Here is a 110,524-nt window from a genome sequence, read left to right as displayed (position 1 = left end):
GTGACACCGATCAATGTCTCTTTTAGATAGAAATGAAGCTACAACCATAGGCTTTAGAATCTCATGTGACAGGATTACTTCTCCAACTCACTCCACCTATCATCACTTCATGATTGAGACGGACCAACGCATGCCGTCTCATTTCTAAGAATTCCTCACCATTCGGAGGCTCTATTGAGAAATAAAAGCATACAAATGCCAGAGTCAATGTTTGAATAGAATGTGTCAAGCACAATGAGTCTAGAAGAAGTGTTGCAATTCGTTCTACGTTATGTACAGAGTGTGTAGGCTATATACGTTTGCGAGGCTGTTGGTTATACTGCTTCTAGATGTGTACTGATTGTCTTTAAATATCAATTAAGCCTGTTGTCTGTGTATCGGTCTATCATGTATATCTGAAATAGAATCCTAACTATGGGTAGTAGAATTGGGCTTGTTGCATCTCTACACGAAGCATTGTTAGTTATAAGGGTGTGGGAGAATTCTCCCCCTGGGTTGACCCTAATGAAAAAGGAAAGACAATCAATAAGAATAAGCTCTCACTGGGCACCCCCTTGTGCCAAAGGAAACACAATGCAATTAGGAACAGTCATTTCCCCTGACAAACATAATGACACCTCAATGAAACCTCTGTATATGTTTACCTCTACTTCCACTTGTTCTGTCTCCGACTTAATACTTCATTAGACGGACTGAACTAAATCGTAAATGAATGCAATGAGACTCAGACCGCATGACTATCCACTTTACTGCATGGCACACCATGTGCATCTGTTCCCTAGTCCAAGAATACTATGTATCAAGTAGTGACATCACACATTAAGGATGCCCATTGGTGTCAAACCTAGTACACGACACCACTATTTGTGAGATTTCCTGTATGAGATGTTATACAGTAATTGTATTGTACCTGGATTGTTTTGTTTTGCCCTCTTCAATAGCTGCAGTGAGAGACAGCATGTTATACCTGTAGCTGACACAACAGTGTTTTGTGTTACGACAGCGTCATTTTGTCAGTTGTCACACGTATATGATCGAAATTTACAAAAGCCTTTTCTCTGACTAAAGAAAACATTGTTTCCTCTCCATCACAGTCTAAAACGATCCAAACAGCTCCACGATAACATCCAACAAATGAAGGTCTTCCACAGGCCCCCGTTTATCACTCGCAGACAGAATTAGTGGGTGAGTAAAGCATCTCTGCATCTCCCGCGGGGAACACCAAGCCTTCAACACAAGATCTCAGCTGTGACCTGACCTGCGTCAGTAGCAAACAATATTCTGCTAAAGCCATTTTCTGACTCAGATACATTGTTCTAACCAGGGTAGCCTAGTGGTTAGAGCGTTGGACAAGTAACCAAAATGTTGCAAGATCGAATCCCCAAGCTGAAAAGGTAAAAATCTGTCGTTCTGCCCCCGAACAAGGCACTCTTCCTAGGCTGTCATTGAAAATATTAATTTGTTCTTAACTGACTTGACTAGTTAAATAAAGGAAAAATAAATAAAAAAATGTGTTTTTCATCACCTTCTTGTGAATTTATAACAGGCAGACATCAATAAGAATGCATAGACACGAATGCTATTTACTGTCATAGTGTCTTCCAAGACTGAAAGCTTCTTCGTCGGAACGCTTGATTCAATCTCTGTTCTATTCTTGTCTTAAACGTCCCCCACTGAATAATACTCCAGGATGAATTCTGAGTAAACGCCTATAGTATGGACAAGAATGGCACAGTGTATTGTAATATACACTATATAAACAAAAATATGTGGACACCCCTTCAAATGAGTGGATCTGGCTATTTCAGGCACACCCATTGCTGACAGGTGTATAAAATCGAGCACACAGCCGTGTAATCTCCATAGACAAACATAGGCAGTAGAATGGCCCTTACTGAAGAGCTCAGTGACTTTTGACGTGGCACCATCATAGGATGCCACCTTTCCAACCAGTCAAATAACTGCCCTGCTAGAGCTGCCCCAGGCAACTGTAAGTGCCATTATTGTGAAGTGCAAATGTCTAGGAGCAACAACGGCTCAGCCGCGAAGTGGTAGGCCACACAAGCTCACAGAATGGGACCTCCGAGTGCTGAAGCGCGTAGCGTGTAAAAATCGTCTGTCCTCGGTTGCAACACTCACTACCGAGTTCCAAACTGCCATTGGAAGCAATGTCAGCACAATAACTGTTCGTCAGGATCTTCATGAAATTAGTTTCCATGGTTGAGCAGCTGCACTAAAGTCTAAGATCACCATGCCCAATGCCAAGCATCGGCTGGTGTGGTGTAAAGCACGCTGCCATTGGACTCTGGAGCAGTGGAAACGCATTCTCTGGAGTAATGAATCACGCTTCACCATCTGGTGAACCACCACTAAACTGGGTTTGGCGGATGCCAGGAGAATGCTACCTGCCTGATTGCATAGTGCCAACTGTAAGGTTTGGCGGAGGAAGATTAATGGTCTAGGGCTTTTTTTCATGTTTCGGGCTAGTCCCATTAGTTCCAGTGAATGGAAAGCTTAATGCTACAGCATACAACGACATTCTAGATGATTCTGTGCTTCCAACTTTGTGGCAACAGTTTGGGGAAAGCCCTTTCCTGTTTCAGCATTACAATGCCCCCGTGCACAAATCAAGGTCCATACAGAAATGGTTTGTCGAGATCAGTGTGGAAGAACTTGACTGGCCTGCACAGAGCCCTGACCTCAACCCCATTGAACACCTTTAGGATGAATTGGAACGCCAACTGTGTACTCCCAACATCAGTGCCCGACCTCACTAATGCTCGTGTGGCTGACTGGAAGCAAGTCCCTGTAACAATGTTCCAACATGAGGTGGAAAGCCTTCCCAGAAGACTGGGCTGTTATAGCAGCAAAGGGGGGACCAACTCCATATTAATGCCCTTGACTTTGGAATGAGATGTTCGACGAGCAGGTGTCCACAAACGTTTGGTCATGTAGTGTTCTGTAGCTTAATCTCCCCTCCATTGCTTCCCTGCTCTCAGCATTAGGAGATGAATTACAGACACTGCATTTTCTTCCTACATCACTGGCTCTGTATGAAGATAACGCTATGCCAGTGTGATATCATCAAAGCACTTGTGTGAGTCTAAGAGTGTTCCGCTCAGTCCACCACCACTAACTCACGTTAGCAGTCAGCTGAAACACACCGTGGCATTCCCCTGTGCAATGCATTTCAGTATCTCTCACCTCTGACATTTCAGTAATTGCAACCTGGACGTAAATACAAGAGGATATGCTGTCTGAAATAGCCGTAACACCTTTCCAGCATCGATAGACATATAGTAAGAAACTAAAACAACGTTTGGGGATATGATATAATTATGGATATCTAATAGATGTGTTCTTTTTCTGGGCTTTTCTTCTTCTACGGCACCAGCCAGCAGATGGACAGAGAAAATTTGATTTTTCTTCTCCCACTGCCATAAAATGTTCTAGTGACTCATGTTATGGTTATAGCCTTGTGCTACCAACTGTCAGCATGGCACTGGAAGGAGTAGTACACACACACACACACACACACACACACACACACACACACACACACACACACACACACACACACACACACACACACACACACACACACACACACACACACGATCGGACACATCGATCAGACAACGCTCCACTACCCCATCCCATCCATCTTCAATCTTTCCAAACCATAACGCTGCCTTGTCTTGGCTCTTGTGCCCTGTCTTATACTATAGAATTGAGTGATGGATGGACAGATGGAGAAGTTGAGAGAACATAGAGGCCCATTTGGAACGAGTGATGACATGAGGACAGTGTGGAGGAGGTCTGTGGAGAACAACTGTCAATCCCTTCAAAGTTCATGCTCCCATGCACCTCTCTGTGGGCATATACACAATGAGAGGCCCAACTGTCCAATAGGTAACTATCAAAACAGACCGCCAGCCACTAGGGATTCATATTGTAGTTGCTGGAGTATACTGGGGATGGCACTTATGTAATATGCTATTATTATACACAGCCAGCCAGCCACACAGACTCCAACCACTATACTGTGGCTATATTTAGCACAGAGAGGGAAGAAGCTTTAGGTGGGGTAGTCATTATATGTGTTTGTTGAAATAACATACTTCCTTCCATATGTACTATTTGTGAGACAACAGGCTTTGCCATCCATCAGTGAGGCTAGGTCATAGGATTACTGTACAGATATTGTTAAAGTATCTGTTCAGTGAAAAAAGTTTCAAAGTTAATATTCTGTTAACTCACACCCAGATAATGTTGTTGACTCGTCCTGTACTCGCATTTGTGGCCATAAAACATGATGTCATGTTGGCTCATTGGCTGGGCTGGCCAATCAGCGGTCTACTTACATGAATAAGTCGCTCTGGATAAGAGCGTCTGCTAAATGACTTAAATGTAAAATGTAAATGTAATATGTTTAATGGCCGGTATATGCCCACACCATTCTGTTTGTTAGAGTACGCCTACACCATTACAACAGAGAAAAGCTTATTTTTAACATATTTAAATAAAAATTATTAGAAAGGAAAACTATTTCACTCATATTGCAATTAATTACAGGTCATATTTCATAGAAATCTGGAAACACGGAACAGTTACTTTATATATAACTTATATAATGTGTTTACAGTATACGGCTTATATACAGCTGAAGTCAAAAGTTCAAATACAGCTTAGCCAAATACATTTAAACTCAGTTTTTTCACAATTCCTGACATGTAATCCTAATAAAAATCCCATGGCTTAGGTCAGTTAGGATCACCCCTTTATTTTAAGAATGTGAAATGTCAGAATAATAGTAGCGAATGATGTATTTCAGATTTTATTTCTTTGATCACATTCCCAGTGGGTCAAAAGTTTACATACACTCAATTAGTATTTGGTAGCATTGCATTTAAATTGCCTTTCACAACCTTCCCACAATAAGTTGGGTGAATTTTGGCCCATTCCCCCTGACAGAGCTGGTGTAACTGAGTCAGGTTTGAGGCCTCCTTGCTCGCGCACACTTTTTCAGTTCTGCCCACAAAGTTTCTATAGGATTGATGTCAGGGCTTTGTGATGGCCACTCCATTACCTTGACTTTGTTGTCCTTAAGCCATTTTTCCACAAATTTGGAAGTATGCTTGGGATCATTGTCAATTTGGAAGACACATTTGCGACCAAGTTTTAACTTCCTGACTGATGTCATGAAATGTTGCTTCAATATATACAAATAATTTTCCTGCCTCATGATGCCATCTATTTTGTGAAGAGCAGCAGTCCCTTCTGCAGCAAAGCACCCCCACAACATGATGCTGCCACCCCCATGCTTCACGGTTGGGATAGTGTTCTTCAGCTTGCAAGCCTACCCCTTTTTCCTCCAAACATAACAATGATCATTATGGCCAAACAGTTCTATTTTTGTTTCATCCGACCAGAGGACATTTCTCCAAAAAGTACGATCTTTGTCCGCATGTGCAGTTGCAAACTGTAGTCTGGCTTTTTTTATGGCGGTTTTGGAGCAGTGGCTTCTTCCTTGCTGAGCGGCCGTTCAGGTTACGTTGATATAGGAATTGTTTTACTGTGGATATAGATACTTTTGTACCTGTTTCCTCCAGCATCTTCACAAGGTCCTTTGCTGTTGTTCTGGGATTGATTTGCACTATTTGCACCAAAGTATGTTCATCTCTAGGAGACAGAACGCGTCTCCTTCCTGAGCAGTATGACAGCTGCGTGGTCCCATGGTGTTTATACTTGCGCACTATTGTTTGTACAGATGAACGTGGTACCTTCAGGCGTTTGGAAACTGCTCCCAAGGATGAACCAGACTTGTGGAAGTCTACCATTTTTTTTTCTGTAGTCTTGGCTGATTTCTTTTGATTTTCCCATGATGTCAAGCAAAGAGACACTGAGTTTGAAGGTAGGCCTTGAAATACATCCACCTCCAATTGACTCAAATGATGTCAATTAGCCTATCAGAAGCTTCTAAAGCCTTGACATCATTTTCTGGAATTTTCCAAGCTGTTTAAAGGCACAGACAACTTAGTGTATGTAAACTTCTGACCCACTGGAATTGTGATACAGAGAATTATAAGTAAAATAATCTGTCTGTAAACAATTGTTGAAAAAATTACTTGTGTCATGCACAAAGTAGATGTCCTAACCGACTTGCCAAAACTATAGTTTGTTAACAAGAAATGTGTGAAGTGGTTGAAAAACTAGTTTTAATGACTCCAACCTGAGTGTATGTAAACTTCCGACTTCAACTGTATAGTTTATAGCTTTATCATATTGCTCTATATTTGCTAAGTAATAATATTTGATTACTAAGCCCACAGGCTAAAGCCTCATCTGTGTGGTGGATGATCTACGGAAGACAAAAGTCAATTATAGTGATGCTAAGATCAATAACGATTGTGTCAGGAAGTGGAATGACGTAGGTCTAGTCTATGCCCTGGCTCATACTTTGCTTGAGTGACTATTCATCACCACGGCGACTGACTGTTTTCATTCATAGTAGGGATGACGTAAGCACGGCACAACAGGCAGACAATCTGACTTATCTAGCTACTGCATGTTGATCGTATGCATTTCTATTAGCATTTACGTAGTGGGGCTTTCATGTCGTTCAGCCGCCATTGTTTTGGTCTGCGTCACTGGATCCATCCATAGCATAGATGGGTGATGCGTGTGCGTGTATGCTCCCTCCAAAAAGAAGCCAGCCACTACCACCCTACTAAACTCAGCAAAAAAAGAAACATCCCTTTTTCAGGACCCTGTCTTTCAGAAAATAATTCATAAAAATCAAAATAACTTCACAGATCTTCATTGCAAATGGTTTCCCTTGCTTGTTCAATGAACCATAAACAATTAATGAACATGCACCTGTGGAATGGTCGTTAAGACACTAACAGCGTACAGATGGTAGGCAATTAAGGTCACAGTTATGAAAACTTAGGACACTCAATAGGCCTTTCTACTGACTTTGAAAAACACAAAAAAGAAAGATGCCCAGGGTCCCTGCTCATCTGCGTGAACGTGCCTTAGGCATGCTGCAAGGAGGCATGAGGACTGTAGATGTGGCCAGGGAAATAAATTGCAATGTCCGTACTGTGAGACACCTAAGACAGTGCTACAGGGAGACAGGACGGACAGCTGATCGTCCTCACAGTGGCAGGCCAGTGTAACAACACCTGCACCGGATCGGTACATCCGAACATCACACCTGCGGGACAGGTACAGGATGGCAACAACAACTACCCAAGTTACACCAGGAATGCACAATCCCTCCATCAGTGCTCAGACAGTCCGCAATAGGCTGAGAGAGGCTGGACTGAGCGCTTGTAGGCCTGTTGTAAGGCAGGTCCTCACCAGACATCACTGGCAACAACGTCGCCTATGGGCACAAACCCACCATCTGGACCAGACAGGACTGGCAAAAAGTGCTCTTCACTGACAAGTTGCGGTTTTGTCTCACCAGGGGTGATGGTCGGATTCATGTTTATTGTCGAAGGAGTGAGCATTACACCGAGGCCGTACTCTGGAGTGGGATCGATTTGGAGGTGGAGGGTCCGTCATGATCTGGGGTGGTGTGTCAAAGCATCATCGGACTGAGCTTGTTGTCATTGCAGGCAATCTCAACGCTGTGCGTTACAGGGAAGACATCCTCCTCCCTCATGTGGTACCCTTCCTCCAGGCTCATCCTGACATGACCCTCCTGCATGACAATGCCACCAGCCGTACTGCTCGTTCTGTGCGTGATTTCCTGCAAGACAGGAATGTCAGTGTTCTGCCATGGCCAGCGAAGAGCCCGGATCTCAATCCCATTGAGCACGTCTGTGACCTGTTGGATCGGAGGGTGAGGGCTAGGGCCATTCCCCCCAGAAATGTCTGGGAACTTGCAGGTGCCTTGGTGGAAGAGTGGGGTAACATCTCACAGCATGAACTGGCAAATCTGGTGCAGTCCATGAGGAGGAGATGCACTGCAGTACTTAATGCGGCTGGTGGCCACACCAGATACTGACTGTGACTTTTGATTTTTACCCCCTCTTTGTTTCCTGGACACATTATTCCATTTCTGTTAGTCACATGTCTGTGGAACTTGTTCAGTTTATGTCTCAGTTGTTGAATCTTGTTATGTTCATACAAATATTTACACATGTTAAGTTTGCTGAAAATATATGCTGTTGACAGTGAGAGGACATTTCTTTTTTTGCTGAGTTTATATACACTAATTGCACAGTCATGGGTTAGCACTGACATACCCTGTATAGTAAATCCATATTCAATTTGAAACCTGGAGTGGAATATGACAAGTACATGTTCTTTATTGCTGATAAAATGTGATAAACAACTGCTAGGGAATGGTATGTTATCTACGTCAATGTGATGCGCATTCTCCCAACCCCCGACTGTCACATTGGAGAAAATGTCAATACCTAGATTGGAGCCAGGCCCACTGGCAAACAACACAAATACCCTTGGCCTCGGTCGGCTAAAGACTGAGAGAGAGCCTGTAGGTGTTTCTGAAAACATAAACGGTATTGGCAGATTTGGCACATTGGTCAATGACTTAGCCTCTATTTTCACTCATCGTTTCAGGGATCTGATATTCAATTCAATACACTGAGACCTTAGTGTCAAATGAGAAAGCCATTATTTGGAAGGTTGTGTGAAAGATGTGGGGGCGATAGATAGCTGACTATGCGTAATCCGGGACTGTTAAATGAATTGGTGGGTATTAGCTTTGGTCCAAATAGCAGAGTAGACTGCTGGGAGGCATAGTGTTTTGTCCGACATGTTCTCTCTTTTTGTAAGGCTGCTATATAACAGCAGCAAGTTGTTCATTCTGTATGAGTAGAAATAATGTTGCTACTTTTCAGCAATAGCTATTATTGTATTCATATGATGTGTGCTTCCTTGGTGAACATTTTTCGTCAAACTATAATATATTGTAGCCCTCCAGTCTTTTCCCTTTGCATTTCAGCTACAGCCATGGAATGTACTGTATTTTAAGTATCTAAAATGTCAAGGGCCCAGCCTATCCTTTTTCCTATTGATTCTGAATGTAATTGGCCTTGGGCTGCTGTTTAATAGCCCTCCACAGCTGCAGCACCACAGTGATGAGAGAATATTACTCCTGATTCAAGTCTGTTGAACACGACACCCCCTCCCCTAGACCCTCGGCCCCTGCCCCTTTCACATCCCATCAGTTCAATCAAGAGGTATTCCCACAGGTCGCCGCGGTTACCACCTGCCTGCTGAATGCTAATGGCGACACGCGCCACGGCAACGGGAGAGAGAGAGAGACCGGAAGAAAGAAAGTGAGGGAGAGGGAAAGCGTGAGAGAGCGAGAGAGATAGTGGGAGAGAGAGTGAGGAAGAGAGAGAGGGAGGGAGAGGGAGAGAGAGAGAGAGAGAGAGCGGGAGAGAGAGGGAGAGAGAGAGCGGGAGCTCAGGACATCAGCCTCACCAGGGAATAGAGGGGGAGCAGAAAGAGGAGGAGAGGAGGGATAAGGGTGACGTAAGCAGTGAGTATGGGAACTGATTATCATTGCAGACAAGCGGTAGATCGTTCTGTGCTTTTTATCACCCTCTCTCTCACACACACACACACACACTCACACACACACTCCCCCTTTTTCTATTGGAGTTTCTATCCTCTAGCACTGACTGCTTCTGAACAAGCACACACTTTCCCACACAAACACACACAAACACGCACAGCCACACACGGATACTCTTACACACACAGCAGAGAGGGGGGGTCTAACACACACACACACACACACACACACACACACACACACACACACACACACACACACACACACACACACACACACACACACACACACACACACACACACACACACACACACACACACACCATCTAATGACAAAGCCTCTAAGCTCTCCTCCAGTACATTCAGCGGGGACATGATGTGAGTGAGTGAGTGTGTGTATTTGTATGTGAGCGTGTGAGAAAGAGCAAGATGCGTGTGTGTGTGAGAGAGTGTGTAAGCGTCATCTGTAAACATCTGTCTGGAAGACTACTCCCTGCTCCCGGCAGTCTGCCCTGGCTATCCAGCAGGTGAGTATCATGTTGATACTGCATTCTATTGTTTGTTCGTTCATTGACTGTATGTGAGTGTGTATATAGTGTGTGCGTGTATGTAGTGGGTGTATTTGTTAATGTGTAGTGTCAGCTACTCTCTAGTTGTATCGCTGATGTCTCTTGCAGTAGAATCCTCTACCGGGGTTGATATTGTCGATGAATTCATTGATAGATACAGAGATTAAGAGAGAGGAGGACAGCAACAGTGTTTGATAACCTACTGTTGCACCACTGGAAATGAATCAAGCCTATCAGTATCCCAGTGCTGCTACTGTAGGTACTGAACACTGCTCGTGGAATTAGACTCGCAGCATTGAGAAATGTGCTAAAGGGTTGAAATACTGCTGTGCTAATGTCGTTGCAGTTCTATGGACATTTTGATGAGGATATGTGCATTATACTGTATGTACACCAGTGGAGGCTGGTGGGAGGAGCCATAGGAGGACGGGCTCATTGTAATGGAATGGAATGGACTAAATGGAAGGGAGTCAAACGTGGTTTCCATATGTTTTATATGTTTGATACCGTTCCATTCATTCCATTCCAGCCATTACGTTGAGCCCGTCCTCCTATAACTCCTCCCACCAGCCTCCACTGATGTAAACGGATTATAAACAATAGAGAAGGAGAATCATTTTGAGCATTTTTCTTTTCTGTGTATCTAACACTCATAGGGACATTTTTGCACATTTATAAAAAAAAATTAAAAATGAAATATCACATTTACATAAGTATTCAGACCCTTTATTCAGTACTTTGTTGACGCAAAGCTATCATTCGCTATCATCCAGAAGGCGAGGTCAGTACAGGTGCATCAAAGCTGGGACCGAGAGACTGAAAAACAGCTTCTATATCAAGGCCATCAGACTGTTAAACAGCCATCACTAGCACATTAGAGGCTGCTGCCTATAGGCATAGACTAGAAATCACTGGCCACTTTAAGGAATGGAACACTAGGCACTTTAATAATGTTTACCTATCTGGCATTACTCATCTCATATGTATATACGGTATTCTGTACTAGAGGTCGACCGATTATGATTTTTCAATGCCGATACCGATACCAATTATTGGAGGGCCAAAAAAAAGCTGATACCGATTAATCGGCAGATTTTTTCAAATGTATTTGTAATAATGACAATTACAACAATACTGAATGAACACTTTTCTTTTACCTTAATATAATACATCAATAAAATCAATTTAGCCTCAAATAAATAATGAAACATGTTCAATTTGGTTTAAATAAGGCAAAGACGAAGTGTTGGAGAAGAAAGTCAAAGTGCAATATGTGCCATGTAAAAAAGCTAACGTTTAAGTTCCTTGCTCAGAACATGAGAACATATGAAAGCTGGTGGTTCCTTTTAACATGAGTCTTCAATATTCCCAGGTAAGAAGTTTTAGGTTGTAGTTATTATAGGAATTATAGGACTATTTCTCTCTATACCATTTGTATTTCATATACCTTTGACTATTGGATGTTCTTATAGGCACTTTAGTATTGCCAGTGTAACAGTATAGCTTCCGTCCCTCTCCTCGCCCCTACCTGGGCTCGAACCAGGAACACATCGACAACAGCCAACCTCGAAGCATCGTTACCCATCGCTCCACAAAAGCCGCTGCCCTTGCAGAGCAAGGGGAACAACTACTCCAAGTCTCAGAGAGAGTGACATTTGAAACGCTATTAGCGCGCACCCTGCTAACTAGCTAGCCATTTCACATCGGTTACACCAGCCTAATCTTGGGAGTTGAGAGGCTTGAAGTCATAAACAGCTCAATGCTTGAAGCATTGCGAAGAGCTGCTGGCAAACGCACGAAAGTGCTGTTTGAATGAATACTTACGAGCCTGCTGCTGCCTACCATCACTCAGTCAGACTGCTCCATCAAATATCAAATCATAGACTTAATTATAACATAATAACACACAGAAATAAGAGCCTTTGGTCATTGATATGGTCGAATCCGGAAACTATCATTTCGAAAACAAAACGTTTATTCTTTCAGTGAAATACTGAACCGTTCCATATTTTATCTAACGGGTGGCATCCCTAAGTCTAAATATTGCTGTTACATTGCACAACCTTAAATGTTATGTAATAATTATGTACAAATCTGGCAAATTAATTACGGTCTTTGTTAGGAAGAAATGGACTTCACACAGTTCGCAACGAGCCAGGCGGCCCAAACTGCTGCATATACCCTGACTGCTTGCACGGAACGCAAGAGAAATGACACAATTTCACTAATTATAAGAAATTCATGTTAGCAGGCAATATTAACTAAATATGCAGGTTTAAAAATATATACTTGTGTATTGATTTTAAAGAAAGGCATTGATGTTTATGGTTAGGTTTGGTGCAATGACAGTACTAAATTATCACCTGTTTGGCGAAGTAGGCTGTGATTCGTTGAGAAATTAACAGGCACCGCATCAATTATATGCAACGCAGGACAAGCTAGATGAACTAGTAATATCAACCATGTGTAGTTAACTAGTGATTATGTTAAGATTGATTGTTTTTTATAAGATAAGTTTAATGCTAGCTAGCAACTTACCTTGGCTTCTTGCTGCCCTCGCGTAACAGGTAGTCAGCCTGCCATGCAGGCTCCTCGTGGAGTGCAATGTAAGGCAGGTGGTAAGAGCGTTGGACTAGTAACCGGAATGTTGCAAAACGAATCCCCAAGCTGACAAGGTAAAAATCTGTCGTTCTGCCCCTGAACAAGGCAGTTAACCCATCGTTCCTAGACCTTCATTGAAAATAAGAATGTGTTCTTAACTGACTTGCCTAGTTAAATAAAGGTGTAACATTTTTTTACATTTTTTTTTATTTTTATTATCGGCCAAATCGGTGTCCAAAAATACCGATTTCCGATTGTTATGAAAACTTGAAATCGGCCCTAATTAATCGGCCATTACGATTAATCGGTCAACCTCTATTCTGTACTATTCTACGGCATCTTAGTCACTTAATAATGTTTACATATCTTGCATTACTCATCTCATATATATATATATATATATATATACTGTATTCTATTCTATTCACGGTATCTTAGTCACTTAATGTTTACATATCTGGCATCTCTCATCTCATATGTATATACTGTTTTCTATACTATTCTACGGTATCTCATTCACTTAATAATGTTGACATATCTTGCATTACTCATCTCATAAGTATGTACTGTTTTCTATACTATTCTACTGTATCTTAGTCCATTCCGCTCTGACTTCGCTCGTCCATATGTACATAGTCTTAATTCATTCCTACTTGGATTTGTGTGTATTGAGTATATGTTGTGAAATTGTTAGATATTACTTGTTAGATATTACTGCACTGTCGGAGATAGAAGCACAAGCATTTCGCTACACCCGCAATGACATCTGCTAATCGCGTGTATGTGACCAATTCAATTTGATTTGATTTGAAGCACCTAGCCTCAAGTCTTATTGGGTATGACACGACAAGCTTGGCACACCTGTATTTGGGGAGTTTCTCCCATTCTTCTCTGCAGATCCTCTCAAGCCTTGTCAGGTTGGATGGGAAAGCATCGTTGCACAGCTATTTTCAGGTCTCTCCAGAGATGTTAGATCTCGTTCAAATCCGGGCTCTGGCTGGGCCACTCAAGGATATTCAGAGACTTGTCCCGAAGCCACTCCTGCGTTGCCTTGGCTGTGTGCTTAGGGTCGTTGTCCTTTTGGAAGGTGAACCTTCGCCCCAGTCTGAGGTCCTGAGAGCTCTGGAGCAGGTTTTCATCAAGGATCTCTCTTCACTTTGCTCCGTCCATCTTTCCCTCAATGCTGACTAGTCACCCAGTCCCTACCGCTGAAAAACATCCCCACTGCATGATGCTGCCAACACCATGCTTCACTGTAGGGATGGTGCCAGGTTTCCTCCAGACGTGGCGCTTAACATTCAGGCCAAAGATTTCAATCTTGGTTTCATCAGACCAGAGAATCTTGTTTCTCATGGAATGAGAGTCCTTTAGGTGCCTTTTTGCAAACTCCAAGCTGGCTGTCACATGCCTTTTACTGAGGAGTGGCTTCCGTCTGGCCACTCTACCATAAAGGCCTGATTGGTGGAATGCTGGAGAGATTATTGACCTTCTGGAAGGTACTCCCATCTCCACAGAGAAACTCTGGAGCTCTGTCAAAGTTACCATCGGGTTCTTGGTCACCTCCCTGACCCCTGATTGCTCAGTTTGGCCGGGCGGCCAGCTCTAGGAAGAGTCTTGGTTCCAAACTTCTTCCTTTTAAGAAATTATGGAGGCCACTGTGTTCTTGGGGACCTTCAATACTGCAGACATGTTTTGGTACCCTTGCCCAGATCTGTGCCTCGACACAATCTTGTCTCTGAGCTCCACGGACAATTCCTTCAACCTCATGGCTTGGTTTTTGCTATGACACGCACTGTCAACTGTGGGACCTTTATATAGACAGGTGTGTGCCTTTCCAAGTCATGTCCAATCCATTGAATATACCACAGGTGGACTCCAATCAAGTTGTGGAAACATCTCAAGGATGATCAATGGAAACAGGATGCAGGATGAGTCTCATAGCAAAAGGTCTGAATACTTATGTAAATATGTTACAAAAAATATATGCCTTATTTATTATATAAACCTGTTTTAATTTTGTCATTATGGGGTATTGCGTATAGATTGATGAGAAAAATAATAATTGAATCATTTCAGAATAAGGCTGTAACGTAACAAAATGTGGAAAAGGGGAAGGGTTCTGAATACTTTCCGAATGCACCGTATGTGTCCATGCATATTCAAGTGTCTCAGGGGTTCCATAAGGTTAGAAATGTGCGTTTACTATGGGTATGTTCAAGACATCCACATACTAACTATGCCCGTACACAGATACACATATATGCGCAGACACACACATGCATTAGTACACACACGGATGATTCCATGCCAGCTCTTTCATTAGGAAATAGTTGTGAACTGAGGTGGTAAAATACTGTTACATGCACTTGTTGCTGTGAGGTTTTATAATTGGTCAGAGGGAATTGGGTCAAAAAGGAAGGAAGCTGGCTCTGAGACTAACACAGGTGCATTAAGAGAGCAGGGGGGAGTGGAACATTCAGCTTCAGTAGTCCACAGAACACAATACTCTAGGCTATATACTGTAGCAACCGACTACCCCAAAACACTCATGCACACACACACTCACACATTATTTATTTCTCTTTACATGAATGTGTAATGCTTCTTGAACCCTTCTCAGTAGTTACAGTAGTTACAATGTAGAACGGATTAAGTTTACAGTAAGCATATCTTGTATTTTGTCAACCCATTGAGTGTGTGTGTGTGTGTTTGTGTGTGTGTTAGACCCCCCCCTCTGCTGTGTGTAAGAGTGTGTGCTTGTTCAGAAGGGGGGGGGCATAAAAGTGGCATAACATCCCCTCTTTTCTGACACTGTCTAATCTTCTGTCACCATGGTATTGTCCATAATCAGTGATGCCAGCTGGCAGCCGGCCCATCATTCTGTTGTTGTCAAACAGCAGCAGCAGTCCTGGTCAATCATGACTTAAACTCTTACATGTCCCTTATACTGTCTGTCATTAATGCTTCTTTACCCATAAACTAAATGTTGTCCTAGGTACAGCTGTAGGATCTTAATTTGAGCCAGTTTGCTAAAGCAGCCAACAGGAAATGTGAATTATTATGTGGATTATAATTAATGGACATTTTTGTAGGGGTTGATATATTTCTTGTAAGGGAAAACAAAGTCTGAAATTTCAGCATTTTTAAACCTCAAATACACTACATGTTTTAAATGTCCTGCATTGCAGGAAAGTTCTCCTGCAACAGGGTGATCAAATTAAGATCCTACATCTATAAGTAAGACATATGTAAAATAATGCAGTGAGTTGGTGAGTTCCTGTTGGACATTGACATGCCAGTTAGCAAATTGCTAGCTAGCTATAGCACATAGTCCTGGATAGGACAAGGTAGCATTAGCTTGACTGTCAGTCATACTAAGAGTAATGTACTTGTCTGATGTAATACTTATGATAGCACGAAAAATGCATTCATTAGGGGATTCAGTAAGTATTATGAATCAAACAAGTCCCTAGCCTCAGTCTCTAATTGACTGACAGACTGATATACTTTTTGGTTACAGATGGACATAAGCATTTCTTGGTGTCTCCTAAACTATACTATCCTATACTTTACTATACTGTACTGTAGCAATGTAATGATCAGAGGATCAATATACAATAATTTTATGCAATTTTATGACCAGTGATGATGAAATGAATGTCAGAACCCAAACCAAATCTCGTTCTGTTAACAGTCTGCCACAAGAGACTATAATGAGAGGCCTAACAACTTTTTCTAAGTTCTGTTCCAGAGAGTGGACTGTGGGCTGATAGTTTGGGGATGTGAGGGAGAAGAGGACTCATCACAATGACCAACCAGGACAAGTGGGTCACTCTGACCCCAGCTGAATTCTCCCTTCTGCAGGAGTACGCTCAATGTAAGTCTGTGTCTCTGACAGTGGGTGTGAATGTGTGAGCGTGTCTTTGTGTGTGTGTGTGTGTGTCTGTGTGTGCGCGCGTGTGTGCATGCGTACACCGTCACTTTACGCTCGCAATCAAGTTTAAACTTCATTGAAAATGGAATCTAGTCAGGTATGAAATGTGACACTGGATTAGTAAACTACTGTAGATCCCATCCCAGCAGTATGTCCTGATCCACCTCACACAGAGAGAGATTTTACCTACTGCTTGACTATGGCAGGATAACAGAGCCCAGTTACTGTAATGGTGACTGCCTAAGAGCAGAGCAGAGAATATCTCCATGCACTGCCACTGCATTATGAAACCCAGCCTAATCCAACTTCATTTGGTGTAAAGCTCAAACAGTACAAAACCCCCCCTCTTTCTCTGATGACTTGGAATCATCCATACGTCTGTAATCTGTTATTGGAGCCCCTTGCTGATTTTGCAGAAATACCAGCTCAAGCATTACATCTGTCTGGTGCTCTGGTGCTGTTTATGTTAAAACATGATCAATCATATCACAAAAGCATCCCCTGCAGGCCAAAGAGAGTTATGAACGTCTTTAAGTTATTTTCAAGAACGCTACTGCAAGTATTCAGGTTTTCGGAAATGAAAAATTTGACTGTGCATGTTTTGAGATGGATGGGTTTTCTTGCCTTTAGTGAGATATACTCAAACCTTTCTTGCGTTGGTTGTTTCCAGGGTAACAATTAGGTTTAGTATTATTATTTATTTTCTATATTATTTTTTATTTTCTATATTTATTATATTTTGGTTTTAAAATGGTTTTCGGAAAAGGAAGGATTCTCAAAAGACTTCCCACATATCCACAACAATAAGAACTTAATCTCAGTGTGTTAGAGAAGACTAAAACAACAGAGCTAATGTGAGCAGCAATAAGGACCCTAAGTCTATATAGCGTCTTGACTGGAGGTTATTTTATTAGATATTCACAGACCTCAGTCCAAATCTAAATAATTAATGCTTTTTGCTTGAGATCTCTACTGCATGCAAAGGGTTTCACTTGGCCATGACATCTCTCTTGTTAATTGCTCTACGCGTTTTGACAACATTGTTTCGCCGGCTGTAAGCAGCTCTCCAGCCTATCTTTACTGTCTCTGATTGGGATCGATTTTTCTTCTTCTGCAATGTTTACCAGGGGCGCAACTTTGGTTTTAGAAGTGGGGGGGACTTAAGATCAGATTTAATATTGCAGTTAGATTGTGGCTTCCATCAATGTAATTGCCTGCATCATTTCCAATCCTCCATGTATTTTTTGTAAATATTTTCCATAAATGTATATATATATTTACAAAAAAGATATATGGGGATTGGAAATGATGCAGACAATGACATTGATGGAAACTACAATCTATCTGCAATATTAAAACTGATCTACCACCTAAAAAAAATCCAGCTCCACTATAATGTCTGAAAGTCTGAGAAGAAACAGGGTATGGGACCGGGGGGGAAATGAGAAAGAGTGAGGGACAGTGTGTGACAGAGAGATTTGGATAATCGTGTTTCAAATTGGCTCACAGCTAGTCATTATGCTCCCTGTGCAGCGAAAGGTTATAAAATATCCCATTCTCCGAGGTGCAACAATGGACCTTCTGCTGTTTCCACCTCTCCCTCCCTCCTTTTCAGTCCCTCCAGCTCACTTTAGCCCCCTCTCTTCTCATTGAAGTGAAGTGAGCTCTATTGCACACTTTCCTCACTTCACATACTGCATGAGCACCAATACTCTACAGTCTACTTCACTGCAGTTATGATTTCGTAATCAGAGACGATTATTAGAATGGATTTTTTTGCTCAGTGACATTGCGGTGTGTATTTTTCCAGGTGCTGTGTAAAAGAACATTGATGTGACATGCATTTTGGCCTAAAGTAACCTACGCTAAGTAATTTCCTTTTAAGTGTTGCATTAGGATGACAACGTGATAGTTTTTTGACCATGTAGAGGAGTGATAAAAAAACAATGCATGAGTTAATACTTTTTCATTTATTTTTGGTGGGTTTATCACACAGGCACCCAATCACACGTTTCATAGTTTCACATGGTCATCCTTCCAAATCTAGTGTTGTTGCTCCAGAAGCTACAATGAATGAAATTAATGAATTAATGACATTTTATTTTCGTGTCAAATCGCCAATTGGCAACCCGTCCCTTATGGGATTAATTGACACATAAACAAACATTACAATAATTCACTGTGGTAATTAAATGTTAATTCTTCTTCTGGCGTTCTCCGTATGCGCATCACATAAAGAATGAAAGAAAAATGAAAAAAAGTAAATTAATAAATAATAGTAAATAAGGTAATCCAAACAATAATTATATCCATAGAGCAGTAAAATAATATACAATAATATATACATACATACATACACACTGCATATATGCCTACATACATACATACATACATACATACATACATACATACATACATACATACATACATACATACATACATACATACATACATACATACATACATACATACATACAGTTGAAGTCGGAAGTTTACATACACCTTAGCCAAATACATTTAAACTCAGTTTTTCACAATTCCTGACATTTAATCCTAGTACAAATTCCCTGTCTTCGGTCAGTTAGGATCACCACTTTATTTTAAGAATGTGAAATGTCAGAATAATAGTAGAGAGAATGATTTATTTCAGCTTTTATTTCTTCCATCACATTCCCAGTGGGTCAGAAGTTTACATACGCTCAATTAGTATTTGGTAGCATTGCCTTTAAATTGGTTAACTTGGGTCAACCGTTTCAGGTAGCCTTCCATAAGCTTCCCACAATAAGTTGGGTGAATTTTGGCCCATTCCTCCTGACAGAGCTGGTGTAACTGCCTCCTTGCTCGCGCACGCTTTTTCAGTTCTGCCCACAAAGTTTCTATGGGGTTGAGGTCAGGGCTTTGTGATGGCCACTCCAATACCTTGACTTTGTTGTCTTTAAGCCATTTTGCCACAACTTTGGAAGTATGCTTTGGGTCATTGTCAATTTGGAAGACCCATTTGCGACCAAGCTTTAACTTCCTGACTGATGTCTTGAGATGTTGCTGCAATATATCCAAATAATTTTTCTGCCTCATGATACCATCTATTTTGTGACGTGCACCAGTCCCTCCTGCAGCAAAGCACCCCCACAACATGATGCTGCGACCCCCGTGCTTCGGTTGGGATGGTGTTCTTCGGCTTGCAAGCCTCCCCCTTTTTCCTCCAAACATAACGATGGTCATTATGGCCAAACAGTTCTATTTTTGTTTCATCCGACCAGAGGACATTTCTCCAAAAAGTACAATCTTTGTCCCCATGTGCAGTTGCAAACCGTAGTCTGGCTTTTTTTATGGCGGTTTTGGAGCAGTGGCTTTTTCCTTGCTGGGCGACCTTTCAGGTTATGTTGATATAGGACTCGTTTTACTGTGGATATAGATACTTTTGTACCTGTTTCCTCCAGCATCTTCACAGGGTCCTTTGCTATTGTTCTGGGATTGATTTGCACTTTTTGCACCAAAGTACGTTCATCTCTAGGAGACAGAACGCGTCTCCTTCCTGAGGTCCTTCTGAGGTCTTGGCTGATTTCTTTTGATTTTCCCATGATGTCAAGCAAAGAGGCACTGAGTTTGAAGGTAGACCTTGAAATACATCCACAGTTACACCTCCAATTGACTCAAATGATGTCAATTAGTCTAGCAGAAACTTCTAAAGCCATGACATAATTTTCTGGAATTTCCCAAGCTGTTTAAAGGCACAGTCAACTTAGTGATGTAAACTTCTGACCCACTGGAATTGTGATACAGTGAGTTATAAGTGAAATAATCTGTCTGTAAACCATTTTTGGAAATATTACTTGTCCTAACCGACTTTCCAAAACTGTAGTTTGTTAAGAAGAAATTTGTGGAGTGGTTGAAAAACGAGTTTAAATGATTCCAACCTAAGTGTATGTAAACTTCCGACTTCAACTGTACCATATTCAGACAAATAAATACAGAAAAAAGAAACAGAAGTCACTTGAACCCAGTCTGACACAAAGAGAAGATTCATATGGTAGACAAGCCTATACACAATCTATATACACACACCATTAACCACTACAAATACCATAATGGAAGAGCTAGAATAATATAATAAAACAATGTCTATACCAGGGGCCCAAATGGACCAGTCCTGCCAGGACACTCCTGGGGCTAAACTCCCATAGTTTGAAAATACAGGAAGAGACCTTGACAGGAACCAGACCAAACGGACCAGGCAGAGGAGTCTAAACTGTTACCCGTTCCAGAGTCTGGTGATTCCTCCAGTGGTTTCGATGCGGTCTGTTGGGTGTCAGATCTGATTCCTCCTGAGCTGTAGACTGAACCTTTTCAGAGACAATTAGATGAGATCCCGCAGTGGGATCTCCCTTCATGGACATGATGGTATCAATTGCTATTTAATGGGAAGCCTTTATGGTTAGAACATGTGCTGAATGTTTTTCTTTTAGACTCAACCAAGAAGCTGAAAGATGTGCTGCAGGAGTTCCATGGAGATGGAGTGTTGGCGAAATATAACCCAGAGGAGGTAGTCATTCTTTCCATAAGACACTGTTCTGGTAGTGATGTGGCATCATTAGCATTGCATGAACCATTGCAGAACTACTTTGAGGCTTCTTTATAATGTAGAACACTACCATCACTTCAGACTTGCTACCAAGTCTTGGTCATTTTGATATCAACAACATTCATCAATGTTATCGGTCTATATTCACCTCAAACCAATATCTTTGTTAGTTTTGGCATTTCAAATTAAGAGGCACTACTTACTTTGGTTATAGATGGGATGCTGAAAATGTCACACCAGCTTTTCAGGATATGAGTAACTGACTTTTTTCAAGTTTGATTTATTGAGATGCCCAATGTCTTTATTCAATGCTGCATAGAAGCAAGACATACTCAATCAGGTAATGTAATTCCTTGTTCTTCCAGGCATGATATGGTAATGATATGGTTATTAAATCTTCCCTCGTGGGAATTATACCAACCAGGATCATGTTCTGTGTGTTGTTTCAGGAGATTGACTTTGAAGGCTTCAAGGTCTTCATGCAGACGTTTCTGGAGAGCGAGCTGGCAGAGGAGTTCTGTCAACACCTCTTCTTATCATTCAGTAACAAGGGACCAAAACCCAGCCCCTCTTCCATAGACAAGCCCAGAGTTACTGGTAAGACCCTGCACTTCAGCCATAACCTTCAGATGATGTCCTTAAGGGGCAAAGTAGCTTTTATATTGTCTGTGTGCGCTGTTACTGAATTTTTAAAGCTACTTTGCCATTAGGACCACCGCACCTTCACTTTAGACACAAACAAAGGAACAGATCAAGAAGGCATAGAAACTATGACCTCAGCAGCAGACAAACAATCTCTCTAACATCAAATAAAAGCCTAAAGTTGTTTAGGTCTACTTTAGTGTTTACTCCTACCACAAAGAGCAGTGTCCCTGGGTGATACTGTTGTAATTGGTTCAGTGTTGTTAACTCTGTCGTCAGACCACCCCAGATTGCCTTGTTGTCGTGGACTGTAGCTTACAGGCAAGTCATTGAGTGCAGCGTTTGTAGCATCAGCTTGTACTTTTTCACAAAATGTCCAAAATGTACGTGTCCTGAGGCACTAACTACAATCTTCACAAACTAAAACTGTGCTGTCTAGTCAACATTTACTACCATAATATTGGCAAAAACTACACTTATATAACATCTGCAATCAATTTCACAACATGAATTTCGATTTATTGGTAGACAGTTTGAAAGACAGTTTGAGGTTGACATTAGAGGCATAAGCTCAGCAATGATCATAACCGGCCTACATTTTGACCTTCTTCTCTGGCCTTCTTCTCTCTGCAGGCCTCAAGTTGATCAAAGGGAACTCGACCCCTCTGAAGGTGCCCACTCTACCCAGGACTCTGCCCAGACCTCTAGGCATGGTTCAACTGAAGGACATCGTCTGCTACCTCTCACTGCTGGAGGGTGGCCGACCCGAGGACAAACTGGAGTGTGAGTACTAATGATTGTTGTTCCTCTGAAAGGGGAATATACTGGAGTTCCTTTGGCTATAATGCAGAATTGGGATTTCCAGAACAAGACTGTTATTTTGGGGTTTTACCCATGAGAATAATGACATTTGTGTACCGTAAATACAAACACTCATAGCCAAACAAGTTAGAGCTTCATCACAATACACTGCTATATATTTCCCATTACCTAAGCAGGAGCAGCAGGTTACCCTTTTCACTGTAGTCTACTTGAATCATTATGTTTACTGAAAGCCCTTATTAGCGGTGCCATGGTATCTCTTTATTCTACTTAAACTTTAGATGTGTACTTATTTATTTATGACATTATATTAGATAATTGAACATCAGACTTTTTATGTGCTCTTATAATTCTCATCCAACTGCTGAAGAGCAGAGCCGTTCATTAAAAATGAAGTGTGTTAATAATTTAGCAGGTCTGGCCCAGGGAGCACATCATTGGTTTAGCCTTGGATGCTACAGTATCTCTCCTCGTAGAGAGAATCCCACTCTGCCCACCCTACCCCTCCTTCCGTCTAGCCTCGCTGATGTCTTGGGGTGCTAAACAGGGCCCTCTGCTGGTTCTTCTAAGAATGACTGGTTTCAATATACACTTACAGTACAGTACGTTCACTGTAGTTGCTATATCTGTAGGTCTACATACATTGCGCAAAGTCAGGGAATGCATGGCAAAATGAGAAACATCTAAAAAGTGAGTATTGATCATCATCAGTAGCAAGCTAAATTCCCTTGGTTCTGTATGACTGAGGAAATATAACCTATGTCACTACAGTGGATTCAGTAAAAGTTACTGCAACTAGTACTAATCCAGCTTTGAAGAGCAGGTGAGGACAACGACAAATAACAGTCTTTATACTGTAGGTTCATATGGTTAGACAACTTAGCTCTATCCTTTTTTTGGAGTGACTCGACTGTATGCTATTCCTCCCATCTCTCTACACACCATCACCTTCCTGTGGCCACGTTGGATTGCCACCACAAACACCTTCCCAGCTCCAGCAGAGTTCCCAATCCTCCAGGCATCTACCTCACTTCCCCTTCCTCCTGACCGCACCACAGCAGGAAGCTGTCAATTAGCTCCTAATTAGTGTCTGACAAACAGCAGCTTGACGTCAACCCCATATGAAATTAACAACCCCCCTCTTCGAGTCCTTAGTGAACTCACCGGCTCACCCTCCTCAATCCAGCTGGGTTTGTCACGAGCCGCTCCGCTACTGATATTGGGGGAGGGGGTAGCGTCATGCTGAGACTGGGCTAAAAACACTTTTCCACGTATTGGGAATATCCATTAGTATGTAAATTACTTGGGGCAGAGGAGAGTGTTGTCACGATTATATTACTATAGAACTGGTGTGTGTGTGTATCTCTGTCTGTCTGTCAGTCACACTTGTATTGGATAGCCAATCACTGTTCTGGTGAGGGAGCTGTCTGTTTCCATGGTGATGGTGTTGAGTGGTGGCTGGGGGCTAGTGGAGGAACCAATCAGACTTCAACACTGAGATGCTAAGAAAGAACACTTTTATGTGGGGAAACATTGCTTTGAATTGATGGGAGTGCAATAGCTGATTGTACCCTTAAAAAAACGAAAGGAAGTTTTAGTTCCTCAACATAGTAAAGTGCATTCGTGAAACTAAATTGGTACTAAGAATGTGTCTCAATGACATCTATTGCATCTCAAACACCAATTGAAACGGATAAATGTTTGATCTCTTTCTCCACAGTTATGTTTCGTCTCTATGATACTGATGGGAATGGGTCTCTGGATGGTTCGGTAATCATTTTTCCCTCTTCATACGTATTCAAAATAATATGCCAAACAAATGATTTGAACACAGCCTTACATGAAACATCATCTTTGTTATTTGCTAAAGCCTATACCAGAGCCATGTTTGGTTCTGTCCTATACATGCCATGTTATTTACTGTAATGAAAAATTATTGGTGCTGCAACCTGAACTCAAGGGTAGATTTAACATAGTAAATGTAAATCTGTGACACTCCAATTAGAATGATATGTTACGTATGGTATGGTATGGTACGTATTCATTTGTGGATGTATGTCATCCATTTCGCATGATATGTTACACATTTGCAATACGTATGATATGTTACGAATTCCAATTTGTTGTGGCTAACATTAGCTAGGTGGCTAACGCTAACGTTAGCTAGGTGGCTACCATTAGCTAGGCTAGGGGTTAGGGTAAGGTGACCAGATTTCTGAAATAAAAACAGGGGACATTTCCAGTTCGACAGTCAATATATCATCAAAATATCCAATGTTATTATCTATGAAATTAAAAAGGGGGACAATTCCGGTTTCATGTATTTAGTCTAACAGGCACACTGTGATAGAGAAAACAACTATATTACAGAAACCCTACAGACAAGACAGAACTGTCCAATCTAAACAGCCATTCAGTTGTCCTGGTAGTCTGGGTAGAATAAGAGCAGAAGAGAACATAAGCAAAATTGAAAAAACAGAGATAATAGTATATGTGAAATACTTAACAAAATAACAAAGAGACAAGATGATGATGAGATTGGTAACTACATAATATACTTATACCAACCTAATCTGTATATTTCTCAGAAGAATGTATCTTCTTCAGGATTGCTCTGTCTTTGGCCAGCTTCTCCATGAACTCCTGGCAGGGGAGGTTGAAGTTTGTCTTCACAATAAGCATGGCCTTGACGGTCGGAACAGTGAACCTATTTGTTGCTGCTATCCATATATCATTCATTTGGGAGAACACTCTCTCGACTGGTGCATTACTTCCAGGTTAGCACATGACAACAGACGCTAATCTAGCCAGGTTAGTGTGTGGGATGTCGTTCTCTTTGAAGTGGGTAACCACCGTGCTCCATCTCTGACTAAGCAGTGTCTCAGATGTTTTCCATTCTTCAAGCGATCTCCCCTTTATGAGCTTTTGCAGGCCAGTAACCTCATCGCACAATGTATCCTCATTGATGGTCACATTGGGGCATTTTTCCTGCAGTGTGGCTGCTGCCTTCTGGATCTTAAAAAAGCTGAGGTTGCCTTTTTAACAGGAGACAATGTAAATCTTTTGGATTATCTGTGTGCTTTCCCCATGCTTGCAAGTAGTTCACAGCCGTAGTGAAGAATGATTGGGATGTTTTGAGAAAGCTCTCTTTAGACATTGCTTAATTTTCCTCTAGCTCTCTCAGAAGTCCTCTGACCAAAACTGGCATGAAGATGTCATCACGTCTTGCAGTCAATTTTGCCTCAACGTTTCTCACAATTGCAGCTGACTCCACAGCACAGCGGTCCTGGCCTTCAAGCATCTTGATCGTGTCACTGAATATGGTCAGGTTTCCATGGGCAAAGGCCAGGCAAAGTTCAGTCAGTGGATCTTCGAACATTGTTCGCAGGACAACAGGGCATTTGTCTTCAGAAAGAAAAAAGGATTTCAATGGCACATACATTTTCAGCACTCTTTCTAGAGCAGGGAGCATGGACATCCAGCGAACATTGCTGTGTCTTAAAATGTTATGGTACTCCTGGCCAACAAACTCACAAAAGCCCTTCAGTTTTTCTATTCTGACGGTGAAAATATGAAAATATCCAAATACCTTTGTGAGCAGGTACTCAACATCAAGGGGAAACATATCCAAAGCTGTTCTGGCCGTGTTATGAATGATGTGGGCAGGACAACCTAAGCCAATCACCTCCCGCTGCAGAGCATTTTTAACTTTGGTATGGACATTGACCCTCCCCAGCCTATTCAGTCCTCCAAAGTTGGTATTTGTGTTGTCGGCAGAGAATGCCATGACTTTGTTTTCCAGGTCAAATTTTGGGATGACCACCAGGACCTCAGCTGCAATCTCCTCTGCTGTTTCTCCTTTCAATTCAACAAAATCGAGCAGTTTTGTTTCTACAGATGTGCTACCATCATATATCTTACAGTATCTGACTACTATTGGCAGCAGCTTTACATGTCCATGATTGGACGCATCAATGGACAGGGACACAAATTCAACCTGGTCTAGGTCCTGTGTTACCAAAGTAGTTGCCCATGGTGCTAACACGTTATTCACTATGGCATCACATTTTGTCCTAGCACATGGTGCTAACACGTTACTCACTATGGCGTCACATTTTGTCCTAGCACATGGTGCTAACACGTTACTCACTATGGCGTCACATTTTGTCCTAGCACATGGTGCTAACACGTTACTCACTATGGCATCACATTTTGTCCTAGCACATGTAAACTTTGGCTCATAAAGCTTCCGTGTCAGTTGTGCTGGGCAGTCCATAGATCTGTAACTATAATTGTGTCGCATAGTGTGGTATGCAAAGACACCCTCCTGCACAGCTAAACCATATTCTTCTTGGGAAGGTTCTACCTTCTTGAAGAATGTGGTGACAGAGGGCATACCAACACGGGCAATCAGATAGGCTCTATTCTTTTTGTCTGCTGATGTTCTACCACTGCCGTTCTTCCCCCGCTGCCAATTGAAAAAGAGGAATCACAAAGGGTGCAGTGAACCATTCTATCATCTTGACCTGAGCTTATAAATCGGTGATGTCATCTATAAAATAGCCTCCAACACTCTACTCAACAAACTGGATACAGTCTATCACAGTGCCATCCATTTTGTCACCAAAGCCCCATACACTACCCACCATTGCGACCTGTACGCCCTCGTTGGTTGGCCCTCGCTTCATACTCGTCGCCAAACCCACTGGCTACAGGTTATGTACAAGTCTCTGCTAGGTAAAGCCCCGCCTTATCTCAGCTCACTGGTCACCATAGCAGCACCCACTCGTAGCATGCGCTCCAGCAGGTATATCTCACTGGTCACCCCCAAAGCCAATTCCTCCTTTGGTCGTCTTTCCTTCCAGTTCTCTGCTGCCAATGACTGGAACGAACTGCAAAAATCTCTGAAGCTGGAGACTCATATCTCCCTCACTAGCTTTAAGCACCAGATGTCAGAGCAGCTCACAGATCACTGCACCTCTACATAGCCAATCTGTAAACAGCCCATCTATCTACCTACCTCATCCCCATACTGTATTTATTTATTTATCTTGCTCCTTTGCACCCCAGTATCTCTACTTGCACATTCATCTTCTGCACATCTACCATTCCAGTGTTTAATTGGTATATTGTAATTACTTCGCCACCATGGCCTATTTATTGCCTTAACTTACCTAATTTGCACTCACTGTATATAGACTTTTTGACTTGTTCTACTGTATGAACTTTTTCTCAACTAGCCTACCTGGTTAAATAAAGGTGAAATAAAAAAATAAAAATAAATTGAAATTCTCTCATCATGTTGTCATTAAAATGGAATTTCCGTTTCTTGGAAAGAGCCATTGTACCTCCTCTGTCTGCTCTTCTTCACTCTCCTTGTGTCACTCTTTTTACTCTCTTACATTTACATTTACGTCATTTAGCAGACGCTCTTATCCGGAGCGACTTACAAATTGGTGCATTCACCTTATAACTTTTTCTTCTCCTCCAATCTTTCTCCTCCTCTTTTCTTCACTCGTCTTCCTTATCTTTCTTCCTTTCCCTCTCTTTACCTTTCCACCTCACTCTTCTACACACTCCTCGCTTCACTCTTTTTACTCCCTTCATTTTTCATTCTCACTCTCTTCTCCTTCCTCTCCAATCTTTAATAATAAATAGTACACTATTAGATCAAATACTTTGGTTAACAGATTCCCATTGCTTGCCTCATTTTTGTATTTTATCTTAAAAACATGGGTTGGAATAATAAATTGGCAGGCTCTGTAATCATATCTTTACCTTTCCTCCTCTCTCTCTTTCTGTCACGGGCTGGCTCGAAAAAACAACAGGAGAGATAGAGTCAGGCGCAGGAGACAGAGAGTTCTTGACCACACTTCTTTATTCAAAGCAACTGGATGTGGTCGCCAAAAGTATAGGGGCGCAGCCCTTAAATTATTCTGCGGTGGTGTACACAATGAAAACAAACCACAGGCAGAGGGAAAAAACCAGTACACATTCCTATCGCACAAAACCCGGACAAGAAACACAATCACGCACAAACACATACATCCAACGCTAAACTAAATAACCCCCCCCTACTAATGACTAACCCAAAACAGGTGCGTGCCTACCTAGACCTAACCAACAGAAAGTGAAACAAAAAGGGATCGATGGTAGCTAGTAGGCTGGCGACGACGACCGCCGAGCTCCGCCCGGCCGAGGAGGGGCGCCACGGTCCGTCACTGTCGTGCCAGTACTCCCCCCTGACGCGCGGCTCCCGCAGCGCGCCGACGCCGGCCTCGAGGACGCCCCGGAGGGCGAGGCGCAGGGCAATCCGGATGGAGGCTGTGGAACTCCCGGATGAGCGCTGGGTCCAGTATGTCCTCCACCGGTACCCAGCACCTCTCCTCCGGGCCGTACCCCTCCCAGTCCACGAGGTACTGCAGGCCCCTCGCCCGGCGTCTGGAGTCCAAGATGGACCGGACTGTGTACGCCGGGGGCCCCCCGATGTCCAGGGGGGGTGGAGGGACCTCCCGTACCTCATTTTCCTGCAGCGGACCAGCTACCACCGGCCTGAGGAGAGACACATGAAACGAGGGGTTAATACGATAATAAGAAGGAAGTTGTAATCTGTAACACACCTCGTTTATTCTCCTCAGGACTTTAAATGGCCCCACAAACTGCGGACCCAGCTTCCGGCAGGGCAGGCGGAGGGGCAGGTTCCGGGTCGAGAGCCAGACTCTCTCCCCTGGGGTGAACACGGGGGCCTCGCTGCGGTGCCGGTCAGCGCTCGCTTTTGTCGCTCCCTGGCTCGTTCCAGGGATTCCTGCACAGCGTCCCAGGTCTCCCTTGAGCGCTGAACCCATTCCTCCACCGCAGGGGCCTCCGTCTGGCTCTGATGCCATGGCCCCAGGACCGGCTGATAACCCAACACACATTGGAATGGTGACATGTTGGTGGAGGAGTGGCGCAAAGAGTTCTGAGCCATTTCGGCCCATGGCACGAACCTTGCCCACTCCCCTGGCCGGTCCTGGCAGTAGGACCGCAGAAACCTGCCCACCTCCTGGTTTACCCTTTCTACCTGCCCATTACTTTTGGGGTGAAACCCCAAGGTCAAACTGACCGAAACCCCCAGTCGCTCCATAAACGCCCGCCACACTCGGGACGTGAACTGGGGGCCTCGATCTGAGACGATATCCTCGGGCACCCCGTAGTGCCGGAAGACGTGGGTGAATAAGGCTTCCGCGGTCTGCAGGGCCATAGGAAGACCGGGTAACGGAAGCAGACGGCAGGACTTAGAAAACCAGTCCACAACGACCAGGATCGTAGTGTTGCCCTGAGACGGCGGGAGATCGGTCAGGAAATCCACCGCCAGGTGGGACCATGGTCGTTGTGGAACCGGGAGGGGTTGTAATTTCCCTCTAGGCAGGTGCCTGGGAGCTTTACTCTGAGCGCACACCGAACAGGAGGAGACATAGTGCCTCACGTCCCTCACCAAGGTGGGCCACCAGTATCTCCCACTAAGACAACACACTGTCCGCTCAACCCCTGGGTGACCCGAGGAGGGAAGCGTGTGAGCCCACCGAATCAGACGATCGCGAACACCGAGCGGAACGTACTTACGACCCACTGGACACTGCGGAGGAGTAGGCTCTGTCCGTAACGCCCGCTCGATGTCCGCGTCCACCTCCCAGACCACCGGTGCCACCAGGCAGGAGGCTGGAAGTATGGGCGTGGGATCGGTGGACCGTTCCTCGGCGTCATGGAGACGAGACAGTGCGTCGGCCTTAGTGTTCCGGGAACCTGGGATATACGAGATGTTAAACCGAAATCTCGTAAAGAACATCGCCCACCTGGCTTGACGCGGGTTCAGTCTCCTCGCCGCCCGGATGTACTCCAGATTGCGGTGGTCAGTCCAGATGAGAAAAGGGTGACGCGCCCCCTCAAGCCAATGTCTCCACACCTTCAGGGCTCTGACCACAGCCAACAGCTCCCTGTCCCCCACATCATAGTTACGCTCCGCCGGACTCAACTTCCTAGAGAAGAAGGCGCAGGGGCGGAGCTTGGGGGGGGGCGCCCGAGCGCTGGGACAGCACGGCTCCTACCCCAGCCTCGGACGCGTCCACCTCCACTATGAAGGGCAAAGAGGGGTCCGGGTGCGCCAGCACCGGAGCGTCGGTGAACAAAACCTTCAGACGACTAAAGGCCCTGTCCGCCTCCGCGGACCACTGCAACCGCACCGGGCCCCCCTTCATCAGTGAGGTAATGGGAGCCGCAACCTGCCCAAAGCCCCGGATAAACCTCCGGTAGTAATTGGCAAATCCCAAAAACCGCTGCACCTCCTTCACCGTGGTGGGAGTCGGCCAATTACGCACGGCTGAGATGCGGTCACATTCCATCACTACCCCTGATGAGGAAATGCGATACCCCAAGAAAGAGACGGCTGGTTTGGAAAACTCACATTTCTCAGCCTTGACGTATAGGTCATGCTCCACCAGTCTCCCAAGCACTTTACGCACCAGAGACACATGCTCGGCGCGTGTAGCGGAGTAGACCAGAATGTCATCGATGTACACCACTACACCCTGACTGAGCAGGTCCCGGAGAATCTCGTCCACAAAGGATTGGAAGACTGCGGGAGCATTCTTTAACCCATACGGCATGACGAGGTACTCATAATGGCCAGATGTGGTACTAAATGCAGTTTTCCACTCGTCTCCTCCTCGGATACGCACCAGATTATATGCACTCCTGAGATCCAATTTCGTGAAGAAGCGCGCCCCGTGAAATGACTCCATCGCCGAGGCGATGAGAGGTAGTGGGTAACTGAAACCCACTGTGATGGCATTTAGACCTCTATAGTCAATGCACGGGTGCAGACCTCCCTCCTTCTTCTTCACGAAAAAGAAGCTCGAGGAGACGGGTGAGTTAGATGGCCGAATGTATCCCTGCCTCAAAGACTCAGTGACGTATGTTTCCATAGCCGCTGTTTCCTCCTGAGACAGGGGATAAACGTGACTACGAGGAAGTGCAGCGCCCACCTGGAGGTTTATCGCACAGTCTCCTCGTCGATGAGGTGGTAATTGGGTCGCCTTCGTTTTACTGTCTCCCCAGCACCGGTCCACAGTGTGCCCTCTGCGACCACATGAGGTGCAGGAGCGAACTCCCCCTCCAGTCTTCCTGGCTGCTGCCCCCCCTATCTCCATAGGCGTGGGAGCAGGAGGGCTGGAGGGTGGAATGAGCAGGGCCCGGGTTGGACGTCCGAGGGCGGCCAGCAGATTGTCCAGTCGGATGGACAGATCCACCAGTTGGTCCAGTGTGTTGGTCGTGTCCCGACAGGCTAATTCCCGGCGGACGTCCTCCCTCAAACTACAACGGTAGTGATCTATAAGGGCCCTCTCATTCCACCCTGCTCCCGCGGCCAGGGTGCGGAACTCGAGAGCAAAATCCTGCGCGCTCCTCGTCTCCTGCCTCAGGTGAAACAGCCGCTCACCCGCCGCTCTCCCCTCCGGGGGATGATCGAATACTGCCCGAAAGCGGCGGGTGAACTCTGGGTAGTTATCCCTGGCTGAGTCCGGACTGTCCCACACGGCGTTTGCCCATTCCAGGGCCTTACCCGTGAGACAGGAGACGAGGACGCTGACGCTCTCCTCCCCCGAGGGAGAGGGACGAACGGTCGCCAGGTATAACTCCAACTGGAGTAAGAAGCCCTTACACCCAGCGGCCGTCCCATCGTACTCCCTGGGGGGAGCGAGTTTCACCCCACTGGTACTGGGTGCTGTGGGTGCTGGTGGGGGCGCAGGCTGTTGACCTTCCGCGTTCAGGGGGCCGAGAGCGCGTTGGTCCCAGCTCTCCATGTGCGCCAACACCTGATCCATGGCGTTCCCCAGACGGTGGAGCAGGGTGGAGTGTTGGTCAACGGTTTCCTCCATGGACAGGGCTGGCGCTGAAGCTCCTGCTGACTCCATCAAGTTGAGGTGCGTGATTTCTGTCACGGGCTGGCTCGAAAAAACAACAGGAGAGGTAGAGTCAGGCGCAGGAGACAGAGAGTTCTTGACCACACTTCTTTATTCAAAGCAACTGGATGTGGTCGCCAAAAGTATAGGGGCGCAGCCCTTAAATTATTCTGCGGTGGTGTACACAATGAAAACAAACCACAGGCAGAGGGAAAAAACCAGTACACGTTCCTATCGCACAAAACCCGGACAAGAAACACAATCACGCACAAACACATACATCCTACGCTAAACTAAATAACCCCCCCTACTAATGACTAACCCAAAACAGGTGCATGCCTACCTAGACCTAACCAACAGAAAGTGAAACAAAAAGGGATCGATGGTAGCTAGTAGGCCGGCGACGACGACCGCCGAGCTCCGCCCGGCCGAGGAGGGGCGCCACCGTCCGTCACTGTCGTGACACTTTCACTCTTCTTCCTATCCAGTCTTCCTCCTCTCCTTCCTCTCCACTCTCTAACAGAAAACATTATGCTAATGTTGTCCATGAAAATGTATAAATATATTTTCACAATACTTATTATAATGCCAAACCATTAAAATTGTAATCTACAAATAAATATTATAATAATTAATTGTCCATTATCTTAATATAATCATATTTTCAAAATGGCCCGTCCACTGCATGCTTACATGTGAAAAATGTTTAACCTAGCTACCAGTAGCTACCTAAACTAACTAGCTAACTTAGTCTACATAGCTAACCTTAGCTAGCATAACCTATTTAAAACCTTATTGGTCAGATCATCTATCTATATAATAAATTGTGACATTATAACATCACTAGGTAGTATCTCAAACGATTGTAACTTACCTGGCTTGAAAAGACGTTTGTGGTGATGTTGTGGATTCATATGACACTTGCTAGTTTCTGGCTGAGTTTTCCACAGCAGTTTTCTCTAAAACTAGCGCTAGCAAGTAGAAGAAGAAGAGTGAATAAAGCTGCTATAGCGAGCAGGGGTTAAGGTTAGAGTTCAGGTTAGGGTTAAGAGTTAGGTTAAGGTTAGGGTTAGGGGAAGGGTTAGCTAACATGCTTGTAGTTGCAAAGTAGCTAAAAAGTAGCAAGTAGTTGTAAAGTTGCTGATTAGCTAAAATGCTAAAGTTGTCTGTGATGAGATTCTAACACGCAATCCTTTTGGGTTGCTAGACGTTCGTGTTATAAGTCTACCCATCCAACCTGACCAACCACCCTGCTTTTGTTTTTTACCTTAAGTAACCTTCTGTCTTATTTAACTACACCAAACATAACATATCATACTCATTTGAGTGTCCCAGATTTATTTTACTATGTTACGTCTAGTCTATGAGACCAGGCTGGGTACAATGGTACATGATAGCTACCTAATGCTACCTAGCAGGTGGATAAATGTCTCCTGTTCATTGCTCTGGTCTGCATGTGATGACTCTCCACTAGACGATAATTGCCCTCCCTTAGGGCAACCATTGTAATTAAGTCATCAAGCCTGTATCAGTTTTCAAGCTGCCTTTGTTGTGCATTGTACAACTCTCCTTTGGAGAGAGAAGATTGTACCAACTGACCATTACATACTGTTCATCAACTGAAGAATGGCTATTGTACCATAGATATATTTTGATGCAAGATTTGTTTTCCACTTCTAGGAACTGGAGCACATCATCTCTCAAATGATGCATGTTGCTGAGTACTTGGAATGGGATGTGACAGAACTGAAGCCGGTAAAATACATATTTTTTCATAAACATTTAATATACTGCAGATCCATAGACATAAAGCTCTAGGGCCCCCTAGTTTCAGTTATATGAATAACAAGAAAATACTGTAACTTTGTATATCTTGAATGAGGGTGTCATATATAATCTGTGCTGACAGATCCCACTGTACTGTCTCTGATTGGTTGTGAGTAGATTCTGCAGGAGATGATGCAGGAGATCGACTATGACCATGACGGCACAGTTTCTCTAGTGGAGTGGATCCAGGGAGGCAGCACGACCATCCCCCTGCTGGTACTACTGGGCCTAGAGACGGTGAGTAGTCACGAATGTGTTACCTAAACATCATCACTGTTTTTACTTTCAATGGCAGATTTTCTAGACCGGAGCCAAAGAGATTGTCTATGTATGGCTCTGAAGTATCCAGTTCTGGTCCTGGATGGCCAGAGTGTGTGCAGGATTTAGTTCAATCCCAGTTAAAGGCCCAATGCAGCCATTTTTATATCAATATCAAATCATATCTGGGTAACAATTAAGTACCTTACTGCAAAAGCTATTTCTCAAGCAAGAATTTTGCTAGGACTGTCTGGTAGTGGTCTGAAGGGAAACTGAAAACCAGCTGTTATTGGCAGGCAGGTTTGGAACTCTCTTTGTTATTGGTCTATTAACTTATTTACTGCCTGGTGATGTCACCAGGGAAGCCGGAACTCCATTCATGCAAAAACTGCTGATTAGAAGATCCTGTGTAGATTGCATTTTCAACCAGCAACTGGGTCATTACACAAAATGGGTGCCTTTTGCATCCACTTGATATCTTAAGTAGGAATTGTGCACCAATATTGAATTTTAAAAGCATGTCATATTAAATGAAGTGCCCTTTAATATAGACCACATGAGGAATTCAATAAATCGTATTTTTAATATGAATAAAGGCTTGCTAATCACTTCTAAGAAGATTTCAATCTACTTCATCCAAAAATCTATCAAAGTATAATTATTGTAAAGCCCTAGTTATTGTTGTTGCTTTGACAAAGGGATCTCTGAAGATGATGATTTTTTTCTTCATGTGATTAGTGATTCATTTACGTATGTCCCTCATTTTCAGGAGAAAGCTGTTGCGTGAACTGAACTCTTGTTTCAATATGGTGAAACTATTCCGTTGAAAATGTTTTTTTTTCTAAAGAAACATTGAACATCAAATAGTCAAATCATAGTGTACAAGCAGGTGAGCTGGTTCTACTCTTTTTGGCCATTTTGGTGTTTTGTGGTAGATAAAGGAGCTGGTCGGGCATAACACATCAACCCAGGCTAGAAATGTTTTAGATGTTACATTTTTTTGTGAAGCTTGCATTCAGTTGCAACTCCCCTGTTACATTCAACTCGGTTACTTTATTTGACACTTAATAGGCACTTACTTTAGTCGTTTTTGTTATTTTACCTCTTGAGATGGGAAAGCATGTGGTCTTTGTTTCAGAATGTTAACATGAGGTGAAAACAAACGTCTTTTTTGACCAAGTTACACTTTTTAAAAGGCACCGGATTGGTGGAACGACCCAACTATCAGGAAACAACACAGAAGAAAAAAAATCTGACCTTTACAGTGTTATTTTCATCAGCTGTTGTAAATATGATGCAAAACACAGAGAAGACAGAATTTTGACTACGCTGGGCCTTTAAACCCTCTATAGCCTGATTCACACTACCAGGCCAAACCAAGCCAAAGCCAGCTGTATTAGGCCAGCCTGCTTCCTCATCCACCGTAGTTGCTGGAACCGTGCTGGAAAGGACAATGTGGGAAAACAATATTTGAGCCAGCAGAGCATGGTTGTGGTGGGCCCTATTGTGTGAATCAGGTACAAGGTCTGGACATTCCCACCACTGCCTAACTAGTCAACAGCTTCGTCAGACGACACCACTGATGTCCCAGCTCTCTTTGTCCACTAGATGGAGTCATCTCTTCAGTTTTTTTGCTGCCTTTATCGTCAATGATCTTGAACAAGTAATCACTTATCAAAGGCTAATGAGACAGTCTCTTACAGTGACGTCAGACTGTCATTTTGCTGTGATTGACATAATAGATGACATGATTAATGACACAGGATTAAAGGGAAGAACCCAGGCAATCCTCCCCACTAAAGTTGATGGCTTTGGAGAACAGTAAAAAATTTGCAAAACCTTTTACATGGCCCACATTCAGTTGCCAAACATTGTCAAACACTGCAGATCAAAATGCCACGATAGAGCCGATGTGATTCCTTATTGTACATGTCAGAGAGGCATGTTTGTTTTACATGGCCTATTTATATCTGCCATGTAACGAATTACCCAACTATCAACCAGTCAATAATTAACCAATCAATCAAACCAATCAATCATCTTTCCTTTAGAATGTGAAAGACGATGGGCAGCATGTGTGGAGACTGAAGCACTTCAACAAGCCGGCCTACTGTAACTTGTGCCTGAACATGCTTATAGGCCTGGGCAAGCAAGGGCTGTGCTGCTCATGTGAGTATGGTAACAGTAACAGTTGTTTCCTCATGTCTACTCTAATTTATACCATTCATAAAAGGTTTATTCCATGCACTTTTTCATCATTAAGAAGGCATTTTTGTGACCCAAATCCCCCCTTGAAAATGTGGATCTCCAACCTCAATTTAATGTTTGCTATTTTTACTTGTTTTTGTGATTTTTTTGTTGTTGTCAAAATGTGTTCCACCTCTCCCAGTCTGCAAGTACACTGTCCATGAGCGCTGTGTAGCCCGTGCTCCTCCGTCGTGCATCAAAACCTACGTGAAGAGCAAGAAAAACACAGAGGTGCATCCAATTGGAGTGTTTACTAATCGGCACGCTCGGATCAGCGATGCTCCATGGAGCTTAGATCCAGGGCTCCTTCCTCACTAATGGAATTAAACAAGCCATTCTGATATTAAGCATAGCTAATTACAATATTTAGTCTGGTTTAAATACATGCCCAACACACAAACAACATTGTTACATTTTTGTAAAAAAAAAAATCTTTCTTTCTTGATTTCTTTCTTTCTTACTGTTATGGATGTCTCACTTGTTTTCTGTTCTGCTTTTCTCCTCTGTTTCTCTGTTTCTCGCTCCACAGGTGATGCACCATTTCTGGGTGGAGGGAAACTGCCCGACCAAGTGTGACAAGTGTCACAAAACCATTAAGTGTTACCAGGGTTTGACTGGGCTTCACTGTGTGTGGTGCCAAATCACGGTACACCCCCCCCCCCAGGAGAGTCAGCCACCTCCTCATTATTTTCCACTGTTTCTTGCTGTTTATGATTTATTTTTTGCACCTTTTATCCGAGTCCTCTCACTTTACCAATTTACACCAAGTAACAGTTATTTCCAGTATTCTGCTAATGGAAAATAAACCACAGTTAAAATGTGTTTTGATATCAGTCTTTTTTAATTTTGTGTAATTTCCAAAAACACACCTCTTAACATTGGGTTTATATGCTCTTGCTTTTTACTCAACAGCACTTGGTGTTTCGCTAAAAACAATTCTACATAGCTGATACAAACTGAACGTTATATTTTATGGCCCCCATACATTTTAAAGGCACTGAACTCTAATATCAAATTACAAATGACAATCAAATGAAAGGTTACATTGAATAATATGTAATGATCTTGAATGTCACCCTGATACTAATATGGTTGTAATTGATTCCCCTCATCCAGCTTCATAATAAGTGTGCCTCCCATGTGAAACCTGAGTGTGACTGTGGACCACTGAAGGACCATGTCCTGCCCCCCAACACAATCTGTCCTGTCATACTGGTGAATTTAACTTTCAAAATGATACCATATTCTGCTTATATACACATTTACCACAGGATAGCTTTATCATACGTAGATCACAGTTTCCCATATTGTTGATAACGTGTATTAGATTGTTTTCAAGATGCCCATTTCTACTGTCTGTGCACTTTGACCCCCAGGAAAGACAGTCTACGGTGAGGAAAGATTCCAGATCCAGCCAATCAGGAGGCAGAGGGAAGATGCAGAGAGCCAACTCAGTCACAGTGGATGGCCAAGGACTACAGGTGACAATCCAAACCTTTTTCTTTTTCTTCTATAGAAGCATCAGGATAACATTTAGTAGAATTTAGTGAAAAATGTGTACTTTAAATTGAAATTTCAAATCTAACCACAATTTAGACTTTGATGGGTGCAGGATAATATAAAATGACTCTGTTCGGATTAATATGAGATTAGTTTCTACTGGTGAACAAAACAAGAATCAGCTCCATCCAAATCCTCCTTAATATCTAACAGACAGACTACTGGTGACAATCAACCTGAATCATCCCCCCGCCACATCCATCTCAGCCCTCTCCGGCTAACCAGCATAATAATCAGGATTATTATTTATAATTAGAGGAAGTAATGGATCACTCCTGGCTGGACAGGGAGCTCATTAATCCACCGCTCGGCCTGCTGGGATAGCAGACAGGGAGAGTTAAGAGCTTCATCTGTGTCAGGGAGCTGCACGGGCGCACTGTCACCGCCGCCCGCCACTGAGTGGCAGGAAGGCCAACTCACAGGCTACAGCCTGCGATTAGGGCTTGTTTTGTTTATGCCTCGCCTCAGCCCTGGCTGCCTCCAGTGTGGTAGAGGCCTACTGCTTCTCTCTAGCCACTGCTCTACCAGATGTAGCGATAGAGAGGCTTGTCTCTAAGGACAGCCCCCGTGTCACTCAAGACTCAAACTGCTTCTCCCAATCAGGAGATGGTGATGGTTATAACTTGAATTAGGAGGGGTATTGTTCAGTTGATTTCCTGGGATTTTGTTGGGTATTGTCTGTTATTCTCGTGAGAAATGTTTAAACTTTTAATTGTCGATACCAGTAACAAGAGGGGCCAGGGTGAAGCAGCCAGGCAATTTTTTAAAATAAATATAAATATTTTTTATTCACAGTTTATAATAATGATTTTACGCTATACTTTAACGTAAGATCAGCCTACTACATTATAAGCATTTGGACTGAAATCGCTTTCTGTTTCGATATATTTTCCATAGATCACAACAATAGAGGGAACTCATCCTCTGCTGGTGTTTGTGAATCCAAAGAGTGGAGGGAAGCAGGGCGACAGGTAAGCACACTCTCTCCCCACACTCTACCTCTCTGTAAAAAAAGGGATTCTCAGAACTGCTCTTCAATCAAAGAGCTGCGTAGCCCGGCTGCACACAGAGTGCTCAAGGCTTAGTTAGTCAAATAGAAACACAATAACATTGACCTACGGACTCCTGCCTGATTCAGCAGAGGTTCTTAGATGGCGCTGTCGTTGACTGTCACATCCCTGGTTGTCAGTGTATAGATTAGACCTCCTTCTTTAACCCAGGGCCTAATTGGGTTATTACTGAACATATTCATTCTACTCCTTATTACTCCAGTCCTCATTTGTTTAAATGATGAGATCAAAATATGACTTGAGCCAGTTGATATAATGAAATGGAAATTAAAATGAATTAGTCTTTCTAATGACTTCTTCCTATAGCCCTCCCAGTTGCTGACAATGACACTGGGATAGGGCATTGGAGCTGTCAATCATACTGTAGCAAAACGGCATACAGACAATGTACAGGGGTTCAGTTAAGTGTTTGCATTTGGACTTTTCTTCACGATCCAGATGTTCTGTGGTAGCTGTAAGGGGGAGATGTTTCATTAGGTTTCTGTGGGTCAACTCAACACTGTATTGCTGGTTGTCACAATTTCATCCTCTTCTTTCTTCCTTTCCTTGTTTCTCCTCTTTTTCCTCTTTCCTCCTCTCCTCTCCTCTCCTTTCCTCTCCTCTCCTCTCCTCTCCTCCAGAATCTACAGAAAATTCCAGTACCTCTTAAACCCTCGGCAGGTATACAACCTGGCCAAGAACGGACCCATGCCTGGGTAAGTTCTGCTCTAATCATCTCACACAGACTCCGCAACATCACCTAAATTGCACAGAACACTCTACAGTCATGATTCAACTATCATTATTATCCTCAAGTTACATGTGGAATCAGAGTGGTGGATGAGCGACTGTTTACAAAGCCCTAATGTATTCCGCTGTTGCCCAGTCATAATATCCAACATCTCATGCAAGGGAGGTCTCTCAATTTGAGCCTCTCACTCAATCAGGATTCATATGCAGACGTGATTGAAAGGTGAGATCAGAGATCCCAAACAGTGAGACAACAACACTGTGCTTGAGTCTAGTATTGGTTACAGTGGGTGGGAATAGCGATATATTGTGAGTGACGCGAGGCATGCTGATGTGTGATCACGCATACCGCTGTAGGCTGCACAGGTATGGGTCTGGGGCCTGGGGTCTGGGGACTATCCGTGTCTATGGTTAAGAAGATGAGCAGATCATTTCAATGCACAAGGTTCCGCCCCTTTTGTTTTAGACACATCACTTTCGGAGCATTCTGAAATGCAGGAACACATCACTTTCGGAGCATTCTGAAAAGCAGGAACACATCACTTTCGGAGCATTCTGAAATGCAGGAACACATCACTTTCGGAGCATTCTGAAAAGCAGGAACACATCACTTTCGGAGCATTCTGAAATGCAGGAACACATCACTGCCGTGCTCTAATGTCGCTGGATTTTGATTATGTTTTGAAAGCAGAATGTAAATGGTTTGCGAAGAGGAAGTCCAATATAAACTTTTGTAGACGGTTTAGTTTGTGCTCATAATTACAGTGGCCCAGAGGGGCAAAATAATGGCTTTACTCCATAGATCTATCTTACACAGTCGTAAGATTTGAAATTGACCTTGTCGGCCATATTGTGCCTTCGCTATTGATTCTCTGTGTTTGGAGCTTTGTTGGCTGGGAAGGCCATGTTTATTGACGAGGCTCTTAGAGACGTGTTGCACTCAGAAGAAGCCCCTCTCTGTCTTTAGCTGGGAACATTCCAGATGACCTTGTCCGGCTGTAACCTTGTTAATATTTGGTGAAGTGTATGTAATGCGGTTGGCATTAACAAGGTGACTGGTGACCGTGGCCACTAGCAGGCTGAGGCAGCCGCACACACTGCTGTCAATTAGCACTAGCACTAACGCAATTAGCCCAAATTAAGTGTTTGTTTCTTGGTATTTAAATATCCCCAAAGTTGCCTTTCATGTTCACGGCCGTCTGTTTTGCACCTAATACGGTTTGCAGTCCCAGTTGGAGAGTAATTGAGCGAATAATTTATCCGCCATATGAGGCTTGGAGGCTCCCTCATTCAGTTAGGGCTTTGTTATTGTGAAGGAACGGAAGAAGTTGGACTGAACATTGGCCATCTTGATCCGATTAGCCTCTGAACAGACTAGCTGGCTGAAGGAATAATTGTCAATGTGATCTGTGTTATTTTGTGAGATTATAGGGGCCTTTGCAAAGCCGCTCCAGTGCAGCAGAGTTACAATATAGATGTGAGATAAAACAGGGATAAGTATGGAGATCAAACACTTCCAGTACCTTTGAATAAGGTAGCCTTGAGTTCAATTTACTATTGGACAAAATAGTACATTTTTTCAGGGTAGAATGTCTAAAGGTTTTTAATGAATTTATAGTAGATAAAGAAAAGAATATGTTTCTCTCTAAAAGGGGATTATTTCATGCATTACTTGATTGGTATTGTATATATGATTTTTTGGTTGTGTTCAAGGTTGAATTTCTTCCGAGAGGTTCCAGATTTCAGAGTGTTAGCTTGTGGTGGGGATGGGACAGTCGGTTGGATTCTGGATTTCATAGGTGAGTGTGCACTTCCACTGCCACACCAGTGTCACACTGGTGAACAGACTGGTGAACACATCCTGGTATATACTAGTGAGTATACTAGTGGGATGAATGGAACTAGGCCTAAGTACGAATTTGGTCCTCACAATTTCATAATAAAAATTGTATTTATATTCTAAATATAACAACTTTTGCATTATAACAGTTTTCCCCTTTCCTTAACATTTCATTGTGCTCTCTTCAAAACCTTGTGCTGTACAGTGAAATCTTTTGTGCGTCTTGATTATTATAATGTTGTATTACTTTGGTGAAATAAACAGTGCTCTCGTTATTTTGCAAGAAATCATCAAATATACTTTTATGATTTGTATATAAATATTTTCATTACGTCCAAGCCTGCGTATTCAAGGGAGTTAAAATAGGATGATTATGTGAGTTGAAAATCGGCATATTAGTCGTCATTTGAGAAACAGCCTGCCTGAAGTCAATTTTTTCTTGAAGACTTATTCCTTGTTCTGCCTTTAAAAATTGCCTCAATTTTTTATCAATCAAAACAAAGAGAAGTAATAACATGGACAGAATGAATGCTACAGTACTCCAGAAATAGCCTGTGAGACTGGACATTCACGTCAAGGTCTATCTGTTGTTGCACAGATTTTAGATTTGAGTGATGGTCAGATAACCGTGCTGCACTGACTGAGATGTATTTATTTTTTTACTCAGAGACCTTGGCAAATCAAAGTTAAATCAAATAAAAAAAATACAGTATATTAAAGTGGATTCGTGTTCAGTTTTGTTGTTGTGGTCAGAATGTGGGTGTGTGGTCCTCTGTAGCTCAGTTGGTAGAGTATGGAGCTTGCAATGCCACGATAGTAGGTTTGATTCCCAGGACCACCCGTACGTAAAATGCTTTATTTAACTAGGCAAGTCAGTTAAGAACAAATTCTTATTTACAATGACGGCCTACACCGGCCAAACCCGGACGACGCTGGGCCAATTGTGCGCCGCCCAATCACGGCCGGTTGTGATACAGCCTGGAATCGAACCAGGGTCTGTAGTGATGACTTTAGCACTGAGATGCAGTGCCATACACTGCTGCGCCACTCAGGAGCCCTGCATGACTGTAAGTTTCTCTGGATAAAAGCGTCTGCTAAATGGCATAGTAGTAATAATAAAGTATGATGTTTTTGTTGTACCTCTTGTGTAGATAAGGCCAACCTGGACAGGAACCCCCCTGTGTGTGTACTTCCCCTTGGAACAGGAAATGACCTGGCAAGGTGTCTGCGATGGGGAGGAGGTATGTTTATTAGCAATTTAATGACCCAAAGTGTACAAAAAATGTTTAATGAATTATATTATTCCTCTTAAATGAAGGAAACATAAATGTGTGGCCTCTATTTTTTGTCCAATTACATGATGCATGATATTGAATTTAGATTTGACTATATTTTATTTTGCCTATGTTTTCATGTAGGAGTAAATCAGTATAAATAAATAGTTAGAATAGCTAACATTCCAGAGAATAATGTTATATTAAAATATTTATGGCCTGTACTATAAGGTGTGTTAGCTTATGTTCTGGGGTATTATCTACAACATGAGCTTTCCTATGTTGTTTGTGTATTAGGTTATGAGGGAGAGAGCATTCTGAACATCCTGAGAGACATAGAGAACAGCTCTGAGGTGATGTTGGACCGCTGGAAGATTGACGTCACACCCACGGACAAAGAAGAGAGGGGAGACCCTGTGCCTTACAGCATCGTCAACAACTACTTCTCTATTGGGGTGGTGAGTTACTTACACTAATATACAGAGCATATGTCACATTAAAGGCATAGTTCAGCGGTTTGAAAAATGTGTTTCCTAATACTAGCAAATCTTGGCAGTGGCTGTTTTAACAAAAACGAAAGTGTGGATTGCAGTCGCTCCATGTCCATAGACGGCTTTCAAGATAAGTAAACACATATTTAAATATCTCAAACTTATCCCTTTAAGCAAGAACAGTGGGTCAACAAACTGGACTAGTCAGTAGGAGAGGGCCATGTTTGATCTAAGGCTCTCACCTAAAACAACAAGACTGACAACGTCATGCTTATCGTGGATCATCCATTTCAATCGAATAATCTCTATAAAGTCCTCAATTGGATAACACTGTATACCGAATTTAAAGCAGCAACGTAATCATATGTTCTTCTGAGTAATCTTACTCATTTTGATCAAATGCTAGTTAATACGCCTTTATTGAGATGTGCTTAAGCTTAAACCACCTCTGATTGAAGTATATGTAGTATTTTGTGCATCTGCGTGATGTGACGCACCTTTAAACTCATCGACAGCAGAGTCAAGCCCATCTCTGTCCATCTTCAACATAATGACACTGATTACACCCAGCCCGTGTGGGTCATTACTGATAAATGTCAGGGGAAATATGGTAATTGACATTTGCAGGTTGGTGTTGTGACATTCGAATATGACGGGGAAATGAATGATGCATGTCCTTACAAATGTTAGTCAAATACATGCCTTGGCTTTGTCCTGTATTGACGAAGGTAGGTCCACTTAACAGACGAAGGGGCTGTAAGCATTGGAGTAAATAAAGATCATTTCTCAATATTCGTCATGGCTTGAGGCAAAACATGTTTTCGGAATGTATGTACAGATATTGCAATACCCTTCTACCAAACAACAGTAGTAGCCTTAGCAGAAGTATTACTTTAAGCCATTGCAACCAATCAACTTCATTGTTATAACACTATTTTCATGGCCTTCTAACAGTGGGATTAATATCTAACGAACGTGCTGAGAAATGAAGTTGTTTGCCCAGGATTAGGAAGATTCGGAGCTCTCGATGGAATTGAGTGTGATATATTTTGTGTCACATTTCACATCATATTTTGCTTTCCGTTGGGAAAAAAAACACTGAATACAATAAAGATTACAAAACAAGTCAAGCTAATAATTACCTCAGAGATTATGCAGATGAAGAAAGATTGTTTCTGTAATGACATTTCTGTAGAGTCAAACTCTGAGGATCAGTCGTGACCAAAAGGTTTCACTATGTCGAGCCACAGATAAGTGTAATCATAAGCATCTTATTCTTGGATTTCAAACATTTTATGTACAGAGTGCACATTTTTTTCATCGTAAAAATTCTAAGCATTGCATCACAGGTTGGCATTCACTGTATTGTCATTATTGCACTGGAGGCAGCTCTGCAGAATGGTTACTGGCTGGCACAGCCACAAAGTCATAAAATCAGATTTTTAAACCTAACCTTAAATTAAGACCAAAAATATCATTCTTGTTGTCCTGAATTTTTACAATGTAGCCAATTTTGACTTTGCAGCTGGCCCATCTAGTGGCAATCGCTAATTTCTGCCTCCAGGGCAAGATTCATGACAATAAGCATCAACCTGCCATTGCATCAGGCGTTGAAGGTGGCTAGGGCATTGCACAAACCGAAAGGCGTCTGTTTGAACTTGTACAAGCCCAGGGGTTGGTGAATGAATGGGTAACAGTGTTGGATGGGGAGAGTATATTTCAAAACGTACCATTCCTGTCAAACTTCACAAAGTACTAGGATCACCTACAACTTCCTCTTCCATTTTTACAAGATTTACACCAAACTCCAAGTCATAAAATCTTCCCAATGGCCCATCATCCGACCACATCGTCAACTATTTTAGCACACCTCCTGTTCCTATCCTTCCAATCTAGCCATTCCATCCAGTTGAATGGAATTAATGGCATCATCCCTTTATGAGGACGTTAAAGTGACGTGAAGTGTAATGATCTCAATCAGGGCTTAGTGTGCTGAGGGACAGACCTAATCACAGAGGAGGTCCTAAGATGATGCAGTCAGTTCGTCTAATGACCCAGGCTCGCATGTCAAAGTCATTACTCTCCCTGTGAAGGAGAGTCATCAGCTGCCTGAGCACCACTCATAATTGGACTAAACTTTGAGCTATGAGGGCATATTACATTACACATGTACTGTATTAATTTGGGTGCCAGAGTTTTACAATGGTAATTATTTGAAGGCGGCCCCAAGATGAGTGAAAGGGAGCGTGAGAGAGAGACTTCATTGTCCTACTGCTGTTTGGGGATTGAGGTTGAAGATGTTTGTATCATCAGTTCAGATGATCTACTGTTAATGGCCTCTTAATGTACATATGAACTTGCTCTACATTACATTGGCCCTAAGTGACAAAGTAGCTTTAGTGGAATGTAGTTGCAGTTGCAGTCCATCTAGTTACAGTTCGAGACTGACGGGAACTTCTACAGGAAGTATAGGAACTTCTACAGGCGCACCATTGAGAGCACTCTGTCGGGCTGTATCACCGGCCTGGAACTGCACCGTCCGGGACTGCAGGGCTTTCCAGAGGGTGCTGGCATCTAGAGCACCTGGTGTCACAGGAAGGCCAAGAAGATCATCGAGGACCCCAGCCACCCGAGCCACGGCCTGTTCACACCGCCACCATCTAGAAGATCATCGAGGACCCCAGCCACCCGAGCCACGGCCTGTTCACACCGCCACCATCTAGAAGATCATCGAGGACCCCAGCCACCCGAGCCACGGCCTGTTCACACCGCCACCATCTAGAAGATCATCGAGGACCCCAGCCACCCGAGCCACGGCCTGTTCACCCCACCACCATCTAGAAGATCATCGAGGACCCCAGCCACCCGAGCCACGGCCTGTTCACCCCGCCACCATCTAGAAGGTGGAGACAGTACAAGTGCATCAAAGCTCCAGCAGTGCAGAACAATACACGCTAACCCAAAAAATACAAATAAAGGAATTAAGAAATATAGAATTATTAGAATGAGCAATGTTAGAGTCCGGTGTGTATAGACATTGGTGTGTACAGACATTAAGGACAGTATATGAATGGAAAATGTGTGTACAGTAGTAGTTATATAGGACGAGCCTTGACTAGAATACAGTATATACATAAGAAGTAGATAAAACAGTATGTAAACATTATTAAAGTGACCAGTGTTCAATGACTATGTACATAGGGCAGTTGTCTTGAGTACCGGGTGTTAGCCAGGTAGTAACAGTGACTAAAGTTCAGGGCAGGGTACTGGGCAGAGGCCAGCTAGTAGTGACTATTTAATAATGTTTAATAATGTTTACATACTGTTTTATCTGATGAATCTCTTTTTATGTATATACTGTATTCTAGTCAAGGCTCGTCCTATATAACTACTACTGTACACACATTTTCCATTCATATACTGTCCATAATGTCTGTACACACCAATGTCTAAACACACCGGACTCAAAAATTGCTCATTCTAATAATTCTATATTTCTTAATTCCTTTATTTGTATTTTTTGGGTTAGCGTGTATTGTTCTGCACTGCTGGAGCTAGGAACATAAGTGTTTCCCTACACCCGCGATAACATCTGCAAAATATGTGTACGCGACCAATACAATTTGCTTTGATTTGATTTAACATGCTGTATACAGGGTTATAGTGTTCCTTCTTCAATTTGGAGGTTACTTGAAGTGGATGCTCCCTGGTTTCTGAGCTACAGTATATTTTCAAACAACTCCTCCTTCCTTTCACTCTCTCGTTTTCAGTTATTGTCCTGTTTGTAAGAAAATCAAGTTACAATCTTTCAGATATATCCATCATCTCACCTTTTCTGGCTCATGTTGAAGATAAATAGAGTCTGCGGGGATCTTGGAAATTCTTTGGTCTTTATTTAACAGCGTCTTGAAAAGACATCAAGAAAACTGCATCGATTTTTTTGGGGGTTTTCTCCTACATGTTGTACTGAGAGCTAGCAGGGGGTCCTCCCTGTGGCTGGCGTTTCAATAGAGCCACTCAACATGGAGCGGGTCAAAACAGATTGCTCGAGTGGGGGGATAGGAACAAACCCTAAAAGTTTCCTGAAGTTTTCCCCCTTTTTGTGGTTGAAGACTATTCGTCAGTTGTTGTTTTTACTTGGCAATCATCGTGACTCACAAAGACCACGGTAAATTCTAGTGAGGTTTCATCTTCAAACGGCCCAAGGCTAGTATACTTTTTTTGGTAGCATTTCATAGAAGACACAGATTTCTCAACAAACAGGCACAGATTTACTGTCCTTAGATTCTCTTGATTAATAGAGTAGCTGTCAATCTCACAGTCTGTCGTTCTCATCACGCATGCCTGCACGCAAACACACACACGCTCACACCCAACACTGCCAGTAAGTCTACCAATGTGGTGCACTTCTAGCCCCGGGTCAGAGAAAGCGAGAGAGAGAGAGAGAGAGAGAGCGAGAAAGAGAGAGCGAGAGAGAGAGAGAGAGAGAGAGAGAGAGAGAGAGAGAGAGAGAGAGAGAGAGAGAGAGAGAACAAGTTGGTTGCCAGGGGAGCCGGCAGCATCCTGTACGTTGGGAGCTGTGATTACTAGCAATGTGTGTTTAATTAATTAGCCTGTGTGGAAAGACGGCGTGCTGTTCGTCAAGCTCTCTGTCAATACCCTCATCCCTGGCTCAAACCTCAACCACCGCCCGCCTTCCAGTTGGCCAGGAATTCAAAAACACCCTGGTTCTGTTTAGACATATCAATATGCATCAGGCATATGTGTCGTTTTTTGGGTGCAATAGAACGTTGGCTGAGATGCTTATCAGCAGAGGGGAAGAAGTTGACTTTAATTGGTGTTAAAAAGCCATTGTATTGATTTTAGTACCAACATCTTGCCTGTATTTTGCGACATCTTTATCTCATCAATTAATTAATTGAAATAACAATATCACACATAGAAATCTAAACAATTTTAGTTGTGTAGCTTATTTCAAAATGAAAATATTTATATAGGTTTATACCCCTAATATACAGTACCAGTCAAAAGTTTGAACACACCTCCTCATTCCAGGGTTTTTCTTTATTTTTACTATTTTCTACATTGTATAATAATAGTGAAGACATCACAACTATGAAACAACACATATGGAATCATGTAGCAACCAAAAAAGTGGAAAAATGGAATGAGTAGGTGTGTCCATTGGTTAATAGGCCTTTTCCACTGTATAAATGAGTATCAAAATAAAAGTCATTGCTGAATCCATGTTATTTTCTCTCCCTTATTTAGGATGCTTCCATTGCACATCGGTTCCACATGATGAGGGAGAGACATCCTGAACGCTTTAACAGCAGGTATGTGTTGTTGGGTTTTAACCAACACTTCACCAACACTGCATGTTAACTCCTCCCCCACTGTTGACTGTCAGCACCTGTGAAGCTGCCACTTCTAACTGGTATATGGTTAGCTCTGGTATTTCCTCCCTCTCTCTCTCCTCATACTTTAGCCCATATCTTACTGAATTTATTTTGTTTACTACAAATATATGTATGAGTCAAGAGGATTTTGCATTGGTACAAGGGGGACTTTTAGATTGTTTGATTGGTCAATGTATACAGTGGGTTCTGTCAAAGTATATAGTTCAAACATACTAGGAATGGTTCTGAAGTTGATCATTCATTTAGCAATATGGTAAAAAAGTGGCATTCAAAACCTCTGGTAGTGTGACATCTATGAACAGAAATACTCACCAAGTCAGAAAGCTCTAAAAACATGGCCGGAACCCTCATTGCAATAGACTCTTCTTCTTCTTTTTTCAGTAGTCACTTGATACAGTAAATGGACTTGCCTCATATTTAGCATCTGTGATTACCTTAAATAGATGTGTTCACCTTTGGAGATGAACAAATGTGGCATCTATGTTGCCATCAATATTTAACACGACCAATACGTCTCCACTAGCAGTAGGGAGTAATGGCGTGGGTAATTGAATTTGCTTGGGTAGTTTGACATCATGCGTCTGTCGGAGTGATGACACACAGTCTCCTAATAATCCCATTTGTACTCATTTATCATGTTTACTCTGACTTTAGTTCAACATTCAGCAAACTATTATCCAAAGGTTCGTTTAGGCTACGTGATCTGCAAGGGTTGCTGCAGTGCAAAGAGGTATATGTGAGAGAACTCACATTTTCCTTACATTGCAGTTTGTGTTTTTTAGGCATATTCCAATGCTACTGTTGCCATACAATTGAAGGTACAGGTTTAGCCACACTGTATATTTTTGAATCATTGGGTTAAATCTCAATTCCCAAACTGTTCAGTAGCACGATATGGCTGTACATATTAATACACAGGACAAAAAGAATGTATACAAAGACATCAAAGACATTGTTTTATACCATTTTAAGCTCATGTGAAAAATGATTGAGATATTTAAAGAAAATTATACCATCTGTTATTTGAATTCAATGAATAATTTACCGGAGGGAATGGGTTTAGTATCTCTATTACACACTATCCTTGCCAATTGAATAATGCATGATTATAGTTTTTCAAGGTAGCGTATATTTTGTTGGATTTGTCCAAGGGGCTCATGTCCATTGCAAGTAGAATGCAACTTATCATGGAGCCATTTCCTTCCGAGTGTATGAACAGTGTTCAATAGCGGGTATAAGGCAGAGAACGCTGTCTGTGCAGGATAGAACATTTGGGCCTGTGTAAAGCCAACACCAAGACACATTAAAAGTTCACAGCAGTCCCAACTCAAAAACACAGCCTGACACACAGTTGAACTACACATAAATGTATGACTCTTCCAAATCAGATATATTCACCATGTCTCAGTTACTGTATTAGAGTCTTTCAGCAGCCATCAAGCCTGGCACCGGAGGCTACTAAGTTACAATGAGTGGAAGAAGCATTCCCCACTCCCTTCCTCCCCCATCGAAATCACAACCGACTCTGCACTACTTTCCTCATTTCTTTCTCTCAGTCTTTCTCTCTTTCTTCAGAGCATATCAATTACATTTGTCATCGGGTTGACCTTAAAGAAGACATACATATTTGATCAGGTTTAATTAGCAACAAAATAATGGCATATTGTTTTTTAAATTATGGAATGAGGGGATTTGGTTGATGAATGTAATGAATGCTGGGGCCGGGGCCGGGTCCGGGGTGACTCCCTCTCTGTATTGGCACCTCTGGGTGATTATGAGGGAGAATGTGTGAAGATTTGACACGTCGGCAGATAGATTCATTTACTGACTGCAGCCTGACCAAGAGGTGATAATGAGGTCGAGGATTAAAAGTAAGACAATCAGTCGACCCGTGACGACGCCGCACACTACCTCCCTCTGCCTAGTTAAAACACACTGCTCCTTTTTCTCTCTCTTTGTTACTGATCTCCCATGTAATTACACGCTAATCTCTGCCTCAGAAAGAGAGAGAGAAAATAAGGGAGGGGGGGAGAAAGAGAGAGATGGAAAGAAAGAAAAATACGTGATTATAGCGAGAGAGATTTTCTCGTCGTCTTTTGCCTTTGTACCCTCAAAAGCAGTTACACTTTCAGCCAATTTCAATAACCTGTTAGCAACAGTTCAATGGCCACCGACACAGGTCTGTGTTCTAAGCCTGAGGTATTGTATATGATGTATGGCAGTCTATTACTATTACTACTACTGTCTTAAGCACTGGTTCTATTACCACTCTCCCTCATGTAGCCTGTGGCTGTTCTGTTGAACCACTCTGGCGTTAACCTTTCCTGGAGGCACAGGGAAGCCCAGGCATGGAGCGCTCTTTAGCATAATGAGTGTGTTCATCAAAGCCTGCCGTGTGCGGAGGGCCCACTGGATCCACTCGCACACTGCCACACACACTCCCAAACCGCTTCCCCGCAGGGCCCCTGTGGACCTGGGCAGGGGCCGCCCTCGGACCTCATTTGAGGATGAAATCGTTTGTCTGACCAGGATGTCATCTATAATTAATGGCCACTTGTGAGTGTAATTTAGAGAGATCTCACCTGTGGCCCTATCCCCAGCCCAGCGTGAATGTACACACAGTTACACACATGCGCATACGCAGGCAAGTGAGCGCATACATATACTGTACACACAAAGATGAACAAACGCACACACTCACTAATGCATGGACATACACACACACACACACACACACACACAGCCGTATCCTATATAAACATAGTTTCACACTTGTCTGGACCTCAGAAGTGAGCCACCAGTCTTCTTGAGTAAATTCCATAAACTCTAATTCAAACTGGTTGGTATGTAATATTTCATATGATACTTCTATACAGGCTTAGAAAGATAAGGTGTAGAACACTTTTGGGTTCCAGATATCACCCTTTGGGGTTCCATGTCGAACCGTTTCCACAGAGGGTGATACATGGAACCAAAAAGGGTTCTACCTAGAACCATAAAGGGTTCTCCTATAGGGACAGCCGTAGAACCCTTTTGTTCTAAGATTGTAGATGAAAGCCCTATAGTAGTCTCAATGCCCTCTGATTTCTCACTTTGTAGCAGCAGCTCTTACTGTCCAAGACCCCAGCCACATACTGACTCCCCATCACTCCTCCAAAAGCCTCCTAGTCCCTGTTGTGTCCCCCATCCTCTGTCGAGCCCCCATAGCCCCTGCAGAGCCACCAGCTGGCTACACGGTTCCCTTCTCACACCTTCCCACCAGCAGTATGTTCACGTCTAGGGTGAGAGATAACAGACAGAAAATAATGTACATTAAATAAATAGATCGTTTTTAGATTTTACCTGTCTGATTATTGTAGTCCCTATATTATAACAATTGATAGGACCATATCCCTTACAAGCCATTTTGTTACTTCATTATATTTATTGTGATGAATCTAGGATTATTTGTATTTCAATATTGGACAACAAAAAAACAAGACCCCTCTTTATAAACTCAGCAAAAAAAGAAACATCCCTTTTTCAGGACTGTCTTTCAAAAATAATTTTGTAAAAATCCAAATAACTTCATAGATCATTGTAAAGGGTTTAAACACTGTTTTCCATGCTTGTTCAATGACCCATAAACAATTAATGAACATGCACCTGTGGAAGGGTCGTTAAGACACTAACAGCTTACAGACGGTAGGCAATTAAGGTCACAGTTATGAAAACTTAGGACACTAAAGAGGCCTTTCTACTGACTTGGAAAAACACCAAAAGAAAGATACCCAGGGTCCTGCTCATCTGCGTGAGCGTGCCTTAGGCATGCTGCAAGGAGGCATGAGGACTGCAGATGTGGCCAGGGCAATAAATTGCAATGTCCGTACTATTAGACGCCTAAGACAGCTGATCGTCCTTGCAGTGGCAGACCACATGTAACAACACCTGCACAGGATCGGTACATCCGAACATCACACCTGCGGGACAGGTACAGGAAGGCAACAACAACTGCCCGAGTTACACCAGGAATGCACAATCCCTCCATCAGTGCTCAGACAGTCCGCAATAGGCTGAGAGAGGCTGGACTGTGTGCTTGTAGGCCTGTTGTAAGGCAGGTCCTCACCAGACATCACCGGCAACAACGTCGCCTATGGGCACAAACCCACCGTCGCTGGACCAGACAGGACTGGCAAAAAGTGCTCTTCACTGACGAGTCGCGGTTTTGTCTCACCAGGGGTGATGGTCGGATTCGCGTTTATCGACGAAGGAATGAGCGTTACACCGAGGCCTGAATTCTGGAGCGGGATCGTTTTGGAGGTGGAGCGTCCGTCATGGTCTGGGGTGGTGTCACAGCATCATTGGACTGAGCTTGTTGTCATTGCAGGCAATCTCAACGCTGTGAGTTACAGGGAAGACATCCTCCTCCCTCATGTGGTACCCTTCTTGCAGACTCATCCTGACATGACCCTCCAGCATGACAATGCCACCAGCCATACTGCTCGTTCTGTGCGTGATTTCCTGCAAGACAGTAATGTCAGTGTTCTGTCATGGCCAGCGAAGAGCCCGGATCTCAATCCCATTGAGCACGTCTGGGACCTGTTGGATTGGAGGGTGAGTGCTAAGGCCATTCCCCCCAGAAATGTCCGGGAACTTGCAGGTGCCTTGGTGGAAGAGTGGGGTAACATCTCATAGCAAGTCACTGGCAAATCTGGTGCAGTCCATGATGAGAAGATGCACTGCAGTACTTAATGCAGCTGGTGGCCACACCAGATACTGACTGTTGCTTTTGATTTTGACCCCCCCTTTTGTTCAGGGACATGTTATTCAATTTCTGTGGAACTTGTTCAGTTTATGTCTCAGTTGTTGAATCTTGTTATGTCCATACAAATATTTACACATGTTAAGTTTGCTGAAAATAAACGCAGTTGACAGTGAGAGGACGTTTCTTTTTTTGCTGAGTTTAGTATGAGCTGAGCTTTGTAACAGAAAAGTTCCAATGACAAGGACAATTTTTTATAAACTCAGATAAAATGATTAGAGCTATCCCAGCAAACCGGGAACATTCCCAGAACATTAGTTAAGATTCCCATTAAGTTCTAGTTAGGGTTTTATTAACGTTATGATGATACCATCCCAAAAACATTAAAATAATATTTTTGATAACAACATTTAATTAAATGGATGAAATTAAATGCTGTGTGTCTATATCACTTTGTCGTTGGCCTACAGTACAATCTTCAAATGCAAATTGCCATTAAATCTGTAGGGAAACATAATTGGAATGTGTTCCAATCTGCCTTCTTATGCTTCAAGGAACTAGAAATATGTATGCTGAGAATGTTGTGATATTATTAGGTAAAACTTTAATATAACATTTTCTAAATGTTCTTGAGATGTTCTGAGGGCTTCCAAGACAATGTTAATCTGGAGGCGAAAGAAACTCACAGCTGTTTAGGCGAGGTGCTGGCTAGCGGAGTAGAACAGCTGTTTAGGCGAGGTGCTGGCTAGCGGAGTAGAACAGCTGTTTAGGCGAGGTGCTGGCTAGCGGAGTAGAACACTTGAAAAAGATGAGAGCCACACTCTAGGAGTTCAGATGCAAAAATGTAATAACCAATGTTTTGAAAGACAAGATGTCTTCATCAGGGTACCTCCAAGACAAGGTAAAATATATATTGTGTGAACATCAATGGAATAATATGCTAAACCTAAAACAAATAAAAGTAATAAAAACAGACTCATTTGGAAATTGTGGAACATTTGTCACGTCCTGACCAGCAGAGGGAGTAGTTGTTTAGTATTTTTGGTCAGGACGTGGCAGAAGTACTGTGTTGTATGTGTTTTTCTGGTATTTCTGTTTCTATGTTGGTCTGTGTGGCTCCCGATCAGGGACAGCTGGTTATCGTTGTTCCTGATTGGGAGTCATATATTAGGAGTGTGTTTGTCACCTGGGTTTTGTGGGTTGTTTTATTTCGCACTGCTGTATGTAAGAACATAGCCTGTGAAACTGTCTAGTCGTTCATGTTTATTGTTTTGTCCGTGTCCATCATAATTTAAATAAAATGATGTGGAGCACGCAAGCCGCTGCGTATTGGTCAGATGATGATTTCGAAATATCTTCAGATGAAGGTGAAGATTGTGACAGAACAACCCACCAAACCAAGACCAAGCAGCGGAGAAAGGAGCGGCAGGTTGAGGATATGGACTATCGTGAGAGAGGGAGTTGGGAACAGATTCTGGCCAGAGAGGGCCCGTGGAGGAAGGCTGGTGAGGACTGAGAACGCTACCGGGGTACACGACTGGCGAGGAAGCCGGAGAGGCACCCCCAATATTTTTTTTGGGGGGGGCACACGGGTAGTTTGGCTAGGCCAAGGAAGAGCCATAAGCCAGCTACCCGTGAGTATGTGGAGGAGCGTATGGAGTGGAGGGCGCCGTGTTTTGCTGAGGTGCGCACAATCTCGCCCATACGCACGCACAGGCTGGTGCGTGCTATTCCAGCCCCTCGCAGATGCCGTGCTAGAGTGGGCATCCAGCCTGGTAGGAGGATGCCTGCGCAGCGCCTCTGGTCGCCGGTACGCCTCCTCGGACCAGGCTACCTTACGCCCGCTCTACGCATGGTAACCATCAAGCCCCTGCACAGCCCAGTTCGCCCTGTACCAGCACCCCGCTCGTGCAGGGCTGCTAGTTCCATCCAGCCAGGAAGGGTTGTGCAGGAGGTGCGGTCAAGGCCACCTGTGCGCCTCCATGGCCCAGTCTTTCCGGTTCCCGCCTCTCGTGCTGACCCGGAAGTGAGTACCTCCAGTCTGGCAAGACCAGTACCAGCACCACGGATCAAGCTTCCCATGGGTCAGCCTAGTCCTAGTCAGCCTGTTCTCGCTCCTCGCACTAGCCATGGGGTGCGTGGTTTAAAACTGGCAGTTCCAGTACCAGCACCACGCATTAGGCTTATAGTGCATAATAGTAGTTCCTCTCGGCCGGTTTCTGCTTCCCGCACTAGCCCTAGGGTGCGTGTCTTCAGCCTGGTACCTCCTCTACCAGCCCCACGCATCAGGCTTCCAGTGCGTCAGCCGAGCCTCGAGAGTTCGGCACCAGTGTGCAGTCCAGAGTATCCGGCACCAGTGTGCAGTCCAGAGTATCCGGCAATAGTGTCCAGTCCGGAACCGAGGGAGTCTGCCTGCGACCCGGAACCGAGGGAGTCTGCCTGCGACCCGGAGCCGGGGGAGTCTGCCTGCGACCCGGAGCCGGGGGAGTCTGCCTGCGACCCGGAGCCGGGGGAGTCTGCCTGCGACCCGGAGCCGGGGGAGTCTGCCTGCGACCCGGAACCGAGGGAGTCTGTCAGCGATCCGGAAGCAAGTGAGTCCGGAACTGAATAAGTGTTTGATTAACTGTGAACTAAATGAGTCTGCCTACAGCATTAAACGGAATGAGTCTGCCTACGATCCGGAACGGAATGTGTCTGCCTGGAACTGAGTGAGTCTGACTACGGTCCGGAGCCAAGCAAGTCTGTCTACAGTCTGGAGGGCAGTAGGCCCGAACCAGAGCCACCTCCAGGATAGGTGGGTTGGGGAGGGGGGGTGTAGCACAAGTGCCGTCGTTGACGGCAGCCACCCTCCCTTCCCTCCCTTTTTTTTGTTTAGGGGGTATTTGGTTTTGGGTTTTGTTGTGGTATTGGGGATTTTTGTGTTTTCTTTTTTTAGGTGCATTCGGGTTATGCACCTTTAGGGGGGGGTACTGTCACGTCATGACCAGCAGAGGGAGTAGTTGTTTAGTATTTTTGGTCAGGACGTGGCAGAAGTACTGTATGTGTTTTTCTGGTATTTCTGTTTCTATGTTGGTCTGTGTGGCTCCCGATCAGGGACAGCTGGTTATCGTTGTTCCTGATTGGGAGTCATATATTAGGAGTGTGTTTGTCACCTGGTTTTTGTGGGTTGTTTTATTTCGCACTGCTGTATGTGTGTACATAGCCTGTGAAACTGTCTAGTCGTTCATGTTTATTGTTTTGTCCGTGTCCATCATAATTTAAATAAAATGATGTGGAGCACGCAAGCCGCTGCGTATTGGTCAGATGATGATTTCGAAATATCTTCAGATGAAGGTGAAGATTGTGACAACATTGTGCAACATTGTGGCTATGTTTTGTGCAGCCTTATAAGTACAATATGTGAGAATCACAAGAATATTCTTGCAACATCCCAGACAACTCCCATAACTTAATTAAATGTTCTGGGAACCTTTAAAAAAAGTTGACCAGGTGTTTTGTCAACATTCTTAAAACGTGAAGGGAATGTCGTGTGCAACATAACTTAAACATTGTATGAACGTCATCACAACTGATCATATCTTGTACCCACACTGTTCCCATAAGCTAATTAAATGTTCTGGGTACCTTTAAAGAACTCAAACGCTGTTCTGTCAACATTCTTGCAACATCAAAGGAATGTTTTGTGCACCCTGATACAAACATTATCTGAATGTCAGCACAACTGGACAGTTTTAGTGTTTTGGGAACCTTGTGATATCCCCACAATGTTCCGACAATTTAATGAAACATTCTGGGAACCTTTAAAGAACAGACTAAATGTGTTCTGGGAACGATCTTGCAACATCAGGTGAATGTTTTATACAAACATTGTATAATCATCAGCAAGACTGAACAGTTTTTGTGTTATGAGAACAATTTTGGTTTGCTGGGATGATACTGATATTATGAATACACCCAGGGATCATTTTCTTGTAGTTCAAACAAACCCATTCATTGTACTGTTTTATTTGGCATATCTCTTTAAGAAAGGGGAGACAACACAACACAGGCCATTTTTCAAGCTGCCAGTCAGAGTTGTAGCACTCGGGGCGGTGTCATGTTAAACAAAACAGTGCATTGATGCAATGCACAAAGAGTTGGTTATGTCAATGTGATATTTATCACCTCTGATCAAAAATAAATTAGTGTGAAAATAAGGTCATAGATCACAGGGGCTTAGATTAAGTGTCAGAGGGAAAAATCAATGGCTCTGTGCCTCATGCTAACAGTGGACAGTAGAAAGAGCATTAAAGAGTATTAAAAGGTGCTGTGGCCTGGGGATAGCCTAGCCATGCTACACTGAAGCTTGTTTGCCTTTGACACGTTTTAATACAGTGACGAGACAGGGGTTTATAAAGTAGATGAGTTGACTGATGAGGAGAGAACAGGGGCATAATACCGTGTTAAGCCTGCGCAGGGAACTGCTTGGTTCAGTGGTTGGTGAAACCTGAGACACTGTTGTCTTTGACATTGCAGTTGTAGCTACAAATTGCCTCTCGTGCACTCAGTGGTGGAAAAAGTACCTTTCTTTTTTTATCTAATCTTCAAAATGAACTTACATTTGCGATATATTATAAGTTATGATATTATGGACACACTCTGGTTAATGAAATACTTTTATATTCACTTTTATTGCAAAGTCAAATCTCTTGACCCACATTAAACGTTGTTCAGACGATCATTTTCAGTTGATTCTCCATTGATCCTCAATGGCCATCTCATTGGAGCTTCTCCCTGTCCCAGCTGTGTTTCAGATCATGGTGCTGAGCGCCAGTCTATCAGCACATAAAGAATGGGAATCCGATGGGGCCAATGGGATGCTCCTAATTATCTAATGAGCAGGGAGATAAGGCTGTGATTTGTTGCCATGGCTCTCTTGTTAGGTTAAGTGGAGGGAATCGACAGGACAGTCAGATGTCGACTCTATCAATTCCATTTATTCCCGTGTTTAACTACTACACAAAGTTGTAGACGACAAAGTGCTGCGTTTTGGTTTTGGTTATATTGTACTGTAAAGAAGTCAATGCTGTAGTAGTATATGTTGATTTTGACTTTATCTATTCCCTTGTTTAACTACATTCAGTAGACTTGAGGACGACAAAGTGCTGCGTTTTGGTTTTGGTTACAGTAAAATATAACCTTGATATTGTACTATAAGAGTGAATTTGCTGCGTAAACTACTGTATATTTTACACGTGTTTTAGACATCCTACGTTAAGTGGAAGGAACAAACAGGTAGCCTAGTGGTTAGAGCGTTGGACTTTTAACCGAAAGGTTGCAAGATCGAATCCCCGAGCTGACAAGGTAAAAATCTGTTGTTCTGCACCTGAATAAGGCAGTTAACCCACTGTTCCTAGGCTGTCATTGAAAATAAGAATTTGTTCTTAACTGACTTGCCTAGTTAAATAAATGACAACAGGACATTCAGATGTCAGCTGTCTATTCCCATTTTGAACTACTACAAAGTCAACTTGAGACTCTCTAGAAAGTGCTGTGTTTGGTTTTGGTTATATTGTACTGTATGTGCTGTGTGTACTGTATGTTATGTGTTTAGACATGCTGTATTAAGCCTATTACTGTGATGATATGTGGTGCACTGTACAAAAAGGTAGTGTACGTCAGAGGAGAATAATAGCCTCTTGAGTTTGCCTCTCATGTGAACAGAGAGAAACTTTCCGCCTGGCAACCAAATAATACAGCTGCTTGGAGACCTGGGTAGTTCCCCTGTGTCTTAAAGGTCGCAGTGCTTCAGATGTGCGAGAGGCCTCTTGAAAATAACAAAAACAAACAAACAAAAAAATTATTTGTCCAACAGCTCACTGCAGGTGTAAAGACTGCACATCGTTTAGTTTCAGTCACACCACAAGTTGCTTTGTTTTTGAATAGACTCGTGAATAGGCCACCGCATTTGTTTTCTTGCAAATTATGCTCACGTCTGTATTTGTGTTTTGTCTACAACAGGAGTGTGTTTTCGTTCTCGGCTGCCATAGACAAGTTTCTCATGAGAGGGAACCAGACCTGGGTTCAAATAGTATTTGAAGTAGCCTACATTGCGCATTTGCTTTAGCCTAGGTCGGGGGGGCACTTTTGGGACTTTTCTATTAGTACATTGCAACAGGCAAGTTCAATCAAGCACAAATTGAGTATTTCAAATGATTTCAGAGAATATTTTAACCCAGATCTGCTAAGCACACAGATTTATGGTGAGGTTTGCACATGGAGCCCAGGGCAGCTGTTGGAAGTCCTGTTTGAGAGATACTAGATGTGTTATTGTGTAGTAGGCCCTCTCAGCATGCCCCATGTCTCCCCCCACTGTCTCTCTCTCTCTCTCTCTCTCTCTCTCGCTCTCTCTTTTGCTCTCCTTTTCTCTCCTTACTCCTCTCTTCCCGCACCTATTGACCATCTTGCACATTATAAATCAACATCGAGCCGGGCTATCCTGCAAGTGGCTAATGAAAGCTAATTTATAAAGCGGCTAAATGGTCCTGACAAAACTCCTAATGAGGAAATCAATAATTTAGTGATTGTTACTCTGCTTACACTAATACATCCCGCTAGTAAGGGTTTGATTCCAGCGAAAACAAGGCCATTTTTTATTGCATTCAGTTCTGCATGTCAGCACTGAAGTAAGGTTGTTTTTCTCTCTCTCGCGAAAGCCCCCATGATGATAAATCATCTGTTGGGGTCTCTGGCTAAATTAACCAATGGCTGTGAGTTGTGCTTCAAAGAAATCTCTAAAGAAAGTCAAGCGTTTAGCAGGAAAGAGACATTGGTGCTCATAAACCTTCTCTATATGGATGGGATGTGATGCTATGAATGTTAGAGCAGCATTCAGTCCACCATCAAATTAAATCAGATGTTATTGGTCACATACACATGGTTAGTAGATGTTATTGCGACTGTTGCGAAATGCTTGTGCTTCTAGTTCCGACAGTGAAGCAATATCTAACAAGCAATATCTAACAATTCCACAACAACTACCTAATGGAATAAGGAATGGAATGGAATAAGAATATATACAGTTGAAGTCGGAAAATTACATACACCTTAGCCAAATACATTTAAACTCAGTTTTTCACAATTCCTGACATTTAAACCTAGTAAAACTTCCCTGTCTCAGGTCTGTTAGGATCACCTCTTTATTTTAAGAATGTGAAATGTCAGAATAATAGTAGAGAGAATGATTTATTTCTGCTTTTATTTCTTTCATCACATTCCCAGTGGGTCAGACGTTTACGTACACTCAATTAGTATTTGGTAGCATTGCCTTTAAATTGGTTAACTTGGGTCAAACATTTCGGGTAGCCTTCCACATGCTTCCCACAATAAATTGGGTGAATTTTGGCCCATTCCTCCTGACAGAGCTGGTGTAACTGAGTCAGGTTTGTAGGCCTCCTTGCTTGCGCACACTTTTTCAGTTCTGCCCACAAATATTCTATAGGATTGAGGTCAGGGCTTTGTGACGGCCACTCCAATACCTTGACTTTGTTGTACTTAAGCCATTTTGACACAACTTTGGAAGTATGCTTGAGGTCATTGTCCATTTGGAAGACCCATTTGCGACCAAGCTTTAACTTCCTGACTGATGTCTTGAGATGTTGCTTCAATATATCCACATAATTTTCCTACCTCATGATGCCATCTATTTTGTGAAGTGCACCAGTCCCTCCTGCAGCAAAGCACCCCCACAACATGATGCTGCCACCACTCTGCTTCACGGTTGGGATGGTGTTCTTCGGCTTGCAAGCTTCCCCCTTTTTCCTCCAAACATAACGATGGTCATTATGGCCAAACAGTTCTATTTTTGTTTCATCAGACCAGAGGACATTTCTCCAAAAAGTACAACCTTTGTCGCCATGTGCAGTTGCAAACCGTAGTCTGGCTTTTTATGGAGGTTTTGGAGCAGTGGCTTCTTCCTTGCTGAGCGGCCTTTCAGGTTATGTTGACATAGGAATTATTTTACTGTGGATAAAGATACTTTTGTTCCTGTTTCCTCCAGCATCTTCACAAGGTCCTTTGCTGTTGTTCTAGGATTGATTTGCACTTTTCGCACCAAAGTACGTTAATCTCTAGGAGACAGAATGTGTCTCCTTCCTGAGCGGTATGACGGCTGCGTGGTCCCATGGTGTTTATACTTGCGTACTATTGTTTGTACAGATGAACATGGTACCTTCAGGCGTTTGGAAATTGCTCCCAAGGATGAACCAGACTTGTGGAGGTCCTCAATTGTTTTTCTGAGGTCTTGGCTGATTTCTTTTGATTTTCCCATGATGTCAAGCAAAGAGGCACTGAGTTTGAAGGTAGGCCTCCACAGGTACACCTCCAATTGACTCAAATGATGTCAATTAGCCTATCACAAGCTTCTAAAGCCATGACATAGTTTTCTGGAATTGTCCTAGGTGTTTAAAGGCACAGTCAACTTAGTGATGTAAACTTCTGACCCACTGGAATTGCGATACATTGAATTATAAGTGAAGTGATCTGTCTGTAAACAATTTTTGGAAATATTACTTGTGTCATGTGCAAAGTAGATGTCCTAACCGACTTGCCCCCCAAAAATTGTGAGGTTTTTAGATGACAAGCCAAATTCCTTCAGCCTCCTGAGGTTGATTAATGCCTCAATAAATTCACTTATTAAACTGAACTCCAATGTGTACTACATGTACAGTACAGAATCTACAAAGAGTAGCTAATATTCCTCATTCAAAGACTGCTCCATCTGTTTTTGCCAGGCTAAGGAGGTTTGAACATCTTTCTTAACACATGTTGATAGATATCTTCTTTCCCCACTTAATTCTTGCTCAAAGGGGGATGAGCTGTGAGTTATTATGAATCTTTCAAGGCTCACGAACTCTATGGGCAGAGTGCATAAGTTGAGACAAGTAATCTTTGCTGGCCAAACTGTGGTTACCAGAGCGTTTAGTAATATTGATTCACCTTGTAGGCCTTTTAAGCCTGGAGAGTCTATAAGAAATCCTTTCTTCATAGAGATTTTTGTTCTCTGTTCTGTATGATCATTTCCCTTTGGGTATTAGGCCTACAGTTATCCATTCTCACTCAGCGGTCCACGTGGAGTATTTCAGAGTTTCTATTTGCTTGGTTTTACAGCTTGCTCTGTCTTAAGGTGTAGCCTACATTCTGCATCAATCTTCAGATTAACGTCTGGGACAGTATTCATAAAGCATCTCAGAGTAGGAGTGTTGGTCTAGGATCAGTTTGACCTTTTAATTTGTAATGAATGGACAGTGGGGACCAGATCCTAGATCTGCACTCCTGCTCTGAGACGCTTATAATAAATACAAGCCGGGCTCAGTAAAGTAAAAGCATACAGGCTCTATACAGAGTATCACACTGTTATAAAGACAGATGGTGACTCTAACTGTCAGGGTCATTGATCATCAGGCTTAGCTCTGGGATGTGTCCCTATGAACCAGGGGAGCAGCACCCCAGTCCTCAGTTAATTGAAGGTCCAGTTAGATTACCCTCTCTCACCCCTTGCTGTGTTTTAATGCTAGGTACCCACCCCACATACTCTAGTGGTTAATCGGCTTTACGTTAGTCTTTGGGCTTCTACGTGTGTGAGACATTAGGATTAATGAATGACGTTGTATGTTTTTGGAGATTGGATTTTGTGAATATGTTTTAAATCCAATATTAAATGTATTTGAAATTCTCAAAATATAGTGGATGGTATTCGCGGTAGCGGGTTATAAGGCAGCAGGTAGCCTAGCGGTTAGAGTGCTGGGCCAGTAACCGAAAGGTTGTTGATTTGAATACCCAAGGCAACAAGGTGAAAAATCTGTCGATGTGCCCTTGAGCAAGGCACTTAACCCTAATTTGCTCCATGGGCGCCGTACTACTATGGCAGACCCTGTAAAACAACACATTTCACTGCACCTCTCCTGTGTATGTGACAATAAAACTTTTTTTATTATTAGATTTTTTTTGGGTTGATAAACAATGGTGGAGAATACTTCCAAGTCAATTCTGAAAAGTCTGAAATAAATACATTTCTGACAAACTGTACATGAATCAAAGCTATTATAGACAGAGAGCTATTCCATAAAACCCAGACTAACTAAAAGTGAGAAATTGCGAGGAGAGAGAGGGAAATCACTTCATCCACTTTTTGTATTACTGACTGTATGGCAGTAGATTTTGATGTGGGGAGAGATAGATTTTTGTTTCCTCCTAGTCCCCTTACACTTCTTGTTGTCTTGTTTTTCAGAACAAAGAATAAGCTGTGGTACTTTGAGTTTGGCACTTCTGAGACCTTCTCGGCCACATGTAAGAAGCTCCACGACTTTCTGGAGGTTGAGGTAAATACAACTGCCTGCTTTCAATTTTGGGAGATTGGGACTAAGTATTTTTATGCCATTTAATGCTATGACTTGTCACCTTTTAATTGCACTACTGTGTAATGAATAAGCAATAATTCAACATAAACTACTCTCACTTGTACTGTTCTCTGCAACAACAACACCTACTGTCAACATGCAAAATGAAGTCTTTTGAAAGCAGACACAATGCAGTGAGAACAAGAAGCAAAAAGTAAAACACCTAGGTCCAATCTCCCTGGGAGAAAGAATAATGCCTCTAATCTAGTGCACACCATTTTAAGACACTGAGCACCAGCCACCTCCTGATCCACAAATAGCCTTCCATTTGTACCAATTTCAGTCTGGAAGTGTTGAGGAGGGAGGGAGGCCTCCCCTCTCCCCCTCCCACTCCCCTAACGGATACTCAGCCCAACACACAGGTAATTATCCCGGCACGGCCCTGCTGTGTGTGATATTGAGGGATAATGAAGGTGGTGTCTATCTGATCCATCTCCCCCTCCTCAGAGCCATCAGCGGTGGCAGAGGTCTTCATTAATTAGCCGTGGATGGCTACTTAGTATGGTAGTGAAGGGGAGCAGGTTCGTTGTGGAATACAGGCCATGTATTTAAACTCCACTGAGAGAGAGGACAGAGAAGTGGCCTGTTATTATACAGCTGGCAACTGAGGGTATTCCTAATATGGATGCCGTACTTGTATAAGGTTGTTAGGAGTCATGGCTGGTGGCAGGTCCCCTTCTGGTGGACATTTCCAGCTTGTCAAAGATCAAATGGCTTCGACATAAACTGTTGATCATCACTCAGCAATGAACGCTGTCAGATGAGCGTGGTAAAGTTTTGATAACACCTCACTGAGAAGCATAATTAGCATGATCTACTTAACGTTATTTTATTGCTACACAAATGTTTCAAGAGGAACACTTTGATTATTGATATGATGTAATCCCTCTCTCTCTTGCTCCCTCCATTTTCCCTCTCTCTCTCTCTCGCTTTCTTTCCTGACCCTTGTCCTTTGTAAAGTGCGATGGCATCACTCTGGACCTAGACAGTATCTCTTTGGAAGGCATCGCCATTTTAAACATTCCCAGCATGCATGGCGGCTCCAACCTGTGGGGTGAGAGCAGGAAAAGGCGGAGCAACCGCCGGGGAGGGAAGAAGACCCAGGATAAGAGGACAACAGTGCTGGACCCCAAAGAGCTTCAATTTGCTGTCCAAGGTAGCTATCGTAATGATGGATGCTGGTGAATTTGAAATGTATTCATTGCAATTCCAACTTTGAGGAAACATTGTTCACATTGTCACATTTATTTTACTTGGGGGTATTTTACATAGGTCCTTTAAGGTCTTTTAAAATGTCAAAGGCTTGCTCATATTCAGGTATGCCTCTTACAGATCAGTAGTACAACCAAACATACACAGGATAACAGGCTTGAAATGCTACAACTCAATGTCTGATCGGCTGCCATTTTGTGTATAGATTGGTTAGCATAGAATAGCCTTTCTCCTAATAACCTGTGACACTAAGAGGCAAGACCTTGTCCAAGCTCACATTAGACAGATCAGAGACAAACTTTGGGACAAAGTTTCCCCTGGCGCTGGTATGAATATTTCACCAATGACAAGTTGAATCACAGTACTTAGATTTGGTTTGGGATGAAGGGGTGCGGTTTAATGTCACTGTTTCGCACTGTCACTTGACTGGTAATGGCTTGTGTAGGTAGAAGTGGACAACCAGGCCTAATAGGAGCAGACTGAGGGATCTCAGTGTGAATTCTGCTGCCTTTATGGGCACTGAATACATAAATATGTCAGATGGGAAGCCCATCAAGGAGAATCTTTGAATTAACACAGATTATTGTTTAGGAGGAGTTAAGGTCAGCCAGTAAACTGGTAAACTGTCTACTCATGTCCAGTTTGTGGATGATCACCTTAGTCACTGGTTAAGTTACTGTCAACACATTTATCGCCTTCTTAGGCAATACAGTGTAGAGGGTTGTCCTCACATGGAGCAGCATAATGAGGGAAGTGCAAATCACAGTGGACTAGGGCTACTACTTACACCTTGATCACAGCGACAGCGTTATCGCGTTTTGGTACACCATAAGTACATTCATTTCCAAAGGAACGCTGCATTTGCTATGCAGCATTACATTGCAGAGACAGTTGCAGTGAGTTCTGTGAGGTGCGTGCTTTGGATTCATTAAACATATCATCAAATTGTATGTGTAGACCGCTTGACAGAAATGGTGAGTGTTAAACTTTTGTTACACACATGTCCAGATGATGCTGTAGCTGTGATCAAGGTGTTTGTATCAGGTGTACAGTATTTTACAGGATTTAAACGTTTAGTCCATAATGTTGCTTGATTGGTGGTTAGGCTATTAGCTGGACAAAAGTCGGCCACATGAAAAGTGCTATGCTGTCAATACAACCGTGTTTTAGTGCGGGTTTTCAGTGAATTTATGTAAATCACTAAACTAATCTGCCTTTGCTGCATCGCAGGAAGATTCTCAGCAACAAAAGAGTGATCAAATTAAGATTCTACATCTGTAGAATGTGGTAGTATTTTGCTGGTGTATTATGTCCAGGCTTGATTAGATCATAGATCAACCAAATCAGATTCATACAGTGCATAGTGAAAGTCAAATCACACAAGACTGGGTATGTGACCATTTTTCATTGTCAAATGTGCAATCATACCAAGGATGTTTTCATGAATTAGTACCACTGCGATGTACACTGCACTGTATAATAGGCAACCCATTGACTACATATTCTGGGATGTATCCTCCTCAGTTAAAATCAAAGTACCAAATCCATTATCTGCCTGTGTGCTTCGCCAACAGTGGAGTATCGAGGAGATTCCCCCTGCTCTTTAATTTCAGTCAATACGAGTCAAGCACTGATGAATGCACCCATTTGGATCATGCATGTTCTTTCTAATAACCTAGGACATCATCCATTTCACTGAGTTCTACTCTTATAGACTGGGAGAAAGGCAATGGACATAGCCTTAGAAATGACAGCTTTGGCAAGATGGGTTAAGATGGTAGTGGTGGTCGGAGATGATCAATTCCCACCCCATCAATACACTACAGTAGTCCCTCCCTTCCATTAATTCACCCAAAAATCATTTGATTTGGTGCAAAGGATTTTTTTTGTTTGATCCTAACCCTCAGCCTGAACCTGAAAAGGCACTTAGTGGCCAGTGAGTGAGTGCTGGTTGCTGGTTGCCCTTGCTGAAGGTGTGCTCAAGATGAGAGGCCCAACTTGTCAGATCAGAGAATGGAGTATTAGAGGGGCCCATAAACACCGAGTGCATTAGCCTGGGGGGCTGTGGTGGGGTTGGGGGTCGTGGGGACTGGGGGCTGTACACGTACCCAGAGCACAGAGTGCGAAGTGCGGATCAAACTGGGGGGAAAAAACGACTGACCTTTCTGGAGCTGTTAAGTCATCCCGCTGTTGACGCCAGGAGACAAGCCCCTCAGGTGGAAGGGAATGGCTATGGGTGAATTATTTAGAATGGGGACAGAGGGGAGTAGTAATGGGGGGGGGGGACTGATGCCCTGAGACATGTACCATGGAGATTCTAAAGGTGGTCTCAACGTCGTTCACCCACTCCCTCTCTGTCACTCTGCATGTTGTCAGTGGAGTAGAGACTGCCCTGGACAGGTATTTGACAATGACAAGGATGCTGGGACTAATCGTGCACTGTGACAACTCGATTATGAGGCGTGGGCTGCCTAATATAGTACTTGGCTGTGTGTGTAAGCCACTGTAACATCTGTAACATCAAGTGATGTTGATGTGCAATCAGGAACGATTTGGTCTTTATTCGGTCCCCTCTTTTAAAACAGATTGTTTTGAAACCACTATGAGTGTAAAACTAAATTTGTATTATTTGTATGACTGTATTTTCCATTTATCTACAAGGACTGGTTGTAGTGCTAAGCAATTAACCAAAATCATTTCCCCTCCAGTTATTAAACAACTAATTGACCGAACTTCAGTTCAATTACTTGAATTCCATTTAGTTCTGTTTTTTTGTGAGCCCATGTGAAGTTTTCTGAAAGCTAAATCAAATTATTCATGAGAGAAATCAAGTCAAGAACTATGTTGGACGCTGAAGGGAGTTGTAGTTTTCATTAAGCAAATATTTAACCTAGTTCAGTGCAGAAACGTGGCAATTAACTACAATGACCATAATCTATTGCGCCTGTTCTTTCTGGCTCAGACAGAGATGGATACACTTTTATGCCTGCTACATTAGCTTAGATACACAGAGACCACATGAACCACATGAGAATGGAATGTACACAACACTACTACGAGTGATAGAGATAGAGACAGTTTGTGAAAGTATGCCTTATCTACTTTGAAGAACTAGTAAAATGATTTCTTCAGACAGCTCTGCAGCATACTTATGCAGGGTAGCCTAGCTAAATAGGATGACTACAGACAGTACATTATGGCTTCTACTGCCAGAGCAGAGATGAGATGATGATTTTAAGGAATGAAAAATAATAAAGCAATCAAGTAAAAATTAAGTAATATACACAACTGAAATATTGTATTATTTCATAGTACATTTCTATGTTTCTATTGATGTCTACCCAGTGTGGACCTGACAGAGACAATGGAATATTTTCAATGTTTTGGCGATTGAATGTTCACTATTTTTGGCTTTGGAATTTCCATTAAAAAGCTCTAAAATCATTTTAATGTCATTATTTCATAATGCATTTAATGTGAGAAAAAAAAACATCTAAACCAATAATTTTTTTGTAATTGAACCGAAACTGAACCGACCTCAAAAATCACTAATCGCTCAACACTAACAACGTTTTTATTTTTGCAAGATCTATGTTTCCACTTCACCCTCCACCTTTACCCCTTTAAACACTGCATGATGAGTGGATGACGGTCTTCTCTCAGAGTACAAAGCTTGATGATATGTTCCAAAACCTCTCCGCTATGACCAACTCTCAACCAATAACACTTGACCAGAATGTAGTAGGCAGATAAGTGAGAGCAGAGCCATATATTTACATGGCTCTGAGTTAGAGAAACCTGTCCGGAAGTGCTGGTGTAACTAGTGTTGCCCTTTTTAAAAAAAATCACTTGAAAAGAAGAAAGAAAAATGAATCTTTAGTCGGTCTCTCTCATCTGACACGTGCAACCAATGCCTCTGAGCTCACCCTTTTCAAATCAGGGAAAACTGGAGTCTGTTCTTTCTTCCATGACTATAGACTACAGACCAGGCTATAGTTACGCATCCATCACTATTATTAAACGGGCACTGCACTGGTTGTAACAGTCAGATAGTATTATACAGGCATTCATTCATCCTTAAGTGTCTATTGACTCACCTTTGCCTCAATCTAAGTAACATAATCATAAAATCCCCATCAAAATCCGTCAGTTTAAGCTAAAGCTATCACTTTTTTTGCATGGTTGTGTCTCAATCCACCTCATCCGCCTATGTCGGCCTTGGAAGGTGGCAGAGCTACAGCAGTGTTTGTCAGACCATGGGACATCCCGAAAATCGGTCTTCTCAAGAAAACATATGTAGTGTCCCGAACAGTTTGGCCTACAAAACTAATATGACCCCACTATGGAAAAGTGAGAGTCTCATCAACGCGATGTTCTCCATTTTGCTCTACGACCTCCACAAGTGTCACGGGACTCATCTGAAGTACAAACTAATGGAAATATGGAGGTAGTTTTGTGCCACAAAAAAATAGAATTTAGCAAGTTCATGAATGTGTTATTCAATGCATTTCTATGGACTATAGTAGTAAAGGCCATATTCAATATTTTCTCAAATTATTTTATTTTATTTTGGGGGGATTAAATTCTAAATCAAATAGCTACATGATCCATGGTATGGCCATCTAAAAAGAATTCCAAATGTTAGTTTAGTCCCGCACCCCTCCCCCAACGGCTTATACTTAAACAACTGAAGTAGCCTCATGAAAATACTAATACAACCACCACTGTTTAGACTAATCATATACCAATCATTTGCTATTTTCAAACATAGGCAAAATCATGAAGCCTTATGTCCATTGACGATCTCCCTACCCTGACCTTGGTTGCTGAGAGCAGAGCACGCTCCTGGCCTTGCCCACAGTAAGCACTCTGGGGTATACTATATGACCTGTGTGTAGCTCCGGGCAACTAGGAATCACTACACGTTTATCCATCGCCGTGGTGACGCTGTCCATCATACGTGTCAGCCAGGGGCTGTGTGAGCCAGCAGCGCTAACGTGAGAAGGCATGCTGGGAGGGAGGGCCCAGTGACAGGGGGCTAGCACGTTGTGTACACACACACATAGGCATGGAGTCATACACACACACACACACACACACACACACACACACACACACACACACACACACACACACACACACACACACACACACACACAGGTATGCAGGCATAAACACACACACACACACACAGGTATGCAGGCATAAACACACACATACACACATGTATTCTCACACAAGCATGCACGTGCGAACGCACACAAACTCTCTTTTTAGCTCTCATGGCAGGGCAAGCTCTCCATTCACAATTTAACACAGAGGGTGCCCACCCAGCCTGTTGTTATAGTGACAGCTGGACACTACCCCTCAACAGTAACATCAATAGAAATGCAAATATGGTTGATTTATATACTGTATCTAAGGCATCACTCAAACATCTTAGAAGCCCTGAACATCAGCCTGGCCTTAGCAGCAGCAACCTAGCATTAGCAACAGCACCATACAGTAGCACGATCAATGACAGCATGCTAGTTTGTTCTACCATACCCACCAAGTCCCTAAAATGGGTCTTAGTTTCAATTAGTGTCTCTCTGCACTCCCAACAGGGTTTAATTTGCGGAGGGGTGAGTAGTCTGAGAGTAGGAGGAGTAACAGGCCCGCTGAAACAGATGGGCTCAGCGCGACACTGGGCTTCCAGCAGGGGCAAAATCAATGCTCATAACTTCAAAACAGAAAATAAATTAATAATTATAGGAAGACAAGATTGCTTTGCATTGCCGGCGCAATCTAATTAATAGGTGTTTTGTTTATGGCTGCTGGTTGTTGTTCTTGTTGCTTTTTTCCCCTTTCAACAGTGAATATTCAGGCTTCAGAGAGCGGAAGACAAACTGTGCACCTTGAAAATGAAGCACGCTTCCTTTTTGCCTCTTTTATCCCTCCTGTTCTCACCATCTTTCTTCTCCTCCTTCTCCTTCTCCTTCTCCTTCTCCTTCTTCTTCTTCTTACTCAAGATGCACGGATTCCAGAGTTACCCAATGGCTTGATTTAGGATCAATTCAAACTGCTCAGCTCGACAGGATGGTGGAGAGATGGTCTGAGTTCTATGTGTAATTGCGTCTCTGTGTCTGTAGACCCGTCAGACCAGCTGTTGGAGGTGGTGGGTCTGGAGGGAGCCATGGCGATGGGACAGATCCACATCGGCCTGAGGAGCGCAGGAAGACGCCTGGCCCAGTGCTCCTCGGTCACCATCAGGTCAGTACCCCTTGACCACAACCACTGATCACTGTCTGACCACAGTCACCTTCTTTAATCCCATCCAGTCAACATTCTGCCTTTTTGAACACTGTTAACAACATCGAAACAATCTAGATGGAAGACATAACAGAAGTCAAGAATAATGTTTTAAGATGGATTTTTGTTTGTCGTTGTCAGGACCACCAAAGCCCTCCCCATGCAGATTGATGGAGAGCCCTGGATGCAGACTCCCTGTACTGTAAGTCATGTCAATGTTCTGGTATTAATGCATTTCTAATGCAGTTCTAATTGTCTCTATGTTCCCACATAAGATATTAATGCTTTAAAGTACCCCGGCAGAAGTTCTTGAGAGTGAAGTTGCATTGTTTTAAATATTTGTAATTTATCCTAACTGATATGTAATAACACAGACCTTTGTTTGAATGTATTCACCTGGTCCCTCAAACTACTCCCCTGCACAAGTAGGAGTGTTTGTTTTGTTAGACATTTTGTTCACTTTTCAAAATGAAATGGCTCAATTTGTGCTGATTAAACCAGTGTTTGCTTTTAATTACAATGTGACTCCTCTGACAGCATCACAGATGAAGTGGAGCCAGAATTTACATACAGATCTTTCAGTCATTATGGGAGAATCTAGTGCATGACAAAACAAGTAGTTTAGAAGTGCACTTGTGTCTGTTGGCAAAACTCCACAAATCAAAGTCAGGCTCTGACAACACATAATTGTGTGTTGGGTGATTTCCATGGTGAGTTACAGATGTCTCGATGCTGAATTTTGAATCGGTCAACCTGTTAAAAGTTCATTCAAATGGGATGTTATCCAACTAATTATTAGCAACAACAGTTATGCAAATCATGTCTTGCATACATAAGATAATTAACCCCATTCATTTGCACTTATAACTTGTATTACTACATCGCTATTGTACACTGGCATCACCTTTAAAGGGCCATACATTTTTTTTAAAGTATATATAACCATTGATTATTGACGACTATAACTTATAAATTCCTTAATTATCTTAGTTTAACTGTTGTACACCATCAGAACCCAAAATATACGTTTGTTTTACTCCATTGTTTGTAAACCATTCAATTGGGAACAAACACTGACTGTGTAGCTTTAAAACATGGTTAAAACTATCATTTTGATCTAATGGATGGTCAGTCCCAGTATTGACAGCTTTGTTTGGTTACATTCTCCAGACCCATCCCTCAGCTATTTACCAAAACAGTGGTAGGGTCGCCCCTTTGTTGTGCTTTGCAGATTGCCCCTTTAATTAATCTATTTGAAAATTAGTATCAATTTCTTTACCATAAAATACAAACTCTTATAGTCCTTTAAGCTTTCAAACACGGCCAGCTTCTCTTTCAAGTCCTTATTTTGTGCTGAACCTTTTTTTTTTACCTCAATTCTCATGGAAAGGTTAATGTGTCAATTAAATGATACTCCAGTAACATTCAGTTCAGTCATGTTGAATATGATTTGCACATCAAGCCCACGCACAATAGCGACCACTACAGTGTTAGAGTTCATGAACGATGAATGGCATGCTTCTCTTTGAAGTAGAAGGGTTTCTTTTATGCTGGTGATACTGTTCACCTTGCTCATTATTCTTGTTTGTACTGCGAGGGCTATAGTATAATGAGCTACGTCCAGGTCAGGGCATACCTTGATGGTTGATATTTACCATTTCATTGATCTGTGGTAGTTTCACTTTTTCTTCTTCTGAAATATTAATAGCGTCCAATACTCATAGAATTCAAGCATCAAGCTTTTCTCTGTGGTCGCTTATTGGAATGGCATGATTACATTATTACACAGGCCATGACCTCCCTCGCTGTTCAGTGTACAGGGATGTTCAGTGGGTCCATGTGCTCCATGTTATGAAAGCATTCACCCAACCATAGCATACCACCATGTAACTCTGTCCTGTTTCTCTCCCTCTCTGTCCACACCAGATTGAAATAGTGCATAAGAACCAGGCCCCGATGTTGATGGGTCCCCCACAAGGCAACAGCTTCTTCTCCTCTGTGATCCGACGAACATGCAGCGAGAGCAAAGACTGAGAGAGAGAGACTTAGCCTTCGGCCTCTTCTCCAGAGAATCAAGCCGTCTTACCCATGGAGGTCGCTAGGTTTGATGCCAGAATGCTAATTTGTTAGCCTAGCTCCATTTGGGTTTCTAGGTTATGATGCTAGGATTCCAATTTGTTAGCCTAGCTCCATTCATTAGCCTACTGTAGCTGTGCATGCTACTTCTGCCATGGAAATGTCAGTGCCCCCCTTACTTATTTAGAGTGAGAAACTACAAGGACAGAGGCTTTGGTTCGTGATGCGGTGCCACTCCACAATGCCAACACAGTGGTATTGTCCCTCTGGAACAGTTGTTTACCTTTCCAGATTTCAACTTTATACTGTTACAATGGCATGTTTTTTTTCTAAATGTCATTTTTAAAGTGGTCTTGTGCAACGTGCCATGCGGATCAAGTCCTTTGAAGGAAGCGACACATTTCTGTCAATCATTGAAAATCATTTGTATGATAAGGTATTGATTTATGCTGCATCAATGTTTTGAATGTGTTTGCATTTGAACACCCCAATGCATGATGGACATTGGATTACTGTTTATGAGGTGAACATATCTTTCAGGGTGCATAAGGACAGTGATGACATTGAGTTAACATATACTATAAGCATTTGGTCTAAGGTAAAGTTTCAGGTTATTTGCTTCGCATTTCTTCGGGCACTGACTATCTCTTCAATGTTGACTTTATCAGAGAAGGAATTTAAGAATCTCAAAGGCTCTGTTAGGTTTCCCGCAAAACATGTTTGACGGGTTATTGCTCAAATGTCTTGCAGCTGGATCATAGAAACTATTTCCATTAAGGCTCATAGACCAATTAAGGAATATTCATTGGTAACAAATGCATGCACATGTCACATGACATACACACTTTTATATTCTATATTGCACGGGATATCCAGACAATTTCTTCTAATTGTGCTGTGCACATCTTGAGTCGCATGGATAACCAAGATCAATTTTTGAATGTGGAATTGTACCCCGTTGGTCCTTTTGGAAGTAAAACACTTTGTCAGGGTTTAAGTACTGCCTTTCTGTCACGCTATATGAAATCATATCAACCTGAAATCAACCTTTTGTGGTCAGGGAGTCCTGTTTTTCAAGGGCAGGTACTCAGGTATTTTTAAGATATAATATTGCTCAAAGGTTTATACACTTAACTATTATTATAGGAAAACCTTTCAAAGAATAGAATTGAGTACACCACGTAGTACAATTATCACAGTCAAGACTCCACAGCAGGTTTTGACCTCCTTGGGTTATTGATTTGTTCAGTCTTTTTCAGCTGTTTGCCATTGAGCATGTTTACAATACATCACTCATACATGCATACATTAACCAATTAGAACTCAAGTCCAAATGTGAAATGACTATTGACGTACCTGAGCTGGAATTGAAGAATCAATCATGAGAATCAGTCTAATCAATTTGCATGACTGGGTTATTCCGAGACAAGAAGAAGCTCTGCATTCTCCCTCTAGATATCTGCAGAGGCTATTTGGTCTTGCACATGATGTGCATATAAGTAAGACTAACCATAAGAAGGGCCTAATATTGTTAACCTGAACAGTATTTTGTATTCTTAATTTCAGAAATCTATAGTGACTTTTTATTATATTGACATCATTCCTCCAGTTTACACCAAAACCACTGACCCATACCGCAATATAATATACTACCAAAGATAAACAGAACGAAAGGCCATACTCAGATCAGATCCATACACTATCTGAAATTCTTCAAATCTGTTACACATGAATGACACCCAAACAGTACATGAATAGATACAAGTTTTCAACTGAAATGCATTCCTGCATGTTTTCTAAGTACAATTCAACGATAGAAGATTACTGTATTGGATTTCTGTCTCTGTTCAAAGTGCCATCCTGCCTATGGAAGATTTGGTTCCGCCAACTTTTCCATTACTTTGCTTTGTAAGTGCAGTGTTTGCTTTGTACAGTGAAGTTGTATTTTTGTACACAATGTTATTTTTCTGCATTAAGCATTGCTCTTCTCTGTAAATCACGCCAATGTGTTGTTCTGTTCAAAAACTGAACAGAACATGAAAACAATTAAATGTTGTTGTCGTTTGACATGCTCACCTACATGTGTTTTTACCTTTGACCCTGTTGACACCTAATGGCACTCAATGGGACAGTGTCACCTGAGACGGGTTGACTGTCACCGACAGGACATGTTATAAGTGCTATCCTGTTAGTGTTCTTACACCTGCTCTAAAGCTATTCATACAGTGGATACACTCAAGTCATGAGAGATGCCTGTCAAACTTTCTTATGGCTCATGGTATGTCACACTTGACAGTGCTGTGTACAGTTTGCACCCTGACCCTGCGATGACCCTTCAATGACCCTGTAACATGCTTTTTTTTCATGTTGCTTGAGTCAACTAAATCAATATATGATCAGTCTCAAAATAAATGTCCCTTACCAAATCTAATCATTTCCTTTAGCCTATATTACTTTAAAAAGAATGAAAATAATTTTGATTATATTACATAATTTCATTCATAACTCCTCATTCATTATGATCTCATGTATATCTTTACTGTAGGCTTATGTTATACATAACAAAATGAATGTCTTCTGCACAAAGTAACTACATGGTGTTGCTACTAATTCAATCCAATGTAAAATATCAACTGGACCACATAGCTAATGCTTGTTTTCCTAACTCTCTAGGGGTGAGGTAAATGAGTGTTGCACTAGTGTTTACCTCTTCGCTTGGTGTCAGATGGACAGGACACCTACGCTTGACCTGTGTTTCTCAGGCCTCCGGGGGGGGTTCCACAGGAGTGACAGGATAATTCACTTCCTATCCCCATCAATGTCTTAGGCATCAGGTAGCTTAGCAGTCAGAGCTTTATGCCAGTAACCGAATGGTCGCTGGTTTGAATACTCGACCCGACAAGGTGAAAAACATGTCGATGTGCCCTTGAGCAAAGCTCTTAGCCCTGATTTGCTCCAGGGGTGACGTACTACTATGGCTGACCCTGTAAAACAATACATTTCACTGCACCTTTCCATTGTGTGTATCAATACAACATATATTTTTAAATGTAATAATGGCCATAGGACGGCTTCAAGATTTCTACTGACAAATAACACCCTTTCAACTGAACATTACATGTGTTTATGTGATATTTTCATCAGCCATGCAAGTGTTTTGATTAATGTAATAACCAATTTGTATAATATTAGGAATAACTGTTTCGAATTTCCCCCAAATCATTAGCTTTTTATATTTGACATTAACATTTTAGTATTTAGCAGACAGCTTATCCAGAGCAACTTAGAGTTAGTGCATTCATTTAGTGCATTTATAGCTAGCTAGGACAACCCAATTTAAAAAAAATAATAATAATTTAATCTTTTTATAAAAAATGTATCTTTTTTTAAATTATATTTATTATTTATTATCATTATTATTATTTTATTTTTTTGCTAGGACAACCACATGTCATAGTAAGTACATGTTTCCTCAATAAAGTAGCTATCAGCAAAGTCAGAGCTAGTAAAGGGGGAGTCAGGTGTGAGTGTTAGTGATATCTTTCTGTCGTAAAGCACCAGACTGCTCTCATTGTGTGTTACTGTACTATTGACTGTGATACAAACCTGTCCTCAGTTGCCCAGTGACCTGTGATTTACTTACAGGTCAGTGCCTTCTGCAGGTCTGAGGCACACAACAATGCATCCCTTACATTAGGGGAGAGCTGCAGCTTTAGCAAGTCCCTCTGGAAACACTTCAAAATGCTGTTTCCATGGTCACAAAGTGTGTGTGCTCACATCTGTGTGTGTTGCCTCTGAATGAGAAAGAAGGACAGAGGGAGCGTGTGTTTGTGTGAGAGATAGTGTGTGTGTGTGTGTGTGTGTGTGTGTGTGTGTGTGTGTGTGTGTGTGTGTGTGTGTGTGGGTTGGTTGGTTATTTATCCTTGTGGGGACCTAAAATCACAAGGATAGCAAAACAAGGGAAAAAAATCCTCGTGGGGACATTTCCCATGTCCCCATGAGGACAAAGGCTATTTTAAGGGGTCAGGTTTAGGGTTAGGGTTACAATTAGGGTTAGGGTAAGGGGTTAGTGGTTAGGTTTAGGGTTAGGAGTAAGGTTTAGGGTTAGGGGTTAGGGAAAATAGAAGAACATAAGGTGTATGTGTGTATGTGACTGTGTGTGTATGTGACTGTGTGTGTATGTGACTGTGTGTGTATGCGACTGTGTGTGTATGCGACTGTGTGTGTATGCGACTGTGTGTGTATGCGACTGTGTGTGTGAATGCGACTGTGTGTGTATGTGACTGTGTGTGTATGTGACTGTGTGTGTATGTGACTGTGTGTGTATGTGACTGTGTGTGTATGTGACTGTGTGTGTATGTGACTGTGTGTGTATGCGACTGTGTGTGTATGCGACTGTGTATGTATGTGACTGTGTATGTATGTGACTGTGTGTGAATGTGACTGTGTGTGTATGTGACTGTGTGTGTATGTGACTGTGTGTGTATGTGACTGTGTGTGTATGCGACTGTGTGTGAATGCGACTGTGTGTGTATGTGACTGTGTGTGTATGTGACTGTGTGTGTATGTGACTGTGTGTGTATGCGACTGTGTGTGTATGCGACTGTGTGTGTATGCGACTGTGTGTGTATGCGACTGTGTGTGTATGCGACTGTGTGTGTATGCGACTGTGTGTATGTGACTGTGTGTGCATGCGACTGTGTGTATGTGACTGTGTATGTATGTGACTGTGTGTGAATGCGACTGTGTGGGTATGTGACTGTGTGTATGTGTGTGTGTTTGATCAAGAACGTGCTTTGAGAAGCATGTTCTCAAACAAAACAAAACAGCTTCTGTACACAGGTAACCTATTTCCTTCTTCAAATGTAGCATAAAGTAATAGTATAATAAGTTACTTTTTAAAAGCCCAATTTTTGAGAAACATTGTGCAAAGTGATAAAAGTTTAAAACAGACATGCGCATGCAAGCACATAAACACACACACACACACACACACACACACACACACAAGAGACACACACACACAGTCAGACAGACACACACACACAGAGTTGTGACACTGTTCTTCACAAGTTGTTATCTTTAGAAGTTAAACACACATGATTAAAAATGTGCCTGATTGAAGGGTGGAAATCGGATCCAGTGAAAGACTGACAACCAATAGGAAACGGAGCGCCTTCTTTTTCCATGGGAGGCCCCAGGAGGCGAAGCCAAGCGGCGCGAAAGCAACACCAGAGCTGAGTGTGCGCTAGCTTCATCCGGCAGAATCAGCAGTGGGCTTCACATCGCTGACTTTTGTTTCTTACTAATTACAGACAGAAACCCGCGAATGAATGCGGCGCATATTAATTAGGTGAGTGTCCCTATTCTTTTATTTTCTATTTTGTGTTTACGACATGCGTTAGAGTATTATTTAGCACAGCTTTTGGTCACGTTAGGTGGTTGTTCTCAGTATTTATCGCCATCCTTGCGCACAGCCTATAGCTAGAAGTGGACCGTTTGTAAACAAGCTTATGCATAGCCTACCTCTTTACACAGGTGAGTAAACACAACTCATTGAGAGCTATGCAGGTAATATGTCAATTATTTACTTTTGTAGTGGGATAATCGTAGTACAAGTTCACTGCGAAGGTGTTTGTACCTTTATGAATTAAACTGTTTCAGGTCGACTACCTCGGCAAGTTTAGACGGTCCATTCATTTTATTCTTCCCCCAATCCATCTTGATATAGGGTGGTCGGACGGCACACTCCGCGGACAATTCTGGCTAATTGCTTATCAATTAAAGTAGAGCATTAGCGTTGGAGAATGGATGGGATTCAAGACCAACAAGTGCCTTATATTAAATCCAATGTGAGTGAGAGACACGTTTTTTTTAACGTATAACTCGAGACCAAATAACAAATAAACAGCACTTAGATATCAGGAAATTGTTATTCATTACTGTGTTATTAAGTTGATGTAAAACCTGCACGCTGGTCACTCAGTTGGTCGCTCAGTCACCTCCATGTGCAGATGTATGAACGGATAGCTTAATATTTAAACTATTACTGTGTAATACATGAGGTTATATATTCTAAGAAATATTGTAATTACGTTATTACTAGTAATCACTGAAGTGTTGCATTCCCTCTGTAGTTATAGGTAAAGAAAAAGGCTGGGCAAATTTAAAAGTGTGTGAGCTGTGTGATTGATGGCCATCTATTGCTCTCTCAGCTGTCATCTGTGCTAGTACACAACAGAATCACTCCAGTGGGAAACATTGATTTGTTTTCTCCCTTTTAGAGGCCACAAGGGAAGACGTCTTGCAGCGAGAGACCAGCAAATGACAGAAAAATTAAATTAATTAACTCTGACCTGGCCCTGGACACTGAAGGTAGGTAGAGCAGAGGGGAGGGAAAAGTTCATTTCACGGCTTCTTAACATTTAGCAAAATTCAATTGGTTTGTGGCCACCTGCACTCGTAAGCAAAATCTCAATTACAAGACATTCACCTGTGAAGATTGCAAGGAGCATCTGTCAGTGGCTACAGACCCAAATTGAGTTGTTATTAGTTACACACGTGCCTCTGAATCATCTGGCCAAGCCTCCAGTGGCATTCTAAGCCTATTAGCATGTCATAGTGGAGGGAATTGTTTCTGAAGCTTTTTTGTCCTGTTTTTTCTTCCCCTCCATGATTGTCCTCCATTGTTTTATTCTCCTAGAACTCTTCCAGGACCTCAGTCAACTGCAAGAGACCTGGCTGGCGGAAGGTAAGTGTTTACACATTTACTCTAGTGTCAAAGCTCAACAAGCTCACTTGGTTTAAAAGACATAGTAAGAGAATTGGAGAAAGGGAAAGGGAAAAGTAGAAATGTAGAAAAAAATCGGCCCCAAGTTCCATTCCTACTAACGTGCAGTCCAATTAAAGCTTGTGTGGAAGAGGCACCTTGTGTGTCATGCATACATTAGAGACTGTGTTAGCGTGGTCTTGAGGGAGACTGAGGAGGCTCTACCCAGAGTGTCATCACAAATTACCACGAGAAAGCTCTCCGCTGCTCACTGTCTCTTCTGCTTTTGGCAAGAGCTAACGCACGCAAGCCGCCACCACCGTACCACCTCCACCGGTCCTCTACCATCTCCTCTCTCTCACTCACTCTCTATCGCTCTCTCTCTCTCACACTCCCTTACTCAATCTCTTTCTTTTCCTCTCAGCGCATCGCTCTAAAGATCATCCTCCATAGCTGTAGTATCAGCTGTCTTCTCCATTTCTTTATTTTTCTTTTGGAAGAAAAATAACGGATTTACTTGTTTTTTGTTGAGAGTTAAATTTTTGTTTTTGTTTATTTAAGAATTTTTTTCTAATGGCAAGACTTGCTCTGTGTGGTATAACTCAGACGTGATGCTTCAGGACTTAAGCGCGGGTGTCTTCTTTCCGCCCTGTTTGCAGCACAGAAGTTTTGGTTAGTAAAGAATATTGATCATATTGTGCCTGTGCCATTTTTGTAAGATGCATGTTTCCTGTGTTTGTGCATGTCTAAGTTTGTAAACGTATTAGTCTGTTGTTTGTATCTGCATTTGATCTTCTTCTCTTGAATATCATTTACATATTGAAAATGCTTTTCTTTGCATGGGACATTTGCATTAGTTTGCAATGTTTCTTCCTTACAATTGATTGCTAATAAGCTGCAATATGCATTAACAGAAAAAACATGGCTTTTTATTCTTTAAAACTTTTGTTACTACATTTCTGGATGTTATTATTGCTTTGATTACATTTAGAGTGACCTATAAATTATAATATGCAGTATGTCCAATCTATGTTATTGGCATTAGGTTTTAAAACATGAAATCACAAAGTTTCTGACTCTGAGTCAATAGTGGTGTAAATTTGATGTAGGATGTGGCTTCAACGTGTGAGTTCTTTGTAGCTTCTATAAAAGTCATCTACATGACTTTTTAATCATTTTAATTTCCCATGTCAATATGATTGTATGCATGCATGACAAATCTTGAAGTTTGTACTTGCCGCTTGCTTAGGGACCAAAACAAGCCCACAACATTATGTGCTGTATGATTTGGTCCCATCACCTTAACTCGTATTGTGTATGCACCATGAGTTCCCTTTCTACACATAGTATAACTAAGTTTATCTCTGTAGGTGGGACATCTTTCTCTCAAAAAAAATAAATATTATCCTTTATTTATCTAGGCAGGTCAGTTAAGAACAAATTCTTATTTACAATGACGGCCTACCAGGGAACAGTGGGTTAACTGCCTTGTTCAGGGGCAGAACGACAGATTTTTACCTTGTCAGCTCGAGGATTCGATCCAGCAACCTTTCGGTTACTGGCCCAATGCTCTAACCAGTAGGCTACCTGCCGCCCCAATGCACTGCATATTTACTTTTCTCCTTGTATGCACTACACATCATTGATTTATGTGGACTGCATTATGGATGACAAAAGCATGCCCACATCTTGTGTCAGCTAACTATTTAAAACAAATATAGTTTGGATTAGAATTAGGCTACATTTGGTATCAATAATGACATCATTCTTTTGTTGTTCAATCTATGTCAGTGTCAGGGCTTTTGTTCATTGTTGGTCTCTCAAGCTTTGAGGGGAATCGAGGTTTGATGACAGATTGAACTTTTGATGATTTATATTCAGACCACATATTTGAAATTCATCTAGAAAAATGTGTACTTATGGTAAATTGTTTAGATATTTTCTTCAGCTCTACTGTTGCACTATATTAGTATTGAACAAGACAACCTGTTTCTTTATCCAGTAGGCCTTAGTCTCTACTGGCAGATGACTCTAGTCGTAATGTTAAGGTCTAAAGTGTAGATCCTTAACCAATAATATACTTTTTTATTATACTCTATCAACTGTGATGTTTTTCTGGTAAGTTTTTTGAGGTTATTACATTTTCCAAAGAGGTAGAAAAATATTTCTCCCTGCTTTGCACAGGTGGAAAGGCAACTTAATCATTGATGAGATTCATCTATTCTTTAATACGTTTAAAAATGCTTGCAGTGTAATTTAGGAGTTTTAAAAATGAAAAGTATGCTTTGAAATAGATATTGGAATACTTTACCAGCTACTCTCCGCCAGTTAGATTATGAAGTATATACCGCAGGGCTTGTAAAAGAATAAGATGTCGTTTTAATATTTTAGTATTTAAGTGGGGGAAAAAGGACTTGGTTCCTGATATAGATATTACTGTAAGGAGTACAGTTCTGCATGTCGTGGATCATTGTGATGTACGTTTCAAGATTGAAGTAGATTTAATAAATGACTTCCTGTCCATTAAGATGAAAAGGAATACCTAGCTATCTATTTCAAAGATTTATTCATTCAGGTAATTGGAAATAAGAGGAGGAATTATGGGAGACAGACTGAATTTCTGACATCACAAACCGAGAGGTTGAAGGGTTCTTAACCTGGCCATTTTGGCCAAGGCTTTTTTTCTCTTTCTTTTTGGGAGTTCTTCAAGTATCAATTTCATTTTGAAATCTATTCGGTGAGGTTGCCACAATTTTAGAATACTGGAATTTTTTAAGTAAAATGTTGACGCAAATGTGAAAATGATAATTGATGCAGTCTGGTCTATTGAATTGACAGTTTGAAAAGGAGACAGTAAATCTTTTCCTCAACCCGTTCTTTTCATCCCGGCCCTGTTGCTGGCGCGCTAGCTAGATTTGTTTGAAACCCAACACCATCAGACACACAGCACTTGTAGGTACAGGAGCCTGATGGTGTTGGGCTGGGATGAAAAGAACGGGCTGAGGAAAAGACAAAGGATGTGCCACTACTACTCAGGGCCTGTGTATGGGGCTTGGCTGTTTTTCTTTTCTCTCTTCTTTTCTCTCTCTCTCGCCCTCTCTCTCTTTCTTTCTCTCTCTCTCTTTTTGTGAATGGAGTTGTAATTTTGGTGCTCTCCCCGGGAATTGTTGCAGGGATCAGCTGGCCCATTCACAGACTGGGTCCAGTGACTCATACGTCCGGCTGCAGCATCACTTTCTCCCCCTCTCCTTTCGTTTCCGCCTGTCCGTCTCCATCACTTTCTCCCCCTCTCCTTTCGTTTCCGCCTGTCCGTCTCCATCCTTCTTCCCCTCTCGCTTTGAACCTTGCGACTGTGTGATGCCTGCGGTGCGCGTGTTACACAGTGCTAGCGAACCTGAAGTAGAAAGAAGTTGTGGCGGAGACATTGTTTTCTTTTCTTTGAGTGGTCAGGCTGGCACTGGGTGAACGTTTTCCAGTCATGGTTTTGTGGTGGAGCCAGTATTTTGAATTGAGAGAAAGTTCTGGTCTGTAAATATTTGTAGTGGCAAGGTAGGACATTATTTTGCACGAAAAGGTGCTTTGTAGTTCTTACAATGGCCATATTGAGGCAGAAATGCACACCACAATCCCACTGCAAGAGGGGGCTTGGCTGGCACAAAGAATTGAAGTCAGCAGGTGCACAGGGTTTTACAATTATACTTCAGTTGCTGTTATGTTGATCTTTATCACTATACAGTATTGCACCATACAATATTATTCATCTTTCCTAGTGTGTATCAGAACAGTCTCGTATTGGCACTTGTTTTACAGTGAACATTAGTTCACACAAGGCTTGACCTAATAGTTTTTCACTTGTTTTTACACCACATATATTGTGAGAAAATAGGAGTTTTTATTTTTCTATTTTGTTGGATCGTTCCTTTTCTCTCATTTTTAAAAGTGAAAATACAAAAGTTGATCATGTGATACAGACCTGCCTCGACATGATACTGATTCAGTGATAATGAGAATCCACCTCTTTGGGCGTAAAAATAGACGTGCTAATGACACAATTAAATCTCTCATATTGCCGTTTGCCACAATTCTCCAAACTCGTCAAACTTCAGGGACCTAAAAAGTGCAAATATGTGTGATATAAATATGTACGTGCCTAATTGGACCCTGTGCAGAGCCTTCATTGTCTTAGCATTAGCCGAAAGCACAGGAGTGTGAATGATAGGTGAAACAGTCTGGATTGGAGCAGAGCTAACTCGGCAGGTACAGGTGGATTCAGCAGTGGGGAAGAACCCAATTAGCTGCTGTTAACAATGGGTGTTATTGCTATCGGCGTGGAGATAGCAAACTCCTGAAGCTACAGCATCATCAAAAAACGGACTAGACGACCTCAGGACATATGCAATCAAGAGAAAGAGGGGAAGAACAATACATTGGTTCTCCCTAGAGACTGTTATTTTAGCTTTTAGCTGCTCCATTTGCATTCTATTTGTCTGTTGGTGCATTATAACTTGGATAAACATTGGGAGGATTCTGCATTTACATTGCTTTGTTCATGAATAGATACATGTCCATAAAGTGATTTTTTTTTATGTCTTTAGAGGCTTTTTGCCAAAAGAAAGGATTGAGACGACTAGACTGGATATCATGAGTCTGGTGTTGTCCATCGGCATGAAAATCACTTTTTCCTCTCCTCTCTGCTTCTTTCTCTAGCTCAAGTTCCCGACAATGACGAGCAGTTTGTCCCAGACTACCAGACTGAAAACTGTGAGTATATGATGCCACAATGTTATTGTATTTGTGTATGCATGTGTGAGTCTATGTGTTTGTGTGTGAGTGTGTGTGTGTTTTTCCATGTCTCTCAGTACCCCCACCTTCACTCTCACATGTGGTCTCCGGAGAGCTAGTCTTGCAGGTTGGCAGACAGGTGCAGAAGAGAGGGGGTGGAAGAGGGAGCTGTGATATTATAGCACTGGGGTTTATTTATTGATCAAATATTTTGAGTCATTTGCAATGAGTGATAATAATCAGATAGTGTTTTTCATATATATATAATAATAATCTCAAACTCAATATTTTCCAACAGTATTTTATCCTCTGTAACTGTCAGTATTTGTTGTGGTGGTTATACTGGAAGAAATCCAATATATCTTGACATGAATGCGCTATACATTATAATGCACTTGGTGGCCCAGTACAATGAGCATTTAAAGTGAGTGGAGACGAGGCTGTTGTTGGCACAGTGTGGTTATGAAGGAAGTCAGCCAGCGTGGAGACAGAGATGGAGTGAGTGGAGCTCAGTGGGATCCAGTGCTATAGCACATGTCTTTTAGATGAGCCAAATGGCCTGTGCAACAGTGAGAAAGCAGGAAACGGTGTCTGTAATGACCGTTACCCCCCTTTATCACTCACATGTTTGATATTCACCTCAGAATATTTTATTCATTTCAATACTTTTATTTCTACATTTGTCTCAAGAAACTGTTTGCCTTTGAGGAACCTCCTACCATTTTCTCTGAGCTCCATAGACGTACAGTATGGTACATAGCCACTATAGGATCCAAAATGGTTGCACAGTAACATCTATAAGGTCTTGAGGTCCCCATGTCCTTCAAAGCCATCCAGGGCTCATCGTGTCCATTGTAGTAGGAGACTGCTGACCATAGGAAACGTCCTGTTGGCATGCCGGAGCAGACTGGAGAGGCACAAACAGATGGTGGGAGGGAGGGCGAGGGCACTGTGGTTGGGCTCTCGAGCAGGCGTCCCAGCCTGCAGGACTCCAATATGGGTTTCACCAAGGAGAGAGAGAGAGAGAGAGAGGATGGTGGGATTGTTTAGAGGTCAATAGAGGTAAAACGAGGTGTATGACTTGTACAGTCAATTCATCCTTACAGTCTGAGGAAATAGACATAGAGAACAGGTGGAAACATGGAAATAGACTTTGAGATCACTGTTGATATAAGCTGATATTTTTGACATATTTTTTGCGCTTCATAGAGAAGCATTCATGTCCTCTTTTTATCACCTCACTTGTGGACAATTTTTCCATGTACATCAACCATACTTAACATCACAATTGAAGGGGAAACTTCCAGACATTGAATCTTAAGGCTTTGCTCATGGAGGAAACTTTGTCTAATACCTTCAAAGTTAGTGGTTTCCAAGCTCTCATTAGCATAACTTAGCAGGGTATGAAGAAGTACTGTAGATGGTGTAAAATGAGACCACATGCAATCAGCGGATAAGAGCTACTAACATTAACAGTAATGGCAAGCACTTACACTGTGTGAAAATTGAAGTTTTTCCCCCCTGTTGCCAAAAGACTGATATTTTATGAATGGACTGGAGAAATATCTGCCAAAAGTAGACTTCACTGTAAATGCCAAAATAGACAGTTTGTAACCCAATACACACAACTGTTGCCCTCAAGGGGGTTTTGTGGTAATTAGGAATGATTGGCACCAAAATGACATTTCTTAGATTGCAGCCAATATAGTGGATGTATTGAGAAAATTCACTGTGAACGGCATAGCTGGTTGGGGGGTATTTCACATATGATTTAAATAAGGGAACCAAAATAATCAATGAAAGAGATTGTGTGCACTTACTTTGTGCACTGCAAAGCGTAAAGTCAGAGACAAAATGCAAATACACTAAAATCTGTATTTATAAAAATCAATGATCAAAATGTTGTTTTGAACCAAATGTATGGTTTGGTTTCTAAATAAGGAATAGGGCCAAACAAACAATAGTAGTTTGTTATCAAAATATTAAAATGCAATTAATGTGGGCAAGCATAAGACATTTTCATTTTGTACAGAAAACCAGCCAAAGAAGTTGATAGAATATTTGAGAAATTCAAAATGATGTAATTAATTGTCTGAAATGTTTGTTCTTAAAAAACACAGTCATTTAAATACATCAATCTGTAGATATTCACAGCAATTTCACATTGATGGACTTGACATTCTAAAAAGGTTTATCTGTTCTCGTTACAGGTGATGTCTTCCATATTGATTGGTGTACCTTGGCACCCCACTGATAAATCTATTGTGACATTTCCATCTCTATTTTAGGTGCCTCTCTTATAGCACATGAGCTGTTCTTAACATTGTAGCTCATTCAGTTCATGTGCATATTAACTTACTGTGTTGTAGGACAAATACATCATTTCATAAACCATAATTATACTGAACAAAAATATAAATGCAACATGCAGCAATTTAAAAGATTTTACTGAGTTACAGTTCATATAAGGAAATCAGTCACCTGAAATAAATAAATAAATGAGGGCCTAATCTATGGATTTCACATGACTGGGCAGGGATGCAGCCATGGGTCGGCCTTGGAGGGCATACCAGGCCCACCCACTGGGGAGCCAGGCCCAGCCAATAAGAATGAGTTTTTCACCATAAAAGGGCTTTATTAAAGAAAGAAATACTCCTCAGCACCCCCACCCGCCCCCCTCAGACGATCCCACAGCCGGATTTGGAGGTCCTGGGCTGGCGTGGTTACACGTGGTCTGCGGTTGTGAGGCCAGTTGGACGTCAAATTCTCTAAAACGACGTTGGAGGCAGCTTATGGTAGAGAAATGAACATTAAATTCTCTGGCAACAGCTCTGGTGGACATTCCTGCAGTCAGCATGCCAATTGCACACTCCCTCAAAACTTGAGATATCTGAGGCATTGTGTTGCGTGACAAAACTGCACATTTTAAGGGGGCCTTTTATTGACCCCAGCACAAGGTGGACTTGTGTAATGATCATGCTGTTTAATTAGCCTCTTGATATGCCACACCTGTCAGGTGGATGGATTATCTTGGCAAAGGGGAAATGGTCACTAACAGGGATGTAAACAACATTGGAGAGAAATAAGCTTTTTGTGCTGCCTGGGATGTCTGCGATTTTTTATTTCAGCTCATGAAACATGGGACCAACACTTTACATGTTGCATTTCTATTTTTATTCAGTGTATGTCCATTAATAAATACATGTACATCACAAAACAGTAAACAATACGTCTCTGTTACTTATTGTCCCTCTTGCCATAAGCCTTTAATTAGCCAGATAAGGCTGCAGCCTCTGTGTCTGCGACGCCTATGATGCCATTCGACCTCATTAAAGGTCTCCCCTCAGGAGGTATCACTTTGACCACCGATCGATGACCTGTAAAGGTCGCGCCCCACCGAGGCCAGCGAGACCTGTGAACATCCCCTGTGCTCTGCCCCAACGTGCCCCGTGCATCAGTCCCCTGGGACACAGGCGTCAGATGGGGTGTTGACAGATCGACTCCTCCACACAGAGAGACTGTGACACTGTCACACAGGCCAAGCTGTCAGTCAGCAGTGAGAAACTCAAAACATCCACTTCTCTCAGCTCCTCAACCCCTAAACTACTTCATCAGTCATCAGCCCTGGAAAGGACTTGTTTTCTAAGGCACATTCTAGAAAAACATACAGTGGCCCGACAATCCCCCAGGTAGACAGTTGAGCATGGTTCTAGCCCTAAATAACCAGAGAAAAGACAAGCAATTTTAGTTTTTTGTTTAGTTTGATTGATTTTCACTTCCCTTCATGATCGGTATCTACTTTGTTTTGACGTCACAGTGTGTCTGATGCGGATTTTAATATGAAGATTGACAAACCTCTTCTTGTCAACGGTAATGAGGAAATGATTGTGCCCTATTCTCTGCATAAGTAAAGCACTTTGGGTTTATACTCTCCTCAGTAGTTGTGCATGTGCCTGGTGCAACCGCGTGTGCATGTCCGTGCACGTACGTAGCCTACGTGTGTTTATTAGCGGTGACACGCTAGCTCTCCAGGTACCCGGGACTGACTTGATCCTGACTGACTTGGTTTTCATCACCGTGGCCAATTGAATTAGTGTTGATCATGACTCAAGATGATGGGATGTTAATCAGGACTGATTTGGCACTTAACAGCTTCTTAAATGCACAGGCCACTGTTGGAAACTGGGCATAGGTACAGAGACTGGGCTCAGATCAATGGGCCTTGTTAGTGTTGTCTGGACAGTATTGGCAGTTAGCTGAAACGTGATAGGGATTTAGTGGAGTCTAGCCCTGCTTTGAGATTGTCATATTTCAGGAAGGAAGAGACTCCCCTTGTGTAACTGCGAGAAGTGAGTTACAGTGAGTGATAAAGACTGTGATTCTGGACTTAGAAATATAAATAGTCTGCATAGATATTCCCGGCCCTGTCCTTAGGGAGTACTGGACATGTATACCTATTACCCAAGTGTTGAATAAGGATTTTGTATGTGGTGGAAAGGCCTTTAAATTAGGTTTACTTTTCATGGGGACTATATGACTATTGTACATTTGGACATATAGAGTACTGATAAATAATGAATTAGTTACTGAAGAAATGTTTCAACGTCACCAATCTAATGTCTCCTCTCCATCCACCCTCCCTCCCTCCCTCTCACACGTACATGTCATAGTGGCATTCCACGGACTGCAGCTGAAGATCAAGAAGGAGCCTCACAGCCCCTGCTCCGAGCTGGGCTCCGCCTGTAGCCAGGAGCGGCCCTTCAAACTCCACTATGGGGAGAAGTGCCTGTACAACATCAGGTAGGTAAGCCACAGCACCAGCCTCAGCTTGATAAAACAAGTATTAACAGGTTGAAAACATCCCAGCTATCTGCATCAGCCAGTATGATATCACACGAGGTTCCACTTTCCCATATCTGGAACCAACAGAGCCAGATTGCACACAAAGAAGTAGACTAACACCCAAAAATGAACATCATAGGTTTTGGTGGTTTGGAAAATATCCTGTGGGATATTGAAGTAGTATTTATTTTACCTGTAGCGAAATCTCACAAGGATTCTGCAGGTAAATGTGGTTTGATGAAAATAAAAATGAGTCCCATTTTGTACAGTCTTTTTTCATCTCTACAGGCTGTTCAACATATATCCACGCTGTTAGATGGATAATGCCTGCTTCATTATGATTGCTTGATAAACTACAGTACTTCTGGCTTCCCACCCTGTTTTCAAACTTGTATTACTTCCTTCCATTTTGAGAATTCAAGACATTGGAATTGCAGCCATTCCCTATGAAACAAAAGGCCAGGTGCTGTGCTAAATGTTTCAAGTGGTATGCGCTTGACTTGGGGAATAGATCTAGGATAATATACTGTCTACCTAAGGTGCTTTTTCAAATGAACCAAAATGCCTATGGCACAAGAATTGCCTAGTTACATCAAATTTTGAATTGATTTGACTTGTGATATATGGCATTGTGATATATGCTTGTGATATTACAGTGCCGTGTACGTCAAGGATCATCTTGAAGATGTATTCTAGAAGAGGAAACACGAAAGTATTTTAAACCCTAAACATACTCTAAAATATATATATTTTCTTAAAGAAGGAAATGTGTCAAAATTCAAATTCAAAATTTTGTCACGAAAAGTTTTTAAACTGTCATTTTGACAATAACTATAACATAAAAGACGATTGGATATGGAAAAGGATAGCGTTGAAATACAAGGCCACACTACAATGGCTTTTCTCAAACGGCATGCGTCGACATAATGTAAAAACAACAACAGACTGATCCCTCCACCCCATGTGTCTCTCAGTGCCTACCAGCAGCACAAACACCCAACAGGCATGAAGCCCTCCAGCCCAGCGACACCCCCCTGCAGCAACCCCGTGTCCCCCCTTCATAATGGCTCCCCCACGGCCGTCCCCACCCCCAAACCAGACAGGACGTACCCCCACCTCCAGCCCTCCCAGCCCCTCCCGGACAGCACCTACTCCATGGACCACAGGTACTGTACTACACAGCTACTGTATACTGTAGGCTACCACTACATCATCTTTAAACTGGCACTAACAAAACATTATCGACATAGTTTCAAGTGCACATTTTAAGTTGATTTGATCATTTTAGTACATTCAGTACAGCTTACCAGAATCTAGATCTACCATTCTAATTAGACACAACGGGTTGTATAAATTGTCACGCTTTAGATATAAAAATGTGTATTTATGTCAGTCCATCTGTCTCAATCGGTTATCATGAAAATTTGTGAAAATGTAATATTTTTGCCTTTGTCAGATTTCGACGTCAGCTGTCGGAGCCCTGCCACTCGTTCCCCTCCCCACCGTCGATGTCTCGGGATGGAAGACCCATGTACCACAGACAGATGTCTGAGCCCAACATCCTATTCCCCCCACAAGGCTTCAAGCAGGAGTACCCCGACCCCTTGTTTGAGCACCCTGCCATGGTGGGGGCACCCATTCCCCCCACGTACCCCCCCTCCATGATGATCAAACAGGAGCCCAGGGATTTCACCTATGACTCTGGTGAGTGGGTGTATTAGTTGTCCTCTTCTGTCTTGGGGAGGAGGTGGTGGTAATAGAGACAGTAAAATATGTTGTATTTAATATTGTGGTGTCATTATCTTATTTGGTATTTGATGTTTTATTAGGATTCCCATTAGCTGTTGCGAAAGCAGCAGCTACTCTTCCTGGGGTCCACACAGAACATGAAACATGAGATAATACAGAACATTAATAGACAAGAACAGCTCAAGGACAGAACTACATACATTTAAAAACGGCATACATAGCCTACGTATCTATACATACAGCCTGCAGGACTTGCTTTGTGAAGTGTGGTGTCATAAAAGCAGAACATCTCTTTATTACGGACAGACCTCTCCCCATCTTTACAACCATTGAATCTATAACTAGGGTAAGAGCTGTAGAAAAATGTAGCATACTGTATATTTATATTTTACTGTCCATCATTAGAGAAATATGACAAATTCGACCAAAGAACACTCTTTTCACTCAATAATATAACCAAATACTTGAGCATTTGGACCCACCACAGCATCAAGTCACCCTCTTTTTAATCAGACCAGAGAGTTGTCATTTGGACCTACCACAGTATCAAGTCACCCTCTTTTTAATCAGACCAGAGAGTTGTCATTTGGACCCACCACAGCATCAAGTCACCCTCTTTTTAATCAGACCAGAGAGTTGTCATTTGGACCCACCACAGTATCAAGTCACCCTCTTTTTAATCAGACCAGAGAGTTGTCATTTGGACCCACCACAGTATCAAGTCACCCTCTTTTTAATCAGACCAGATAGTTGTCATTTGAGGAATGGGCCTGTTGATTGGATTAACCCATTATTAGCGCAGGGGGTTCTGGTTTGGGTGTCTGTGCCGGGCTCCATTTCCTGTGGTGCTCTAATGTCTGTGCCTGGTCGCAGAAGGGGTGGTGGGGTGTTCTAATCCTGTTGGCTTCATTCATAAGGAGAGATTACTGTGGAGTGGTGTAATAGTGTGCCGAGTCAGGGTGGAATGTGGCGTCCACTCTGCTGCCTCATGCAGAGAAAGATTTCAATATAAACAGCACTGAGCTCCCTTTGAGTTGGCCTTCTCTCTGTAACATGAGCCCTTTTCAACAGGGACATGTTCATAAGAGAGCGCTACAGAAAACATTTGCAACAGAAAACAAATGTTTCTACATCCAGGGAGTCCTTAATATTTACATTTTAGTTATTCAGCAGACTCTCTTATCCAGAATGACTTACAGTAGTGAGTGCATACATTTTCATACTGTTCCCCCATGGAGTGGAACCCACAACCATGCTTTACCAACTGAGCCACACTGGATGGTTTATTTCAGTCTGTTGCCTTCAGTTTGGTGCCTAATGAACACTACCCTGCAAACATTTACACAGGTTTCCAAGTATCTCGATGGTGTGGATGAACAGAGGGAGCCCTTTTCCAGCATGTTTTATATCCCAGATTGACCATTTAGGGGAATTTATTAGCAGTCATTCTGCAGCTTGTTTACTAGACCAGGCCTGTTGAGAGGATGGGAGGGGAGCCTGGTAATTTCATTAGCAGTAATTTCCTCTACAAGCCCATTACTTTGATGAAGTTCAGAGAAATGTTGATGGCCCTAAATTAACGGGGTTAGTCATTTTATTGACCATTCACTTTGTAACTGTTTCGGCCCTTTGATTGTAACCAGCAGCTGTAATGTTATAGGAGGGCCAGACATATACAGTGTAATATTATACCGTTGTAAATAGTACCAGTGAAGTTGTAGGCAGTGAAACAAAGCCATCACAGCCATCATGCTTCACTGCTGAAGAAACAGAACAAGCAGAAAACATGCCCAACATTTTATGCTACATTTACTCCAATGCTGCTAATGGGTTATCTTGAGCTTAGCCTAGACTACGACACTGCACTGCTCAGTACTAGTGTCATATTGTGCGCTTTATTGTGCGCTTAGTGTTGGCTGAGATCCAGTGTCATCCTAGAAGACATGTTCTTTAATCAGGGGTAGTGGTGCAGTGAGTGAGCAGTAACTGACTGCTCTCAGTTGGCTGATACTGTCCTAATGCTCCCTTAAGGGCTTCTAACACCCATTCTTCCCTGTCTCCAGCAGAAGTGCCTAGCTGCCATTCTGTCTACCTGAGGCAAGACGGCTATCTGGCTCACAGCGGCAGGACTGAAGGTGAGGGATGACGCTCGGAGACATGCATGTTGGTTGGGTTATTCATCCCGTCCAAGTTGCCGTTTTCCTAACGTGATTTCTCAACACTGTCTCGTCTCTCAGGCTGCATGTTCGATAAAGTCGCAAGACATTTCTACGACGACACCTGCGTGGTCCCCGAAAAGGTCGAAGGTGAGATGTCCAAGAGTCGACACATAAACTGCTGCTTTCACTTGTAATTTCAATCAAAGATATTCATTGAAACGTGAAATGACAACCTCGTCCTTCCATCCCCCCTCTAGGTGACATAAAGCAGGAGTCAGGTCTGTACCGTGAAGGTCCAACCTACCAGCGCCGAGGCTCACTGCAGCTCTGGCAGTTCCTGGTGGCTCTCCTGGACGACCCGTCCAACTCTCACTTTATCGCCTGGACCGGCCGGGGCATGGAGTTCAAACTCATCGAGCCAGAGGAGGTGAGAGCATGTCTGTCTCATCATATTCCACATGGAGTATCTTAGTCCCTTCAAGCAACAGTAATCAGATTATTCTGATCATTGAAGTGAGTTTGAGGTGAAATCTGCTCTTCAAACGGTCAGGATAACGTGTTAGGAAACGTTTGAACGAGGCAATGTACTGACGTTCCTTTTTATTGCCTCACCCCGTGCTAAAAGTATGAAATCTGATCAAATCAAACACACTGTCAACCGGAGAGTGGCCTACTAAATATTTCAATGAACCTGTTCCTAAAAATATAAACGGTGTTGACGGTTCTGCCCTTTGAAATGGAACAGGTCTGGGTTTGTGCGCTCACATCGCAGACAGAGAGGCATAGTCAGTGTCCGGTGTTGGTAGGGTAATGGTTAGAGGAGTGTGTGTGTATGTGTGTGTGTGTTGGGGGGGTAACTTGGCATCGGTCCGCATGGCCCAACTCAGTGGAACCAGCCAGCTGCAGCGAACAGGGGGGCCATTCATACCATCAGGTGACCAAACGCGCTAACTTTGGGCTTTGGGTGGCCGTAAATTCTGCCTTTGGCCCGGGCAGGTGTAACACATGAATGAGCATGAGGACATGAAAGGGGGTGCAACGTTTTTAGTGTTGGGTCCAGGCAGAGAGGGAGAGAGAGATACAGGGTTAGAGAGAGAGAGAGTGGTATACAGAGAGAGTAGGAGTAGGGCTTTAGAATGGAGGATGGGGAGGTTGTGTGGTCTGGTAGACAGGTGCTGTAACATCTGCTGCCTGCTCCACTGGGTGGGTGACAAGTTCCTAATGAACACATCCCTGTCAAGGGGTGTGGAGTCTGGTTCCACTCTAATTGCTGTTATTAGGAAATATGGATTAGTAAGCTTTGACATTTAGACAACGTCATTGCATTCTTACCGGGAAGTTGTGCAACGGGGTGTGTTATGTTCTCACCTCTTATTATGCATAAGGAATATGTTACAAGACTGAAGCCACTAATCTGTACAATGTGATCTTTCTGTGACATTCTGGTTCTATTCATTTCACCATAACCATTTCCCCTTTGTTTATGTGTCTGTCTGTTCATGGATATGTGTAACAAAGGTTGCACGTCGATGGGGAATCCAGAAGAATCGACCTGCTATGAACTACGACAAACTCAGCCGATCATTACGCTATTACTACGAAAAAGGCATTATGCAGAAGGTAAAAGAGGCCTAGGGCTGCACCCTGACAAGAGACATATGACTATGGTTCCGCGTTTGATTAGCTGTAATACCTTCTTCTCCATAGTCAACCATGGGCTCTGACAACTGTCCCTTTGGGGACAATAAAGTTAATCTCATTTTATCTTATCTAATCTTATCTTATCTCCAGGTGGCAGGGGAGAGATACGTGTACAAATTTGTGTGCGACCCCGAGGCTCTGTTCTCCATGGCCTTCCCTGACAATCAGCGGCCCGTGCTGAAGACGGACATGGAGCGGCAGATCAACGAGGAGGACACCGTGCCGCTGTCACACTTTGACGAGAACATGGCCTACGTGCAGGAGGCGGGGCCCTACTGCAACCCGCCACACCCGTACAGCGAGGGCTACGTTTATTAACGTAAAGCCCCAAGACGCCGAACTGGTGTACTTCACAGTCGCTACGAACGGAGGGGGGAAAGACTTTGTCATTCAGAGGACCCCGAGTCACCCTCTCTCACAAACTTTTTTCTTCAATATTTTTTTTTTTTTACGTCCAAGCTGCGCTGCAGGATGGAGAGTGCACTTTATGGAGTGACTGACAGTGTGTGAACCTGTGGGGGCTAGCTATGTAACTGGGTCATTTCAGATGTTTATGTTGATATTAAAGGAGGGATTCCCCCCCCCCCCCCGAGCATGCCGTATTCGTATGAGACAGGACTCAAAGGCCAAAGGTCACATATGGACATATTCCTGCAGTCTAGGCAGGTGAATCCTCAGAGCTTGAAGGAAAAAAAAAAATCCTCCTGATCTTTTCGACAGCTACAGGAAGCATCCTCAATTATTTCTCTCAGTCCTCTTTTTGTTCAATTGCCCTTTCATCTTCATCATGTGTACTTTCTTACTCATTTAAGTGAATAATGCTATGTATTGTAATGACATGCTTTTAAGATACTTTTATGGTGAAGTGACATAATTCTAGACTTGAAACAGTAATGTAATTATAACAATCTTAGTTGACATCTACATGCTGCCTTGCTACCAGTTTCTAACGTGCCCCTTTGCCAGTACTGACTGACCCACAGCGCATCATGATATGATGGAATGTTGGGTTCCTTTTCAAAACTGCATTGACTGTGTAGACCTGTAGGAATTCGACACAAACGGTCAGATGCAATCAAATTCACCCTAAACATACTTTATTATATGTAATGCAAATGACCTGTATTTAAAAGACAAATGAAGCAGCGACTGTACCTTATTTAGTCTTTGCATTGTTGTGTATATCACACCAGCGGTCAACTTAATGAATTACATATTTATAACAAACATTTCATTCTGATTTGTCCTACATTATATGACACAAATGTTTTTTATGTTAATGATGTGTATTCATTTAGCCACAACACTAGTTATCCGATATTTCAAGGCCACAATGTGGGAATTGTACAAAACAAACATTCCTTTTATATCCTATCACACGATGTTGCTGTCCCCTTTTAAAATCACATGTAATGTGAGGAATGCATACAAAAAAGAGAAAAACATGCTAACTGAAATCAAATCATATCTGACTTTTTCCTTTTTGTTTGTAGACAAATTATGTACGTGTTGCATACGACGGTTGCATTTTAATAAAACGGTATCAGAAATATTTTGAATTTTATAGTATTATAAAGGTCCATGTTATATCTGAAATAGGGTTTCCATGTATAATCAGGTAAATGCACATTGGTTGCTGCTTCTCATTGTAACTGTCATTTTATAGTCTAAAAATAATGGCAACTGCAATCTGTTGTGTTTTGTTTAGTCATATGTTTTGTTTTATATTCTTCAAAAAGGAAAAAAATTAAGTCACCACGATGAAGTTCTGTAAAAAGATACAGGTTGGGATGGAATTAGCAATAGCCAAAATTCTGTAATAAAATAGTGCTGAAAAACTGGTATATGCGTGATTGTCAGCCATGAAAATATATACATATTTTGTTTTACCATGAATACAATATTTTCAGATTTATTAGCAAGTAAACATTTTTAAAGAGAATTGAAGTATGGGATCTCGGTGAGCTATCTATGGCAACTACTGAAATAGAACATATCATTTTTGTTGTCATTTCCACAGCCAATCTTACCACAAAACCTCTTGTTACTTAAAACACAAATATTGTGTAAGGTTTCAAAACCACATTAGTCAGTAAGGATAAGAAGATGTAGTTCATAGATTTACTGACAGGCATAGACACATTTAGAGCAGTTCAACCAAGCATGAGTGGGTTGGTGTAGAGAAGTGCAATGGACAAAAGTAACTCGTCAATTTCCAGGTTGGTGGGGATACTCTCTACCGCAAAGCATTTAGCCAAAAGTGACACCCAAAGAAAAATCAATGTCTAATTTAAGGCAGTATTTTTTTCATGTTGGACAATTGTTGGTGTCTTTTGTTCCTACTCTTAAAAGCTGGAGTGTCAGTAATGAAAAAGTAACACTGCCTTAAAGTTATTATTGCCTCTTGTAAAGTGTCACTCGCAAAAAAAAATCAATGGCTAATTTAAGGAAGCATTGTTTAATTGGTTTCACTGGGGGAAAAATGAAAACGGATGTGTAGGTAATGAAAAAGCACAGTTTGGCTTAATTTGTCAGGCCAGGTTACAGGCAAACCCTATTATAGGTCCTAGTCTTAGATGTTTTTATTGATTGCCTATAGTGCAATGTATTGCCCCTTTAACTTTATCCATCTGATTGCTTTTTTGAAGCATTTACTAACACCTAACTTTTAATATGATGAATTACATATTATTTGATTACATGGTCGTTCCACCAATTCAGTTCTTTGAGAAGTGTAACTTGGTAAAAAAAAACAGTTGATTTGACCAAATTTTTACATTCTGTCATAAAGAACAGATGTTCAACTATACTGAACAAAAACATAACAATTATACAGAGTTACAGTTCATATAAGGAAATCAGTCAACTGAAATAAATTCATTAGGCCCTAATCTATGGATTTCACATGGGCGCAGCCAATCAGAATGAGTTTTTCCCCACAAAGGGCTTTATTACAAACAGAAATACTCCTTTTTGTTCAGTATACATAAAAAACTAGGTTGACCGTAACAGGGTTGGAGATTTCATCTTAAATCAGCCATAAATCCCCTCATGACAGGAGGAATGGAAGCATGTTGAGTGCAACAGGGGGTGGCAATTTAATTGCTAAAATATTTCCAGCCTGTCTATCTATGGGTAACAGGTTAACATGGTATGCTCAACCCGGCTCAGTTTTCCACCACAAAACATCACAAAGTGGCCAAAAAATAGTCGACCCAGCTCTTTTGATTTGACACTATGATTTTACTATTGGATGTTCAATGTTTCTTTGGGATTTTTTTTTTAAAGGAATAGTTTCACCATATTATAATGAGTGTTCAGTACATGTAACTGGATTGACCTTAAAATAAGGGACAGAGTCACTAATCACATGAAATAAATAATAAAAAGGAAATGACTTCATCAAAGCAACAAAATAACTAGGGCTTTACAATGATGGCGAAACGTTGACTTTTTTCACATTAGCAAGCCTCTGTTCATATTACAATGGTGATTATATGGTCTATATTAAAGGTCATTTTATTTAATATAACCAGGCTTTTAAAATGAAATATTGATTCACAATTTCTACTTGAAATATCAAAAGAACGTAAAAGGCACTTTTTTCGTGGACCGACCGTATAGTCAAACTTGTGCTTCCGGAGAAAATACTTTTAGTTTTGGTGCCTCATCTCAGTTGTGTCCATGGCTGTGGTTGACTCTGGCTGTTGAAATGAACTTCACGGTTCCAGAGCGGACACAAATGACTGTGGTTTATTCAAAGTTCCATATTGAAATCCCATGCAAACCTCTGTGTTTTAAATACGTGGTGAGCGTTCATGTCATCGGGGAAATTGAATGCCCTTCAAAAGAGCACTAAGCAAGAGAGCTTATAGAGATCCTATAACATGTTATTTCACCAAGAAATAAGTAGGTTTCAGAGAAAGGAGTTAATTTTGTGAAGTCCTCTAGGCTTCATGTATAAGAGCTGAAAATCACCATGCTAATCCTGTTATCTGGTTACAATACATAGAACATGGCTTAAAGGGATAGTTCAGCTAATTTATCATATTTCTGTCATTGTCCATATACTGCTTTTCAAAGAAAACGCGTATCTTAATATGTCAAATCACTAAACTATCACTTTAAGATTTCCATTTTTTTAAACCTTATGCATTGTGTGACAGTAGCTACATTTTTCCCTTTACTACTAGTCATGCTAATATGGGATGATTCGTGTGTCTCTGAACTGTGATTCTGTTCATTCTGTCCTCCCCCACTGGAGCAAGCAGATGGCCCTTGGTTCTTGAGTCATCACAAACCCATTACGGGAGTGACTCGTGTTCACCGTGGCTGCCTTGATTCGTGCCCAATGGTCCTCGCTATACCTCGCCGGTGTTTGCAGAGGCTCTAAGTTCTCTTTGGGCTTCATGACACGCCGTGTTTGCTCAGGTTAAATGGCTTGTGTTGCCAGCTGAGTCGCCTGATTGGCTCTGACACTGTGGTATTTGACAAGTGAAATGACATTGGGCCACCCCCATGTAGCAAATGTGTTTGGGCTTTCGAAAACAAGTGTGCTTTTAATATGGTGTGTTTACCCATGAGAAAGCCCCTAAGTGTGTTTCTATCTTTCCTGCCATGGTCTATCAGTGGCCAGACCAGTGAGCATAAATCATTCAGGGGTAAATCAGAGGAACAACAGTGGTTTTAAAAGGAAAAGCAGGGAGATAATAAAGCCTCTGTAATAGCAGGCCCATTACAGCTGTTGGTACAGTTAAAGACGCTGCCCGCTGATTTAAAAAAAATATATAATAATAGCGTGGGAGGGTTGAGGAGGAGGCTTGAATCGCTGGGCATCTTGCTATGACATGCATTATATGAACTAGGTCTACAGAATTATACCTAGGAGAAGCCACTTCTATAGAGGAACTCTGAATGTCCTTTGAGTCAGCTAGCTAACAAGGTTGAGCTAGCTAGCTAGAAAGCTTGTGTGTTCAGAGCGCCACCAGAATTATAAACACATCTTACCTTTTGTAGTTAAAAATCCAACGTAAAAAGTGGTAACTTGGCCTATAGTATCCTTAACTAACATTGAAAAAGTTAATCCATTCTTCTCTAGTTTATAAAAAATCTCTCTCCATAATCTTTGAATCATGCTTGCAACGTCAGTAGCTACATTAGCCTATGCTTCGGAGGGGGGAGGGGCAGGTAGCCTAAACACGCACAGGCAAAGATTTACAGCTTGCAGGCAGACACTAGAATAAGTTTCTGATTGACAGAGTGAGGGCTTTACATAGGTGCTTTGTTGTGTTTTGTTGTGGGAATAGAAAAAAATGCCTGGAACATAAAATAACATTATTATCTGATTCCTATGCTTTTAAAATAATGATTCTGTTCCGAAACAATATGGATCACTTTCGTTCCAGGTTCCATTTCTGTTCCTTGAAAAATGTCATTCTTTGCCAGTTTTTTATTGTGTTCCCTGAACGGGTTCCATATACAGTACCAGTCAAAAGTTTGGACACACCTACTCATTCAAGGGTTTTTCTTTATTTTAACTATTTTCTACATTGTAGTGAAGACATCAAAACTATGAAATAACACATATGGAATCATGTAGTAACCAAAAAAGTGCTAAACAAATCAAAATATATTTTATATTTGAGATTCTTCAAAGTAGCCACCCTTTGCCTTGATGACAGCTTTGCACACTCTTTGCATTCTCTCAACCAGCTTCATGATGTAGTCACCTGGAATGCATTTCAATTAACAGGTGTGCCTTGTTAAAAGTTAATTTGACAAATTTATTTCCTTCTTAATGCATTTGAACCTATCAGTGTTGAGCCTATCAGTGTTGTGACAAGGTAGGGGTGGTATACAGAAGATAGCCCTATTTGGTGAAAGACCAAGTCCTTATTATGGCAAGAACAGCTTAAAAAAGAAAAGAGAAACAACAGTCCATCATTAATCAATACAGAAAATGTCAAGAACTTTGAAATTTTCTTCAAGTGCAGTCGCAAAAACCATCAAGCGCTATGATGAAACTAGCTCTCATGAGGACCGCCACAGGAAAGGAAGACCCAGAGTTACCTCTGCAGCAGAGGGTAAGTTCATTAGATTTACCAGCCTCAGAAACTGCAGCCCAAATAAATGCTTCACAGAGTTCAAGTAACAGACACATCTCAACATCAACTGTTGATTGGAGACTATGTGAATCAGGCCTTCATGGCCAAATTGCTGTAAAGAAACCTCTACTAAAGGACACCAATAAGAAGAAAAGACTTGCTTGGGCCAAGAAACACGAGCAATGGACATTAGACTGGTGGAAATCTGTCCTTTGGTCTGATGAGTCCAAATTGGAGATTTTTTGTTTCCAACCACCGTGCCTTTAGGAGATGCAAGAGTAGGTGAACGGATGATCTCCGCATGTGTGGTTCCCACTGTGAAGCATGGGATGAGGAGGTGTGATGGTGTGGGGGTGCTTTTGCTGGTGACACTGTCAGTGACTTATTTAGACTTCAAGGCACACTTAACCAGCATGGCTACCACAGCATTCTGCAGCGATACGCCATCCCATCTGGTTTGCACTTAGTGGGACTATAATTTAACAGGACAATGACCCAACACACCTCCAAGCTGTGTAAGGCCTATTTGACCAAGAAGGAGAGTGATGAAGTCCTGCATAAAATGACTTGGCTTCCACAATCACCCGACCTCAACCCAATTGAGATGGTTTGGGGTGAGTTGGACTGCAGAGTGAAGGAAAAGCAGCCAACAAGTGCTCAGCATATGTGGGAACTCCTTGAAGACTGTTGGAAAAGAATTCCAGGTGAAACTGGTTGAGAGAATGCCAAGAGTGTGCAAAGCTGTCATCAAGGCAAAGGGTGGCTACTTTGAAGAATCTAAAATCTAAAACATATTTTGATTTGTTTAACACTTTTTTGGTTACTACAGGATTCCATATGTGTTATTTCATAGTTTTGATGTTTTCACTATTATTCTAATATATAGAAAATAGTCAAATAAAGAAAAACCCTTGAATGAGTAGGTGTGTCCAAACTTTTGACTGGTACTGTATATATATATATATATATATATATATTACACATTTCATCCACTGATCATGGGGAATAGAATGAAAGTAAAACATGAAAACACAAATTTTCATACATACACATTGGCCCTTTAATGTCCAATGTAGGTGGGCCTACATCTACAACAGTTTCATCAATTGCACCGAGCCCATCCAGGTTGTGTACTGTATAGGCTGACGTAATTGTTTTCTCCAGTAGCCACTCACTCACAGCGAATGGATCAAAGGTCTCAGAGAAGCTGCTGACTCCTGAGACGAACAGCGTCGTCTGTAATTTACGAGGAGCCCTCTCAGATCTAGGCATCGCCGGTGGTTCCAGCCACACTCATTACACTGTTCCCCCTGTTGATCTGGTTGCCATCTTCCTGTTCTGGAGCAGATGAAACACAAAGAGCAGACTGACTGACAGAAACTGACACCAAGATCATGGCAGTAATAAATAGGGGTGTGATCCATGTTTAGAAAGCTGTGAAATTGGATATTGAGATGCTTTTAGGTGGGAGCGTCAGGTCGAAGTAGTTTCTGACTAGACTGTGGGCAGAAGATGATCTGATCATTGGGAATGTAAGACGGGGTAGTAATCGCTTAACAACCCTATACTTTATCCAGAGGATGGATCTGTTGCAGAATGGATGCCCTGCTTATTTTCAATGGGGATTTCTCACATTCATCTAATTTTGTCTACTACCATTAAACGAAAACAAATGTACTTTGCCATTCAAAGTCTATTCTCAATTTGTAGGCCTATCTTTGTTACCGTTTACACAATATCCTTTGTCAAAATGGGTGATGTATTTAAACAACCCCTTACTGACACTGTGTTTGTGTCTTGATGATGATCTGTGGTTGTATGGCAGCATGGCATCTATTGTTCACATAGCTTTGAAGTCATGATTACTGCCTGCATCTGCAAATTGTTTTTGCGTTTTGTGATGAGGATGAGGATGATGATGATGATGATGATGGTGAGGGCGATAATTTGTTGTTGTACTTATTGTTAGTGTGGCTACTTTTTTTCGTCTCCTGCCTGCACTACGAGGGGTGAGGGTTAACACTCTCACACGACAGCCCCAACACACCATGTGGCGTGCCACATTCACCGCCAGCCAACGCTCGACTCCGGAGACGTTTTGTACACACAAACGGGAGGCTGTCAAAACCAACAGTCGAGGCAGGGTTGCCACGACGGCGCCTCGTCTCGCATCTCCTTCTCCGGGTGTCACACTGTTGCCCTGGCGCTCGACCCGTCTCTTCACCTTCCACAATGTCGTTTGATCTCTGCCACGCCAACACCACAGATCAGTCTCACGACAGACCCTACTACACACAGCCACCCAGTGTCAGTGTGGTGGCCAACCATCTGTCGCCGGCATTAGCAGCATAGGGCCCAACCTACTCACGCACAGTTTCCCCTCCCCTGGACCATTAGCTCTGCTACATACAGCAAGTGTACCTCAGAGGGGCTCTTAATAGGCACAAAATGGAGTCCTAGCTACATAATTCCCATAAGGCTGCTTTTCAGTGTATACATACCATAATTCATTTTTCAACCATTTACATGCCTTTCCTCAGCCGTTTAACAAATATTTTCTGCCATATAGACAGTAGCGTAAATAATAATAATGACAACACTAAGAAAAATGTATCTGGGAGAAGTAAAAATGTTTTAAATAAAAATAAGTCTTATATAAGAGTCCCACTCGTTTAATTCCTAGAGAGAGTTTAGTCAGTGCAGAGCCTGGAAAGTACACTAATGTAGTCAGATGATGATAGATGTTGCATGGCTAAATGTAGACCACCTCACATTTATAACGACCTAATGCTCTTAAAATAGGCTTAAGAGGAGAACTAGAAATAGGTTCAGAGAAAATGATCAGTTTCTTTCTCTGTGGAGTTTTTACAGACGCAGTCGCTGTGCTAATACATGGCAGCCATGTCAAATCTACTAAATAATGCACCTATTAAAATACACCTTCATTTCTTTATGATGAGAATTTATGGGACATTCACATGTGAGATTGAGTACAGGTCATAGTATTCTAGTCATAACTCTCTTAAAGTTATTTTATTCTTTTGTAGCTCAATGTTAAAGTTTCCCTAATGTTAAATAAGGTAGCCAGAGAAAAGTTTGCTTTGGATTGTTAGCTAAATCCAGGACCTGGCGAGATTCTAAGAATGTGCATATATTGAAACCTAACAGAGTGAATAAAGTTTTCGAAAACAAAACTAGAAACACTGTGATTTTAAGCTTAACAAAATGCTCCAAATAGTGTACATATGAAATGGCACAAGCGAACAATTGTCTGTCGGAGGCCTACACAGACCCTGGCCAATGATATCTAAAGATGAAAAATAAACCCCAGTGTGGCGGCTGTGAGATTTAGAACACCATCTCAAAATACATGTCATAAACAAGGGAGACAAATATATTTCTGAATGTGTTTCTTTCAAGGCGTAAACAGAAGACAGAAGGACAAGAACACCCCCCCCCCCACCCCCCCCCCCTCGTCTCGTCAACCATATTGGGAACAACAAAGGTGCTGTGTGATATTGTAAATGGCACACCCAGGCTCCTCCACAAGCTTACAGGATGTAACGCCATGTATATGACACTGTAATATATGCCTATATATGGCATATACAGTATATGATATATACACAAAACCTGAACAAAGCCTGAGAGACAGCCATGGCAGTGAGTTTGAGTTGACCATTACAAACCCACTCATGTGAGGATCAATTCTGCTGTAGACCCCCATCGTCTTGTTTTGGCAACAGAGGGCCGAGGGATTGGACGCCGAGCCAGGACAATATGTTTTTTCAAACGCCCCTCGGCCAATATTTATTTAGCTACAAGCTGGCATGTCTGAAGAGATTTACAGAGCCAAGGCTACTGTGGAACCATGGTTTAAACACAACGAGACATTAGGATCATCAGGCTTCAAAACCCTACTTGACATTGACCACAGTAATCTACGGCTCAAAGACTCTGGCAGGAGTCTGTCATTTCTGCCATAGTAAGTAACATGATAATGAAATCATTATTAAGAGACAAAAACACTTATTGTGTGAAGTCAACCAATGAATAATGTTGCGGACAGAAAAAAGAGAATCTAAAAAAATATGGGAGGTTAAATAAAGCCTATTAGACAGCGAGGAGAGTCCTGAATCAAGGTCATCTAGGTGTTGAGAAGTACTTGTTAAGTCATTCCTTTAAGATAGAGACAATAGGCACATTAGTCACTTTTAACGCTATTTCATTGGCTATTCAGTGAAGAATGAGGAGTAGCTATGTTGTAAAACACTGTTTACTGTAGCATGGTCATAGAAGGATGGGAGGAGGGAGGAAACGGGTGGTATAGAGAGGCCCTTTACTTATTTATTTTTTGCCTTTAAACAGATGGTTCCTTATGTGCCGAGCGGAAGTGTCTGTTAACTCAGTTGGCTCGCTATAGTGGTGGCTGCTGGCCAACGACAACAACAGGATCGGGGAGTGCGAGCAACAGTGCAGTTTGCTATCTTCAGATGCACTGCTAACAGAAGGAAGGCAGGCTGTACATACTGTTGCACGGCCATCCCATGTCTATCTGTGCCAGGGGGACTACTGTGGGCAACGGCTCATCTTCACTCCTCCTGCAAGTCCAGGCAGGGAAAACAGTGGAAATGGGGAAAAAATAGTAAAAAGTGATGATGATCACAACACTTGGTGCAGAATGTGGGCCAAACATGTCAGCATTAAGTCCGTTGGGAGGCAAGGAGGTTGTTTGTTTTGTCTCTGGCTCTGCCCTTCAGTGTCTGTAGGCTGGAGAGGGCATGATGTGTGATTACTTTATGTGCATGTGTTTATTTTCTAGTGTAGTGAGAAGTAAGTCAAGTATTTATCTACAGATGTAGGATCTTAATTTGATTACTCTTTTGTTGCTGAGAATTTTCTTTGTAGGAAATGCAGATGAGCTTCATGATTTATATAAATTCACTGAACACCCACACTTCAACACGGTTATATTAACAGTATTGCACTTTTTATGTAGCCTACTTTTGGCCAGCTAATAGCCTAACGCAGATCAAGCAACATTATGGACTAAACGTTCAAATCCTGTTGCTGCAGGATTTTGCTGTGACAATATAGGTTAAATTAAGATCTTACATCTGTATACTTCTTATCTTTAGATAAGATGTCATCATATAAGAAAGATATATACAGTTGAAGTCAGAAGTTTACATACACCTCAGCCAAGTACATTTAAACTCAGTTTTTCACAATTCCTGACATTTAAACCTAGTAAAAATTCCCTGTCTCAGGTTAGTTAGGATCACCACTTTATTTTAAGAATTTGAAATGTCAGCATAATAGTAGAGAGAATGATTTATTTCAGCTTTTATTTCTTTCAGCACATTCCCAGTGGGTCAGAAGTTTACATACACTCAATTAGTATTTGGTAGCATTGCCATTAAATTGTTTAACTTGGGTCAAACATTTCAGGTAGCCTTCCACAAGCTTCCCACAATAAGTTGGGTGAATTTTGGCCCATTCCTCCTGACAGAGCTGGTGTAACTGAGTCAGGTTTGTAGGCCTCCTTGCTCACACACACTTTTTCAGTTCTGACCACAAATTTTCTATGGGATTGAGGTCAGGGCTTTGTGATGGCCACTCCAATACCTTGAAATATGGAAGTATGCTTGGGGTCATTGTCCATTTGGAAGACCCATTTGCGACCAGCAAAGCATCCCCACAACATGATGCTGCCACCCCCGTGCTTCACGGTTGGGATGGTGTTCTTCGGCTTGCAAGCCTCCCCCTTTTTCCTCCAAACATAACGATGGTCATTATGGCCAAACAGTTCTATTTTTGTTTCATCAGACCAGAGGACATTTCTCCAAAAAGTATGATCTTTGTCCCCATGTGCAGTTGCAAACTGTAGTCTGGCTTTTTTATGCCGGTTTTGGAACAGTGCCTTCTTCCTTGCTGAGTGGCCTTTCAGGTTATGTCGATATAGGACTTGTTTTACTGTGGATATAGATACTTTTGTACCTGTTTCCTCCAGCATCTTCACAAGGTCCTTTGCTGTTGTTCTGGGATTGATTTGCACTTTTCGCACCAAAGTACGTTCATCTCTAGGAGACAGAATGCGTCTCCTTCCTGAGCGGTATGATGGCTGTGTGGTCCCATGGTGTTTATACTTGCATTCTATTGTATGTACAGATGAACGTGGTACCTTCAGGCGTTTGGAAATTGCTCCCAAGGATGAATCAGACTTGTGAGGTCTTGGCTGATTTCTTTTGATTTTCCCATGATGTCAAGCAAAGAGGCACTGAGTTTGAAGGTAGGCCTTGAAATACATCCACAGGCACACCTCCAATTGACTCAAATTATGTCAATTAGCCTATCAGAAGCTTCTAAAGCCATGACATTATTTTCTGGAATTTTCCAAGCCGTTTAAAGGCATCGTCAACTACTGGAATGGTGATACAGTTCACTGTATCACCATTCCAGTAGTTGACGGTGCCTTTAAAGTGAAATAATCTGTCTGTAAACAATTGTTGGAAAAATGACTTGTGTCATGCACAAAGTAGATGTCCTAATCGACTTGCCAAAACCATAGTTTGTTAACAAGAAATTTGTGGAGTGGTTGAAAAACGAGTTTTAATGACTCCAACCTAAGTGTATGTAAAATTCCGACTTCAACTGTACATGTTCAAGCCAGAAGGTATGAATGAGTCATCTTCATCCTATTTGAGATTTCACTCATTAAAAACGTAATTCGTCTCTATGCTAATGAATTAATATTGATACACTTGAACCTACAGTATTGGTCCTATAGCAACAACAAAAAACTGGCATCAAATGTGTGTACTGGGACGGTTGCTTCGCTAAAGCTTGATTGAATCAAACATCTCCCAATATGTGTTCCCCCCACATTGAGAAAAACAGAGTCTCTCTCAATTCAATTCAATTTCAATTCAATTCAATTCAATTTCAATTCAAGGGGCTTTATTGGCATGGGAAACATACGTTAACATTGCCAAAGCAAGTGAAGTAGATAATATACAAAAGTGAAATAAACAATAAAAATGAACAGTAAACATTACACTCACAGAAGTTCCAAAAGAATAAAGACATTACAAATGTCGTATTATGTTTATATACAGTGTTGTAACGGTGTGCAAATGGTTAAAGTACAAAAGGGAAAATAAATAAACATACATTTGGGTTGTATTTTCAATGGTGTTTGTTCTTCACTGGTTTCCCTTTTCTTGTGGCAACAGGTCACACATTTTGCTGCTGTGATGGCACACTGTAGTATTTCACCCAGTAGATATGGGAGTTTATCAAAATTCGGTTTGTAATCTGAGGGAAATATGTGTCTCTAATATGGTCATATATTTGGCAGGAGGTTAGGAAGTGCAGTTCAGTTTCCACCTCATTTTGTTGGCAGTGTGCACATAGCATGTCTTCTCTTGAGAGCCAGGTCTACCGACGGCGGCTTTTCTCAATAGCAAGGCTATGCTCACTTAGTAAGCTTTCCTTAAGTTTGGGTCAGTCACAGTGGTCAGGTATCCTGCCACTGTGTACTTTCTGTTTAGGGCCAAATAGCATTCTAGTTTACTCAGTTTTTTGGTTAATTCTTTCCAATATGTCAGGTAATTATCTTTTTGTTTTCTCATGATTTGGTTGGGTATAATTGTGTTGCTGTCATGGGGATCTGTGGGGTCTGCTGGTGTTTGTGAACAGAGCCCCAGGACCAGCTTGCTTAGGGGACTCTTCTCCAGGTTCATCTCTCTGTAGGTGATGGCTTTGTTATGGAAGGTTTGGGAATCGCTTCCTTTTAGGTGGTTGTAGAATTTAACTGCTTTTTTCTGGATTTTGATAATTAGCAGGTATCGCCCTAATTCTGCTCTGCATGCATTATTTGGTATTTTACGTTGTACATTGAGGATACTTTTGTAGAATTCTGCATGCAGGATCTCAATTTGGTGTTTGTCCCATTTTGTGAATTTTTGGTTGGTGAGCGGACCCCAGACCTCACAACCATAAAGGGAAATGGGTTCTATAACCGATTCAAGTATTTTTTGCCAGATCGTAATTGATATGTCAAATGTTATGTTCCTTTTGATGGCATAGAATGCCCTTCTTGTCTTGTCTCTGTCACGTCTGCTCCCGCTCTTCCCTCACCCTGGCTCTTGAGGGCGCCATGTTGCCCTGCATCACTCACTCCTGCCATCCATCACGCACACCTGCCTTCCCCCGTCACGTGCATCAGCGTTATTGGACTCACCTGGACTCAGTTATCACCTGTTTATTTCCTCCCCTATATTTGTCAGTTCCCCAGCTC

The 110,524-nt window shown here is 42.2% G+C and overlaps 2 protein-coding genes across 13 annotated transcripts; both read left to right on the top strand.

Moving 5' to 3' along the window:
• The first annotated feature begins 9,817 nt into the window (after window positions 1–9,817).
• Window positions 9,818–76,195, top strand: LOC106582257 (diacylglycerol kinase beta). Of its 4 annotated transcripts, none has more exons than XM_014165166.2 (25): window positions 9,818–10,086; window positions 16,481–16,606; window positions 21,130–21,206; window positions 21,565–21,585; window positions 21,695–21,842; window positions 22,521–22,670; window positions 24,430–24,479; window positions 34,325–34,399; window positions 34,589–34,708; window positions 36,781–36,898; window positions 37,119–37,207; window positions 37,506–37,622; window positions 38,093–38,191; window positions 38,353–38,457; window positions 39,434–39,507; window positions 40,227–40,301; window positions 42,049–42,134; window positions 43,327–43,416; window positions 43,747–43,907; window positions 49,212–49,276; window positions 64,369–64,459; window positions 65,498–65,693; window positions 71,881–72,001; window positions 72,182–72,242; window positions 73,967–76,195. In XM_014165166.2, the coding sequence occupies exons 2-25, from the start codon at window positions 16,537–16,539 to the stop codon at window positions 74,072–74,074; spliced, it is 2,367 nt and encodes a 788-aa protein (XP_014020641.1). In that variant the 5' UTR covers window positions 9,818–10,086; window positions 16,481–16,536; the 3' UTR covers window positions 74,075–76,195. The 4 variants fall into 4 exon arrangements, with proteins under 4 accessions (XP_014020641.1, XP_014020625.1, XP_014020649.1 ...); XM_014165150.2 differs by having other exon boundaries at window positions 16,470–16,606; XM_014165174.2 differs by lacking the exon at window positions 21,565–21,585 and having other exon boundaries at window positions 16,470–16,606.
• A 3,122-nt stretch (window positions 76,196–79,317) lies between these two features.
• Window positions 79,318–97,960, top strand: LOC106582231 (ETS translocation variant 1). 9 transcript variants are annotated; one of them, XM_045703412.1, is made up of 15 exons: window positions 79,335–79,469; window positions 79,655–79,687; window positions 79,848–79,968; window positions 80,401–80,491; window positions 80,820–80,867; window positions 81,492–81,557; window positions 85,593–85,646; window positions 90,338–90,467; window positions 91,484–91,675; window positions 91,966–92,213; window positions 94,322–94,393; window positions 94,496–94,564; window positions 94,675–94,844; window positions 95,936–96,037; window positions 96,209–97,960. In XM_045703412.1, the coding sequence occupies exons 3-15, from the start codon at window positions 79,924–79,926 to the stop codon at window positions 96,434–96,436; spliced, it is 1,515 nt and encodes a 504-aa protein (XP_045559368.1). In that variant the 5' UTR covers window positions 79,335–79,469; window positions 79,655–79,687; window positions 79,848–79,923; the 3' UTR covers window positions 96,437–97,960. The 9 variants fall into 9 exon arrangements, with proteins under 9 accessions (XP_045559372.1, XP_045559356.1, XP_045559390.1 ...); XM_045703409.1 differs by lacking the exon at window positions 79,655–79,687 and adding an exon at window positions 79,594–79,654; XM_045703416.1 differs by lacking the exon at window positions 79,655–79,687 and having other exon boundaries at window positions 79,318–79,469; window positions 94,325–94,393.
• The last annotated feature ends 12,564 nt before the right edge of the window (window positions 97,961–110,524 follow it).

Source organism: Salmo salar, chromosome ssa02 (genome assembly GCF_905237065.1).
Source record: "Salmo salar chromosome ssa02, Ssal_v3.1, whole genome shotgun sequence".
Lineage (NCBI taxonomy): Eukaryota > Metazoa > Chordata > Actinopteri > Salmoniformes > Salmonidae > Salmo > Salmo salar.
This window is presented reverse-complemented; position numbering and strand designations above follow the sequence as displayed.

Excerpts from the sequence above, each read along its gene's own strand:
- LOC106582257 (XM_014165166.2), top strand. The coding sequence starts at position 16,537 with ATGACCAACCAGGACAAGTGGGTCACTCTGACCCCAGCTGAATTCTCC. Across the intron at positions 34,709-36,780 it reads TACTACTGGGCCTAGAGACG|AATGTGAAAGACGATGGGCA; the intron begins GTGAGTAGTCAC and ends TCTTTCCTTTAG. Across the intron at positions 37,623-38,092 it reads GTGTGTGGTGCCAAATCACG|CTTCATAATAAGTGTGCCTC; the intron begins GTACACCCCCCC and ends CCCCTCATCCAG.
- LOC106582231 (XM_045703400.1), top strand. The coding sequence starts at position 79,924 with ATGGATGGGATTCAAGACCAACAAGTGCCTTATATTAAATCCAAT. Across the intron at positions 85,647-90,337 it reads AGACTACCAGACTGAAAACT|TGGCATTCCACGGACTGCAG; the intron begins GTGAGTATATGA and ends TACATGTCATAG. Across the intron at positions 90,468-91,483 it reads AAGTGCCTGTACAACATCAG|TGCCTACCAGCAGCACAAAC; the intron begins GTAGGTAAGCCA and ends TGTGTCTCTCAG.